Source organism: Sminthopsis crassicaudata, chromosome 1, assembly GCF_048593235.1.
Source record: "Sminthopsis crassicaudata isolate SCR6 chromosome 1, ASM4859323v1, whole genome shotgun sequence".
Lineage (NCBI taxonomy): Eukaryota > Metazoa > Chordata > Mammalia > Dasyuromorphia > Dasyuridae > Sminthopsis > Sminthopsis crassicaudata.
This window is the reverse complement of record NC_133617.1, coordinates 69,262,773-69,378,955: the sequence shown is the minus strand read 5'-3', so window position 1 is coordinate 69,378,955 and position 116,183 is coordinate 69,262,773. Positions and strand designations below refer to the sequence as shown.

The window sequence follows — 116,183 nt, the reverse complement described above, 5'->3', positions numbered from 1 at the left end:
CGCTCTCTGGGAGGAGATCTGCTGTGTCAACTCAAATATCTCTGACAGATTCTTTTTCCTGTAGAGAACCCTTATCTCCAGACAGTTGCTGTTAACTCTTGTCCAGAGAAGTGACTTCCCTTCCTGCAGAGAGCCGGGCCAAGCCAGATGTAGAACAGAGACTTCTTCTATCTCTGGAATGCTGTCCTCTTTTATCCTCCCAGAGAATGGGCGTGGGATAATGCAAGGGCTTCTGGGAAGAAGTACTCCAACCAATGAACTTGCTCCTCTTAGAATTCCTAAGGTGTAAACTCCCTTTAAAAGCCCAAACCAAAGGTCTGAGCCAGAGAACTGTCAAGTCAACCTGAGTTCTCACCTTGTAATTGTCCAGACAACCTGAATTCTCACCTTGTCACTGTCCAGACAACCTGAGTTCTCACCTAGTAATCCTAACAGTCTTGGATCATTGTGTTGTTGAGAAGAGCTAAGTCATTTATAGTTGATCTTTACAAAATGTTGCTACTATTGTGTACAATGTTTTCCTGGTTCTGCTTATTTCACTTTGCATCAGTTTGTACAATCTGTTCCAGATTTTTCTGAAGTCTGCCTGTTCATCATGTCTCATTGTATAATATTTCATTTCATATACCAAGCTTGTTCAGTCATTCCCCAATTGATGGATATCCATTCAATTTCTAGTATTTTGCCACCATGAAAAGGGTTGCTATAAAATTTTTTACACCTGTAGTTTCTTTCCCCTTTTTTATTATCTCTTTGGGATATAAACCTGATAATGATATTGCTGAATCAAAAGGGTATGTGCAGCTTGGTTAACCTTTGGAAATAGTTCTAAATTGCTCAATTCATTACTGCTCTATTGGAACTGATTTGGTTCATCTCATTGTTGAAGATGTCCACGTCCATCAGAACTGATCATCATATAGTATTGTTGTTGAAGTATATAATGAATAGATTTCTATTTTCAACTGATTGTATATACTATTCCCTCTTTGAGCCATTTCTGATAAGCGTAAGATTAAAGTGATGCCTATCACATATATTCTCTCATCTTTCCTTCCAATGTAATAGGTTTTTCATGACTCTTCATGTGAAATAATTTTGTCCCATTATAACTTTCCTTTCTTTTTGCATCCAGTGTAGCCCTCTTTCTCTTAATTAATTTTTTTTCTTTAAAGAATGTGAATTAATTTATTGATTTTATTTATAATTTTTTAAATAAAATAAGTCCATCATAAGTTATGCCATATACAGATTAGCAGGATCAACAAAATTCAATATTATCATTTAAAAACTATAAATAAATACATGTTAAAGTTTAAGGACATATGATTTTCTCTTCCTTTTCCCTATTTTCCCTGTGTATCATAGGTTTAAAAAGCAAATTTAAAATTTTCTCTTCATTTTTTGTTGGATTATAACTTTTATGACTAACAGAATCTCCCAAGATTTCCAGTGGTATGTAAGCAAACCAGAAGATAAAATTTAAAACTGCACATCCTATTAGCTCAACATTTACTTGGGTCAGGCTGGTTCACAGAATGTCTTAGTATATACTATCTTAAAATAGATGCTAGGCTTTAATTGTTCTCTTCTACAATCAAATCTGTAAGTTGAGGGGTTCTTAAACTACAGCCCTCGGGCCAGATGCGGCCACTGAGGACGTTTGTGCCCTGGCCAGGTTATGGCAAATGGGCTGAGGAGCGGAGACAGAGTGTGAGCTTTTGTTTTTACTATAGTCCAGCCCTCCAACAGTCTGAGGAACAGTGAACTGGCCCCCTATTTAAAAAGTTTGAGGACCACTGAGTTATACTATCTATGTTTTCTGATCCACATTACTAATTCATGAATTATTGCAATGAGTGATTTTTTAAAACTGCCATGAAAAAACATGTCTAGTTGAAAAACTGTTAAAAAAAAGTTTTTTTTTATGTTATTTCTCCCTAAAATATTTATCTATTCTATATGAATTCAAGTATTTATATAAAGAGTAGTTCTAAAACTTAAAATTGATGTAATAAGACTCTGTGTCCCCTTGATCTTTTGGGGAGTGTAAAAAATCTGAATCTCAACCCCTCCTGGCCTCTGGGAGCATCCCCATCTTTCTACCTGGTTCCCAAGGGAAACTCCCACCTCTAGTTGATCTGGGAATTACTTTGGTCTGGGAAACAATCACCACCCATTATGGACCTGAAAATTAATCCCTCAATTCCCTAGCCCCAAGCCATAGGAAGCTAAATAAAATCAAGACTCTGTATCCAATCTTTGATATCATCCTAATCAGGAAGCAGCCCACTAAGAGAGCTGCTCAGTGAAAAGAAATCTTTTTTTTTTTTTTTTTTTTTTTTTTTTTTTTTTTTTTTTTTTTCCCCCCTAAAAGCTTGCTTGGAGACTGGGACTGTGGATTCTTTTAAAAACCTATGACACTGGCCTGGGGCCCTCCATCACTGTTAGGGTCTCTTATCCCTCAACAAGACTACTTTTACTTCCTTTTTTTTAAAGACTCACTTCCAGAATTTCTAACCCCTATTTTTACCCAGAATAGAGGTAAAGAAACAAAACCTTTGAAACATCATCATTGTCCTTAAAGTCTTCTATACTAATTCAATACAGTTATACTGAAGTTATTTTAGCATATTTCAAAACACTCAAGCAGATAAGAAGGTAATATATTAGACGTTAGATTAGATTCCTTTAGACAAATATTTTTATCTGAACCATAATAGAAACTTAGATACTGAAAAAGTCTATCCCTATCATATTAAAACATTTTATGCAAATTTGCCACAAATAGATTTTTAGGCACATGCTAAAAGAATTTAATTTCACTAAATTTTGAGTGTGTCTGTAGGCATCTATGGTTCTATTTTTAAATAAAATAAATCTTCCCCATATATATTCCCTTTGGACATGTGTGTTGGCCATGTGTACAATGAAACATAAAATTTACAGTCATCTAACTAATGTCTTTCTACATATTCAAATAGTGGATTATCTATAACGGTTCTCTGTAGAGGATTATTGAATAAGTCCATGTAGAAGAGTTTTATCCAGATATTTACTGGGGACCTGCTCTCTGTTAAGGGCAAAGAGTTCAAAGCATTGACTCACCATCATTCTAACCATGAATGAAAGACAAACTCCAGACAAATTTAGGATAATCTTGATAGAGAATGCATGTGACAGGAATAAGATATCACAATTATAATATTTAAGATTCTGTTCTGGTAAAATATATTGGTATAATAATTTCTACTATTTATACCTCTGTTTCAATAAATACTTTGGTATTGATAAACACAACTACTTACAATTCTGTTGGTATTGATGAACATCACAACTATGATAGTTACAATTATATATATATATATATATATACACACACACACACATATATATATATATATATATATATATGTATATATATATATATATATATATATTTCATTGGATGATAATTTTTCCCCCTTGAAGTATTATGCATAATTTCACCAGGTAGGTGATTTTAAGTTGTAATTTTAGCACCTTTGCCTTCTTGAATATCATGTTTTGTGACTTCCATTTCTTTAACATTGCATGTACTAAGTTCTGTGTGACTCCTTGATATTTGAGTTGTTTCTTTCTAACCATTTGCAGTATTTTTTCCTTGACCTGATAGTTCTGCAATTTGCTTATAATGTTTCTTGGAATTTTTATCTTGAGATTTCTTTCCAGAGGCAATTGGTTGAGTTGTTCAATGTTTATTTTGCCCTCTGATTTTAGGATATCACAGCAGTTTTCCTGATAATTTCTTGAAAGATGCTGTCCACGTCCTCATTTTAATTATGACTTTCAGGTAGTCCAATTGATGAGGTGCTACTGGTGTGAGAATTGGGGTGGAAAATCCTCTCTGGTCCACGTAGCTTCAATGTGAAAGAATTCACAAACCGGAAAGTCTGAGGCAAAAGGAAATTTTATTGACAATGAAAAGCCAGCTTTGCTAGGAAGACAGACTCCTCAGTGGCAAGGTTCTGTCAGAGAAGTAACAAAGGTTAACACTGAGAAGAGGATATCTTCACCGGGGGTAGGAGTCCTGGCAGACAACCTTGCCAAGAAGAGAGCTCCATTGGCAAAGCAAATTTCTGTTTCAGACTTCTGCAGAGATTTGGAGTTCAGAATTGTTATTAGCAATCTGAAGCTAGGGCTTCCATTCAAAATTGAATGAGAATCTCTCAATATTATTAATGCCCCCAGGCCTAGATTTCCTTTAAAAGAGAGTACTTATCTTGGAGTTTTGAGCCACTCAATAGAAATACCAGGTCGAGATCTTCAATTGAATAAAATCATTGGGAGTCTGAGTTACTGGGAGTGATCCCAGGCTAATCCTCAACTCAATAGCAGGTGTAACTAGTCTCTGCCAAGATTTCCAATAGAATGAGACCACTTAACTGCCCTGAAGGTTGGGTCTCTGTCAGAGTTCACCCTCATTGCTTCTCCCCCAAAGTCAGGGGGGACACAATTTGTATCACAATGATTCTGATATTGTCTCTTTTGTGTGTATTTTCCAGGTTAGTTTTTTTTTTCAATGAAATATTTTATATTTTCTTCTATTTTTTTATTCTTTTGAATTTGTTTGCTTAATTCTTAATGTCTCATAGAGTCATTAGTTTGCATTTGTCCAATTCTAACTTTTAAGAAGTTGTTTTCCTCAGTTAGCTTTTTGTATCTCCTTTTCTATTTGGCTAATTGTACCTTTTAAGTAGTTGTTTTCTTTTTCAAAGCTGTTGACTTTTTTTTTTTCTTTTTAATAATGTTCTAATAGCACTTTCATTTCTTTTCCCAATTTTAATTCAACTTCTCTTATGATTTTTAATCTCCTTTTGGAACTCTGCCATGAGTTCTTTCTGGACTTGAGACCATTTCCTGTTTTTCTTTGGAGTTTTTGGGCCTTTTTTTTTTTTTTTTTTTTTTTTTTAATTTGAGCTCTGCTCCCAGAGCTGAAGGAGTATTGTCTTAGGCTTCTTCTGCCAGGTCCTGCAGGCTCTGGCTATTCACCTGATGCTGCACAGATATTGCCTTGAGGCTTACTATGTACCCTCATATCTGGTGATGCACTGAGAGTGTGGAATGGGAAATAGCTGGTTTGGCTGGAAGTCATACATGTCTGACAGTTTACTTGGTGCTGAGCTGGAATCCTAGTGCTGCTATCTGATGTGGGCTGAGGCCAGTGGCGGGTGTTTCTGCCTTTTCCTAGGGCTTAAAAGATTGTTTTATCCTATATTTTTGTTGCTTTTGCTATTCCAGGATTTGTCTTGGGAGTGCTATTTTGTGGGTGTTTGGAGATGAATATGATTAAGTTAAGGTTGATTCACTGCTTACTCTGCCATCTTGGCTTCTGGAAATCTCAAGTGATCTACTTTTGAGGGTAACTAAAGGAGTCTCATACTCATCAGTGAGTTAGGTGGATGTTTACTCCAAGAATATGAAGACATGGGTGGATGAGAACAATTTCTTCCAATAACCTTAAAGGTTCCTGAAACAGGTCTCATGGAGCATGTAAAGAACCTAACTGCCCTCAATGAATTCCAACCATTAGGACCTAGTGAAAAGATGAACAAATTTGATTTCTATTCCATAGCCAGTGATCTTTGAAAGATTTTTGAGATTTGAAGTGCCTGAAGATTTTGAAGTGCCACTGGAGGACAAATGTCTAGATATTTTTTAAGATGGGATAAGGGTAGAGCATGTATATTTTAAGTGAAAGAGCTAAACAGATTATAGAATGTGAATGTAATAGAATGTTATTGATCTATAAGTAATGATGAAATGGACAGTTTCAGAAGAAAGTGGGAAGACCTATGAATAGATACAGAGTGAAAAGAGCAGAGATAAAAATAATTTATACAGTGAATCAATTTAAAAATAATTTATACAGTGAATCAGTTTACAGATAAACAATTTTGTGTTTGTGGCAGCCCTTTTTGTGGTGGTAAGAAACTGAAAACTGAATGAATGCCCAACAATTGGAGAATGGCTGAATAAATTATGGTATGTGAATGTTATGGAATATTATAGTTCTGTAAGAAAAGATAAGCAGGATGATTTCAGAGAGGCCTGGAAAGACTTACATGCTATGTGAAATGAGAGAACGAGGCAATAGTTGTACATGGCAACAATAAGATTATACGATAATCAATTCTGATGGATGTGGCTCTCTTCAACAATGAGATGATTCAGACCAGTTCCAATGGTCTTGTGATGGAGAAAGCCATCTAAACCCTGAGAGAGGACTGTGGGAACTGAGTGTGGTTCACAACATAGCATCTTCCCTCTTTTTGTTGTTGTTTGCTTGCATTTTATTTTCTTTCTCATTTTTTTCTGGTTTGATTTGATTTTTCTTGTCCAGCAAGATGATTATATAAATATGTATGCATATATTGGATTTAACATATATTTCTACCATATTTAACATATATTGGACTACTTGCCATCTAGGGGAAGGGAATGGGGGAACATTGGAACACAAGGTTTTGCAAGGGTTAATGTTAAAGAATTATCCATGCATATGTTTTGAAAAATAAAAAGCCTTAATAAAGAAAAAAAAGAAAGAGCAATTTATTAAAAAAAAGATAAACAATTCTGAAAGGCTTTAGAATTCTGATCAATGCAATGGCACATCATTATTCCAGAGGACCAAAGATGAAGCATGTTCCTTTTCTCCTCCAGGAGAGGAAATAGACTTAAAATGTAGAATGAGATATATGTTTTTGTACATGGTTCATTGGGGACCAGAACAGTGAGGAGAGATAAAAAATGGTTGTAAAATAATTAATTTAGCTCCTACTATATGTATGATACCACAAGAGGCACTGGAGATAAAATAAAATCAAAGATGAAATAAACTGTCTTCTAGGAATTTATGTTCTTTGGGACTGGGGATGGGGAGCATAATATGTGCCCTAATAGTTCTCAACTTCATTTGTTTCTTCATTTGTAAAATGGGATGATAATAGCATTCATCTCATAGGGTTTTTGTGTGAAACCAGTGTGACAATATGTTTGTAAATATTAATACACTAGGTAAATGTTAGCTTTGATAATGGTATGATGTTTAAATAAATAAGTAATGAATAAATTAAAAAGAGTAATTTGAGGAGAAAAGAGAAAACTAAATAACACTTGGCAGGGGGATCAGCTGGAAGCTTCTTGGAAGAGGTGGAGCACTGGTTGAGCTTCTAATGAATGTTAAATCAAATTCTACTTCCTCAGGAAACTTACCTTGACCTTGTCTGTTCACCTTGAACTCTCTCCTTTCTGAGCCCAGAACACCTTTGGTTAGATTATACATTTTTCTCTCTTGATTTCATTCTGTTCTTTTCCTTATTTTTTCTACTTTTCTTTCTTAACTCTGTGTTGTGGGAGAGTAGGGACCATATTGTCGTCTGTCTACAGAGTATGTAAAGTATTCTACTGGATTACTGAATTATGCAAGTCTTTCTCACTGAGCTTCTACTGTGGGAAGGCCAGAGAAGGGCCATTGTGTACTCACTCTCGTCCAGACACTTCCCCATTGTAAACGAGAAACTATGAGAAGGGCCGTTGTGTACTCACTCTCGTCCAGACACTTCCCCATTGTAAACGAGAAACTATCAGCGATTCCCAAAATTTGTAACCTCAAGGCTGTACCAGGATGTGGTAAATGTGCTTAAAAGTGTGCCTTACTAAAGGATCGGGGCTGATCTCTACTAGCCTGTCTAGTATGGTCAGTCACTGGCCAGCTAATAAATGATGCTTTAAATTGAATAATCTGGTCAGAGCTGTCTATCTCGTGTCTGTCCATTTCAGGAGTTTATAAACTAAAAGGAGAGACAACAAGTAAACAAATATATACAAAGTAAGATATGTACAGAATAAATCAGAAATAACTAACAGCAGGAATGCATTAGGATTAAAAGTGTTGGAAAAGGCTCCCTGTAAAAGATGGAACTTTATTTTATTTTATTTTTCTGAGGCTGGGGTAAGTGACTTGCCCAGGGTCACACAGCTAGGAAGTGTTAAGTGTCTGAGGCCAGATTTGAACTCGGGTCCTGCTGAATTCAGGGTTGGTGCTCTATCCACTGCGCCCCCTAGCTGCCCCCATCTTAGAATTCTTGCATAGAATTTATTAGCTTGACAACCTGATTAAGACTGGGTAAATTATGTCTTCAATATAGTATTTTGGTGGGATACTTTTCCTTTGCTAAAGTCCTAGTTTAGTATAAGAAATGAAATATTGATAAAATATTAAATTGACCACATTTATAATTTTTTTTGTTCATTATCATAGAGATTTGCCTACTCATCTATTTCTTAGGTTTTAGATATCATAAAAGGTACTACTGTGTATATTTTGGTATCAAGATGACCTTTTTTTTCTCTTTGATTTTCTTGGGGTACATGCTCAGTAGTGGTATTTCTGAATCATGGTAGATGAATAGTTGAGTGACTTTTCTCCATTAATTCTAAAGTTATTTTTAAAAAAGAATAGTTGGACTAATTCACATGACATGCTATTCACACATAGTATGTCTGACTTCATCCAGTATTTTCATCATTGTCTATTTCCATCTTTTATAATAATCATTTCCAATTTAATGGAAAGAAGTAAAACCTGAATTGTTTTAATTTGAATTTTTCTTATTATTAGTAATTTGGAGAATTTTTCCATGTGGTTATGATTTTTGGATTTTTTTGAAAATCATTCATATATCTTGACCACTTACCTATTGTGAAATGACTGAATTTTACATACTTATGTTCATGTCCTATAGAACTGTGACGGCTGGTGGGAAAGAGAGAAGGAGATAGATGTGAGAAATGTTGTGGAGATAGAAAAGATAAGATTTTGCAATTGTTGGAATATATGGGGTTATTTAAAGTAAGGAATTGAAGATTATAAGGAGGTTTTAAGCCTGGATGATTGGAAAGATGGTACTATCTAAAGAAATGGTTAAGTTTGGAAGATGGGTGGACTTGGAGGAAAAGACAATATAACAAAATCTGCATGCAGATTGTGTCCCATGCATGTCCCATACAAATTTCTTTGTTTTATACAAAAAGAAAAAAGGGAGGGCAGGGTCACTGACCCAAATTACAATCACCCTTTGAGGAATGTATTGAAGCATAAGGAAATCTGGGGACTAAGAGAAGATATGTTGAGGGTGGGGATTTTCCCAATAGTACTTATGCAGCTGCTGTTAGGCCTGTCTGGTTATGATTAGGTTATGTAAGTGGGCTATAATCCAAACCCAGGATGTTTTGAATATTGCTACATTTGTAGGAAATGATGACTGTAAATTGGTGGAGAAAATGCTAACATTTGTGTAAAGACCTTAGGGAATTAGTTCTAGGGCTTATCTGGAGAAACTGTTGGACTGAGGAGATGAAAGAAAAAGACTTGGAAATAGCTGACATGCTTGGAAAATTGGTCATATGTTCTGGAGTCATTTGAAGTTTTAGAGGTTGCTGAAATGAACCTTCTTTGGATGAGAGTTCTTTCTTTTTTGATTTGAGCTGAGATATTATCTCACTCCCAGATGTAGAATTCAATAATCTTTATGTATTTTTCTGGCATATTCTAATTTGTCGAATTTTTTCAGTTTCTATTCGTTGTTTTGCTTGGATAAATGGGTTTACTCTCTATTTGCTATTTGTGATGATTTTTTTTTTTTTTTGGTGTGACCATTATTTGGTAGGAAGGAAATAAGCTGGTGAATGTAAGTTAAGGGCTACTCTCCTTCTGAAGAGTGAACAAGGAAATAGCTTTTCTTCTGAACCTCTAAACATTCTTTCTCTAGACTGAACTAGAACTATGTGAGAGGGGCAGAGAGAAATAATTCCAACCCAATACCCTCTGTAGAAAATAAGCACCTTGTGGCTTTCCTGGAAACTGCCTGTCCATACCCTCAAGCTCCAGCTAGAATTTAGACATTGCCCTTGATTCTTTCCTCCACAGAGATGAGCCAAGTCTCTGATTATATCTATCTATGCTACCCATAAACTTTGTCTATACATTTAGACAAATCATGTAGATGTAACACCTGTCTTTTATAAACACATATCTATCTTTCTAACTTGAGGGGACAACATCCATTTCATAAATGGAAAAGTTAGAGTTTGCCTGATGGTTGGAAGGGGTAGAATGAGGAATTATTGGGCTATAATGAGAGAAGGGTGATGTAGCAGTGTTGGAGATAAACCCCATGATTGGTGGGAGAGTGAGATGCAACCCATGTTCCCACCAACTACAGGTTCCATCCAAGCCTCACTGGCCATTGTTTGGGCCCTCATGGCTCAGAGGGAATGAAAATAACAATTATATTTCTTCTGGCCAGAAATCCTGAGGATCGTTCCCTTCCAGATTGATTTTTTTTTTCTATTGACTATTGCTTCATTTTTTGCTTAGCCTTTGTCATTGAATGAGCGTTACCTTGATTAAAAATCAAAGATCTAGGAAACTGAGACCTTAATTAAGAAGGCCAAGGTCTCTCACTGCATTTGGGGCCATCTTGTTGTCCTGATATTGCCACTGGACCCAGATGACTCCAGATGAGAGAGTAAAATAGTGACTTTTCACAGCCCTCCCTCACCTAAGTCCAATTCACTGACAAGTCCTGGGATCACCTTCTTGATGTCATGGTTCTCTTCAAGAATGAAGGACAAACAATATCCCTACCCACTGCTGGTTTATCCCAAACTCCTTGGGACTATGCTATGGCTTCTGAGGAGGCTTTGGTGCCCATTTTAGAGATCATTGTTTAATTTTGTTAATCTTTTATCTAGTAGTATATAGTAGTCTTTTGATAGCTTGATAGATATAGATATAGGACTAAATCTGTGACTCAGTGTAGTGGTGTCATAATTTTAATTGTATTGACATGGCCTGCATAGAATGAACAATAAGTTGCTCACAAATTATTAAAGTGCCTTCATTTCTGTAAAAAGTGCTTTATAGTTGTATTTATATAAATTCAGAATATCTTCTGATAGCTTAACTGTCAAATATTTGATATGATTTATAGTTATTTTTAATGGAATTCTTCTCTCTCTCTATTCCTTTGAGATACACAGAAAAGCTGATGATGTATGTAGATTTTCCACCACATCACCTCGTCTTCTCATTTTCTTCACCCTCTCATTTTACAAAGGAGGAAGCTGAAGTCCAGGCAGTGGACCCAGAAGTGATTGTTGTTGAGCAAATTTTCAAGGGGATTTTTGTTAGTACAAATTAGACTAGAAGAGGTGGGAGGTAATTCACAGATTTAGTCTTATACCTGTCAAATTACCAAAAGACTACTTTAAAATATTACCAAAATTCATCTCAAGCAATGGTTAACTTTGCAACTGAATTGAACTTAAGTGAGGGAAGGCTGTGCAAAGTTACCACCTCACTTTCTCCCTTCATGTTCCTTCTAACAGAGAATTTTAGAGCTAGAAGGGTCCTTACCCTGTAACTAGTTCAACTCCTTTATTTTATATGAATACATCTTCCTTCACTATTTTCCTCCATCTGTTTTACACAGAGAGGTGGCCCTTCTCTTTGCTAAAGCAATCTCCTTTACATTCAGTGATCATCTCCAGCAGATTGAATCTATCATCCTTAGTCTCTCATTTATCATCATTTTCTCCCAGCCTATTGGCTTCCTTACTGCTTACATCCTTCATCTTCAAAAAAATCCTTCACTTGATCTCTTCATACCCACTAGCTATACTTGTATATCTCTTTCCCCTTTTGTGGCTTAACTCTTCACAAAGACCATCCACTTTTTTTCCTCTCTTTCTTCTTAACTTTAACAGTCTGTTTTCTGACATCATCAGTCAATTGAAACAATTCTCTCCAAAGTTACCAGATCTCTTAATAGACCAACTTTATGGCTTTTTCTCAGTTCTCATTCCTCCTGATCTCTCTGTAACCTTTTATATTGTCAGTCCCCCTTCTTCTTGATATTCTCTTTTCATAACACTGTTGGGTCTCCTGATTCTCCTGTCTGACCACTCTTCTGTTTCCTTTTTTGGATCTTCATTTTTGCTGGACCTATTAATTATAAAGGTTCCTCAAGCCCTGCCTAGGACCCTCATCTCTTTTCACTGTACATTATGTTTGTGTACATTGTACACTTCACTTGGTGATCTTGTTAACTCCCATAGTTTCAATTATCATCTATATTCAGAAGATTCTTAGATCTACTTCTCTAGCCCTGACCTCTCTGCCAATCTCCAGGAGATAGTGGATCTTCAACTACCTATTAAACATCTGGAACTGGATGTCCTATAGATATTGTAAATGCAACATATTTAAAACTGAACTTGTTATCTTTCCCTTCTTCCCCAATTTTCCCCTTTCCTTAACTTCCCTAGTATTGTCAAAGGTATCACTGTCCTTCCAGTCAGTGAAGCTTACAACTTAGGAGTCATTCTTGAATCCCCACTCTTTCTCACTCCCTCCTTCCCATATCCATCTGTGATGAATTCTTATTGTCTTTACTTTCTTAAAATCTCTTTTCTTTGGTTCCTTCACTTTTCTAACTCTTCAATCACCCTGGTGTATACGCTCATAAATTCATACCTGGATTATTGCAACAGCCTGATGATTGGTCTTCTTTTCACAAGTCTCTCCTTACTCCAGTCCATCCTCCTCTCTGCTGTAAAATTGATTTTTTCATTACTAAAGTTAATAAAAGTATCATATTACTCTTCATCTCCTCCATTCAATAAACTGTGGTTCTCTTATCTCTATCTCTCTATCCTCCAGGATAGAATGTAAAATCCTGTTTGGTTTTTAAAACCCTTTATAACTTTGTCTTTTCCTTTCTTTTCAGTCTTCAGTAGGGAATTTGCCATTCTGTAACTGTGAGCTCCTTATATATGACATTTCAGGTCATGACTTTGAATGTTTTTATTGGCTGTCCCCAAATTTAAAATTCTTTTCTTTCTTCTCACTGCCTGGCTTCTTTGGCTTTTCATAAGTCTCAGCAAAAGTCCTTTTTGTAGGAAGTCCTTCCCAGTCTCCCTTTATTTTAGAGCCTTCCCAATTAAGATTGGGAATTTGGGAATTCATTGAAAGCAAAGATTTTGTTTAGTACAGTACTGGCACATAGTAGATGCTTAATAAATGCCAACTCAATGGCCACCTGACATAGGGGAGGACAATGAATCCCAGAGAGTTGAAGTGCTTTATTTGAAGTCACACAGGTAGCAAAAAGCAGAGCTGGGGTCCAACTCAGGTCCTCTGACTACAGATGTTCAGCTCTGGGTTCCCCAGTTTCCCCCTGGGATCCTAGATTATTGAATACCTACATGTAGGATGGCTAGCAGGGGACTGGATTTGCATGTTCTTGCCCCTTGTGACAAAGAGGGAACTGAGAAAAGGTGGGTCTTAGTATGTGGTTATAGGGGAACCGGAAGGTGGGGAGGGTGAGACTTGAGTCTGAATGACTCAAGAACTGAGCAGCAGAGGTATCCCGGCTCCTCTCCTTCCTGGCTGTAGACAGTGATGTCTTTCCCTAGTATGTATAAAAATTTCCTGTTCAGGGAACAAGCAGGTATGATTTTCAGGCAGGTTTTGTCTGGAGGTTAGGGGACACGGTGGTTGTGGGAGGTATTATGTCAATAGTTCAGATTATATATTGCCTTCATCTGAAATGGGGTTATGGGGCAAAAGGGGAACCTGGAGATGGGTACTAGGGAGGAGTGTTTGGAGGGGAAGTTGGAAATGACAAAAGTTGATGTGGGAGTTTGGAGCGCTGTTATGTCACATCTGTTCTGGCTGTCAGAGGAGCAATATTCATGAGTGGAAACTTTTTTTTTTTTTTCTGGAAGGAGTAACTGAGAGCACAGAAGGGGATGATTATGAGAACATGGCTCCAACTGAAGACCTTCCTCCTGAGCCAGGGACCAGGAAGTTTCCACGTCCAGGTAGCAGATTGGGATGGCTAAGAGGTAAGGAATACAAGGGTACTGTCTTAAAGGAAGACTTCTCACCATCCTATCCCAGCCTCAATTGTCAGTGAATTAGATAATTTAGGCTTAGCAGAGACCTTGGAAATCAACTAGTCTGACTCCTTCACTTTAGAGATGGGAAATTATGTCCAGAAAGGGGAAGAAATTGGCCCCATTCCTAAAGTCAGGATCTATCAGAGCTGGGATCTGATTTTAAGTCCTTAATTTTCTCTTCCATTAAGTGACCAGTGAGGACTGATCAGAGAATGGGAGAGGAAATCTTTGTGGGTTGGGCCTCCATGTACCCCCAGGGAGAAAGGTATACCCAAAGACCCCTCTCTAGTCTTGGCTCCTGGCTCCCTACCACACTACTGCTCACATTAGTGGGCAGACTTTTTGGAGATCTGGCTCTGGATACTTGGTCTTGGAGCCAGAGGAAGCTTGCAGAGGCTGGCCTAGGGCAGTGGTGTCAATCTCAAACAGAAATGGGGGACAGTAATCTGTACATAAGGGTTCTGGTGGGCTACATATTGACTGAGTTTCAAAGTGTAATGTTATCTAAGTCTTATTAAAATTTTATTTATTCTGCTAAATATTTTCCAATTACATTTTAATTTGGTTGGGCCATATATGACACCTGTCTTAAGTGTCATAGGTGGCTTTCCCCTTCCTCCCCCCTGTTTGATATAGCTGATTTAGGGAATAGAGAATTCTACTCTGAGGAAAAGGAAATGAAGAAGTAATAAGCTAGTAGGAAGGTAGATCAAATCAAATTGTTATATAGAGTTAGAACTGAAAGAGACCATAGGGGACACCAAATTCAATCTCTCATTTTACAGATGAGGAAATAGAAATCAAAAGAGGTAAAATGACTTGTCTAGGATCACATAGCTAATAAATGTCTGAGACAGGGTTTGAATTCGAGTCTTTTTGATTCCAAATTTTAGTTACTTCTCCATTTGGATGCCTCTTAAATGACAAACTAATAACTTTATACTGTCTCCCTTAGGTTCAATAGTTCCCCCAAGACCTCCCCGAGCAGGTGAGCTGATTTGGGAAATGTTTTGGGAATGGGGGTAGGGTTCAGGAACTCAGCAAAGACTTGACTGACACAAGATAAGCAGAAGGGGAATGGTCCTGGTTTCTTGATTCCCAAAGAAAGAACTTGAGACCAAACTATATAATCATTTCATAGAATCAAAGAATCACAGAATTTTAGAGTTAGAAGGTATCCACATCCAAGATAAGAATTACCACCAAAAAGAGTTGCTATCTTATAGAACAGAAAATTTAGTGAAAACATGATCATTGTGTTCAAGAATTCACAAGTTAAAAAAAAAGAAAAGAAAAGAAAAGAAAAGAAAAAGAATTCACAGGCTCTTGTATGAAAGAGTGATAAAGATTCTGCTTAGCCCAAAAGGACAGAATCAGGTGCAATGGTCTGAGGTTACAGATTTTGGTTTCATATAAAAAGTACTTCCTGTCAATGAAAGCTATTTAATAATAGGACAGACAGCCTCAAGAGAAAGTCAGTTCTCCATCACTGGAAGTATTCAAGAGGAGGTTGGAGAGCTTGTTGTAGAGCAAAATTTCTTAAACTCTGGGTCAAAATCCCATATGAGGATCACAATAATGTGGCAACAGTAAAAGGTATCAAATATTCCACCAAGATTTAATTGCTTATGTAAATATAAGCAAGCACATTCATCTCATTAGTATGCAAACTTGCTTTCATCTTTAATAAATGGTAAAATTATATATCCTTGCCTTAAAATAAATTGATTTATGCTTTATTATCAGTAAATGTTTGATTTGAATACCTATTTTATATTTATATACCTAGGGTCATTTAAAAATTTCTCTGGTGAAAAGGGATCACGAGTAGAAAAAGTTTAAGAAGTCTTGCTGTAGAGGATATTGCTTATGCGTAGATGAGACTAGTGGTCTGAGTGCTCTTTCAGCTCACAGATTTTATTATTATCTGTCTCTCTTTTGCCCAGGGAAGAGAATAATGAAACCAGAACTTCCCAGCAAGTCCCCACAAGCAGCAGGTGAGACTGTGACCCACTTTTTCCCCCCTTCTTCTCTTCCACCTAAAGCTTTGTCCCAGGTAACTTTCTTTTTTCTAGGCTTGGGTCCTGCGGTTGTGAACTGTCCCACACTTCCCCAGATGGGTAAGTCTCAATGGTCTCTGCAGAGAAGTATAGTATATAAGTATCAGAAACACCCTTGAGGCCTTTCCTGCCTTTCCCCCCTACCCTTAGGCTCTTCCCTGGCCTCACTTTAGAACCCTCTCTTCCCTGTGTTCTGTCCATTCTGATCAAGAAGTAGCATGTTATGGTCATTATAACTGGCTTCAGAATCAGGAAGATTTGGATTTAAATCCTTTCTTAGATTCTTCCTGTGGGACCATGGGCAAGCCATTTAATTTATCTGGGACTGAGTTTTCTCATTTGTAAAAGCGGAGTTTAGACTTTCTAGTTCTAAATCTATAATCAAAGTTTGGAGGGGGGCAGGTGGGATTTAGTGTGGGTTTGCTTTCTTGGGTGACACAGTCATCTGAATGAACTTTTCTCTTTCATAGGCTTGCACCTGAACTCCTCTGCCTATCAACTAGTCCAGATGGGTGAGTCCTAATTTCCTGATGGACTCTGTTCCACATTCAGAAGACTTGGCACCTGAAGTCCCTGAGTTTCCCCAACACATAAAACTCAAGGGTCCTAGTAGAAATCAAGTGCAATTTTCTTAGTCATGAACTATTATCTGGAATACAGTGTGGAAGCTTAGTAAATGTTTATTGAATGAAGGAATGGCCAAATGTATTAGTCAAAGCTGACTTAGCTATAGAACCTCAGAGACTAGCTGCAGAATCAAGAAAGGAGAGCTCTTGTCATTGCCCTTTTCTGCTAAATTGTCATTCCCTAGAAAGAGATGCTCTTAGGATCCCTTTTGCTTGGGAAGGATATTATATCGTTGGAGCATTTTGAGTCATTAGTTCAGGACCTCCCTCTCCCAAACTCTCATTTCTTTCCACATTTCATTCAAAAAAATTATGCCTGAAAAAAAAATTCATTTCTTCTCATCAATTCAAACCCATTGGATTTTCCCTTACAACAGAGAATCAGTGAAATGTAAGTAACCTTCAAAGCAACTAAGCCTGACAATGTAGCCCAAATCTTGTGGCTGTAATCTCACTTCTCCCTTAAGAGGAGGGATGTATGTCATGTCATCTGTTTTCTAGAAGCAAAATGGTTCGTTGCATTTAAAATTTTGAGTCCAGCTGCCTTGAGGTGATGTTTTCATTATGGTGTAGTCACTGCATATCATTCTTTTGCTTCTGTCAAACATTCTTTTTAAACCCATTTGTGTTCTGGTATCTTATCCATGTCATGACTAAGGGAAACCTCTTTAAACTCTTTGGACTACAGTTTTCTCATTTGCAAATAAGAGTTTTCAACTTTTTTTTTTTTTTTTTTTGGCTGTTCTGACACCTAGTGAAACCTGGGGATCCTTTTTCATATAATGTATGATATTGTGTATATTATTATTATTATTATTATTTACTTTTTACTGAGGCAATTGGAGTTAAGTGACTTGCCCACAATCACACAGCTAAGAAGTGTCAAGTGTCTGAAGCCAGATTTCAATTCATGTCCTCCTGACTTCAGGGCTGGTGCTCTATTCATTGTGCCCTCCTGTGTATTTTTAAAAAAATAATTAAAGAAAGTACCAACTTTCACTTAGAATTCAGTAAAAATAAAGTATAATTTTAAAAAAATCTAAGTGCACAGATTCCCTGAAATCTATCCACAGGGCTGTTGGAATCTATGGACCCCAGGTTAAGAAATCCTGCATCAGATGGTCTCTAAGGTCTTTTCTATCTCTGGAATAAATATGATCATATGATTCCTCCCTTCTCTTTTCAGGAAAGGTTTGAGGAATCATATTTCTCCTTTGTGTCAAGTTTTGGTGTTTTTTGCTCTTTACAGCTGCTCCCAATCCCCAGCCCATGCAGGAGTTTCAGCCCAGCCAGGTATCCCAGCTCCTCCAGATGCCCCAGCCCAGTCAAATGATCCAGTCCAATCAAGGGTTGCAATTCAATCAGGTACCCCAGCTCAGCCAAGGATTCCAACTCACCCAGATGCTTGAGTCCAACCAGAAAAGAAAGATCTCCCAGTTCAGTCGGAAGGAGAAAATGGCAGTATGTCTTTGCGTATTGGTGGGGATATCATTGCTTCTGGGAGTGACAAGCCTTGCTGTGACCTTGATGAAGTGTGAGTATGTTTTGTAACATGGAGAGCTGACTGAATGCAAAACAAGGGAACTAGTCTCATTCTAGAGAAGCAGAGAAGAATGTAAGAGTCAAGGGAGGTAGAGAACATTGGCTTATGAAATGCTTTTCTTCCAATAGCTTTGTGGGGTAGATAGAATAAATGCCAATAACCCAGTTTTATAAATATGGAAACTGAGGCTCAGAAACAAATTTGTGGTTTAGGAGGGAAAGGATTAGATATGGAATCATAAGATTTAAACTTGACTCTTGTCTCTTTACTTTGCGTCTGTGTAATTTTGGCTAAAATGATAATCTTTAAAATCATTTTTGGCTTCAAATCACAGGATCCTATGTTATTTTTATCATGGAATTGTAGGCCCAAATTTTTATAAATGATTTGGATGAAGGCATGGTTAGCATGCTTACTGAGTTGGACGAAACTAGGAAGGGACAGCCAATCCACTGAATGCCAGAACTGAGATACAAAATTTTTTTTTCATCTAATTTTTTATTTGATTCTTTTTTTAAATAGTATTTTATTTTTCCAAATACATGCAAAGATAAGTTTTCAACATTCACCTTTACAAAACCTTGTGTTCCAAAATTTTCTCCCTCTCTTCTTCTTCCCCCTTCCCCAAGACAGCAAGTAATCTGATATAGGTTAAACATGTGCAATTCTTCAAAATATTTCCATATTCGTCATGCTATGACATCAAATCAAAAGTAAAAAAAAACCATGAGAAAGAAAAAAAACCACAAGCAAATAATGACAAGAAGTTAAAAAACTATTCTTTGACCCACATTTAGTCTTTAAAATTCTCTGAGATACAAATTTAACAGTAGGCCAAAATGAATGAGATCCTTTTCATTAGGGATAAATGTAAAATTATATACTTTGGATTCAAGAAATTAGTCTCACAAAGGATGGGGGAATTACAGCTAGATAACAGGTTTTTTTCCTGAAAAAAATATCTGGTGATTTTAGTAGAAGGCAAGTTTAATATAAGTCATCAAGTGTGATTTGATAGCCAAAAATGCCTTCTCTATCCTATGGTGCTTTAAAAGAGGTGAGGGGTCCAGAATAAGGAAATTGATAGTTCTGGTTTTATTTGGAATGTTGTGTTCAGTTTGGGGCTTGTTTTAGGAAAGACATTGACAAGCTAGAGCAAGCTTTTGTGTATGTGTCACTGATGGATTCCTTTGGTAGTCTGACACAGGTCTTCTATTCCAAATTCTGTAATGAGTAGGAATTTATATAGTTTTTTTCCCTAGATCAGATGATATTAGAAGAACTGAAGATAGCAATCTTTCAACAGATGTAGTAGATAATCCATAATCATGAATCAAGCAGGCAATTGGTCACTAAGGATTTCTTAAGTATGCATTATAAATCAGGTACCATGATAAGCAATGGGCATATAAAGACATTAAGGAAACAACCTCTGTCTTCAAGGAGTTTATATTCTGTAGGGGAAGACAGCATGTATGATATGTAGAAACATATAAAGTTGATATTAGGTGACATAAACAGATATATACAAAATAGATATCAGATAATTTTTTTTGAAGAGGATGGTATTAGTGGTAAAGGGAGGGCAAGAGACAGAAGTAGAAATGGGGAGGGATCAGAAAAAGCTTTCAGATAAAGGTATTTTTAGGTGATATTTGAACTAAGGAATTCTAAGAAGTGGATGTGAGGAGACAGTTCATTCCAGGCATGGTCTATGCAAAATTATGGAGATAGAAATAAACTACCATGATGGAGAAACAAAGGGAAGATCAGTTTGATTAGATTATAATGGGTGAAAGGATGTAATGTGTAACAAAATTAGAAAATTAGGTTGAAATTAAGTTGTAAAGAGCTTTAGAGGCCAAGCAGAAGAATCTATATTTGGTTGTAGATATAATAGGGAGCTGTTGGGATTTATTGGGCAGAATGAGATGGTTGAGAACTTATGCTTTAGAAATACTACTTTGGCAGCTACACGAAAGATAGATTAGAAAGACATGAGGCAGGGATTCCTAAGGGTTTGCTATTGCAGCAGTTCAGATGAACTAGGATGGTGACTGTGTGATGGAGAGAAAAAGACAGGAAAAATGGGAGCAGAATCGAGGAAATTTGGCAGCTAACTAGTTATAGATCTGAAGGAATGGAAAGAGTTGAGATAACCCTTAGGTTTTGAACTTGAATGACTGAAGGGATGGAAGTGACTTCAGACTTTCCTTCTGTTGCCTCCATCCCACTTCCATCTAGGTTTATAGAGTGTCTAAGAAGCTTAACTCTGGACTTCTATTCTCTGGGTCTTGATTGAGTGGTTTATCAGGAGGAAGGAAGTTCAGTTGCTCCACTGGTCATTTTGACCTTCTGACTTCTACTTTCAGTTACTTGACCCCTTGTAGGGTCACAACCCAAAGTTTAATCATATGATAAATGCCAGTGAGAGGGGCAAAACAAAGTTGATATGTGTGTATAGGAAACATTGCTCCTTGGAGGAGATGGTATTTGAGTTGACCTTTAAAGGATAACTGCTAGTTAAAGGTGAAGATTGGGAAGCAGGGAATTATTAACAAAGGCAAAGAAGTGGAAGAGTATAGAGTGTGTTTGGAGGGAAAGAATTTGGCTGGAGTTAAGGCTGGGATAATGTGAGAAAAGAAAGGAAGGACATAAGCATTTTTGAAATGCCCAATATGTATCATGGGCAGCTAGGTGATGCGGTGGATAGAGCACTGGACTTGGAATCAGGAACTCATCTTCATGAGTTCAAATCCAGCTTCTAGTTCTGTGACCTTGGGCAAGTCACTTAACCTTGTCTAACTCATTTTCTCACGTGTAAAATGAGCTGGACATAGAAATGGCAAATCACTGCAGTGACTCCCAAAAGGGGTCAAAAAGAGTTGGACATGACTAAAATAATGAAACAAGAACAAATATGTACCACTTATTATGCATTGCGATAAGTGATTTTAAAACATTGTCTCATTTGATTCTCATAACAATCTTGGGAAGGCTAAAATGGCAGATTGGGGACAGACTGTAAATCCCAGAGCAGTCTGACCTTTACTTGCAAAGCAGTGGGGAGCCATTGAAGAATTTTAGGAAAAGGAGTAACTTGAGTTCATTTAAGTATAAGGAAGATTATTCCAGAGCATTATAAAGGTTAGATTATAAAGGCTAGTGAAGGTAGGAAGAACCAAAAGGAAGTGAGATTGGATTCAACTTCTGGTAACAATTAGGAGATTATTGTGTAGTTGGCTTGTGAAGGTTAGTAACTAGGTTTGTGACTTTGAGGAGAAAGGGGGATAAAAATGAGAAGGGAGTTCATAGGACTTGGGATCTAATTGGGCATGAGAAATAAGGGAGAGAGAAAAACAAAAGCTACTAACATTGATATTTTAAAAATGGGAAAGATGATGAATGACTTTTCTTCTCATAGAACTGGTGAAGACTGAGAGAAAAACAAGGTTCGGAGAAGGAAGGAAGAAAGGAAGAAAAAAGCATTTATTGCTATGTGTCAGGCAATGCATTAAGCAGTTTACAAATATTTCATTTAATCCATCTCTGAGAGGCAGGTGCTATTATTAACTCCATTTTGCAGTTGAAGAAACTGAGGCAGACAGAGGTGAGGTGAATGGTTCAGGGTCACGACTAATAAGTATGTAAGGATGGAATTTGGATTTAGGTCTCCCTGACTCCAGACCCAGAAATATATTCATATATTCAGTTCCCATGTGCCACAAGAAGGAAAATGTGGATTCTTCAGTGTGGATATAATGGAAAACCATTGGACTTGGGATTTGGGAAACTTGAATCAGAATTCTGACTATGTACTGTATTAGCTCTGTGGCCTTCAGGAAACTGCTTAATCAGTCTTAAGTTTCTTCATTTACAAAATAGGTTAGATGTCCTGCTCATCAAATTTTCAGATGACAAGTTTGAGAGACTTGCCTTTGATGAGAGAGATCATACCTTGTATGACAGAGGCATTCCTGACTGGCTAGAGCAGTAGTTAACAGACCTTTTAGTATTAGAACCCATTTATACTTAAAAAAAATTAAAGAACCTCCCCAAAGAACTTTTGTTTATGTGGGATATATCTATCACTATTTGTCATGTAGAAATTGAAATAGCTAAATTTAAAAATTAGTTCATTTAAAATAATGATAAAAATCCAATATGTTAAAATAACATTTTAAAATGAAAAATAATTATATTTTCTAAAAAAAGAACTTATTGAGAAGAGTGAAATTGATTTACATTTTTTTTGTAATTCTCTTTCATGACTGCTTAATAAAAGCTAGGTTTTCAAATCAATTCTGCATTCAAATTATTGTGATAGCTAAAGTATGTGAAGAAAATTCAGCCTCATCAGGTATGTAGTTGGAAAAGAGAGGAGTATTTCTAAAAGCCATTTCAGATAATTATGGATATTCTTCTTTGAACTTGAGAAGTTAATTCTATAAATGCAATATTAACTCAATCTTTTTGTTGGTAGTTACATTTTAAATTCACTGATCGCATTTCCTTAAGACAGTGAGAGTGAAAAAGGCAAATAACATATGAAAATAGGTTTGACCTTATAGGTCTCCTGAAAAGATCTCAAGGACTCCCAGAAGTCCATGGACCACACTGACAACTGCTGAACTAGAGCATATATATTAGATATCTATTAGAGCATTAGGCTGAATCTGATAGTATCAAATTCTGTAAAGATCAATTATTCTTGGGTTCAGAAAATCAACTAAGTTGAGAGTTGAGGAGATATGACTGGATTGCAGTTTGTCTGAAAAGACTTTTTGGGTGGCATTAATGGATTTCAAGGTAGTTATGATTTAGCAATCAGAAAAGACTATATGCTTTTGGGTTGCATTAGAGAGGGATTGGACAGTATTGTATTCAGTTCTAGTTGCTACAGGTTAGGAAGGACATTGATAAGGCAGAAAATGTCCAGAAGAGGGCAGCCAGGAGATTAGTGAAGAGCCTGAAAGGCTTCCTCATATGAGAATCACTTGAAGAAATTGGGGATGAATAACCTGGAACAGACAAGATCTGGGGAGACATGAATGAAAATAGAATTTGAATAGCTGTAATGTAGAATATGGATTAAGCACATTCTGCCCCTCCCAGAGGATGGAAACAAGGGCAGTGGGTAGAAGTGGCCAAGAGATAGTTTTGGGCACAATGTCAAGAAAAACTTCTAACATTTTAGAGATCTACAAAAATGGATGGATTGCCTTGGATTGCTTTCCCTTTTTTCTGCAGGGTCTTCCAACAGAAGTCAGATGTCAGTCATGTTAAAGTGAGGATTTTTTTTCCATGTGTGTATTAGACTGATCACTGAGTTCTCTTGTTTTTTCCAACCATTCTGTGCTTTTGGAATACATTACAAGCCTCACCAAAAAAATGTGAAGTTCATGTGAGATTAGAGATAAAAGATGTCTGTGCATTGTTGGTGGAGTTGTGAACTAAGCCAGCCATTCTGTAGAGCAATTTGGAACTATGTCCAAAGGACTACAAAACTCTGCATACCCTCTGATCCAGAAGACTCACTACTGGGTCTATACCCCAAAGAGATCATAAAAGAAGGGGAAGGTCCTACCTATGCAAAAATGTTTGTAGTAGCTCTTTTTATGGTGGCAAGGAATTGGAAAGTGAGAGGATCAATTGGGGAATAAGTTGTGGTATATAAGTATAATGGAATATTATTGTTCTATAAGAAATGATGAGCAAGCTGGTTTCAGAAAAGCCTGGGAAGACTTACATGAACTGATATTGAAAGAAGTGAGCAGAATCAGGAAAACATTTACACAGTAACAGCAAAATTGTGTGATGATCAACTAAGATAGACTTAGCTATTCTCAGCAATACAGATTCAAGACAATTCCCTAGACTTTGGATGGAAAGTGCTGTCCAAATCCAGAGAAAGAACTGTGGAGACTGAATGAAGGTTGAAGCATACTATTTTCACCTTTTTTTGTTGTTTGCCTTTTTTCTTGTGATTTTTCCCTTTTGTTCTGATTTTTCTTTTGCAACATTACTAATATGGAAATATGTTTAAAGTGATTGTACAGGTATAAACTATATTAGATTGCCTGATGACTTGGGGAGAGGGGAGGAAAGGGGAGGAGAGAAAAAAAGTTTGGAACTCAAAATCTTACAAAGATGAATATTGAAGACTATCTTTACATATAATTGGAAAAAAACAAAATACTATTAAGTAAAAAAGAGAGACATAAGGTATCTTATAAACTCTATGGTGCTATAGAGATGAGGGTGACGATTATTATGTAAAAGGATATGAAGCCATGAGAGTGAGCAAAACTGGGTTTGAAGGAGCTAGATGGAGATCTGTTGTCTTTTGTGGAGATGGCAAAAAGGGAGTGCAAAGTTTTTGATATGAAACTTTGCTCATCAGAATGTTGTCCATATTTTTAGTGACTGGACCAAGAGATCTGGCTGGACTAAGGAAGTACATTGATCAAATCCGAGATGACACCAACCAAACCATAACTAAACTTCGAGATAAAATTGGTGAGAAAAGATTGCTGAGACCATCTTAAGGGGGAAAAAGAGATGGGAGCATGAAAGCATTGTGATATAGAAGAAAGAATGCTGGATTAGGGGTCAGAGGCGCTGCATTTGGGTTCAGAATCTTATTAATTGTGTGATCTTGGACAAGGTCCTTTTACTTCTTTGGGCTTCTATTTCTGCATCTGTAAAATAAGGAATCTTAGCTGCTCTCCCAGCCTAATACCTGACTCTGTCTCTCATGGACTTTATTAGAACAAAATGACTTTTTTTACCTTTTTTCCATGAACATCTAGTTACAATACCTGATTCTCTCTCTCCATCTCTTTTTCTTCCTCCCTCTCTCTCCGCCCTCTCTTTTTATTTCTCTTTCTCTCCCTGTTTCTCTTTCTCTTTCCCACCTTCCCTCTCTCCCTCTCTGTCTCTCTCCCTCTTTCCCTCCCTCTCTTCTTCTTCTTCCTCTCCCCTCTTTGTATCTCTGACTTCATTAGAACAAAAGCATTTTCCCATGTGTATCCTATCTGAAATATATCTATTCACAGAGATTTTTTCCCATGTTCATCTAATCTGAGATTATCCAATTTTTTCTGTGTTGCCCAATTCTCCTGTTCTTTCTCACTCTCCCTTCTCAATATCAGCCCTCACCTTACTCTGCTGGGTAGTTGCTGCCTCCCTTGAGGAGAACAGCCTGAAGGTGCATCACTCCAAATACAATAAGTGCCCTTACTTGGGTTGTAGACCATGTGAACGTGAGCTCTTTCAGAGATGACAGCATGACCCCTCCCCATGGCCCAACAATTAGACAATTTCTTCTTTAAGGACCCTCCTCACCCTAAATCCTCTGGTGCTGTTACTAATACCAGAGTATCAGTATGTCTGGGGTTCAAGAATGACCTAGACAGCATCATCTTGTCCTCCAGACTGTACCAGAAAGTCCTGTCCAAAGAATTGGCTCCTTTTTGGGAACAGCTGCTACTTCTTCTCTACGATAACCAAGAGTTGGGATGCTGCCAGTATATTTTGCTTAGAGAATTACTCTCATCTGGTTATCATCAGCAGCACTGAGGAACAGGTGAGGCTTTCCAGGGGCTGGGGTAGTTGGGAAGAGGGAAGTATTTTAGGTAGAGACCAGACCTTTTGATTCTCCAGGGGCGTGTATATATACTGATGTAGTGAAACAAATTCTGGATTGGGAGTCACCAGATGGGGATTTCAGTTTTTGTTCTGACCCTTATTGATTGGGTGATTCTGGACAAGCTAATTCATCTGCCTAGCCCAAAACTGAATAGGACTGAAAAATAACAACAAAAATCTTTTTTGAGCCCCAAAACTACCTGAGGCTACCATTATTCCAATTTTACAAGTAGGGAAATTGAGGCTTAAAGAAGTTAAGTGATTTGCCTAGTGTCCCCCATGAATGTCAGATGGGGGATTCAAGCCCAGATCTTGTCTGGGTCTGATGAGGTACAAGAAGTCATGAAGATGGGGAGTTTCCAGAAAGAAGGCATAGACTTAAGCCATCTTCAAATCAAGCTTTATTATGCTGCCATAAGTTCTCTAGTGGAACTCACAATTAACAAGGGGAAGGGTGGGACCTTTTAGGAGAAAGGACTTAGAGCAAAGTGTGCTAACTTTGCTAATTGTGTGCATTACCCATGGCCATAGTTGTCCTGTTTATACAAGATAGCCTGGGAGGTGAGGTCTATAGCTTAACCTCCATATTGTATGAGGTCATAGTGTGTGTCAGTACAGGATAGCTCTGTCTATATATAATTCTGTTCATGCAAGATAATTACATCTGATCAATTTGTTCTTTATAGGGGTTCACTTAGATACTATATATAGTGTATATGTATATATGTATATACACATACATACATACTCACACTATATATATATATATATACATATATATGTATATGTGTATATATATATATATATATATATATATATATATATATATATATATATATATATTTTTTTTTTTTGCTGGAGTCCATTCACCCCATCAAGTCCCCCATGCTTCCTCAGTAAAGCAGCATAATGAATAAAGCATTGAAACTAGGAAGGCTTATGTTTAAATCTAGCCTTATATATTTACCAGCTATGACCCAAGGCAAGTCACTTAACTATTATTTCAGTTTCCTTATCTGTAAAAAAAGGGGATAATAATCAATCTTTTAAAGTCATGAGGATAAAATGAAGTAATATTTGTCAAATCCTTAGCACACGCCTGGAAGATAGTAAGTACTAATTAACTCCTTGTTAAGGAAAAAAAAAAGTAAAAGAAAGACCTTTAGGTTTGGAGTCATAACCCAGAACTTCAATCGTGGTTCTTAAATTCTGATGGGATAGTTGTGAAGAAAATATTTCGTAAACCTTAAAGTATTATGGGAACCAGAGTTACTATCTTTTAGATGCCTTCTGAGGTTAATTAAAAAGAAAAGAAAAGATGGAAACTCATTGGTAGTTAAAAACCATAAGTAAAAGGCTTTTGATAAAAACTTTTTTTGAAGTCACAGAACCTTGGGAAGAGTCTTCATTCTTTATTCAGGGAAAGGAGATGAATTCCAAAGGAAAAACCTAACCAGGACCTTTGAATAAGATTAAAGATAGGAATAAATAATGGCTAGTAATGATGAATGGAGCAGTTACCAAATTTTATTTAGGTATTTGATTTCTTTAATAGCTTATTACAAAGTCATCCTCTTTTAAAGAGATTTAAGAGGTCTAGTGATATGGAATGGAAATAATAAAAGATGATCTCAGGTGAATAATCTGGACCTGTTTGCCTTCTTTTTTAAATGGATGGTATTGGTCTAGATCAGGAATTCTTAACCTTTTGATATCATAAACTCTTTTGGCAATCTGTAAATGTTCTAAGACCACTTCTCTTAATAATGTTTGTAACAGCATAAAATAAAATTAATAACATTACAAAGGAAATTATTGTCATGTTTAAAAAGTTCAAGACAATTTCTGAGTATTTAACCATTTTATTAATAATGCTAGCATATTACCAATAAATGGGTCAATGACACTCTCAATTGCCATGGTACTAGGCTCACAATTTATCTACCCTTGGAAGAGTGGGTGTTGTGAGGATAACCATCAAATCTGATTCATTAACAATTAATGAGAGTGATTTATTCTAATGATATTCTAGGGGGAATTTTGCTTGGATACGTCACTTCTAGTTTAAATTACCTATCTAATCTAATCTATCTAATCAAATAATTTATCTCTACCTATGCCTGTGTGAAGCACAACGGGATTCTCCCATCTTATATTAAATTCCTTGAAAGGTTGGGTGGAATCTGAAGAAGATTGAAGAGAAACTTAATTCAATCTCATTATCAGCAATGTCTTTCAGACACCAAACAGCACATGTTTTTGAAAAAATACTGGTCCTAATAAAATGAGAAATGATTATGTATTTCATTATATTAAAAATATAGTTATATAAATAGTTTTTTAAAGATTGAAAGAACACCAGATGAAGCATTGTTTATCTTTGAAAGCTCTTTTAGTTTTGACTGAGATTCTGCAAAAGCAATCTTCTAGTTATAATGAAGCATGTTCATTTTTGTTATTGTCAAGAGACATGTTAGAAACCACAAAACCATATAAATTGGAGGATCCAGTGTAGTTGCTGCCAAGGGAATTGTGATCCATCATATAGACAGAGGAGTAAAAGGTAGTGTACAGGGCACTGCTGGCAATGCTGAGTTACTATGTTAAGGGGAGTCCAAAACTGGCTTGGGAAATTCTCAAAAGCATTCTCTTAAAACAGAACCAATGAATGAATGTGATTAGAGCATCAGGAAGGGAAGACAGGGCAATACTTTTGATCCAATACTCTGGCTCTTGGCTCATTCAGATTTCTATTTCCAGAACTTTGTGACTGAGGCCCGAAGCTTTATCCGAACCTATTGGCTGGGGTTGACTGACAGAGAAGTGGAAGGGAAGTGGCAATGGCTGGATGGGTCTTTTCTTATTTTAAGGCAAGTTCTGTTGTCTCCAAGGTTTCTACCTCTCCTGCAATGGAGCCAGATTGTGTGGATAGAAGAATTTTGAGGAAAACAAGTATACAGATAAGTGAATGCAAATTATATACAAAAAGTCTTTATATTTGCAAGTTGATTAGTCCATCAATATGTTGAATAGAAAGTGCATTTCAGGGATGGAGGATGCATCAGGTACAGAAGGGTTAAAGAAGGCAATATTAATTCAGGGGATGGCTTGCCTTCCCATTTGGGAAATGATGTAGTTTGACTGAAGGGAAGCAATGTGAAGAAATACAACTGAGACTGGAGCCAGATTGTGACAGGCTTTAAATGCCAGAATGAGGAGCCAATATTATCCTTGCTGACAGAGCATGATGCAAAGCTGGGAACAAAGGAGATACTTAGTAAATAAGGTTAATAGAAAGGGGATAACCCTTTCAAGACAACCAAAATTCAGGGGAGTTCTGACAATGACTTCCTGTTAAAAAAATTATCCTTCCTAGAAGCAATAAGATTTGAGAGAATTAGGGGAGGAGAAAGAGTAAGAGGAGGAGGAGGAGGAGAAGGGGGGAGAATAAATTAGTTTGAGAGAGACAGATTTCCACTTGAATTAAGCGAAATTTTCCTAACAATTAGACTGCTCCAAAGTGGGATGAATTATCTTGGTATGTCTGATGAAATTCCTAGACTCCACCAATGGATATCATCAAAAGCTGCATGACTACTATTAATTGTGGGTATTGTACAAGAGGGTTCCTGTTCAGTCTTGGACTGATACAGATCTCTTTTAGTTCTAATAACTAGTATTTATATAGCACTTTAAGATTTGCAGAGTACCTTAAAATATCTCTTTGGATCCTTACAAAATCCTGAGAGGTGGAGGAGACAGAAGCAGATAAATATTAACTAACTTGCCTGGAGTCACATAGTAAAGTATCTAAGGATTTGAATTCAGATATTCCTGACCTGGAGTCTATCATACCACCACTGTGTTTCTCAAGTGGGAGAGAATAAATGATCTGAGATAGAATTATGCAGTTCTCAGAGGAAGGACAAGAGCTAAAAAGAGTAAGTTGGAGCAGAAGATGATAGAAGTGTTCATCAAGAAAATTTAGTTCTGAAGTTTAGGGTCACTAAACATGAATATCTTTATTGTTTTTACTCTTTTCTCTCTTTTCTTTAGCTTCTGGAAACAAGGGGAGCCCAATAATAAATTCAATGAGGACTGTGGCTTCATGCTCCCAGATGGTCAATGGAATGATGCATCTTGTGATATCTCCACATATTGGATTTGTGAGGGGAAATCTACTTGTTGATTTTCTTAAGTGAAATTGTGGGTTGGACCCAGGGCTTTTTCTTCTAAGATGAGTGTTCAGATTTGGGGTAGAAACTTTCCCTTTCAGAAAATGGTCCTGTCCCAAGTCTTTACTTGCCAAGGGCCTCAGATTAATATGACAAATATGTGGTCCCTGATTTCTTCCCTACAATATCTGATTCAGCCATATCCAACAAGAATCTTGGATGTCAATTTAATTCCAAGGACCAGGATTTGGGTCAGAATATTCCATAATGTGACAATGAGCCCTGAGCTAAGCCCACTATGAGGTGAGTAGGATCAAAGTAGGGGGGAAAGGCTCACTTTGGGCCTTAGCACTTAGTTCTCATAGTCTTGATGCCTTCTTTGGCCATCATGCAGTTGAAGACCATCACTAGGAGTTTGGGCTAAGGGTTTAGGGTTGCTTTCAGATCAAGGGTTTACTTTACTCCAAGAGTCCCCGTTTCATCCAATATGGACTGAACTTCAAAGAAGTCTCTTGGTATTATAGAGTCTCTTGGATGAGGGAAAACATAAAATTGAACCAAGTCATTGAGCTGGTGTGACTTCTTTAGGTCCACTCTAGAGGCTGAGGAGAACTGAACCAACCTTTGAAGGATAGGTGAAGAAAGATATCTCTTCCCCTTCCTCTCCCCCTGCCCCCACCCCATATTAGTCATGTTGTGAAAGAAGAATAAGAACAAAAGGGAAAAACCATGAAAAAGGGGAAAAAAGCAGAAAAGTGAAAATAATATTCTTTAATCTGCATTCAGACTCCATAGTTCTTTCTCTAAATGTGGATAGCATTTTCCATTGTGAGTCTTTTAGAATTGTATTGCTGAGAAGAACAAAGTCTATCAAAGTTGAACATTCACACAATGTTGTTTTTATGTACAATGTTCACCTGGTTCTGTTCACTTCAATCAGCATCAATTCATATAAGTCTTTCTAGGGTCTTCTGAAACCTGCTGCTCACCGTTTCTTATAGAACATAGTATTCCATTACATTCATATACCACTATTTGTTCAACTATTCCCCAATTGATGCATATCCCCTCAATTTCCAGTTCTTTGCCACCACAAAGAGAACTGCAATAAACATTTTTGTATATGTGGGTCCTTTTCCATTTTTTATTATCTTTTTGGATGGCAGACCCAGTAGTGGTGTTGCTGGATCAAAGTACAAAACTGTACAGTTTTATAGCCTTTGGACATAGTTCCAAACTGCTCTCAGAAATGGTTGGATCAATTCATAATTCCACCAGAAAGACATTTCTTACCACATTTAATGGATTCTGGAATGGCTTGAGTTATGTTTACCCAGGCAAAGCAATAGAATGGGAATCTATCAATGATCATGGGTCTGATCACCTCCTTCATATCCATGTCCCAGCTGCACACAGTGAATCCCCTATAACAGACTCAGGATTATTGCCAATGGCCTTGTCAGGCTTTAAAATATAAAATGATTGGGATCATTTATTTAGAGCTGAAAAGTCCCTTAGAGGTCACAGAGTCCAATCCCTTAGATAGGGTTTGATAACCCTAGAGTTAGGGTTATCTAAGGTTAGGGCTATTTGTTTTATAAGTAGTAGAGTTGAGATTTCAACTGAGATCCTTTGATTCTGAATCTAGCATTCTTTTCACAGCTCCATGCTGCTCCATGGTTATATCTATAACTGTAGCTATCCCTCTTTTTTAGTATATATTTCCCCACACACATACCCATACACACACATGTATGTATACATTTATACTTCACTGGCCTGAAGCTTGACAGTAAAACAACAACAACAAAACTAAGACCTTGACTCCTGGTCCCATCATTTCCTGGCAAATAGAGGAAGAAGAAATGGAAGCACTATCAGATTTGTATTATTGAGCTCAAAGATTACTGTAGATGGTGACTCCAGCCATTAAATTAAAAGATGCTTGCTTCTTAGAAGGAAAACTATAGCAAATCTGGACAGCATGCTAAAAAAATTGATCTTTATACTCAAATCTCTGGTTTTTTCAGTACCAATATATGGCTCTGAGAGTTAGATTATAAGGAAAGTTAAGTGTTACAGAATTGACACTTTTGAATTGTGGTGTTGGAGAAAACGTTTGAGAATCCTTTAGATGGCAAGAAGATTAAATTTGTAACTACATAAAGAAATTAATACAAGCTATTCACTGGATAATCAAGTACTGAAGCTGAAGTTTAAATACATAATGAGAAGACAAGACTTATTGGAAAAGACCCTGATATTGGGAAAAATGGAAGGCAAAAGGATAAGAGAATAGCAGAGATAAATGGATAGATAGTGTCATGGAAACTATGAACATGAACTTGGAAGATGTCCAGAGATAGTGGGGATTAGGAAGACCTGATGTGCTATGGCACATTGGGTCACAAAAAGCTGGACACAACTGAACAACAACACATATGCATAACATATATTTATGTACATATACATATGAATATAGTTTATTAACTCAAAAGAGAAAAATAACAATGGAAATTAAATTCTTTTGGTGTCACATTATCTTCTGATTGTCATTATTTTGTATATGCATGTTTTAGGCCTGTAACTCATGTGTAAAGATGAGTTTGTATTAACTTTTTTCACCTAACATGACTTCATATGTACTTAGTGATGAAGTACTAAGTGATGTACTTAGGCTTACAAAAGTCTTTATGTCTTTCTTTATCACTTTATTAGAATACCTAATATTGAGAAGCTTATCCTTGGCAAGTGAACAATCAATAAACATTTATTAAGTGGCAAGTATGTGCCTGCCACTGTGCTAGGCACTGAATGTATACAATGACCAAAGTAAAAGAGTTCCTGTGTTCAGGGAACTTATATTCTATTTGGGAGACAAGGACATAATCATTTCCTTATAATACATTCTAGAATTTTTATCTGAAATTGCTATTGATCCTGTTAGTCTACGGTTGATAGAAGATTCTGTGCAGCCAAAGGTGGCTGGCTACAACGTGACAGCTGATGAGGAAGAAGAAGTTGTCATGGAAACTGAGGAAGGGAAAAAAATAGCAATTAATGCAGCTCAAGCCCAATCAGAGTACCACCACTTCTGTTGCTATTACCTACATTGTCTCCTGTTTGTGGATAGAACAAAAAAACCACCATTGCTCCCAGTGACTGCCACACATTACACATTGTCCCCCCAATGATTGACAGTAATTTGGAGGCCTGTGAAAAATGTTTTTGTAACTCAGGCTGTGGCCACCATGAAATAGCTCTTGTCACTTGTCTGGCCTGTATTATGGCTATGGTTGTTTTCCAAATTTCCTAATGGCCATCTAGAAAATCCTCCACTTTCCACAATAGGAGAGAAATATATTTAATCATAGGTTCACCATGATCAAGGTGGGTCATTTATGTAACCAATAGTCCAAGAACTTCCAGTAACCTTGAGTAAAACAGACTGGATCTGTTCTTATGAACTTACTTCAAAATGGGTCAATTTCTCCATTTTTGCTTGTTATGCCTTCACCTTAGAATTTGCTTTGGAGAAATTTAAATATAGTTTAGATATAGCTTGCATCTAATCTATTTCCTATGTGTGAATAATGGGGTGTCTTTAGCTTCCATAAAGACCTGCCAGGTATAAAATATAAAATCTGGTTCAAAATGTCTTTATTTTATTTCACAGAAAATGAAAAAGAAAATGGAACAGATTCATAGTGTCCATTAAACAGATTTATAAACTCAGAAACAAAGAACTCCCTTTCTTTTGGATCTGAATCTTCCAAATGACTCTAACAATGAGAATTTGCAAGTTCCAACATGTATAATAAAATTCAACAAGAGCCAAGATCCAACAAGGTGTCTTGCTCCTTCATAACACCTTTAGTTTTTCAGTGTTTATTATAATTTTTGGCACATAGTAAGGACTTAATAAATGTTTACTGATTTGACTTTAATTGCAAAGACTAGGTGGGTGACCCCTCCTTTTTCTTTTTCTTTTTTCTTTTTTCTTTTTTTTTGGCTGAGGCAATTGGGGTTAAGTGACTTTCCCAGGGTGAGATTCAACAATGTTTTTTTTCCATCTTGGCTCCCTTGGCGGCAATCCCAGTTATGAAGGATGGCCTAATGAGGTCCCTGTTCCCAGGGGGAGGAAGTAAGGCAGACAAACAGAAACAATTAGAATGACAAATGAGTCCAGAAGTGCATTCATGGAACCCAAAGTGATTTGACAGACCTTGGTGTTCATAGTTATCTGGCCTACCCATAATTGGTGCATTCAACGGTGCTGGGGTCCTGCTTATTCTAGATTGTTACATTTGCAAAGACCCACAGCTCCGTTGTTCTGTAGGATATAAGACAATGTTTCCCTTAATGGAGGAGAATCACTTAGGACCAGCCTGCATGTGTCAGTAGAGCTGGTTTCCTATTGTTCCCTCTCTTTGGACCAGAATGAACATCTAGACAAGCTAGTGGGGAAGCAAATCAACACTTTTAAAAATATTTTTTTCTGTATGCTTGTATGTTACCAGATGTCTGTAATCTATTAGATTGTAGGTGGCACAGGGCTGGGCTAGTCAGGAAGACCTCGGTTCAAATATGGTCTTAGCTACTTACTAGCTGTTTGACTTTGGGCAACTTCTTTATCTGTTAAATGGGGATGATGATAAGCATCCAGGATTGTTATGAGGATCAAATGAGATTATAATTATAAAGTGCTTAAAACAGTGCCGGGTATATATTAAGTATGTGTGGGACAGTAGTGTCCACAACAACAGACTCTCAGAGAGAGTAAAAGAAAAAAAGGGTTTATTATGATCACACGAGAAAGGGGACCTTCCATATGACAAGGTGTTTGTCAGCAAAGAAATGCAAAGCATAAACTGTAAAACACAAGATTAAATTGATCCTGAACAAAGAAGTCCCCAAAGTCCCCATTCCCCAGCCTGATGTTTTCTCCCATTGTTGGGGGAGTTTAGGCTTATATTATAAACTCGGAAATCTAAATACAAGTCAATAATAATAAACTCTTCCAATAAGAGGATTCAAAGCCATCATCACCTTTAAAAGTAGTACTGAAATGGACAAAAGACTGGCCCCCTCATCCCTGGGTCAAGGGGCCTCAGGCTTATAAGAAAATGTTGCTTAAACTAAATTTAGGGAAGTGCTATGTTCAGACTGGGCCCCATCCCCTGGATTATGAGATCCTAGATTTTCTGAGAAGTGGTTGAAGTCCCAGACTTTCTGAGAAGTGTATGCCTAACAGAGTCAGGACAACATTGCAAAACATGTTGACAGGTTCTGTTGTGTGCTCACTCACGTCCAGGCACTTCCCCATTGTAAATGAGAAACTGTGTCAGTAATTTTTGAAATTTTTAACCACAAGGCTGTACCAGCATGTGGCAAACGGGCCTAAAAGTGTGCCTCACTAAATGTTTGGGGCTGATCTCTACTAGCCTGCCTAATGGGGTCAGTTGCAGGCCAGCTAATAAATGATGCTTTAATTTGAATAATCTGGTCCGAGCTGTCTATCTTGTGTCAGTCCATTTCATTTTGAGGTTCTACTGAGATCGCCTTTGGCTCACCTTCTGTTGGATTTACCAACACCACTCTCTGCCTAAGGGTGGCCACCGGGATTGATGTTTCCTGGCCCTAGGCAAGTTTGAACTAGCGTAGGTTGATTCTACATTAAGTCCAAAATTCTAACCTAGTCAATAGCATCTTGAAGGGACCCTGCAGCTGCCTGACTATCCTGCAGCCATCTGTCTGGCCTGGTGAGTACTCCTGTATCTGTAGCAAGTGGGGTAAGCTGGACACAGCGCTAAAGCCCCCTTTCTGACCTGGGTGACTGAATCTGGACAATCTGGTCTAATCTGATTCTGAGCGCCTTTTTGGGGCACTCTTCTAGTTGTATGTGCTCTGTGTGATTTGTCTGTCTGTTCTGTTGCTTGTGGTTCTTGCCCTGATTGTTTTTCTGTTGGTTGAAGAGCCCTGTTAAAGATTTAAGATAAAATTGCCCATTTTAAATCTGTTGCATTAATCCGTAAGCAAAAGCAGCAGAATTTAAAAAAAAATGTAAAAGGTGAAAATAGAGCTCTACATGTGTCTGTGTGTATATGTTTGTTTGCTTTGCATTTTGCTCTGTGCTAAAAATTATCAAACTTGTAAAAGATAAGAATTCAGCCTCTGTATGCAGGCTTAGAAAAATATCAGACTGAATTGTTTGAAGTGGAATTCATTCAGAGTAGTAATTCTTTCAAGAGTGGCTCAGGCAAGGAAAGAAGTTTGAAAAAAAATCTTTCTCTCTCTCAATCTCTGTCTCTGTCTCTCTGTCTCTGTCTCTCTCTCTCCCTCTGTCTCTCTCTCTCTCTCTGTCCCTGGCTAATTGCAGCAGTTCTTGTGGAGAAAAGGGAGAAAATGGAGAGAAGGGAAGAAATAAAAACAGATTGAAAGGGATTTGAAAATTTGGAAAGTTAAAAAATATATGTAGAATATATGTAGAAGTGTGCTAACATTTAAAGAAAAGAAGTTTGAATGGAATATCTAGGCATTCTCTGTGAAGGCAGCGAAATGCACTAACCAGGCCTGGAAATTTAGAGAAACTCCGTTTGGATTCTGGGAGGGAAAAATGTTCAAGGTGAAACAAATTTTTCTCTGGGTAAGGGGGTCCTGGAAAAAGCCCCTAGTCTGTTTTGCTGATTTAAAAGCTCTGTTAAGTTTTAAGAATAATGATTAAGAAATTTGGGAGTTGGTTATTTGAAAATTTTCTTATGATTCTAAACTTTTTAACCTGATGTACTAATTTGTAAGTAAAAGAAAAAAAAAACTGGGCTGAAGAGTTTTCAGAGCCTGCTAGAGTAAAGGATAATAAAACTTTATCTGATTGAAACTCAGGCAGCAGAAAAACATTTCATTAGGAATATTGGGATGACTATGAAATTATGGGAAATATAATTTTGCTACTGCCTTTGCATTTGTTTATTCTGAGTACAAAATCTTGGAATTTGTATATTGATACCTTTATTACTAAAGAGGAAGGGTAAGAGCAAAATAATTCAAGCTCTGCCTGGACAGATAAGAGAGATGCTAATTATGGTTAAACAGGCAGAAAAAAAGGAAGCTTGTTTGATTCAGTTTATTTGTTAATCTTGTAAGTTATGTTTTATGGAGATATGTAGCTATTCACTATATTGTGAATCTTAAAAGTTTTGAAAAGAACTGGAAAGAAGAATGCAGGTGATTTATGAAGGATTGATTTGTAGGAACAATTAAAGGTTTGTATGATCTTAGGAAGTAAGAGAAAGGTTTTTGGCAGCAGAAAGAAGAGGTGGGGGAGAGAGAAATGGGAAGAGAGTCCTTTGTCTTCAAAGATAAAAATTCAACTCACCCATCCCCCACTGCTTCCTGCTACTTTAGCAGTGGAGCCTCTAGTAGGAAAGTTGTTGGAGATTGTTTAAGTATGTAGCATGAGAGAAGGAGAAAGTTGGGAATCTGGTAGATTTGGGAAGAAACTTGATATTGGGAGAAAGTAAATAAATTGATGGGCTAAATCTTGAGAAGGATTCCCATGTAAGAAATTAAGTGGGGAACTTGTGGGAATTTTTGTCTAGGGTGCAGGAGTGGGGGATGGGTGACCACATGGAATCCTCTTCTCCCCTCACCCCGCTAAGTATGTTCTAGCCATTTTTTTTAAATCAAGTTACTGCCAGTGCAGCAAACTGTGATTTAAAGGGACAGGCTTACTTTTAGGTTAATTGACTGAATATTTGTTTCTTGATACATAATGGTTTTCTTGTTTGAGGAATATGGTCATAAATGTGATTCATACTTTGGTGGGATCATTTCTAAAAGTTTAATGGCTATTTTTAAGAATCTTTCAGATTTTCTTATATGGTATTTGGACATTGTCTATAAGTTTTAAATTGATTGTATTGGGTCATCCTGAGGTTATTTAAAGGGCCTCTAAAAATAACAGTTTTTTTTTTCTTTGTCCTTTTGAAAATGTTTCTGTTATGGACAACATGCAATTTGGGATGTTTTTCTATGTATTGGGTACTTTAAAAGCAAACTGATTTGTATGTATAATGTTCACTTATGAAACATCGACTTTGATATGATAATTGTTTAAGTTGTAAACTTATTGGGACAGATTTCTTACTGTTAAAACTATAAGGTTAATCGAATCTGTTATTGGAGGTAAAATTTCTTGGGCTTATAGTTACTTAGTTAATGCTATTTGGGAGTTTTAAAGCTGACAGTTAATGGGACAATTGATTGGAATAAAACTGGGTTAAGGCTATTTTATCCTGTATGTGCTGAAGGCTGAGTTTTGATTGCTTATGTTGTGCTATAGTTATGTTCTTGCAATTTTTCTTCCTGTAACTGATCTCTATGGTCAGAGCAATGGTCAATAGAATTGTAAATGCAATTCAATTATGTCATACCTTGCTGTTTTTAGTCTGATTATATGTAATCATTGTATCCTATATGTTTAGGCAAATGAGTATTTAGCTTGGTCATCTGTCTGTTATTGGGTATTTGTGTGTGTGTTTTTAAGATTTCTAAATGATGAGAGGACAATTAACAGTGGTCTGTGAGACCTAACTGCTGTTAAGACTTGAGACTACAACTGTTTGCCTGTCCTGTAAAGCAGTCATCTCTTCACATAAGAAGCTGCTGGCTCTTCACATTTTGCAGCAGTCTTGTGGACCAGTCTTTTTTATCTCAGATTGTTATAACCTTTATTTGTGAGATTTGTGTCAAATCACAGATATTGACTTGCTTCTGGGACCCAGATCAGCTTTGATCAACTTTAACTGTCAGCATGGCACATACACCCGCTGCATGGACTGAGAGCCACTGACCATCTTCGTCAGGATGAAATTTTGACTGAGAAGCTTTGTCCCCTCACACCTGATGGTCTGAAATGGGGAACTGTGGGAATAGTTGATGACTGACTGTTAAACCTTGACTGCGTCATCTGTTACTGTGTGTTTAAGATTTGGGATGGGGTTTGTTAAATCTGTGTAACTATTGCTGTTATATTTGAGGGATTTTTAGGAAACATTACTGTGCTGGTCTGTTATGTATAGGAATCTTGATTCACTCTTGGGATTTATATGTGGAATGGTCATTTGATAATTCCTTTCCATGAAAAAAAAGGGGGGGAGGATGAGATAGAACATTGGGGAAACTGGTATTTTTTTTTGCCTTAAGCACTTCTACCCCACCCCCTATCTCACTAGTTCAGTTTAGCTTTGGAACCCCTTATTCTGTCAGAATTGCCCTGGCAGACTCAGTTCTTGGGATTATTTTTTTTAGAGAAACAACCAGAAATCAGACTCTCTGATCTGTTTTTCCAATCCTGTAACCCCAGTTCCTTAGTATTTCAGCAATCTCAAAGGACCTTGTAGTTTGATATCAGGCATTTAAAAGTTTGGGGTTTGCCTGCCTTGATGGTCTAATTGTGCATAATCTGCTCTGCAATCTGATCCTTTCTGCATCCCTGTCTGTTCTTCTGGGCAGGGACAGGTGAAGGTACTCCAAGCCTCACCCTTCTCCCCTGGAAAGGGTTGCCCCTCTGAATGGGCCTTGAACCCTGCTGCTCTGTAAGCAGAGACTGAGTTAAGTACACAAATTACTGTAGACCACCTAACTCACAGTGAACTGTCCATCTCGAACTGGATTCTCTGGATGATATAGTGCCCCAGCTGCAGAGGACCTGGCATGCTTGCAGCAAGGGAGCCTTTGTACAACTGTTAACTCTGGGGTTATCAGGGAGAGACTTGTCCTTGCATTTTTTTCTTTTCTAGTTTTATTTTAGTTTATTCAGGAGGGAGAGAGTGTGTAGAATGTTGTGCCATAGTCCTCTTTAATTGTCCTGACTCAGTTTCCCTAATTGGTTCTGCCTCAGTTTCCTTAACTGTTCTGCCTCAATCCCCTTAGTTGAAGAAATGCCTAATACCCTAGCAAACTTCCTGTAGTACTCCTTTATTTTCTTTAGTGATTCCTGTGTATCTTTAGTTAAGCCATGTTGATCTCCATTAAAAATAACAAATTAAAAGACCATTAAAAAAAGATTTACTGGTCCATCCTTCTTAGATGGTCTTTCAAGTCCATCAATGGATCTTAACTTAACTGAAATTTAAGGCAAACTTCAAACTTGATTTTGAATCTTTCCCCTGTCATACTAAGTTTTAACTAGTTTTAGACTCCACTGTTAGTGTTTACTTACACAAGAAATGCTGAAGCAGGTCTGAACAATATCTTTCTGAAATTATATTCTGCCTCTGAAAGGTCTGCCACCTGTAATTTTCATGCTGACTTCACAAGAGAGAAGTGCCTTGACAAGTCATTATGGATTTGTCATCCATGAATTTATCTATGATATTCTTGAAATAGCAACATAATTCCAGATTTAAATTATAACTTTTTATGAATCTATCCTATATAATCTAGTATATATTGGGAATGGGGGAACTTCCAAAGTATGGTGCCATTTGCTGGTCCTTATTATCTGTTAAAAATCACAGAGTGGGATTGTTAATTTAAATGAACAAGAGGAGATAACCTGTTGCCTGAGGAAAAAAATCATATGTATAGTTTTGATGAAAACCTGGTTTAAAACTCCCAGAACTACTCTAGAAAGGAGTCTTTTGTGTGTGTGTGTGTGTGTGTGTGTGTGTGTGTGTGTGTGTGTGTGTGTGTGTGAGAGAGAGAGAGAGAGAGAGAGAGAGAGAGAGAGAGAGAGGTGGGGGGGGGGGCCGAGGGAGGGAAGGAGGAAGAGAGAGAGAGAATTGAGGTTAAATGACTTGCCTAGGGATCACACAGCTAATAAGTGTTAAACATCTGAGGCTGGATTTGAACTCTGTCCACTATACCATGTATCTGCTCCTTGAAGGACTCTTTTTCTATAGTAAAAGAAGCAACTGTTTTTTTCTGTTTTCCAGGCCCAGAATGCACTCTCTGCTCACTTATATTTTTTAGGATCATAGGAACAGTGGCAACAGTCTCACTGGCAACTCTCTTGCTCACTACTCCCTCACACATGAGAGCCCAGTTTTCCTATTACTTTATTATCCTATAAACTTCATTTTACTGCAGGCCTTTCCTGATCTCCCTCTCCTGATACTAAGGTTTTCTCTTGAAAAATTATGTTGTAGCATATATATAGACACACAAATATATGTCTATATACATATGCCAATACATAATTTTATATGTATATATCCAAAGAAATGTTCTAATCAAGGTTTATGAATATAAAATTAGAGATAGGAACAATGAATAATCTAGTAGTGTTAAGGATGAACTTTGCCCTACTCCACCAGCAGTGCTTAATATATATAAATTCTTTCCAGTACCATGGATGAGAGTATAAATGTGTTTTAGAGGGTAAAAGCCACACCTTTCAGGGGTTCTCAGGGGCTCTCACAGGCAAAATATCCAAACCATAACTTCCTATTTGATTTGTTACCTTATAAAACACAAATTAGGTTTGAAGGCAATCAAAATGTATATTCTTATATTTCCTCACAAAATACTAAAATTTCCACATCTTTCTAATCAGTTAATCAACTTTGAATCCCCCACTCCAAATTATACAAATTATGTTTCTTTTTTAAAAATTAACTTCCTTGTCTAAATATTTGGTCTCATAGACAAAACCTCAACATGACTGATTTTATAATGTATTAACAGTAAAACAAGCAATACAGAGAAGCAAAGTGAACTATTCCAACAATGTATCAGCTATGGGAAAGATTACAACCGGAGTTACTTGTATCTACTGAATACAATTGCTGACTCTTCTACAGACCTTGGAAGGACAAACTAATTATTCAACATTCTCAGGATGACAGTTATGGTCTCCTAAGAATTCCCCTCAAGATTACTTCTCTATAGAAAGTCTTTTATGCAGAATTAGAGTTACATATAATTCTCTCAAATCATCTGTTACTCCTTTTACAAACTCTAAATATGACAGTCAATTCCTTCTGCTTCTGTATCACAAAGAGAATGGGGGTTAACTTTCCATGGAATGACATTTATACTTATTCACAGTCTTTCTCAAAATTTTTTTATTGACCACAATACACTATTAATATTTGGCAGTCTACTTGAATCTCTGGCAGACTGACTCATAAGGGTCCAATTAAAGATGAAATAATTGGGGCAGCTAGGTGTCCAGGTAGATAGAGCACCAGCCCTGAATTCAGGAGGACCCGAGTTCAAATCTGGTCTCAGATACTTAACACTTCCTTGCTGTGTGACCCTGGGCAAGTCACTTAACCCTAGCCTCAGGGAAAAAAAAAGATATAATAATAATAATAATAATAATAATAATAATAATAATAATAATAATAAAGAATTGACAAATGGATGGAGCAAAAAAGACAGAATAAAGGCAGGAACTCATTCAATCTCTTCCCCAAATTTCTTTAAATAATGACTCTAAACAAATTTTAGAGTATCAGAACATGGCAAATTTTTATTGCTAAAGCACCTTAAAAGGTCAGCAGGAAAAGTTTGTGACATGATGGGAGTCCAGTGTGCAGGCTGGGACAGCCCAGCACAGTCCCTAGCCCCAGCCCTAGCCCCAGGCCAGTAAAACAGGAACTGGTCTAGGAATTTCTGAATCAGCATCAGTACTGGAAATTTCTAGACCTCTCAGGACAGCAAAAATGACTTGGGAGGCCAGTGGAAAACGTCTGTAGAATCAGGGTGGGAGTAGCTCATAATCCTGGTGTAGCTTCAGCTCCAGCTCCAGCCCTAACCATGATAGTAAAGCAGGAACAGATCTAGAGACCTCTGAATCAGTAGTAGCATTGGTAGTTTCTAGACTTCTCAGCCCAAAGACACCACGATGACAGCAAAGTCAGCAGGAAAGGTTTGCCAGTGGGGTGAGAGGATCTTGCGAAATCAATAAACTAAAAGTGGCCATGAGCAGTGTTGGTGGTAGATCTCTAAAAACAGCTGCAAAAATCCCCCTAAAGCTTGGGACAATGCACTCTCCACCCTGGAAACAGGACCTTATTTTAACAAAGAGTTAAAAGCTGAATAATAGACTAAGAAAATGAGCAGTCAAGAGAAAAAGTTTCTGACCATTGGCAGTCACTATGGAGATTAGGAAGATCAAAACATACTCAGAAGAAGATAACAAAGTCAAAGCTCCTACATCCAAAGTCTCAAAGAAAAATAAAAATTGGTTTCAGGCTATGGAAAAGCTCAAAAGGGATTTTGAAATCAAGTAATAGAGATAGAGGAAAAATTAGGAAAAGAATTGAAAGTGGTACAAAAGGAAATCAAAAAGCTAATGAGAAGAAGAATGCCTTAAAAAGCAAAATTGGTCAAATGGAACCCAAAGAGGAAAATAATCCCTTAAAATTAGAATTGAGCAAATAGAAGCTAATGATTTTCTGAGAAATCAAGATGCTACAATACAGCAAAACAAAAAAGTAGACAAAATAGAAAAAAATGTGAAATATCTCATTGGAAAAAAAAAACTGACCTGGAAAATAGATATTAGGAGAGATAATTTAAAAATTATTGGTCTATTTGAAAAGTCACAATAAAAAAAGTGCCTGGACATGATTTTTCAAGAAATTATCAAGGAAAACTGTCCTGATATTCTGGAAATAGTGGGCAAATAAATATTGAAGGAATCCACTGATCACCTCCTGGAAAAATCCCCAAATTAAAACTCCAAGGAATATTATAGCCAAATTCCAGAACTCTGAACTTTTTCATTATTATGGCTGTTAGAAGGAGTATATATAGAGGACACAGGTGTAAGTTGAATATGAAGAGATAATATTTTTAAAAATGAAATTAAGGAGTGGGAGAAAGAAAAAGAGAGAAGTGGAATGGTGTAAATTATCTGCCATAAAAAAGAGGCAAGAAAAAGCTTTTACAGTGGAGGAGAAGAAGGAGAAGGAGAAGGTAGGTGAATGAACCTTATTCTCATCAGAATTGGCTCAAAGAGGAAATAAAATAAATTCTCAATATGGGTGTAGAACTCTATCTTATATGTCAGGAAAGTAGGAGGGGAATGGGAAACAGGAAAAGGAGAGGGTGATAAAAGAGAGGGCATATTGGGGAGGGAAGGAGTGGTCAATAGCAAAATACTTTCAAGGACGGATAGGGTGAAATAAGAGAGAGAATAGAATAAATGGAGGGTATAGTTAGCAATAGTAATTGTAAAAAGAATTTTGAAGTAAATTTTTCTGATAAGGTCTCATTTCTTAAATGTAGAGAGAATTAAGTCAAATTTATAAAAAAATAAGTGAAGTCCCAACTAATAAAAGATTAAAAGATACAATCTATTCCCAAAGGGCTATAGATTCATTCATACTACTACTAGGCATGAACCACAAAAGAGATTATTTTAAAAGGAAAAGGACCTATATGTATAAAAATATTTATAGCAGCTCTCTTCTTAGGGCAAAATTTTGGAAATTGAGTAGATGCCCATCAATTGGGGAATAGCTGAATAAATTATGGTATGTGATTATGCTGGAATATTATTGCTCTACAGGAAATGATGAGAATGATAATCTCAGAAAAAACCTGGAAAATCCTCCATGAACTCAAATAAAGTGAAATCAGCTGTAAATAATTGTAAATGACTATTTTGTTCTCATCAGGACAATGATCCATGACTATTCTGAAGGAATTATGTGGAAAAATTCTATCCATACCTAGAGAAGGAACTGGTTGTATCTGAATACAGATTGAAGCATTCTCTCTCTCTCTCTCTCTCTCTCTCTCTCTCTCTCTCTCTCTCTCTCTCTCTCTCTCTCTCTCTCATTTATTTTTTTACTTTAAATTTTAAAAAAATTCAGATAGATTTTTAAGCTTAATTTTAGAAAACAGGTCTTGGAAGTTGAAATACATGGACATGTCTTATTTCTAGCACATAATACCTTTATGACCACAGGTTCATCACGTAGTCTCTTGGTGTTTTGTCAACTTTGGAAATATGAGTAAAATAGACTTGGTAGCATTTTACTGCCTTATACTCAACCATCTGGATGTACTGACCTTTTTGGGATTTTTTTCTCTCTCCTTTTTCCTCTCCATTTATTTATTCATTCATCCATTTATTTATTGAAAAAGTTTTTTATTTTAAAAATATGCATAGATAATTTTTCAACATTGACCCTTGAATATCCTTGTGTTTCAGATTTTTCCCTCCTTCCCTCCACCCCCTACCTACTTTATTTTTCTTGAGGGTTTTTTTTTTTGGGGGGGGAGGAGATCTAGGTTTTCTTTTACAGCATGACTTTTATGAAAGTAGGGATTGAATAAATGCTTGTTGATTTAATGAATGAATAGGGGATATGAAATATCTCTTGATGAATGTACTTTATTTTCTCAGGAAAAACCATGAAGCAAAGTTCTTTATGCAGATGCAGTATGAAATAAGTAGTTTAGTAGGATTGAGGCAAGGAGAGGTTTCTTCTAAGCACAATATTGAGTCAATCAGAAAAAGAAAAAAAAGATTTGTCAAATAGCAATCAGGGCCTAATTGAAATGAGATGACTGAAATTTATATGAGAATCAGGCTGAATTAGCATGTTTGTGTGACCCTCTCTAGCAGTGATAGGCACTACACAAAGATTGGGCATAAAATACTCTATATCATTTCACATTGTAAGCATTTACCCTTCAGAAGTTGGCAAATGCTACCAATTAGCATTTGATTTATTGTTTTGTTTATTGTCTAAACTTGGCAAAATATTAACAATGCAGATTAAATTTAAAAATGTTTCTAGCAGATACTTTCAGCCTCCCATCCAAATCTGGTTGTTAAACATTTGCCTACATACCTCTTTTTACATCCCAACTTAGTTTCTGTGACATAAAGATGAAACCTATGAAACTGAGAAGATATAGCTTAATAAGTAGGAGAATTAAAAAAGAACAGGGTCATAAAAGCCCAGAAATGAGAGATCATCCAGAAGGACAACAGTGTTGAGTCAGGGCTGGGGTTTTGACTTTACTACCATGCCTTCCCTTTTCCCCTTCTCTGAGTTTTCCCCAGAACCTTCAATTTGAAGAAAAGCATAGAAAGGCACTGTCTCTTATCTAAATTGTCCAGAATATTCTTTACTCTTTTTTACCCTTCTTCTTTATGGTGTTAGGCTAATGGCAGTCCAAGAGTTTTGTATCATGAACTGATTTTCCTTGCCCATAGGAAGCTTTTTGTTTTTTGATGTTTTCTTCCTGGTTCTCCTGGAAGAGATAAACCAAAAAATTATCTGGAGGGATGTACATAGGGATTTAGGGAGAAGAGCCTATAATTCTGTGGTGTCAGTCAGTTAGACACATAGACGGAAGAATGTCAGAAGTCCTCTTGTCTGCCCTGGTTTTTATAAGAGAAGAATGTTTAAAATAACAAATATAGTTAGAAGGTACTGTTAATAGAGCACCAGTCAGGAAGACCTGAGTTCAAATCTAGTCTCAGACACTAATGGTGTGAAATTGGGCAAGGCATTTAATTTCTGACTGGAGCAGGTTTCTCATCTATTGTTCAGTTATGTTTGGCTATGACACATTTGGGGTTTTATAACTAGATAACCAGAATTATCCAGTTATCACTCCAATTAACCATTGCAGTAGTTTGCCATTTCCTTCTCAGATGAGGAAACTGAGGCAAAAAAGTAACTTGCCCAGAGTAACATAGCTACTGTCTGAGGCCAGATTTGAATTCATGAATATGAGTCTTCTTGACTCTAGGTCTGGTGTTCTATACACTATACCACCCATAATGAAGATAATAGCACTTATCCACCAAGGCAAAGTACTATGTGAACCTTAAACCATGATATAAGTGGTAGTCATTATTATTATTAGGTATGGAGATATACCCCAGGATTTCAGGGATGTTGGCATTTGCCCCAAAGCTGTCTCTTAAAAAAAAAAAAACTACACTAAGGATAGCAGAGGCAAGAAAGAGAGAAAATGCTGCCTTAACAGAGCATAAAGCCCTTTAGGATGTACAGAACTATTAAGGGAGCAACCAATGACCCAAAGCAAGGTCAAGCCACCTATGGTCCAGTTATCCTAACCCTGTATTCACCCTATGAGAAGACAGAGAGAATAAAGGGGATTAAGTAGCAAAGATAATGATTAGCAGGTATTAAAAAGGCAGTGGTTTTTCTTACTGTGTGGTTCTGGGTAGAATCAGAGACAACCTTGCTTGAGAGTGTGAATGACTCAGATTTTGTTGGCCTGATTGTCTTGAACCATTTTTTATATTGTTCCTGAACCTAGAAAGTCAAAGGAACCCATGGGTCAGTTCATTGTGTGTAGGGAAGGGGAAGAAAAGGAGAACTGGAATGAAAACTTGCCTGATGATTCAGGAGACAGTATACCAGGAAGATGAAGACTCCCTGAAGACTATTGATGATAGTGAAGAGATAGCGCATGATCCAAGCAGCTGGGCCAATCTGCAGAAGGCCCAGACACCAGGTGCAGCCCAGGATGCACAGCTGAGACAGGGCTTTAAATCTCAGCAATCTAAATAGGAGGGCAAAGCAAGAATCTGTTAAGTGCTCAGACAGCATCTGCCTCTTATTCCCCTTGAAAGCAATTCCAAATCTTGGCAACTTCTGCCCGCCTCCTGAGATAAGTTTCATAGACAGAGTTCCATTGACATAAATTCCATGGACAAAGTCCTTAGAGAGAGGACTGAGCTGTAGTCTTTACTCTCAGTGGCAGATAAGGGTGCCAGAGTGCACAGAGCGCTGAGCCTAGAGTTAGGAAGACTCATTTCTGTGAATTCAACTTTGGCCTCAGATACTTCCTAACTGTGATCTTGGAGAAACCATTTTGACTCAGTTTCTTCATCTGCAAAAATGAACCAGAGTAAGAAATGGAAAAGCCCCTCCAGTATCTTTGCCAACAAAACCCCAAATGGGATTACAAAGAATTGGACATGATTGAAAAACAACAGAAATGAAGTATACAAATGAGACAAAACCTGGAAGAATTTGGACCAAGGTAAGAGAGATACTTAAGAGAGAGTAAAACTTCTTCACTCCCTTGTCATATAGGTAGGCAAATTATTTCTTTCTTAAATGTACCTTCAGTGATGGGATTAAATCCCAACTTTTATGAAGATCCAGCTCCATTCTGCCATGTGGGATGAGCATCATCATCTTTATTTTGACATCTTACATAGTCAACACTATGCTGATTTGGAGTCACATGGAACCAGTTTGAACCCACTTTCTATTATTTGCTACTTGTGTGGTTTTGGACAAGCCACTTATTGTTTTTTTTGCGGGTCTTAATTTCCTTTATTTTTAAAAGAGGGGTTTGGATTACATGGTCTATAATATTCTTTCTAAGTCAAAATCTGTGTTCCTATGAGCTTGTCCTTAGACATGGCATTGGATCCAAACAGGAAATATGGCTTTGACTCTCAGAGACTTCTTGGGAATGAAGAATCTTTTGCTTTACCTTACCTTGTGTTCTGGAGAGTGGAGACCTCACTGTTGAGGGAGGACAGTTTGCTTTGCAAAATCCAAATAATAATAAGAATAAAAACCAAGTTTGTCTGTGGGAACAATACAAAATTTATTGACCCAAATGTTTCACCTGGAACTTGAGCCCCAAACCTGGCTACTCTGAGTTTGGATTCAGAATTGGCCATTACATTGTGAACACGTATACATGCCCCCACACACACCAATTTATATGTTTACATCACTTCCAATAACAAACAACCGAGGATCATTGCTTCTTGATCCTGACAACTTGTTCAGCCCCTTTGATTTCGTAGTAGTCCCTCTATCTGAGTGGCTAGAATTACATTATAATGTGTTCACTTACAGAGAATATAATGCAGACTGGTCCAAGGAAAGCCCAGAGAAATCCCTTTTGAGTCTGGAGCCAGCACCTAAGACAAAGAAGGAAGAACAATTGCTAAGATCTGGTAGCTGAACATGTCAACATTGATGGGAATAATTTTTTCTTAATCCAGAATGAGATGAAAACTTCCTCAAATTAGGCAGAGAGCTTTGGGTAATCCTGAGCCATATCCTGGGCTAGATTGTAGGGTATATCTAGTGACGTCAACAACAAAAAATTTAATTGTTTGTAGTCTGATACTGTGCTGCAGACACTCATTCATATATTTTTACCTATATTCCCACAATACTATCTTGAGATTCAGTTTATTCATCTGTAAAATGGGATTACATCAGTGTTAGACACTTCATAGGATTGTGAAACTCTAATGATATGATTATTTGAAAGTGTTTTACAAAAATGAAAGTGCTACATAAATGTCAATAATGTAAACACATATTTATTCCTATGATAACTGGGATGGGAATTTCTTCTAACAACACAGATCATAATCTGCTTCTAATTTATACTGAGTTTATATAGACTTGGAGTCAGCAAAACCTGTATTCCAAACCCTGCTTTGGACTAGCTGGATGATCCTAGGCAAGTCACTTAACTTCTTAACTTCCATTTAAGCCTCTATAAAATGGGAGTAATATTAATGTCACTTCAAAGGCTTATTGTGGGAATCAAATAAAATAATACATATTAAGCATCTTTATATAACTTTAAGATATTTGTAGAAATGCTAGCTATTTTTATTATGAAGATCAAATGAGATAGTCAATGAAAAGTGCTTTGAAGGCCTTAAAATGATGCATAAGTGGGTGGATCTTATTAATTAATTAATTATTGTTGTTGTCTTAGGGAGTTATCACTTGGAGTCAGAGAGAAGTGCCTTGCCCATAGTTATGGGTCTCTTAAGCCACAGATTTTGAATCTGGGTCTTTCTGATTCAAAATAATATTCCATCTACTAAGTCATACTATTCCTGGACCCCAGAAGTTCTCCCATTGGTTAAATCATATAAGAGATTGATTTTGCTGATTAAAATAGTGCAGAAAAACTGGATGGTGATCAAAGATATACATACTTGTTGGACCTAGGATTTCACTGACATAAAGAACTCCCTTTCATAGGGCAGATTGAACCTCCTCAACAGATAGTACTCATGAAGAGTTGCTTAATACACTATGAAGTTTAATGACTTGCCTAGGGACGTAGAGTCAGTCTGTGTCAGGCAGGACTCAGATTCAGGTTTTCTTGGTTTCAAGGCAAGTCTCTATCCATTTGCCAGATTCTTTTGTGTATAACGAGACAGGGATTTGGATGACATTGATGACAATATTGACCATGTCCCTTTTATTTTTGTTCCATATCAGATTATTTTATAGCTGGACAAGAGGATCTCAGAAATAAATAAGTCCAAATTCTAAATTAGTTATCAGTAACAGAAGGCTTTGATGTTTTCTGCAGGCATGAGTAAAAAGGGAAAGACCTAATTTTAGACCAAGGGTACGCTTTCTGGCTTTTCTTAATTGATTGTGGTAGTTTTAATTAAAGAACTGTCAGCCTTCACACTGTTGATATGTATACTTGGCTATCTTTTTGAACAGGAAAGGGCCTAAAAATACCTTTAAATTGTGGCTACTATTTTTAGTACCTTATGTGTAAAAGAGGGGCGCCACAGGTATTATATTTAGCTATATGTACATATTTTTATTATGTATTCACTGTGCATTATGCACACATACACTCATTTATAGATTTATTTACATAATATATGTTTATGCATATAAAGATCCTAAATTTGTGATAACTAGCCTATTGCTACATCCTAGCTAGCAGAAATAATTCCATATTTGACAACAAACTGACCTGGCTGGGAACTAGGAAGTTTCTATCTACTGAATATTGGTTTGGTCTATTATATTTAAGCAAGGAACACAAAGCCTTTCTGATATAGGCTTAGCAAACTTAATCTAATTCATGTATGTAAGGTTAGTGAACTTTCCTAATATCTTAATATGGTTGATAAGTGTATATGGGTCATAGTTCAGACTATCTGTTGATTGATTCCCCCTAAGATTGCCCTTCTACTCAGTCCCTGTGAATCTTCCCAACAACAATAATTAGGGAGAAAGCCAGAGACTCAATGATTTGGATTCTTATCCAGGATTCACATTCCACTACTTGTGCTGTGCCTAGGACTTTAGGATGGAGGAACAGCTTGTTTGCTTGTCTATGAGTCATAAACTACCTGACTCATGATCCTTGGAGTATTTCTATCCCTTCTTGTATGTTAACCATGCTTTCCTCACAATACTATACTTAATATAAGTCTCCACTATTAGGACTCAAAGAAGACTTTTTAGCTGCCTAAATTGCTGGGGTCAGACTTGTTGGCAGAGAGACTGTTTCTCTTGATCAGAATTTCTCTATCATTTTCATAATGATTTTTACTCTTGTGATAAATTAGGCAAACTACTTTATGCTTCAAAAAAGTTTTCTTTGATTGTAGTTTACAATATCCTGCATGGAAATCCTAAGGCTTCCATTATGGCAACAGTCCCTTAAAAGCATCTCACCCCCATTTTCCTGAATGGAAGGTTGTGGGCAGTTTGCAACCTAGGCAATAAAATGATTTTATGACTCAATTACTTCTGAAGCATGCCCCAAATTTTCCTGTGAAAGCTCAAAAATCTGTGGGCCAAAGACAATCACATGAGCTATATACTAAAGTTTATCCAGGGAGCTTTTAGCTTGAATACTCCACTCAATTAAATTTGGTTTATTTTGATTCAATAAGTTTGTTAATAGCCTACACAGGCAGCTAGGTAGTGCAGTGGATTGAGCGCTAGGAAGACATCTTCCTGAATTCAAATCTGCCCTCAGAATTTACTATCTCTTTGATTTTAGGCAAGTCAATTCTCCTGTTTGCCTCAGATGCCTCATCTGTAAAATGATCTGGGGAAGGAAATGGCAGACCATTCCAATATCTTTGTCAAGAAAAACCCAAAGGAGGTAACAGAGTCAGAGACAGAATTGTAAACAACTTAATGATAAAAATTGCTTACAGGTTCAAGGCACTGCAAATGCAAAGACAATTTATTCTCTCTTTCTTCCCATATAATATTCTAGCATTTTCAATGGATGGGAGCAGTCAAGGATGAACAAGCTCTACTTACTGGGAAGATGTTCCATAAAAGTCTGCTCTTGATGCTGCAGAAATAGCCACAATCACAGCTGGAATTCCATAGCCCAGAGGGTACATGACTTTCCTCAGGGAATGATTTACTTTGGAGTAATTGGCAACCATCAGATTCCGTGCAGTTAGAAAGAGATGCAGGCCTTCCAACAACAACCAGGTGAAAGATGCCAGATAGAAATAGTGCAATAAACCTGCAATGATGGAACATAGGACCTGGCAGGACAAGGATACAATGTTACTCAGAAGAACTGTTCAGTCTGGGTGAAGTCCTTGCATTATATCTCCTTTATATAGGCAGTAGACAAAGAGCTTGACTTGAAACTAAAGATGTTGGTTGCTCATAAGCAAGTCAAATACTGGTTTCTATGGACAATGCCCTCCCTTGGGACAGAGAGGGACAGAGAGGGAGAGGAAGAAAGAGAGAGAGAGAGAGAGAGAGAGAGAGAGAGAGAGAGAGAGAGAGAGAGAGAGAGAGAGAGAGAGAGAGAGAGAGAGAGAGAGAGAGAGAGAGAGAAAGGGAGAGGGAAAAAGGGGAAAGTCAGAGACAGAGAGATAAAAAGTGACAGGATAGAGAGAGAAAGAGAGAAGGAGAGAGATAAAAGAGACAGAGAGAATCAGAAAGAGTGAGAAGAGAGAAAGAAAGAAAAAAAAGACAGAGAAAGAAACATGGAGAGACACACAGAAATAGAGACAGAGAGGGAAAGAGAGACAGAGAGAGACATGAGATAGAGAACAGGACATGCAATGTCACAACAGCTGCTCCTGGCATGGGGTATCTGGAATGGGGACAGTCAGGGGCAAATACTTTGGAGTGCCATGAATACCTGAATCTTGGTTTGTTTAATTCCTATGAGGAAGAGGAGATTGGCCAGGAAGAGGCACAGGGAGAGCTGTAGGTGGAGGGAGGTGCTCATGTTCTGAATGGTGGGGCACAGGAGGAAGGTGAGGACAGCCAGAAAGAGACACAGCAGGGAGAAGCTCAATCCCACATAAGTGATCACTGCCAGCACATAATCTTCATCCTGGGTTCCCACAAAAGAGAAATGTCAATCATACTTTCTGGTTCTTTGGTTCTGGAGTTGGAGAGACATCATGCCTACCACGTAAGTGCTTAATAAAAATTGTTGACTTTATTTGATTTTGGTATAAGGGAAGGTCATTAACCTGTATATTGGAATTTAGATTGTGGCTTAATCAATTATGAGCTGTGTGACTACTGGAAAATCACTAATCTCTCTGGGATTTAGTTTTCTCATCTTTAAAACAGGAATTTTCAATACAATATGCCTGAGAAGTAGTCTCTAATGACTAAGAGAGGCTTTTCTCTTTGCTCTCAATAACTAGGTCTCACTAAGTCTTGTCAATTCACTCTCATCTGTCTCTGGTCTAATCATCTCTATTCTCATCTACAATTGGTTCTGGTCCCAGTTCATTGCCTGTATGGAAGCAACAGCCCAACTTTCCTTCATTCTTAAAAATCCTTAACAGATCTCATAATCTTCTAGCTACGATCCTAGATTTCTCTTACTTTTCTGAGCCAAACTCCTTGGAAAAGCTGTCTATTTTTATTCTTTATTTCCTCTCCTTTCACTTTCTTCCAAACTCTCTGTAATCTGCTTTTTGACCTCATGAATCAAATGAAGTTACCTTCTCCAAAGTAAATTCTTAGTTGATAAATCTTTTCATAATGTTGATCCTTCTTAACTTTTCTACAACATTTGACACTACCAACTATCCTCTTATAGACTTGCTTCTCTCTGGGTTTTTGTAAGTGTTCTTAGTTCCTCTCTTGTGTGTCTCCCATTGCTTATCATTTTTCACTGCTATATTATCATTCAATAATGTCTCTGTGTTTCCTATATCTTGCATCCTATTCTCTTCTGTCTCTCTACTATACATGGTGAACTCATCAATATATAGAGGTTTGATGGTCATATCAATACATATGATTCCCAGATCATTAATCCAGCTCTAGTCTCACCTGAGCTACAACCTGCATATCCAATTGCTTAATGGGAATTTTGAATTGGATATCCTATAGGTATCTCAAACTCAAGATGTTCAAAACAGAATTTATTATATTTCCCCTCAAACTTGCCCTTTTTCTGAATTTCACTATTATTTTTGAGAGAACCACCTTCCAGCTCTTTAGGTTTGCAACACTAATGTCAACTTTGACTCCTCATTCTCTTTCAGCCGAGATATCTAATCAGTTGCCAAATCTGTTCATTTGACCTTACTGATTTCTGTATCATCCATCCCCCCTTTTTTACCTCCTGGTTCTCATTCAAGCCCTTATCATCTTTATGATCATAAGGGACTGTTGCCATAATGATTGTAATGGTTTTCTAACTGTACTGCCCGATTCAATTTGCCACTCCTATTCCAATCTATTCTTCACGTGTATGCTTAAGCTAAGGTATAGAAGAGTTATGATCTTCATTGGTGTAGTATGTTGGAAAGAGCACTCTATCTAGAGTCAGAAGATCTAGTTTCAAATCCTGCCTCTCACACTTACTGCATGTATGAGTTTGGTTGAGTTACTGAACCTTGTTAGGTCTCCGTTTCCTCACCTCTAAAATGAGGAAGTTGGACTTTACTATCCCTCTGGCTCTTTCTGGCTCTAAGACTGATTCTATGATCTCCATAATTGAAATCAGATTTATGAAGAATTCAAGTATGAGTAAATGAAGTGAGCTGGCCAGTGGCCATTTGTGTAACTAATGTAGAGCAGAAATTCTTAGTCTTGTGTGTGTGTGTGTGTGTGTGTGTGTGTGTATGTTATGATGAACCCCCTTGAAAGTCTGCTGAAATCTATGGATCCCTTCTAAGAATAGTAGTTTGTTACTTGCATTCATAATGGAAGAAAATGCTAAATATCAAGTAGAGGGCAGAGAATAATGATGGATTCTTTTTGCCTATCCAAGTTCATGGGCCCTTGGAACCTATGTTGTATTTATAGCAAGTTAGAGACCCCTGGTTTAGATAGAAACATAGAACTGCGGGAAGCTCTGAAAGGATGGGATGTTTGGAAAATAAGGTTTATGTGGAAAAGCTATTGAAATTTTGATTATTCCGCCTGGAAAAAAGGAGACGAGTCATTAAATCACTTTTATAGGAAGGAGAAGGACATTTACATTCTCCCAGTAGAATGAATAAAAATTTCTTTAAAGAATGGAGTATTTCATGTTTGTCCTTGTATCCTTAGCGATTATAACAGAGATTGCAACTTAATAAATGATTACTGCATTGGAGTGAATCAACATGCACAGAGTATGGTGAGCCATCCTTAATTTAGGAAGACAGGAGAAAGTATCCGTGTGCAACCTGAGAGATTCAGTTTGGTTACACATGCAGTGGTAATTATTAAAGTTGGCATAGATGATTTAGGAAAAGCATTGCATCATCTTTACTTAAGAAACAGGGATATTTTTCAGTTGTTAGAAACAGTTACATCCCAGGGTTACCTGACAGCAGAGGAAAAGAACACATGGCAGTTTCCATGGGCTTTTCCTTCTAGGAGACCATGATTTTGTTTCCAGCAGATTTATTGGGAAGCTTTGGTTTGGGAAGCATGATATTCAAACCTGTTCTTGAAGATCTATTAGAACAGCAAAACTAGATAAGTGGGTGCAGTTGCATCTGATGTGTGTTTTGTTAGACTCGATGAAATTACAGTTCTTTGTGGACCAGGCGCCTCCTTTTTCTCCCTGTGCTTCCCAGTAGACACAGAGAGACCTTTCTTCTTTCTTTTTCTAGAACAGAATGAGATGATTTAATTTCATTGGTTCTGATTTGACGAATATTTCAAAGATGCCATATGACGTATTAAAAGAAACAGTTTTGAATCTATCAGTCTTGAACCAAATTTGTGCATAGTCCCTGACCTACTTGCTTATCTCCTTATCACCACCACCACCACAACCACCATCATCATAATCATCATCACTAGCATTAATTTGAATTCTTTTGCTACTTGAAATGTGGGAAGTAGGCTTTGGATGAGTGTAATAGCTTGCTCTTAGCTATGTATCACCAGTTTTGTTAGATATCTAATTTTTGGTTACTCATTGCATGTTTCTTCTCACATATCTTATGATGTATAGAGGTGATGGTGGGTAATAAATATGCAGAAAAACAAGCATGAGCTTTAGTAGGTCCAACTAAGTTTAAAAAAAAAAACTGAGTACGGGATCCATTTGGTTAATGGAAGAAACAATGGGACAGTGACAAAGGAATGGTCAACTAACTTAGTAAGTTATTGGATGGAGACTCTACAGTAAATTTAAGCAACATGCAATGAATAATCAAATTGGCAGGTCCAAGAAATTTTTTTTTAAAGAAATTTTGAGTATGGACTCCCTGGGAAATTGTATATTTGTTGTAGGAAGAACAAACTGATTCTATTGGGAAACAACTCATCATTAATCACTTGGCCCATAGAAGTTGGATTATTTAGATCAACACTAAGTTAGGAAAATTGAACAAATGAGATACTTATAAAGTACTCTGTGAACCTTAAAGCAATTACATAAATGCTAATCTTTATGATAGGGGTAAAAATATGCAGAAAGATGAACATGAGCTCTGGTAGGTTCAACAAAATTTGAAAAACTTTGAGTATGATGTCCATATGGTTAATGGAAGAAACTATGGGCCAGTCACAGTCATTATTTTTATTATTTTAAATGCAAGATCACTTGAGATCTGTACAAGTGAAAGGTATGCAGAGATGGATGAAGGCATGGGTCTTTGAGAGACTTGCATTAGCACAAAGATCACAGTCTGGTCCATCCATAATGGATTTTAGAAACAATAAGAAATTCAATTTTTTTCTCTCCTTTTACACCTTTTGATTTCCATGAGATTTCAAGCATAATGCCTTTAGAAGACATACTTTGTTATTCCCATTTCTCATTTCATTCTGTGCTTTACACAAATAACTTAACTCTGCTATATAATGTTAGGATTTCATCTTGGGACATTATGATTTTATCAGTATGGGGATTTTCTTTCCCAGAATAGGGAATACCCAGAGTAGGTTTTCAGAACCATGAGCCCTCTTTGCCCTCTAATGCCTCTGTGTGTGTTCTTCCACTGTACCTCATTTGTAAAACATAATTACTCTTATTACCTTAATTCTGCCCCAATCTTTCTTTTAAACTACTCTATTGCTGATGTCAATCTTAAAGATATGATCTACATTTCTATGTGAAAAACAAAAACAATTTGTCCATGTTAATTTCCTTGAAATTGATCTTTGATATTAGCTCTTATATATTAAATTTTTTATTGAGTTCAGGTTTGGTGGATAGAAAATTCTGAAAATCTGCAAGTTCATTGAATGTTCATTTTTCTGCTTGAGCCCTTCTTGACTCTAATATCATTATTCTATCTACTATTCAATGCTCTTCCTATCACTTAAATGGAACAGTGACCACATAAATGTCTATAAGTTATTCTCTGTAATATGCTATATTCTTGTATTTTTTCAAATCTTATTTTTTGCAATTACATGTAAAATTTTTTACTATTAGTTTTTAAAATTTTGAGTTCCAAATTCTCTTTCCTTCTCCTTTTCCTCCACTCTTATTGAGAAGGCAAGCAATATGATATGTTATACATGTGCAGCCATGCAAACACAGATCAGAAAAAAATGCTCAAGAAAAATAAACTTTAAAAAGATTGTGCTTCAATCTGCATTCAGACTCTATTAGTTCTTTCTCTGGAGGCAGATAGCATTTTTCATAATGAGTCTCTTGGAACTGTCTTAGATCTTTGTACTTCTGAGAATAACTCAGTCATTCAGAATTGATGATGATACAATATTGTGGTTACTGTATGTAATGTTTTCATTTCACTTTGAGTCAGTTCATGTCTTTCCAGTTTTTTCTGAAAGAATACTGCTCATCATTTCTTATAGAACAATAGTTCTATAAGATTGCAATTTTATTGCAATCATATACCACAGCCATTCCCCACATGTCCCCTCAATGTCCAATTTTTTGCCCCCCCAAAAGAATTGCCATAAATATTTCTGCATATATATGTCCTTTTCCTTTTTTTAAAAAATATGTATATATTTGGGATATAGAACTAGTAGAGCTATTATTAGAAAAAAGGGCGTGAAGGGATTTATAGGCTTTGAGACATAGTCCCATTGTTCTCCAGAATGTTTGGATTAGTTCACAGACTCTACAAACATTGCATCAGTGTCTCAATTTTTCTACATTCCCTCCAATTTTTATAATTTTCATTTCATTAGCCAATCTGATAGGTACCTCAGAGTTTTTAATTTTGTATTTCTATCATCCATAGTGAAATAGAATATTTTTAAAAATAAGACTATAGTTTGTTTTGATTTCTTCATCTGAAAACTGTCTGTTTGGTCTTTTGACCATTTATTAATTGGGGAATGATTTGTATTTTCATAAAATTGACTCAGTTCTCTATATATTTGAGAAAGGAAGCCTTTATCAGAAAAAAAGTTGCTGTAAAATACTATCCTTACCTCTTGGTCCAGTTTTCTGCATTGATTTTGTTTGTGTAAACCTTTTTAATTTAATATAATAAAACTATCTATTTAGTATTTTGTAATACTTTCCATCTCTTTTGGTTATGAATTCTTCCTTTATTGATTAATCTGATATAAACTATTTCATATTATCTTAATTTGTTTATGGTATCACCTTTTATGTCTAATTCATGTACTCATTTTGGTCTTATACAGTGTGAAAGGTTTCTGCCAAACCACTTTCCAGTTTCCCAAATATAAAGAATGAAAAAAGAAACTTTATACAACAGTGCAAGAAATAATCAATGAAAATTGCCCTGAGTGATGGAACATGAGGGGAAAGTAGAAATAGAAAAAAAATCTATAGATTATTCCTTCAAAGATGTCCTTTGTGGAAAACACATGGGAATATTTTTGCCAAATTTCAAAACCCCCAGATCAAAGAGAAAAATTTTCAAAACACAAAACAAAACAAAACAAAAACCCAATTCAAATATGCTGGAGCTAAAATTAGAATTGTACAGGACTTATCAGTAGCCACAATAAAAAACCACAGGTCCTGTAATCATATATACTGGCAATCAAAAGAACTATGTCTGTGGTCAAAAATATCATGTTCAGTAAAATTATCCATAATATCAAATGAAAAAAATTGACATTCAATAAACTTGCAGATTTTCAGGACTTTGTCTCAATCAAAGCCAAAGTTAATAGAAAATTTAGCTTATAAGAGCCAATATCAAAGATTGATTTCAAGGAACTCTACATGGACAAATCATTTTTGTGTTGTCCATGGAAATGTGTACCATATATTTAAGACTGACATCATAATTGAATAGCTCAAAAAAAAGATTGGGGTAGAGTTGAGTATGATCTAGTTCTAAAAAGCAATACTGCCTAGGAAAAAATAAAAATAGTAATTATATATATATGTATATATATATGTATATATATATATATATATATTTCCCCCCCCCCCAGGCTGGGGTTAAGTGACTTGCCCAGGGTCACACATCTAGGAAGTGTTAAGTGTCTGAGACCAGATTTGAACTCTGGTCCTCCTGAATTCAAGGCTGGTGCTCTATCCACTGCACTACCTAGCTGCCCCCAAAATAGTAATTATATTATACAACTGAAGTTCAGAGAAAGAACCAAAACAGAGGTATTAGAGGGGGGGATGAGAATTCATAGTTCTGAAAACCTACTTACATCAGAAATGAGCTAAATAGGAAACTATATATATCATCCTCCAAAAATCTATAAAAAATTAGGGATGGAAAGATGATGGACAGTGGTGGAAGCAAAAAGTGTGAGTATAAAAAGATATATAGATTTATGTCAGTGGGACAAGGTGTATAGATCAATAGACAAAAGATAAAAGATAAAGTGGGGTATAGAAACATGTGTAGAATAATGGTTAATGGGACAAAGTGTGTAGATTAATAGGAAAGAGAGAGACGCACACAGATAGACAGAAACAGAGAGGGAAAGAGACAGAGAAAGACAGAGAAAACAGAGAGACAAAGGAGCTACAGAGAGATAGAGATTCACAGAGAGACAGAGACACACAGAGATATATACAGCTAGATACAAAGAGAAACACAGAGAGACATAGAGTGACAAACAGAAAGAAAGACTAGAGAAAAAAGGACCCAGAGCAGAATTTTGGAGTATATCCACAGTTAGGGAGGGTGGAATAGATGACAAGTCAGCAAAGGAGACTGGGAAGGATAAATCAGAAAGATAGGAGAAGAACAGAGAGATAAGAGAGGAGAGAGAGACAGAGACAGAGAGACAGAGAGACAGAGAGAGACAGAGGGAGACGGAGAGGGAGAGGGAGAGGGAAAGGGAGAAGGAGAGGAAAAGGGAGAGGATAGGAGGGATAGAGGAAGATAGGGAGGATCCAGAAAGGTAAGAGAGTAGTGAACAGGGTCAAATGCTATAGAAAGATGGATGAAGACTGATGATGATGAGATCCTTGGTAATTTTAGAAAGAGCAGTTTCAGTTGAATTAGAAGGTGACAAGCTAGATTTAAAAGGATTGAGAAGTGACTTGGAGGTGAGGAAGTGGAGCTAACAAATTTTTTTACAGGAGTTGGTTGAGGATGAGAGAGGACATTGAATAATAACTCAAAGAGGTGATAGTGTTAGTGAGAGTTTTTTTTTCCTGCCTTAAATATATGATGTGACTGGGGCAGTTAGGTGGTAGTGGCTAGAACATTGGCCCTAGAATCAGAAGGAACTGAGTTCAAATTTGACCTCAGGCATTTATTAGTCGTGTGTCTCTGGGCAAGACACAAACTCAAGCTGCCTCCTTCCCTTTACATATGGTATCATGTATATTTTTAAGTAGAAGAAACCAGCAGAAAGGCAGATTTAATTTTAGAGGTGGAGAATGATGGTGGAGGCAATCTGGCAGAGGGCTGGAGAAGATGGGATCAAGGGTGTATATAAAAGGGTTAGGCATTTTAAGTTGAAGGATCACTTCTTCATCAGAGACTATGTTAAAGGAGAAGGAACTAGAGCAAGATATCAAGGGAATATGAGATGAAGTAAGGTAAATGGTCTGTTTTCTTAGTAAAGGAATGAGGTTGTCTTCAACCATGAGGTTAATGGGAGAGGGAGGGAAGGAGGAAATTGCTAATTACATTTAAAGAGAGAAATGAAAATTGATAACTACCATAGAGAGTGGGATAGAAAATCAATCAGAGAAGAGTAAAAGGATTGCATTTTAATAACATTTGAGTACAAGTGGAGGAGGTTGATGCTGAGAGTGATATAGGACTGGGATTTGGAAAGATGTAAGTGACTATAGAACAAAGGAAAAGGGACTAGAGAGTAGTGTTGAAGTGAACTGATTAGCTGATGATGAGTTGAGAAAGGGAGAAAGTGAAGCCAGAGAAAGAATCATGGCCTGGGAAGGTAATGAGGAATAGAGAGATTGGAGGTCATGGTGAAGATTAAAATAGTAAAATTGGGTTTAGTACTAAAGCATAGGGAATGATGTAATGAAAAGAAATTATAATCAGAAATATTCATTGTTTTGAATAAGAAAGATGGAGACCAGCAGATCCTTAACTAAATATTTTTGTGCCTAGACATGTGACCTGAAAATTATCTTCGGATGGTGAGCAGAATAGATTGGGAGAAGAATTTAACAGAATGTATGCCCTCTGGAGCATTTTATTTTTATTTTATAATTATTATTACTTTACTATTTTTTCTTAATCAACTAAGTTTTAAATTCTGATGTTTCTGAAATATTGTCAGCAACCTAGAAGTTTGGACTCAAGAAGAAAGTTTCTGTGTTCCTTCCCTAGTTCTAATTCTGATGATAAGGATCTTATCTAAATTAAGCTTTTATGGCAAATGTAGAATTGAGGCTAAACAGAGGTTAATTTCTTGGTTGGCTCATGAGAAGGAGAACCTGAATGGTTCTGTGATTTTTGCACTTGTCCTATCACATCAATCATTACTCTGACCTGGACAGTTAGGTGGCATAGTGGATAGAGTGCTGGGCTTGGAATCAGGAAAACTTGATTACTTACTAGCTGTGTAACTCTGGGCAAGTCATTTGATCTCTCTCAGTTGCCTATACTATAACATGAGGCTAATAACAGCATCTACCTCATAGGATTGTTGTAGGGATCAAATGAAATGTAATATAAAAGCACTTAGTACAGTTCCTGATTAATATAAGGGCTTATTCCCATCCTTTCTCCTGAATTAATAAAAAATTCTGACATTCATGGGCATAGAAAGACATTCTCAAAGGCAGAACCAACAGAGTAGATTACAGGTAGCAACCCAGTTGAATTCTCTCAAATTCCCACAATTGAAACCCCTTTGTCAAAGAGAAAATTTTGCAAGAAACAAGAAAATAACTATTCAAAATACACTGAAGCTACAATTAAAATTGTAGAAGACTTATCAGCAGCTACAACAAAAGACCACAGAACCTGGAATCTACTGAAAATCAAAAGAACTAGGCCTGTGGGAAAAAATATAAAATCCAGCAAAATTATCTATAATTTTAGATGAGAAAAAAATGGACCTTCAATGAACTTGCAGATTTTCAAGACTTTCGATCAACCATATCTGAACTTAACAGAAAATTTAACATAGAAAAACCAATATCAAAGATCAATTTTAAGGAACTCAACATTGCCACACTATTTAAACAAATTGTTTATGTTTTTTTAATACAAGAAATGTATATTATATGTTTAATATTCACATGAACAATAGGGAAGCCTAAAAGAAAGATTGGCAGTAAAAAATAGTACTTATATTATGCAAATGAGGTGCAGAGGAAGAATAGACATAGAGGCATTAGAGAGGGGAGGACGGCTCATAGTTCTAAAAATTTACTCACATTGGAAATAAGTTCAGTAGGTAATACTTCATATGCAGTATGAAGGGTGTAACAATCTCCAAAATATATAAAAAAATAAGGGGGGAGGATGGTTAGATGGGAAAGAAAAGGGTGAGGGAAGAAGACAAGGGAGGGATGCCTAGGTGGGGGGAAGTTATGGAGCAAGTTATGGAGCAGAATTTAATTAAAGAGTCAGCAGGGATAGGAAAAATGTGTGTGTGTGTGTGCATGCATGAGTGTGTTTGTGTGTGTATGTACATATGTATACATAAGTATATCTTTTTTTAACTACAGCTTGCTTGTGAATGGTGAAGGGGGGGATAAAAAGGGGAAAAAGAATAAAGTAAAAAAGGTATGCAGCAGAGAACCAAAGAACAATTTACAAGGAAGTAAAGGAAAAAATGGACATTCATGAATATAATTTCCTCTACATATATATATATATATATATATATACTTTTCTGATCTGGTGATTTGTTATATATTTTGAATACTTCCTAATATTCTGCTGGGCACATGACAATGTTCTCTTTTGTTTTGCTTTATTTTGTTTTGTAATTATTTTCTTTTTTCTTTTTTTACTCTATTGTTTCAAATAAAATAAAATTTTAAAACAGAAAAAATCTTAAAAACAGAATTTATCAAGTGGGAAAAGTGGTACAAAAGCTCACAGAAAAAAATAATTCCTTAAACATTAGAATTGGAAGCTAATGACACCACAAGACATAAAGAAACAATAATACAAAGTCAAAATAATAAAAAAAAGAACATGTGAAATATTTAAACAGAAACATAGTTGTAATGGAAAATAAATTGAAAAAAGAAAATTTAGGAAGTTTTGAATTATCAGAAAGCCATGACCAAAAAAAGAGCCTAGACATTCTCAAGAAGTTGACAAGGAAAACTACCTGGTATCTCATATCCAGAGAGAAATAGAAATACAAAGAATCCATCAATCACTTCTTAAAAGGGATTACAAAATGAAAACTCTCAAAAATATTATAAGCAAATCCCAAAGCTCCTAGATCAAGGAGAAAATATTATAAGCAGCTAGAAAGAAACAATTCAAATATTGTAGAGCCACAGTTAGGATAACACAAGATTTAGTAGCTTCTAATAGAAAAGATTGAAGGTTTTGGAATGTGATATTCTAGAAGGCAAAGAAACAATTAAGAATCATCTACCCAGAAAAAATTGAATATAATCCTTTAGGAGGGAATAATGGATTTTTAATGAAATAGAGGACTTTCACAAATTCCTAATGAAAAGATCAGAACTGAATAGAAAAACTGGCATTGAAATATAAGATATAAGAATGAATATTGATGCTAAAATCTTAAATAAAATATTAGCAAAACGACTACAGAAAATCATCTCCAGGATAATACACTATGACCAAGTGGGATTTATACCAGGAATAAAGGGCTGGTTCAATATTAAGAAAACTATTAGCATAATCGACTATATCAATAACCAAATTAACAAAAACCATAGATAATAGATGCAGAAAAAGCATTTGATAAAATCCAACATCCATTCCTACTAAAAACACTTGAGAGTATAGGAATAAATGGACTATTCCTTAAAATAATTAGGAGCATATATTTAAAACTGTCAGTAAATATCATATGTGATGGAGATAAACTGGAACCTTTCTAGTAAGATCAGGAGTGAAACAAGGTTGCCCACTATCACCATTACTATTCAATATTGTACTAGAAATGCTAGCCTCGGCAATAAGAGCTGTGAAAGAGATTAAAGGAATAAGCACAGGTAATGAGGAAATCAAACTACCACTCTTTGCAGATGATATGATGGTATACTTAGAGAATCCCAAAGATTCTTCTAAAAAGCTATTAGAAATAATTCATAACTTTAGCAAAGTTGCAGGATACAAAATAAATCCACATAAATCCTAAGCATTTTTATACATTACCAACAAAATCCAACAGCAAGAGATACAAAGAGAAATTACATTCAAAATAACTGTCGATAGTATAAAATTTTGGGGAATATATCTACCAAAGGAAAGTCAGGAATTATATGAGCAAAATTACAAAACACTTGCCACAAAAATAGTCAGATTTAAATAATTGGAAAGACATTCAGTGCTCTTGGATAGGCCGAGAGAATATAATTAAGATGACAATACTCCCTAAACTAATCTATTTATTTAGTGCTATACCAATCAGACTCCCAAGAAAACTATTTTAAATGACTTAGAAAAAATAACAACAAAATTCATATGGAAGGTTGAGAATTTCAAGGGGAATTAATGAAAAAAAAAATCAAATGAAGGTGGCCTAGCTGTACCTGATATAAAACTATATTATATAAATAAATATATATATATATATATGTATATATATATATATATATTAAGCATCAGTCACCAAAAGCATCAGTCACCAAAACCATTTGGTATTGGCTAAGAAATAGACTAGTTGATCAGTGGAATAGGTTAACAGGACAAGATAGTGAATAAAAATAGCAATCTAGTGTTTGACAAACCCAAAGATCCCAACTTTTGGAATAAGAATTTATTATTTGACAAAAACTGCTGAGAAAACTGGAAATTAGTATGGCAGAAATTAGGCATGGCCCCAAACTTAACACCACATGGCAAGATAAGATCAAAATGGGTCCATGATTTAGGCATAAAGAATGCGATCATAAATAAATTAGAGGAACATAGGATAGTTCACCTCTCAGACTTGTGGAGAAGGAAGGAATTTGTGACCAAAGGAGAACTAGAGATCATTATAATCACAAAATGGAAAATTTTGATTACATCAAATTAAAAAGCTTCTGTACAAACAAAACTAATGCAAACAAGATTAGAAGAGGAGTTACAAATTGGGAAAACATTTTTACAATTAAAGGTCATGATAAAGTCCTCATCTCAAAAATATACAGAGAATTGACTCTTATTTATAAGAAATCAAGCCATTCTCCAATTGATAAATGGTCAAAGGATATGAACAGACAATTTTTCAGTTAATGAAATTGAAACTATTTTCACTCATATGAAAGAGTGTTCCAAATCACTGTTGATTAGAGAAATGCAAATTAAGACAACTCTGAGATACCACTACAGACCTGTCAGATTGGCTAAGATGACAGGAACAAATAATGATGAATGTTGGAGGGGCTGTGGGAAAACTGGGACATTGATGCATTATTGGTGGAGTTATGAAAGAATCCAACCATTCTGTAGAGCAATCTGGAATTATGCTCAAAAAGTTATCAAACTGTGCATACCCTTTGATCCAGCAGTGCTACTACTGGGCTTATATCCCAAGGAAATTCTAAAGAAGGGAAAGGGACCTGTATGTGCCAAAATGTTTGTGGCAGCCCTTTTTGTAGTGGCTAGAAATTGGAAAATGAATGCATGCCCATCAATTGGAGAATGGTTGAGTAAATTATGGTATATGAATGTTATGGAATATTATTATTCTGTAAGAAATGACCAGCAGGATAAATACAGAGAGGTTTGGAGAAACTTACATCAATTGATGCTGAGTGAAATGAGCAGAACTAGGAGATCATTATACACTTCAACAACAATACTATATGAGGATGTTTCTGATGGAAGTGGATATCTTCAACATAGAGAAGATCTAATCCAGTTCCAATTGATCAATGATAGACAGAATCAGCTATACCCAGAAAAGGAACACTGGGGAATGAGTGTAAACTGTTTGCATGTTTTGTTTTTCTTCCCAGATTATTTTTACCTTTCGAATCCAATTCTTCCTTTGCAACAACAACAACAACAACAACAACAACAACAACAACAAAATTCAGTTCTGCACACATATATTGTACCTAGGATATACTACAACATATTTAATATGTATGGGAATGCCTGCCATCTAGGGGAGGGTGTAGAGGGAAGAAGGGGAAAATTCAGAACAGAAAGGAGTACAAGGGATAATGTTGTAAAAAATTACTTATGCATATGTACTGTCAAAAATGTTCTAATTATAAAATTAATAAAAAAAATAAAAATAGTTGTGCAAAATGTGAATGTGCAAAAAAAAAGCGAGAAATGCATTAAAAGGTAAATATGAAAGAAAAATCATAAAGGTTGAAGTGTTTATATTTCTATATGGGAAGATGATTCTGTAAGTCCTATCATTATTAGAGTGGTTAAAATGAGTTTTCATAGACAGAAGGCATGGGTATAAGTCAATTTTGTTGGAATGATTTCTGAAAAATATATGGAAAGGTAAAAAAGAGGGATGTGTTGGGAGAAGGAAAAAGGGAGAGGTAGAATGAGAAAAATTTTCCCACATAGAAGAAGTATGTAAAGAAGAATTTTTATAGTGGAGGGGAAAATGGGGGAGGGCGGCAGGCGATGCTGAAAACACATTCTCATTGGATTTGGTTCAAAGAGGGAAGAATATATATATATATATATATATATATATATATGTATATATATATATATATATATATATATACATACACATTCAATTGTGTGTAGAAATTAATCTCATCCAGTAAAGAAATAGGAGGGGAAGGGATTTAAAAATAGAGGGAGATGATTAAAGAGAGAATGAATTAAGGGAAGCCAAATGTGAAGGATAAGATGAAAAGAAAGAGATAAAAATACATAGAATGGAATGGAGGGAAATACACAGTTAATAATCGTAACTGTGAATATGAATGGGATAAGGTCACCCATAAAATGGAAACAGATAGCAGAATGGACTAAAACAAGAATCCAACAATATGTTATTTACAAGAAACATATTTGAAACAGAATCAAACACACAGAGTTAAAATAAAGGTTTGGAGCAGAATCTAATATGCTTCAGCATATTTCAAATTGAGAAATTTTATAGCAAATTTCTCTGAAAAAGACTTCATTTCTCAAATATATTGAAAATTGAGTCAAATTTATAAAAATAAAGGCCATGCCCCAATTAGTTTTTGTAGTAGTAAAGAATTTGAAATCAAGGAGATGCTCATCAATTGGGAACTGCCTGAGCTACTTGTGTCACATATGTGTGCTATGAGAAATTATTGTGGGATAGTTTCATTAAAAACATGGCAAGACTTATATGAACTGATGCAAGTAAAGACCACTGTACAAAGTAACAGCCATGTTGTAATGATGATCAAATATGAAAGACTTGACTACTCTGATCAATACAATGATCCAAAATAATTCTAAAAGACTTATGATGAAAAAATGCTATCTACCTGCCAAGAGAGAATTGATAACTCTAAATGTAACTGAAGTATAATTTTTCTCACTTTTTTTTGCTTTATTTTGCAATGAGGCTAATATAGAAATATATTTTGCATAATTTCACAATATAATTGATACATATTGCTTTTCTTTTTAATGGGTGAGATAGGGGGTAAGAAGAAAAAAGAGAATTTGGAACACAAAATTTAAAAAGGAAAGAATGTTAAAATAAATAACTTTTTTTTTAAAAGGAAGAATTCTGGCATGTAAAAACCTACCAATCTGAATGTCCATTTGGTGTTACTACTACTCTACACATTGACCATGGAAAGGATAAAAGAAACCATTTATGAAGCACCTACTATATGCCAAACACTATGGTTAGTTCTTTACAAATTATTATCTCATTGAATATTTTACCTGGTATAGAACTGAATATTTTAGCTGCCCTGCCCAGTTCCATAAATATTGACCTGTGATTCATACCCACCTGTATATGCTGGAATGTAAGAAGAACAGAAAGAGAGGAGGGTTGATTTTGATGAGATCCTACAGCAGTGCTGACTACTTGGGAGATCATGTAGATTCCATTACTCTTCTTAGGTCTCTCATTAAAAAAGGATGCATTTATAATAGTCTGAAGGGAGGAATAGGAGAGAAAGGCAACTGCACTTGAACCTTAAAAAAAGAAAGAAAAAGAAAAAAAGAGCAAAGTCCTGTAAGGCAAAAAGGTTTATTCAGATCTGCATATCCTTAGCAAGTTCATTTACTGGAGGTGGATTCTGTCCACTCAGTCCCTCACACAATCACCCAATCAGCAAGACTCTATCAGAGGCTTGCTTATCAGAGCCACTGTGGTAAGTAGTGGGTATACAAAGAAATGAAACAAACAGTTCCTGACCTCAAGAAGCTAACATTTTAATGGGGGAGCACACATATGTAAATCAAAACATACAAGGTAGATGCAGAGTATTGGCAAGATAACCTTAGAAAAGTTGGCACTACAATTAGGAAAGTCCTCCTGGAAGATGTGACACTTTTTCAAAGGAAACTGAGGATTCTAAGAATTAGAAGTCAGGAGGAAGGATATTCCAGGCATGGGGAACAGCTTGTGAAAGGCATGGAGTACAAAAGATGAAGTATTATACGTAAGGAATATCAAAGAGCCCAGTATGGCTGGATTGCAGAGAGCCTGAGAGGAGTAAAATGTAAGAATAATGGAAAGATAAGAAGAGGCCAGGTTATGCAGAGTTTTAAATGTCAAACAAAAGAATTTATATTTTGTCCTGAAGTTAATAGTTCCATGGAATTTCATGAGCAGGGGATGATATGGTCAGACCTTTGCAGTAGAAATATTACTTTGTTATCTAAGTATAGGATGGATTGGAACAGAGAGGCCCTTGAGGTAAGGAGACCAATTAGAAGATTGTTGGAAGAGTTCAGCCAAGAGGTGATGAGGGCTGATATCTGAGTGATGGTTGTATGAGTACAAAGAAAAGAACATGTGGGAGAGTAGAAATGACAGGTTTTGGGAATTGATTGGGAATGCCAGATGAACAAGAGGGAGGTTGAGATTGAGAGACAGAGATTGAGATCATGGATGGTGGTTAGCTTGACAGTAAAAAGATGCTCTTCAGGCTGATTTCAGAAAAGCCTGAAAAGACTTACATGAACTGATACTGTGTGAAATAAGCAGAAATAAGCAAAAAAAAAGCAGAAAAAAATAAGAGAACATTGTATATAGTAACAAGATTATGTGATGATCAACTGTGATGAATTAGGCTCTTCTCAAAAAATGTGGTGATTCAAGGTAATTTCAATAGACTTGGGATGGAAAATGCCATCCATATCCAGTGAGAGAAATATGGAGACTGAATGTGGGTCAGAGTATAGTATTTTCATCTTTTTTTGTTTGTTTGCTTGTTTTTTTCTTTCTTTTGTCTTTTCCCCTTTGGGTCTACTTTTTCTTGCACAGTATGACAAATATAGAAATATGTTCAAAAGAGTTGCATGTATTTAATCTATATTAGATTTCTTGCTGTTTTGGGGAGGGGGAGATAAGGAAAGGAGAGAGAAAAAAATTTGGAACATACAAAACTGAATATTAAAAACTATCTTCACATGTATTTGAGAACAGATTTTGAACAGAAATAGGTTATTAAAGAACCAATTAAAGAAGACTGCCTATATGTAGTGAAGAGCAAGGGGAAGTTGTCTACCACAATTTTATAGTGAACCCAATCCACAAGGATTTGTGATTTCCTTCAGTTCTTGTCAGGAGCATTTGAATTAGAGCAAAAGAGGCAGGTAATAGAAATAATTGAGTTTTGAGAATTGTCAAAGCATGATTAATGAACAAAGAGGGAAGCAATTGATTCAAGAGTAGAGAATAGAATGGAATTTTACTGGTTCACTAAAGGAATCAATGTTGGAAAAAGAGGAGGTAGCTCCAGAGTAGGGATGAAAGCTTAGAACACCACTAATGGCTACAGACATTGGAGGGCATCAAGAGAACACATGGAAGTTTTGGGCCAAGGGAGAGATAGAAAGATAAGATATTATTATAAGAATCTAGAAACTGTGAACATGGAAGCAAATTTTTTGTAGGTGGTGGCAAGATCTGTGAGTAGCAGAGGTGGAATTGCAGAAAAGGCTGTTGGAGTTCAGCATGAGTTGTGAGGAGTTGGGAGATGCACATCTCACAAGGAGCAACAATCAAATGTATGTTGCACTTTCCTAGAATGAAAGAAAGAACATGGGGTGGGAAAAGGAAACTTTCAAGTGGGTACCAATGAGAAATGAGAAAAAAAGAGAATATTTTGGGAATCAGTAGATAACAACTATCAGAAACTGGGTTGGGCGATAAAATTTGGATTGCAGGAGAAGAGAGGTTGCTGAGTAGTGATGGTAAAGGTAGAGTTCCAGTGTGGGAATGAGAAGAGAATATTGGGTCTCTCCCTTCATTAATATTGAGTCAGAGCGCATGAGTGAAGTAACTGTTACTAGAAAGGATGGCCAGGAAAAGCAAGTCATCTAGAGTGAACCAGGGGTCAGTGAGTGCCTAGAGATGAAAGGAATGAGAGGAGAAAGAAGAGATTTAAGATGAAAGCTTGTCTGTTAATTATAGAATAGACTTTCAGAAGGCACAAGAGAAGAATAAGAATTTATGGAGTGAGGCATTGGGGGTAGAGTTGAAAGGATAGGAGTGAGAAGGCTGAACTTGGAGTTTTGTTCTTCAGCATCTGTAGTGGTTGAGAGTTTTGAAGGCACTTCAAATGCCTCTGCTTTCTCACTTGATTTCAAACCTCTGTGATCTGACTTCCAACTTGTGGTTCAGCTGAAGTTGCTCTCTCTCCAAAATTCTCTTAATCAGAAATTTACTGATGTCTTTTCAATCCTCATCCATCTTGACCTTTGCTACTTTGATACAGTTGACCACCTTCTCTTCCTGGAAAATATCTCTTCTATGAGTTAGCATGATACTGTTCTTTCCTGGTTCTCCTTCTTCTTGTCTGACTGCTCCTTCACTCTATTTTGTTCTGTCTTCAGCCATATCACATACATTAACTCTTCCAAGATTTTGAGAGGCCAAGTTTAAGAGGTCCACAAGCAGGAGATGTCCCTCATTTTTCCTGGCCAGCCTGTGGCAATGTCATTTTTTTCTTAGAACAGACTAATCTAGCAGTGGAGAGAGGAATAGAAATACTAGGAGTGGATAGATCAATTTAATCTATCGGAATCAAAAGAAAAAGGATTTGTTTCTGGGCAAAAATAGTGAGATATAGTAAAATGTTAGTCCCTTAAATGTCACCTTTATCATTATCACTTAGCAACCTCTCTTCTCATGCAATCCACATTTTGTCACCCTACCCAGTTTCTGATGGCTGTTATCTACTGATTCCCATACGTCAAATATTGGAAAGGTTGGTAGTGGGATGTAGGTTTGGCTTTGAATGCCAGAGAATTTTATACTTGATGCTGAAAATAATAGGGAGCCATTGGAGTTTATTGAGAAGAGGTGAAGGACATGACATAACTAGACTTTAGAAAGATCACTTTGACTCAAATCCATGTCCTCCCAACTTCAAGACCATCTTGTCTTTTACTGATTTGCCTACTGGAAGCCCTTTATAAATTTTAGTTGACTTGAATTGAATCTGAACTTAACAGTTACCAAAGGGCAGCTAGATAGCACAGTAGATAAGAGTACCAGATCAGAAAAGATATGAGTTCAAATTTGGCCTCAGTCTGCATTGGTGGATGGGATCTACACACTGGGACTTTTCCCACACTGATGAAATTATAAATCAACTCAGCAACAGAGCAATAATTTAGCTTTTAGCAATCTAGTAACATGTTAAAAAATTAGGCTCACAATATTGTAAATAGTATTTGCAAGATACCAATTTGTCCTTAATTGTTCACAATTAAAACTATTTCAAAGTGATAAGGGGTGGCCAGGGAGGTCAGTTTCTCTCCTTGTATATAGTGATACTGATGGATGACTATTTGCCGCTGTGGTCTATGTCATGGGATTTTTGCTTAGAAAGATACTAGTTGATTGACAGTTTTCAAGGCTTCTTCTAAGTCATACTCAGGGATTCTCTGACATAGAAGGATTATGTGGCTCTGTCAGTTCTGGGTAAGTGCAGAGTCCATAAAAATGAATGTACCTTGTGGATTTGAGCCAATGATGTCCATACAGGAAAATTTCACTGAGTTATTTTGAGCTTGCAGTATAACATCCTTCTCTTCCTGAGAGCAGTTGCTGATTACATGTGTTTCTATACCTGGGAAACAACAATGAAACACAATGAGTCCACTTGTCTATAGCTAGGCTGGTCCCAGCAGAACTGTGACTAGGAATTCTAACCCTTGGATAAGATTAAATCAAGGAAATGTGGAACTATTTGCCCCTTCCCCATGAAAAAGGACAGTCTGTCACCTCCACAATCTAACCTGATCCCCTGCAGTTTGATTATGAATGCTATCTGATTTCTGATCCCCACTCCAAGCACTGGGTGAGGCAGATAAAGTAGGAAGAAGCAGGTAGGGAAGAGGTACTGTCAGAAGGGAAGTCAGTCATTCATCATGGAGGGTTTGGGCAATGGAGTGAATGTGATTTTGTATGGAAAGGAGTGTAGCCCTGAAAGTCTGCTACCCTTGCTCAAACCCATTAATCCATAATCTATATTAAAAAGCTTATCCACCTAATTGTATACCAGACATTTGCTAGGACCTTTATCGGTTTTTAGCCCAGATCTCCTATTGGAATTAACAACACTTCAACATGTGCTTTTTGATCAGGATTTCTAAATGAATCAAAGTCTCTGGCATCCTGGAAAGATAACTTATGGGTGTGTGTGTGTGTGTGTGTGTGTGTGTGTGTGTGTGTGTGTGTGAAATATGCTTTTCCCAGGAAGGGCTAAAAGGGATCACAGATCAAAAGGAAATAAAGTTTCTTAAAGGGAACACAACTTCAGTAAAGGAAACCAGTTCCCTCCCGCTTCACTTCTACCATATGAACTCACTCAAATGAGAATTGTTTAATAACATCTGCTTCTTAACAGGAATCCTGAGAGCATCTTGCCATGCAACCTGTTCTAGGTTTTGTAATAGTTCTGTCACTTCAATTCCAATCCTTCTCTTATTTTCAGCAGTCCAATTAGCATTGATGGTAATAAATGATTGAAGCTTATATGAAAGATTCGTCAGCTGCAACAAGAAATAAATAATCTCATAAGGTTAAAACACCTGTCAAAGATACTGCTCTGGGATCCAGACTAAGAAGGAACAGGATAGAGTAGGAGAGCTGGACTAAGAATCAGGAAGATTGAGTTTCAAATCCTATCAATAATACTCAATGATTTTATGACTAGAGGATGTCAAGTAACTGCTCTGAGATTTTCCTTTTCTGCTTAGTGGGTATAATACCACATGCTTTAAAGGATTCCTGTATTGCTGAAATGAGGTCATGTAGGTATATAGCACCTTAGAAATCTTAGAATACTTTGTAATTGTCAACCATTATTAGATATAAATGTCTGGACATTTTACTTGATTCTCATGGACTCCTTTACTTTGGGACCCTGACTCTGCTGTTCTGATCCATTTGCAGTCTTTGCCTGATTCCCACTTTCTCTTTAAGCCCATCTCAGCTTTCTTGGATTCCATCTCTCTTCTCTGTCATCACATTTAATTTTTACTTAATCCTATATCTTTATACTTTTCCCTCATCTCACTTATATCTGACCAGCATCCTTATCTCTTGAGATTTCAAGAGAGATAGTATGGTATGGTGCAAAGGACAGTACAGCTGGATTCAGAGGATCCTTCAAATTTTGCCTCTGACCCTTATTATTTAAGTGATATGGGGTAAATCATGTCAACTTCCTGGGCTTCAGTTTCCTCACTGGTCAAATAAGCAGGTTGAACTAGATGATTTCTGATGCTTCTTCTGGTTCTGAATCAATGTTCTGTCTTGGTTTTACTTGGTTCTATTTCTTTCTGAATTCATCTTCCCTTTATCTGACCCCCTTTCTCCTCTCTCTGATCTCATCTACCTTTACTATTATCTCTTCTGGACTCCATTTTATTCATATTCAGGCACAACTCACCTCATCACTGACTTCAGAGTTCAGGGGCAACTTAGAGATATCTACAAGAGAGACAGATAAAGAATTAGGAAGACATATTAAATGCAGGCCTTCTGCTAATTTCCCAAGTCTCAGATTGATTTAAGACTATGCTGTTTGGGGACAGCTAGATGGTTCAGTGAATAGTTCACCTGCCCTGGAGGCAAGAGAACCTGAATTCAAATCCATTCTTAGACACTTAATTACCTTTGTGAACCTGAGCAAGTCACTTAACCCCAATTGCCTTGCCAAAAGAAAAAAAAAAAGATCGTGGTTTGTGACTTCATTATTAAAGGGCTTCTGGATCTTGGGAGCTGCCTGAGGCCTTGGTGAGTAGCCCAGAAAGGTTCTCATTCATATCTAGGGTCACAAAACCAGAAAGAGCAATTTGGGGGAGATGGTGTTTTTGTCTCCTAAATCAGCTTGAAAATTTCTTGTCCTAGTTGACTCCTGAAATACTTCCCCTTGCCCTCTAACTTCTCCATGACCAAGAGACAAGATCTCTCCCAGCAGTGCTCATGGTCTGTGATAGGGAAGTAGAGATGATGTGTGCTCTGGCTACATGACTTAAGCTCTGTCTCAGAATAATAATGGTCAATTATATCTTGTTTGACACTATGGAACAATTTTTATATCCTTTCTCAATTAATTCCACAGCATCTTGTGAGGTAGACAGTCCACAGACTATTAATCCCATTCTATTATTCAGAAAACTAAAGTAAAGAAGGAGAAAGTGACTCAATTATCACTCATTTTCTTCTTTTAGAATCACAGAAATTCTCAGTTTTAAGAGATCTCAGAAGTATAGTATGAGTCTATTTCTGAATTAAGTTTCCATTCTATGACTTCCTTGACAAATGGTTGTCTATCCTCTGTGAAACATAGATTAAAAATTAATTGGAAAATGAATAATCTAATCCTAAATAATGAGTGGGTCAAATAACAAATAAAAGAAATAATCAATAATTTCATTAGAGATAATGACAACACTGAAACAACATACCAACATTTGTGGAAAGCAGCCAAAGCAATACTTAGAAAAAAATTACATCTCTAAACATTTACATCAGTAAAAGAAAAAACAGATCAATGAATTGACTGTGCACCTTAAAAAACCCCAACAAATTTAAATCTTCAATTCAATGCCAAAACAGAAATCCTGAAAATCAAAGGAGAGATTAATAAACTTGAAAATAAAAATACTATTGAATCAATAAATAAAGCTAAGAACTGGTTTTATGAAAAAATTTAAAAATGATTATTTTGATTAAAAAGAGAAAAAATCAAGTTACCTTTGGAGGAGCAATGTTGAAAGATGATCCCTGTCTGTATATTCACTGGGCTTTTATATCTTATGCCTCTGAGAAGTTACATTGGCAGTTCACATTTTAATCAACTGGATGAGTCAAGTCTAAAAAATCATTTCATTGACTTAAGAAAGCTTAGCTTTGCATAGTGAATTTCAAGCTGCATAATTAGGACTAATAACATGATTTCCAATCAGATTGGTAGAATTTAGTGCTCCTACCACACCTTGGGAGAGAGTAAGTTGCCTTTCATTAAAGATCTTCACACAAAGATTTGAAAGACCTCTTCCTGATGACCATTTATTGGATTGTATAGAAAGTTCTTGCTCAGATATGGATAGGATTAGATAACCTGTAGGATCGCAAGATCAAAGACTTACAACTGAATGACAACTTTGACATTATTTAGCCCAACTTTCTGATTTAGTGGATGAGGAAACTTTTCCCCAAAGTTAGGTAACTTGTCCAAGTTGATACAGGTGATAAGTATCAGAGTTGGGACTGGATCCAAGTCTAATGACTTCAAATCCAGTACTCTACACCCTTCTCCATGTTGACTCCCCATGTGTATGTCTTTCCTAAAACATAGTCTACACAATTGAACACGGTATAGTGGCTCTAAGAGGTTTGAGGGCAAATAATTCAATGCCACTCATGTCAAAGTCACAGGTTTCATCCCTTCAGTTGTCCCCTCAATCAAGGGCTTATTTGAAAGGAATATGACAAATAGGGCTGACTCTGGTTACATGGAATTTAGGTAAGTTCTCTTACTACCTTTGTGATCTTGGACAAATCATTAAAAAATGGGTATTCTCATCTGTAAAATCCAAGGGTTGGATCAAATGGTCTCTGAGTTCTCCTTCAATTTTTGATCATGATTCAGAAATCGTAGTGACAGGTGACAAGTGCTAATCTTTCCTTTGCTGCCCATGAACTGATCTCTTCACCTCAATTTTTAAATTACAGACTCAAAAGAAGACATTTTCTTTTCCAGATAATTTGGAGCTAGTAAGGATAGTTAATGCGATGAATGGCAGAGACAAGGCCAACATTGAAGACAAGGGCAAATGATTGCTTCTTTTTGTCACTCATTCATTTAGGACTGACTCTTTTTCTTTCATATTTGAGGTTACTTTCCTATAAAATCCATTGAATTAATAAATCTTGAGTTATAAAACCCATTATGAGAGTTGAGTATATAACTTCAGGAACTATAATGTTGAGTTTCATGGAAAATGAATTGCTCTATACTCTGGTATTGAAAGCATCCACTGAAGAATAAAAAAAACTTCTATGTTTTGGCTTTTATTGACACTATAAGGTCATAGATTTTTGGATGGAAATTGGAAATATCCTGGTTCAACACTTTTATTTTACAGATGAAGAAACTGAGGCCAGAGGCTCATAGTCACACAAGTACAGACTTGGATAATTATGCTACTTTATCTAACTTCAAAAAGTTGTATTCTTTCCATAACAATCACTTTTCCCTATTTCCTATTTTTTTCTCCTTTCACACAGTTCTCATCTCTTCAACACCTATTTCACTTAGTTTCTGCTCTGTTATTTTTGTCTTTACTTTTTAATGATTTTTATGAATTGTGTCATGTTAGCTGAAAGATATAAAGTTGGATGCAAAAGGTCAAAGGCAACATGGCAGAGTGCAAAGCAAAGAGGAAACACTGAACCTGAAGACAGGGCATTGGGTTTGAATTCTGCCTCTGACATTAACTATAGGATCTTGGAAAAATAATTTAATCTCTTTACATCCCAGTTTCTTCAACTGTAAAATGAGGATGATAATAGTACCTATCTCACAAGGTTGGGATAATGTCCATAAAGCACTTTGCTCACTCTAAAGGCCAATATCACTTAATCAAAGAAGAAAATAATAAGATTAAATATTTCAAAAGATAAAAAAATATTTCAAAAGATAAAACAGATAACTTTGATTTATTGAAAGTGAAAAACTCGTGCATAGACAAAATTAACACAACCAGGATAAGAAGGAAAGTAGTTAAATTAATGGGGGGGGGAGAGGAAATCTTTGTAATTGCAGTTTTTGTTATTATTGTTTTTCTCATGGGGAAGCCCCAATCACAATAAATTTTATTTATTTGTGTCATATCAAGCTCATCCATTCTCATCCATTAGAAGTTCGTTAAAGGTAGAGTCTATGATAATTATTATTATTTGTATCTCTCCAATTCATAACCACTCAAAAGAATGTGGCCTTCACACAGGAAAGACTAAGAGGATGAAGAATATCTCGGCCAAATTATGAGTTGTAGTTGGATGGAAAATCTATAAAGCACGATCATCTTTACATATATTTGGACCAAAATACAGATAAGAAGTGAATTGGGCTCAAAATGAAGCTGAGAATAATAGCAGTACAAAGTTTAGGGAATTGACAGTCTTTTTTTAATGACCCTTAATTTCTTCTGGTAAATAAAGGTCTATTTTCAATACTGTATTCCATTGGCTGTGAGACATAGAACATAACTGAAGTCCTCACAGGGGACACTAGAGAAGCCCATGAGGATTGAGCCCCTGTACCCAACAACTAGTGAGGAGCTCCAAATAACAGAAGGCACAAAGTCCTCAGAGAAATGCATGAAAAAAGAAAAAGATGGTCTGGGGGTATGGAGAGTCAGAGAGCTGGTCAAGCATCAAGGTGGGGCTTGAATGCCAATCCCCTGACCACAGATTCAGGGCTGGCAGCACAGCCATACAAGCTCTCAGTCACCAGGGGACGTCCTCCAATGGCTACTCACTCCATCCTAGCCTTACCATGGCTCAGTCAGAAACACTTGGGGATTCAGTGCCTGTTTAATTTCTTTTTGATGATATTTTCTTTTAAAAAACCCAAAATAATATGACTGCATCTTACCAGAGTGTCCTCCCCTATTCTCCCTGCCACATCCTCATTTTTCACAAATATACACAGCAAGGAAAAGCAGGCAATGTATTGTGGGGTCCAGCTTCCCTTCTGTCAAATGCCCTCCAGGTCTCTCCCAGGGTGGCATCTGTGACACACACACACACTCTCTCTCTTACACACACACACACACACACACACACACACACACACACACACACACACACTTATTTTTACTCTACATTCTGCACTGGCAGAGAAGTGAGCTATGCCAGACCTGAGCTCCCCCTCATCTCTGGGAGAAGATGAGAGTCTTCATTCAGAACTAACATTTCCACTGCACCTACTATGAGCCTGGCACTGTGCTAAGCACTTCACAAATATCTGAGTGGATTCTCACAATCCTCTCAGAGGGAGATCTATTATTATTCTCAGTTTCCAGTTGAAGAAACTGACATCAAGTGACTTTTCCAAGGTCACCTAGCTAGGAGGTGTCTGAGTCTGCATTTGAACTCAGGACTTCCTGACTCAGACCAGCACCATAATGTCTAGGCAAACACATCCATTCTAAATGTCCTCCTGCACCCTCCTCAGCCTCATGGGTAACTTAGGATGGGGGAGAGGGTGAAGCCCAGTACCTGGAGCTGAGAGGAGCAGAAAGAGGCAGGAGTTGATTTTTTTTTAATTGAAAGGATTTAGAAATAAAAGATATGGAGAGCAGGAAAATCGTTCTGCTAGGAGACAGGGTTGGGGCACCCTGGTTCTCCATCTCATCCCTGCCTTTGGCTCAGTTCAGTTGTCTCAGTCGTGTTGTATTTTCTGTGACTCCATTTGGGGTTTTTTTGGGGGAGGGAAAGATACCAGAGTGATTTACCATTTCCTTTTCCACCTCATTTTACGGATGAGGAAACTGAGGCAAACACAGTTAAGTGTCTTGCCCAGTGTCATGGGACTAGTAAGTGTCTGTGGGTGGATTTGAACTCAGAAAGAAGAGTCTTAGTGAGTCCAGGCCCATTGCTCCTGGGAAGTCTAGTTGATGAGGGATGTTGTGAGCTTATATCTATGAAGCACTGGGCATCACACCCATATAAATGCCAGTTCTCTTCCTTCTCCCTTCCCTGCCTGTGCAGTGGGATGGGGGTTCTGTACATGAGCACCCTGAGGCTCAGACCCAGGAGTCCTGTCCCCAAGACCACTGCTGCTGCCTCAGTGTCCACACACTCAGGGTGTTCAGCTGTGTTGCCCTCATTCTGTTCCCTGCAGTGCTTGGGCCCAAGTGTGCTCTCCCAGATCAGAGGCTCCTGGTTTAGTGTTTTCTGTCTGGCTCCCTGCTGTCGGCTTGGGACAGCAGCCCAAATCCCCCATGGGGGGCTCTGCCCTGGTTCCCTGGCTCTGACTTCTGGGAGAAGCGTCACCCCTTCCCCATCCAACGTACTTCTTGCCTTGGCCCTGATCCTTCAGGGGGTTTCTCATAGACTAACTGAGGGCCTCAGTTCATCCCCTGGGAGTTTCTGGGTTGCCTTCCCTAGGGACTTACCTTCGCAGTCCATTAAGTGATCCCCATTTCGTTTGGCAAATCCTGGCTTGCATGTGCACATGTAGCTTCCAGGAGTATTTAGGCAGACCCCATGGGGGGCACAGAGAGAGCTATTGCGCTGACATTCATCCACATCTGTAAGAGGAAGGAAAAGGGGATGAAGAACACCCCTAGTGTGGACATCACAGAAACCTGGGTGGGCCTTCTGACACTCTGGCATCTCTTGTCTGGATCTAGCTCCTGAGGATCATGGAACTGGGCTGGACCCTCCAAATCTTTCTGCTAAGTCTCTCTTTCCCTTCTTGTCCTGGGCCTACTGAAACAGTTATCTCTGTGACACTAATTTCCTTCTGTTCCCTGATTTGGGTCAAAATGACCCAGGAAGCAAATGCTCTTTATACAGCAGGTTCCTAGAACTGGAGGCTTGGGAGCTCCATGATGATAGTGCCAGGGCTGGAGTCAGGGAGACTCATCTTCCAGAGTTCAAATCTGGCTTCAAACACTTCCTAGATGTGTGACCCTGGGCATGTCACTTAACCCAGTTTGTCTCTGTTTTTTATTTTATTTTATTTTTTGCTGAGGCAGTTGGGGTTAAATGACTTTCCCAGGGTCACACAGCTAGGAAACATTAAGTATCTGAGGCTAGATTTGAACTCAGGTTCTCCTGACTTTAGGGCTGGTGCTCTATCTACTGCACTATCTAGCTGTCCCATGTCTCAGTTTTTTCATATGTCAAATGGGTGGAGAAGAAAATGGCAAACTATTCCAATATCTCTGTCAAGAAAACCCTAAATAGGGCAATGGAAAGTCAAGCATGACTGAAATGGTCAGAGAAAATGAGTTGTCGGGAATCTAGAGATCATCTGGCCCAGCAGCAAGGTGTAGAAACTGAGGCCCAGAAAGATCAAGTAGCCCAAGATCAAAAAGTAGATAGGGGTCATTGAATTTGGGGCTTAAGGCCTCAGGCTTTTATTCCTTGCATAATTAAAATAGTAATTTCTTAAGGACAGGGGATGTTCACTCTAGCTAGCTTTCTTCCTCTCTCCCTTTCTGTCTGTCTCTCTTCTCTGTCTCTCTCTGTCTCTGCCTCTCTCCCTTTCTCTCCCTCCCTGTCTCTGTCTCTTGGTTCTGTCTCTCTGTTTCTTTCTCTTTTTGCATTTTTATTACCAATCTTTAGTGAATTGCTGGGTGCTTAGTAAATGGTTCACATTGTGCCTTCTCTTGCATGTTGGCAGGGGACTCCCACAGCTTTCTCCCTAGTGACCCAGATGCTCTGCTCTCTTGATGTAGTGAAGTAAGACTCTCTAGTCTTAGATGGGCTCAGCTATCTAGGAAGGAAGGCTCATCTATCTCTATCTGGCCATTTTCCCCAATCTCTAAACCATTAAATGAGACCATCCCCTCTGCCTGGGACACATCCTAATTATACATACAAACCAGGCATTCCTAGATCATCCAGAATTAGTAGAGAGCCACTCTTTCAGTGGAACCAGCTTCTGGCTTGGTGTGAGGGGCAGGGAGGGCAAAGCAGGGAGCAGGAAGGACCGGGCCCTCCATGGATCTTCTCAGCCCCTCCTCCCTCAGAAAGTAGACCTACAAGAATCCACCTTCCTGTGCTGCTGCATCAAAATGTGGTCCAGAGATTCCTTTTGGCCCTTAATGAACCACTGGGTCCTTCAGCTGATCTCCCAAAGCATCTGGTAATAATATGAAGGCATCAGTTTCCTGATCAGACCAAGGATAGGGATTGGACTAGATGGTGGCTAAGGCCTCTGCTTTCACCCAAGCTTGAACTGCTAGTTTCTTTGGTGTCTCCCCCAAAGGCCATTGTCAGGGGAAAGTTCTTTCCAGAGTCAACCTGATGTACGTTTCCTCCAAGAAATGGACAAATTTCATCTCCCCTCCTTAAATATCTGTACTGGATATTTAAGAGAAGATATGGCAGGTGAAAAACAGAGAGAGAGAGCTGGTCTACTCGGCTTGGGCTTGGGCCTGGGTGGGTACCTGGCACTTGGGGAAAGAGGGAGCCAACCAAAGCAGGCTTCTGTACCTCCTGGAACTTCTCTCTCATCAGAGGATCACAAATACCTATATTATATCCCTCATTCAGCCAGCATTTGTCAAGCACTTCTTATGAGCCAGACACTGTGCTAGGCACACTGGGGGATACAAGAAAAGCAAAAATGCTGGAAGACATTCTCACAGGCTAATAGGGGCAAGAACATGCAAACAATCATGTACAAACAAGATCCATTCAATGTAAATGGGAAATAAAATCAGACAGAGGAGGAGGCTTTGTAAAGTGCCCTGGCAATCAAGCTATTAATTCTGAGAATTCCTTCTCCCATTATGTCTGAACAACCCTGTTGGTCTCTGGGAGGCTGAGCCAAGAGGGAGTCCTAGACAGGATGGAGCGAATGGGGGTAGGAAAGAAAGGACACAAGAAAATAAGTGAGATGGCTCATGTCATAGGTGCAAAGGGAAGGTAAAGGCTATGGGATAGGAGAGGGAATGTGGCAGAGGGCAGAGAGAGCTGGGCGCAGAGTGAAGAAGATCTGGGTTCCCCTCAGACCCACACTAGCTCCAGGAGCCTGCAGGGTCCCCAGGCTCTCAGTGCCTCAGGCACGCTCCCCAAAATTCCTCCTCCCTCTGTCTCCTGAATATTGGGTACCATGAGGCAGCATTGCCAGGCAGGTCAGAGTCCTGTGGCCTCAGTCCTTCTTTTGGGCAATAGCTTGGAAAGGGAATTGAACCTCCCAGGCCTGAGTCAGGGTCTGAGCAAAGCACTTGGCAGGGGTTTCCTAAGGGAGCTTGAGCTGGGATGAACAGAACAGGGAAAAGTAATGAGGGAAAGGAAAGGGGGAACCCCATTTCTTGGTGCATAGAGAGTAAGATAATCCCATGAGGTGCAGTGTCCCCTCTAAAATGAATTTACAGGTCCCAAAACCTAGATTGATAAATAAAAGGTTTATTGTAGAAATTTGGAAGTAAAGTTAAATTAGAAAGACGTCAGACCCAAAGGTGGCCGCTGGGCAGGCAGGGACCCTTACATGGCTGGAAGGATACCATGTGTTGGCTGGGAGGGCTCCTGCAAAGAGGGCGTTCCAGCTCACCTCTTTTATACCCAAAAGATGATGGGCTGTACCCCTAAGTTCTTGGCGAGCTTTTCAGTTAGCTCAGATCAGGTGAGGGCTGGGGGAAGCTGAGCTGATGGTGGGGGCTGGGCCTGGATATTCAAAGGGTGCCTTTGACCAGAATTTGTGAATCAAGGTCAGCCATGGGTTGGGCAATTAGAAAGGAATCTTAAAGGGACCTCTATCAAAAGGACAGAATTTAGAGGTGGCCCATGTAGGGAGGAGCTAAGGACACTGAACAGAGAGAGCCAGAGTTAGCTAGGGGAAGACGAAGGTCAGAGGTGGTCCATGCAAGGAGGGACTTCTCTGCTCTCAGCCTCAGCAGAAAGAGCTCCTCACTGATTCTCCAGCTAGACAAAGGATGCAGGAGGGGTGAGGGGGTGGGAAGATGGGGGGGGGAAGAGGTGTTACCTTGACAGTTGTTCCTAGTGACATCTGAGAACTTCTTCTTCCCAGAAGGAAGTGCGTATCCCTCCATGCAGATGCAGTGGTAACCTTTGTTTTCATCAACACACTCTGCGTTCTGACCACAAGTGTCATTGGACAATGCACATTCATTAATATCTGCAGCAGAAGGAAAAAAGGAGTGAAACACACATTTTTGCACATGGCCAATGTGGGATTTGTTTCACCTACAGAATGCTACTTTTTACAAGGCTTTTTTATTTTTTAAGGGACTGGGAAGAAGAGGAAAGAGAAGTTTTTTGAATGAAAGAAAAAAGTGATGAAGTCCCTCTAAGAACACAGTTGGCAGAACCCGGGAAGAGAAATCACTGTCTAATTTCCTCTAAATATCCCTCCTTCCTCTTTCTTCTGAGTATTGGCGTCCCACTTTCTTCCCCCCCATCCCCAAGGCAGCATTGTCAACTCCATCTCACCTCAGTTCTTTCTTCTGGGCAATAGCTTGGAAAGAGATTTGAACTTCCCAACCCTGAGCCAGGGGCTGAGTAAAGAACTCGGATAGAATTTCCTGAGGGGGCCTGAGCTGGGATGGACAGAACGGGAGGAGGGGCAGAGTTCCTGGAATTTAGAGGTGGACTGTGTAGTCAGGAGCTAAGGGATAAGGAGAGAGATGGGGAAGTTCAAAAGTGGCCCATATGAAGAGGTAAAGGGCATTGTCATGAAGGGAAGGACTTCTCTGTTCTCAGCCTGAGCAGAAAGAAGTCTTTACTGATTCCCCAAAGGGACAAAGAATGCAAGGATTGTTTTTACCTTGACAGTTGTTCATAGAAGCATTTGGGAAGTTTTTCTCCCCAGAAGGAAGTACATATCCAGTGATGCAGGTGCAGTTGTAGCTTCCATATGTATTAACACAGTCTGCATTCATACCACAAAAGATTTTAATGGGTGGTACACATTCATTAACATCTGTAACATAAGAAGCAAAGGAAAAAAAGAAAGGAAACATGTATTTTTGTACACAGCCAAGGTGGAAATTTGTTTCATCTGATTACAGAATGTTGTTTATTACACGAGCTTTTTAAAATTCTCTTTTTTTAAACATGGGAGAGCATACATTTTAGTCTGTAATTACTGATATTCTCTCAATCATTTCTTTTTTCTTTTTTTTGATGTTGTTTAGTCAACAAGTCATTCTGACTATCATCCCATTTGGGGTTTTCTTTTTTTTTTCTTTTAATTAAAGCTTTTTATTTTCAGAATATATGCATGAATAATTTTTCAACATTGACCCTTGCAAAACCTTGTGTTCCAGATTTTCCCCTCCTTCACTCCCCACAGATGGCAACTAATCCAATTTATGTTAAACATATTAAAATATGTTAAATCCAATATACATATATATATATATATTTATAAACTATCTTGCTGCACAAGAAAAATGAAATCAAAAAAGAAAAAATGAGAAAGAAAACAAAATGCAAGCAAACAACAAAAAAAGTGAAAATACTATGTTGTGATACACACTCAGTTCCCACAGTCCTTTCTGTCAATGTAGATGGCTCTCTTCATCACAACATCATTGGAACTGAACTCAATCATTTCATTCTTGGATAGAGTCACGTCTGTCAGAATTGAACATCATATAATTTTGTTGTCATATATAATGTTGCATACCCTCTGACCTAGCAATATCACTATTAGGTCTGTATTCAAAAAGACATAAAAACCAAATAGGAAAAGGACCTATATGTGCAAAAATATTTAATATTTAATATTTATAGCAGTTCTCTGTAACATGCCCTCCTAGCAGTTACTATTACCAGTCTGTGCTAGGCCCAACAAAGTACCTTTGACCACTGACCTTTGTAGTGTCAACTCTACCCGGCTCGCCTCCTCTGAGGCCTTCAAAGGTCTCTGGCCACAATTTCTTGAATCTATAGCTTAATAACCAGTAGCCCACTCAAGGACAGCCACGTGTAATCTTAAAAGCCTTTATTATACCTACTCACATAATGCTCTGACTTAATGCCCTGACTTGTGAATTCCCTAGTGAACACCTGGGCTGAAGACCCACGTGTTCTCTACTAAACTCCTTATCTCTCAGCTATCCATCAGCTTGGCTCAGCTACCCAGGCTAGGGAGCCAGGTTAAAGAGCGCCAGGTTAAAGAGAGTGACTGCTGTCTGCAGTGGGGTTATAAAGGGCCTGTGAGGTCACACACACAGCCAATCAGCGAGAGAGCCATCACTCATTATGAAGCTATCTCAATATGGCCAGGATCCCACCCACAGGGCAGTCCTATATCCACAGAGAATACTTCTGGGCCACTCAATCTCCTGTTGCCCTGTGGCTGCCTATTTAAAGGCCCTTACAATTCCCTTCTCTTGTTTTGCGGAAATTGCACATCTCATCAAGCTAAACTTTTAGCATCAGCTATAGTTCACTTGATCCATGAGATGACAGAGTGTTATGCCCAAGGAGGTACAAAGCAGCAGATCAGTAAAAAGAAGTATGACAATGAGAACTAGGCTCAATAGTGGCCAAGTGTTCAACCCATTCATTAAAGTCATACTCAAGGAGATAATAAGCCAAAGAGGTTGGATGCCAATGAGGTAGGATGTCAACACTAAGGTGGGAAGTCAACAAGGTAAAACATCACAATTCTAGTTAACAATTAAATATCAGTGAGGTAGGGTGTCACAATTCTAGTTACATTTATCACAATTCTCGACCAATTCTAGTTTCTCACAGTTCTTTTCTGAGGCTAAAGAACTGGAAATTGAAGGAATTCTCATCAGTTGGGGAATGGCTGAACAAACCTAATTTTTCTTGTGTTTTTTTTTTTTTTTTTTGGTTCTGTGTTTTCTTTCTCAACATGACTATTATGGAAATGTTTTGCATGATTACCCTTATATAATCTGCATCAAACGGTTTGCCTTCCCAATGGTAGGGGGTGAGTAGGGAGGAAAGGAGAGAATTTGGAGCTCAAAGTTTTAAAAATGAATATTAAAAATATGAAATACATTTAAAAAACCCAACTATAATCTCATTTGATCCTTACAACAATCTGGAGTTAGTGCTGTTATTATCCCCATTTTTCAGTTTATGAAACTGAGACAGGCAGAAACTGTGCCCAGAGTCACAAAACAAGAGTAGTTAAATTTGAACTTAGATCTTTTTGACTCTGGATTGGATGCTCTATCCACTGTGCCCACCAGCACCTCAAGCACATACTCTTTGGGCTTCATTTCTTTTGATTGTAGAGGTTTCACTGGTGTTAGACTAGCAAGGATATTGTAATCAACAGAGAGCTACCATGGAGCCAGAAGACCTGGATTCAAGTCCTGCCTCTGACATATGTTGCTGTATGATCTTAGAAAAGTCACAACTTCTCAATGCACTAAGCAGCTCTCCAAGAATATAAGTGGCTTTATCTTAAAATTTTTAGAGTAAATGTTGTTTAAAGTAGGAAAAGAATTCTGCCATGAGCCATGGTTAGAAAACTCTGCTTCTCCTTTTCATCCCATCATGCCCTGCCTCTAAGCATTTACCAGGGTGTGCCTCCTGCCTGGAGAACATAGTTTCCTTATCCCTACCTGTTAGAATCCTCTTCCTTTCAATTCAATTCAACAAACATTAACTAAAATACCTAATATCTGCCAGCTGCTGAGGACAAAACCAAAAGATCCTGCTGTTCCCAAAAAGTTTTCATTCTGCTGTAATCTTCCCTGATTTCCTTGCCCCTTTAAAAATTTGTCCATACACAATGTTTGCCTTTTGAGGAGGAGGGTCCCTACCACAGTCTTTTTTGTATTTTACTTATGTCTTTCTAGTTGACCATAAGATCCTTGAAGGCAGAGTCTATCATCCTCTTCTTTGTTTTTCCCCAAATATATAATTACTGAAAAGACTTTCCCATGACCATTCATCCATTCAACAAAGAATAAATGGATGAAATGTGTCTATTGCCCAAACTGTGACCTCCAGTTTGTCTTTCTGGATCAAATACTATAAGTGGACAGTGAGTTGGGCCTAGAATTAAGTAGAAGAAGGAGAGTAGGCTGGATTACCTTCAATAAACTAACAATCTCCATCTTTTCCCCTGAACAAAAGTCCATACTTTATAAGTTAATGCTCTCTCAGTATTGGGGTTTGGGTATAACACATGAACATAAGAGTCCTTGAAGAATTTCAGATGTATATCAGATACAAAGAATAGAGTTGCATGGTGGTGATGGTGGGGAGGAGATAAGTATTTATACAGCATCTACTATGTGCCAGGTAGTTTTACAAATATGATCTCATTCGATGCTAAAAATAATCCTTCAAGGTGGGTGCTATTATGGTCTCCGTTTTACAATTGAATAAATGCAGACATACAGAGTGGGGTGACTTGCCCAAGGCCACACAGATAGTCACATCAAAAAATAAAGTAAATCTCTTTTTTTCAGTAGAAGTGAAAAAGGTCTCAAGTATCTTGGGAAAAACCACAAGGCTGTTTGTGTCCAAAAAAACACAAATTGGATTGGATAAGAGGATCATCAAAGTGGGAAGGCATGGAAGGGTTGTGAGCTGCTTTATTGGAGGGAATATCCAAGTTGATGACATCACAGATCTATTGGCGTTATCTCTTTAATCACCAAGCATAGTGACCATTTTCTCAGTGGAAAAGCTGATGATCACAGCAAGTGGGACAGCAGTATGAGATCCTGCCACTGAGGTTCACCAGCATCCTGGCCCCATCACCACCAGGTTACCCTCCTTTGGCTGCTGATTCTCCCCTTCCCTCTTCCCATTTCCTGCCTCCTCCACTTTCCCTCTTTTCCAAAAGCAGTCACATAACAGGGTTCCTTGCATTCCCCTCCTCACTCAGCTGCTCCCTCTTTCTTGTTCCCAATGGACTAATGTGGGCATGGCTTCTTTACCGTCACAGATCTCCAGGATGTCACTGAAGTATTTGTTCCCACTCGAAGTAATAAATCCATCCTCACAGGCACAGTGGGTCTTGTTGACACAAATGGAATCTTTGGGACATCCACCATGACGACATTGAGAACCTAGTCAGAAGAATAAAACTGATTGTCACAACTGTGCTTTCCATAAGGCTTTAAAGTTTATAAAGCATATTTGCCACACCATCCCTGTAAGATATAAAGCATAGTGATTATTAGTGATTATTAACCCCATTTTACAGATGAGGAAACTGACAACTAATGTTCCAATAAAAATAGCTTTTATTATATTCTATTAGGTTCATGTCTTCACCTGGTTGGGAGGTGGGAAATTGGGAAGTCTATAGCTTAGTAATTCAGCTAACTGGCTACCCTGTGAACCTGGGATAAGAGGAAGGAAACCAAAAGTAGTTTGTTTTTCCCTCATGATTTAATTGTGTTGGGGAGGACGTATTGAGGCTAATGATAAATTTTAAAAAATTAACACATTTCTACGACCACTTAAAGCTTATTGAGTGTTTTCCTTTACTCTGTGAGGTACCTGGCATAAGTATTATCACCTCCATTTTATAGATCAGGAAACTAAGGCCCTGGCTTGCTCTGGATTACACTTAGCCAGTAACAGAGCAGGGATTCAATCTCAGGTCAGGATGGCAGATTTTGGAGGGGGGAATATAGACCAAAGGCCTTGATGGGGGTCTGTGGAGTTGTAAGGGAAGCTTCTCCCTATCCCTTTCCCCAGTTCAGGCCCTTCCCTTCCCTGGTTGGGCTTCCCTCAGTCTTCAGCTGTAGATGGGATGAAGTCCCAGCATACTTACCTTTGATGAACTGGAGCATAGCAGTGTTCAAAAGGACCAAGATACAGAGCCCTGAAATAGAGAGAGGGGGAATATGGGAGTTTAGTGACTGTCTGCCCCAATCCCAAAAGATGCCAAGACCCTGGGAAGCCCCATAATGCACTTGGTTTCCATCCCAGAATTACTCAGTAGTGCAAGGATTCCAACCCAGGCCTCTGGCTCCAAGGAAAGAAAGGAATAAAGGGCCGGCCTTGTCATGTCTCCACAGGGCAGGGATTGTGAGGACTTGGACCTTCCTCAGGTGGGGCTGAGAGTGCTCCCTCTTTCCCCATCTGTAAAAAGAAGGGGCTGGTCTGATCTATCACAAGATCCTGCTAGCACAATTCTAGGACCCTGTCTTCCACTGTCCTGTGGGGAACTGGGGGGTCATGATGGCATTTGAATTTGGAAGGGACCTTTGAGACAAGCTAGTAAAAACTTTGCTTTAACAGCTTGGGCAACTGAGACCCAGAGTGAAGGAAAATGACTTGCTTAAGGTCACATAGACAAGAGGTGGGAGAGGCAGAATTCTAACCCATGTCTTCTGCTTTTACTCTCCCATCTTGGCTCTGCCTCTTTAAAATCTGAATCTTCTGACTCCAAACCTAGGCTTATTGCTTCAAACTAATCAATCCATTAATAAACATTTATTAAGCACCTACTATGTACCAGGCATTGTGATAGACATGAGGATATAGAAAGAGACAAAAAAAATTCCCGCCCTCAAGGACTTAAAGTTTAATGTAAAAAAGCAGAAGCTGAATTTCATTTGAAAGATGCCTGGACTAGTAGCTAGGAGACCTGAGTTTGAAATGAGGAAAAACTGAAGGGGAGAGAAGGAGTTCTAGACTGGTAGGAAAAAAAGACACTGGAATGGGAGTCAGGGTACCCAAGCTGAGTCCTATCTCCAGAGCTTATTAGCTGGGTGACTAAGGACAGCCCATTCTCCTTCTCTGGCCCTCAGTTGGCCCTTCTGGGCCTCTAAATCACAGTTCCACATTAGTTTGATGGATCACTAAGAGTCCAGGAGGATAAATGAAGATAGAAAAATCAAGGAATTTCTTAGGAGTCTTTTAGCCACCCCCTTGGAAGCTGCTTTAAAGCTCTTCTGGCCCAGGGGTTCACAGGTGAGTCCCAGAGCTATTGACCTGAGCAAATGAACCTGCCCCAAGTCGGCACTACAACTTCCTCACTTGCAGCTGTTTCAGGGGGTGACTGACCCACATACTTCCATCAGATGCTGACCCACAAAAAAGGGGGCAGCTAAGCTGATTTCCACAGTCCTTCATTGAGCACTCACCCTGTGGTAAGCACTGTGCTATTCAAAACAATTCCCATCCTCAAGGAATTGATGTTCTAACAGTGCTCTCAGATCCTCTATGATCTGGGGCATACAATTATGCATTTCTCCAATAGTTGGTACTGTTGTGGTTCAGTCCTGTGTAACTCTCTGTGACCCCATTTGAGTTCTCTTGACAGAAATACTGTAATGGTTTGACATTTCCTTCTCCAGCTCATTTTACACATGAGGAAACTGAGACAAGCAAATAAATGTCTGAGGTTGGATTTGAACTCAGGTCTTCTGGATTCCAGGTCATTCACTCTATCAACTGAACCTTTTGCTTCCTCAATAGACCAGTGGCAAAAAGATAACATCAGGGTAGTTGCTGCAACTAAAACCTCTTGTAGATAACTGAAATTGCAGGCAGAGAAGAAATTCTGAATCTAGGCTAATGTTGAGGAAGGAAAGAATTGGTTGTATGGGGAAAGGAAGAGATAATTGGTTTCCCCTCTTCTTCTCTGCCTCCCCTCCTCTTTCTTGCCCTTCCAGTCTCACCCCCTCCATTTTTCTGTAGGACTTTGAAGAAATCTCTTCTCCCCTGCCCCAGAACCTCAGTTTTTTCATGTGTAATGTTAGGAGGTTTGACTGTATGACTTCTAAAACCTTCCCACCTTTAATTCCCATTAATTGGTGAAACTCAGAGTTCTCTCCAACAATACTGCTCCACAGAGTTGTGGATTCTGAGTTGGAAAAGATATCCTAAGTCATGTGTTCCATCTCCTGAAGTTACAGGGTGAAGTGACTTGTTTAAACTTACACTGGTGGTAAGTCCTAAAGCCAAGACTCCAAGACTTTCTTTCCATGTCCATCATGTTTCCCCAAGGAAATTACTGTATGTTGTGAAGAAGGGCCAGGGAATGGGGAACTGACTTCCAGGGGGAGGAGAGCAGGTAACAGGGAATGATGTGGAGTTAGGGCCAAGTGGAGTCCTTTTTTGTGGCTGCCTACTCTCCTACTAGTCCTAAGATTTGGATCCTATGTTATTTTAATTAAGGAGAAGATTTTGACTTGATTGGATTGATTGAGGTCCTATTTCTATCGTTTTTCTTTTCTCTGTCCCAGGAACCTTCTCCTTCCTATCCTAGAATATGGCCCTTAGAAGTAGAATAGTATAGGTGAAAGGTGTAGCAGTGGTCCTCACAATTTTTAAATAGGGGGCCAGTTCACTGTCCCTCAGACTGTTGGAGGGCCAGACTATAGTAAAAACAAAAACTTACACTCTGCCTCTGCCCCTCAGCCATTTGCCATAATGTCCTCAACAGGGCGCATCTGGCCTTTGGGCCTTAGTTTGAGAACCCCTGGAGAGTCTAAGGAACTGTTTGAATCTTGCCTCTGCTACTTCCTACCTGTGTGTCTGTGTTGGAACAGCTAGGGGGTGCAGGGATTAATGAACTTGGGCTAGAGTCAGGACGACCTGAATTCAAATCCAGCCTCAGACATGTACTTGAGCAAGTCACTTAACCCTATTTGTTTTACATGTAAAAAGAGAAAAAAATGGCAAATTACTCTAGGATATTTGTATAGAAAATTTCAAGTGGTGTCATAGGGAGTGGGAGATGAACAACAACACTTTTGTAATTTTGGGAAAGTCAGCTAACAAAAATCTTATTAGTAAAATGGGTGATTTAGACCAGATGCTGTACTTTTATCCCTCTTGATTCTGCTATTATTTTGTTCCTGAGTTCTATTAATATTTAATTTCTCAGGTGAGGGGCTAAAAAGGCGAGGGGAGATGGGAATTGGGTTGGGGCTGGGGTGGAGACATAGGTGAAATCCTCTGTGCCAGGGAGACTATCCCATCCAAAATTTGAATGGACTTCCTTTAGGAATTGTGGAACAGTTTTAAAGTAAGGGCTCTAATAACCAATTAGCTGTGGATTCTCATCCAGGCTTGGTTGAACCAGGGGCCTCTGAGATTCTGTGCTTCTGCCAAGGAGGGCTGATCTGAGGCTCAGAATCATTCTCCAGTCTGGAGAGGGCCCCTAACTGTCATGGATGGTTGAGAGAGAGGCATCCTCAGGGACTGCATTGGGGGAAGGGGGTCATGAAGAATGGTGGAGTGGAAGGCAGGCACTGAGTCATTTCCTGGACAGAATGGACTGGCTGAGTCACCCTGGGCCACTCTCAGCTTGAGCCCCTGGTGGGTTTCAGGCTGGAAGGGAAATTCTGGAGCTAGAGTTCCAGAACCAGGAGGGCTAGAGCAGAGCTGGAAGCCTCTGGGCTGGGTGACCAGCAGAGAGATCTGGGGCAGATTGACTTGGTGGAAAAATATTAGCTTTAAAGTTGGCAAAGTCCAGTTTGAATGTCAGTCCTGCTCCTTATTAGCTGTGTGACCTTGTTAGTTCCCTTCTCTGGGTTTCAGTTTTCTTCTCTGTAAGGTGGCAGCAGTGGCTTCAATGATCACTATGGGTCCTCCAGCTCTAGGCTGCTCTCTGACCACTAGGCTTTCTTGGTAAGGCTGACCCTGTCTCCTAGCCATCTGTCTAAGAGTGAGGAGCTGGGGAGGAGGGATAGGGATGACCCTGGGCACTTGGGTCCTTAGAGTCCACCCCAACGCTACCACCACACATGCATCCCCTCCAATAGAGTCCTGAGCAGCGCCAGGCTCCCTCTGTGTAGCCTGGCTCTTGGGTTTGGCCAAATGTTTGAAAGCACCAGCTGTCTTTCTGTTGTCCACTGTCCCCACCCCCAGTCTTTGCAGTTCCGGCACATTTGGTAGAGGCCCCAACCTGGGCCTCTCCCCTTCTCAGTTTGGTGGGGAGGAGGAGGCAAGGGCAAGAGCCTGGGGGAGGGAGTAGTGGTGATGCTGGCAGAGGCCATTTGGGGTGGATGGGAAAGGAAGGATAGAAGCCAGATTCTATACCCTCAAGCACCACTTCAGATGGTAATGATCCTCTAGTCAACATCTGGAAAAAGAGTTGGGAATTCCACAAACAGAAGCTGGGACAGGAGCCGAACCCTGGCTCCCAGTCTCCCCACCCAGCCCATCTGGTAGACTTTTCCTCTCAGCAGGCGGGAAAACCTACTGTTTCCCTCCCTACCCCCATGCCTGACTGTCTGGGGCTGGAGCTACTTCCTGGGCCCACTGAAACTTCATTAATTGCTGTGCCTCATCTCTACCTCTACCTTTTGAGCCAGGGTACCATATGTGAGTCCCAGGCATAATTTGGAAGACTTATTGGGGGAAAATGTTACTTTAAATGCTCTGTCTCTCTTTCTGACTCTATCTCTCTCTTTGTGTGTGTATCTCTCTCTGTCTCTCTGTCTCTGTCTCTCTTCCTCTCTCTCTCTCTCTGTGTCTCTGTCTCTCTCTCTCTGTGTCTCTGTCTCTATCTCTCTCTGTGTCTCTCTGTCTCTGTCTCTCTGTGTCTCTCTGTCTTTCTCTCTCTCTGTGTCTCTCTCTGTCTCTGTCTCTCTGTCTCTCTGTGTCTCTCTGTCTCTATCTCTGTCTCTGTCTCTCTGTGTCTCTGTTTCTGTCTCTCTCTCTCTCTCTCTCTCTCTCTCTCTCTCTCTCTCTGTCTCTGTCTCTCTCTGTCTCTGCCTCTGTCTCTCTCTGTCTCTCTCTCTCTCTCTCTGTCTCTGTCTCTGTCTCTCTGTCTCTCTCTGTGAATGTGTGTGTGTGTGTGTGTGTGTGTGTGTGTGTGTGTGTGTGTGTCTCTCTCTCTCGGTCTATCTCTGCTTGTCTTCCTGTCTCTATTCCTATCTCCTATCTTTCTTTTGAGGATCTTAAAGCACTTTACAAATTCATACCTCCTAAGAGGACAGCTGCATGGTGTGATGGAGACAGAATTATACTAGTGTTGGGAGATCTGAGCTCTAGTCCCAACTCTGTTCCTATCTACCTGTGTGACCTGATCCTGATCACAGTATCACAGAAGTTCTTTGTTGGTTAGGGATTGCAGAAAACATCTCTTCTGCATACCTGTAATCACTGCTATTGAGGAGGTTAAAGTTAGTTCAGAAGTTCTGAGCTATAATAGGGCTAAAGCGGATCAGGTGTCCACACTAAGCCTGGCACAAAGATGGCAGGTCCCCGGCTTTCTTAAGGAGTAATGAACCAGGTGAGAAAAAGGAACAAATTAAAACATTTGTGCCAATCAATAGTGAGAATGGGCTGTGAGTGGCCACTGTATTTCTTGTCTGGGCAAGATTGAGAAAGAAGGAAAGGAAAGAAGAAAGGAAGTAAAATTATTTCAGTTGATGACAATAACAAATCATATATCCTCTCTATGCTTTTCTTTCTCTGCAAAATAGGGATGACACAATCTGTTCTTATCTACTTTACTTGATTGCTGAGTGATTAAATGAATAACACACACAAAGCATGTTTTCATTTGTGAAATATAGGGCTTGGGGTTCTATTGGATGGTCTCTTCCAACTCTAGCAGTTTCTTAATCTAAAGGAGAAAGTATCCTGTGCTTCCATTCACATGTGCCAACTCCAATAGCTCTCCCTCCTGGTCATGGACCCAGAGAAGTCATCATAATAACAATAGTAAACATTTCTATAGGACTTTGAGTTTTGTTTTTGTTTTTTGTTTTTTTGTGGTTTTTTTTGGAGGCAATTGGAGTTAAATGACTTGTCTAGGGCCACTCAGCTAGAAAATGTTAAGTAGTTATCTAAAGTTGGATTTGAACTCATGTTCTTCTGATTTGAGAGCTGTGCTCTACCTACTGCAAGCAACATCTAGCTGCTCCACAACTTTGGACTTTACAAATTGCTTTACAAATATTATTTCATATGTTCCTCACAACAAGAACCTGAGAGGTTCTCCATTTTATGGATGAACAAATTAAAGCCAGAGAGGGAAAAACCTTTCCTAAGGTTACTGATTGGGTGAGTAAGTAGCAAGTCAAGATTTGAATGGAGGATGTCAAGCACAAAAGCATTATTTTTTTGCTTGCATCATGTACCAGCCATAGGGCTCTTTGAATCAGGGAACTTTGAATCCAACTGGAAGAACCACAGTTTGATCCATAAACTTCTGTGAATCTGTTCAGAGGAAAAAAAAATGTTGGGAAGAGAAACAGGAACTCTCAGCAAATGGACTCTGTTTTTTTTTTTAGTTGAAGTATGAGAAGAGGTCCTCAGCTGTGAGGTTAGGGGAGTGACATGGAAAGTTTGAAGAGAGAAGGGTTACAATAACTTCTGTGGTAATGGAATAGAGAATTATTTAGTAAACAATGACAGGATTACTTTCTTATAGTGAGGAAGTAATCTAAGAGTAATTGAGATTAACAATCAAAAATAGATAGGAGTCCCTGTTAGCTTGGTTTTATGATTTCTTCCATTTCAGTTTAATAATATGTGAGATAGTTAGATGGGGCAGCCTGAAGTCAGAAAGACTTGAGTTCAAATCCAGTCCAACTAGTAGTTGTGTGATCTTGGGTAACTCACTTCACTTTTCTCACTTTAATTTTCCTTATAAGTAAAACAGAAATGATAATAATAGGACCAACCTCCAAGGATTGTGAGAATAAAGTGAGAAAATATTTATAAAATACTCTGCAAGTTCTAAAGTGCTATGCAAATGCGACTTATTGTTGTTATTAATACAATTACCATCATTGTTATATAAATAATAATAATAATTCAGGGTTGGGAATTTAGTAAGATGTGATCTGCAATAAGAAAAGGAAACAGGAAATAATATAGAGTTGAACTGTTTCACTAACAAGTTGATCTTGGGAAGGAAGGAGATTTATAAGCAAAGTAAAGGTGATGATGGGATAGTTTTAAGCAAGTAATTTGTGGGGAAAGAAGAATGTCCTAAGAGGCAGTAGATATTAACTACCAGAATATGGATTGAGTGACAAACTTGGATTGTATGAACCTCAAAGTAAAAGAAGTTGCTGGATGATAATGTAACGGGAAAGAAATAACAGTAAGGAGCAAAAATTAGTTCAACTCCCTCACTATGATCAGTGAGTCAGAAAACATGAGGAAAAGTATAGCCAATACTGTACCATTGAAGGGATGGCCAGGGATAAAGGAAATCTGATTTTGAATTCTAGCTCTTCTCTTACTGTGGGGTCCCTTGATCATAATAACTTTCCAAGTTTTAGTCTCTTCTAAAAAAATGAGGGAGTCGGACAGATAATTTCTGTGATCACTTGAAATTCAAAATCCTATGATTTAGAAATTTATTTCATGAGATAATTGAATTTAGAATTAGAAAGGACATTATATATCATGGGATATATAATTTTATAGATGAGGAAACTGAATTTCAAAAAGGTAGAGTGATCTTCCAACTAAGGTTGCAGAGGTATTAATTGGCAAAGGTAGAATGTGAATGCTATTTCTCTTAATCTAAATCCAATTTTTCAGTTGTAAAATTTATGAGTCTTTGATTTCCATTTAATTTAAGTTTGGTATTACTGAAATACCAAACTGAATTCGTATCCTAGAATCCAGCCCCCATAATAATCAAGTTTCTATCTAAGATACTGGAAGAGTTGGGCTCTCTCTCTTTCTCTCTTCTTTCTCTTTTTTCAGTCTAGAAAGACACTTTGTTTTATTATTTTTTAAATGTGTGTGATTACTGAAACTCACTGATAAAAGTATTTTGAAGTATATTACAAGAAAGTATTAATTATCAGATCACTTGCAGAATATGAACATGTTAACACTAGAAGAACCATTAAAGACCATTTAGTTCATTGTGAAAATTAGAAATTGAAACCCAGTGAGGTAAATCGGCTTACCCAAACTCACACAGTTAATTAGTTTGGGGTTTAGAACCCTGGTCTCCTTCTGTAATTATTTCCTTGTTTCATACTTAGCCTATAACTCCTCAAAATAATTGACCTTCATAAATAGATTAAGAGTGTTTCTCCTCCCAAGGCCTTCTTTATATTGCTAATTTGCTTAGCAAGTTATCTCTTCCTATATAGCATTTAATTCCAGTTTAGTTATCACTAATTTTTGGTTAAGGGTCCAAGTGAATTTATTTGTGTCCTATATCTAGTATACACTTTTTCTCAGAAAGTTTTGTTTCTCCCAAATTTTAAATTTCAACTCACTTTGAAATCTTTCTTTTTAAAATTTTATTTATTGATTTATATTTAACACACACTGCTTTATGAATCATGTTGGGAGAGAAAAATTAGAGAAAAACGAAAAACCATAGAGAGATAAAAAACAGAAAAAAAAGTTAACATAGCACGTGCTGGTTTACATTTAGTCTCCTTAGTTCTTTTTCTGGATGCAGATGGCATTTTCCATCCAAAGTCTATGGAAATTGCTTTAAATCATTGTACCACTGAGAAGAAACTAGTCTTTCATAGATAATCATTGCACATTCTTGCTTTTACTGTGTACAATGTATTCCTGGTTCTGTTGGTTTTGCTCAATATCAGTTCTTATAAATCTTTCCAAGTCTTTCTAAAGTCAGATTGTTCATCACTTTTTTTTTTAATAGAACAATAATATTCTATTCACATTCTGTTCATATATCACAACTTGTTTAGCCATCCCCAATTGATGGGTATCTACTCATTTTCCACTTCTTTGTAACCACAAAAAGAGCTGCTATAAACATTTTTGCACATGTGGGTTCTTTTCCCTTTAGTATTATTTTCCTTGGGATATCAATCCAGTAATGGAATTGCTGGGTCAAAGGGTACGCACAGTTTTATGGCCCTTTGGGCATAGTTCCAAGTTGTTCTCTAGAATGGTTGGATCATTTTTACAACTCCACCAACAATGCATTAGTTTCCTGATTTCCCCACATCCTCTCCAACAGTTATCAGTATCTTTTCCTGTCACATTAATCAATCTGGGAAGTGTGAAGATGTACTTCAGAGATATTTCAATGTGCATTTCTCTAATCAATAATGATTTAGAGCATTTTTTTTTCATATAATGATAGATGACATTAATTTCATCATTGGAAAATTGTTCATATTCTTTGACCATTTTTCAATAAGGAAATGACTTTTGTTCTTATAAATTTAACACATTTATTTATTTATTATTTATTTATTTCATAGTGTTTTCTAGTTCTTCTTTGGTCATAAATTCCTTCCTTCTCCAAAGATCTGATAGGTAAATTGTTACAGAGATCTCTTTTATGGAATATTGTAATCTCCAGAAAATTCTAGATTCATATTTTTTTCTCAATAGTTTCACCCTCCTCTTCTATCAAATTTGTATGTGTATATATGTATGTATTTTTGTATTACTAAAGTATAATATACAGACTGATTTAATTTTTTCTCCCTCCCCTTCCTCTTCTCTTGACAATGTGATAAAAAACAGAGAAATATCCCAAAGTAAAGGACCTGAAGCAAGGAGAAATATCAAAGACAGAGAGAATTCTCAACCTAATTTCTTCCTCATTATAGTTATACATTGATTGTGATAGCTGCTTTCCCCTCTTTACTTACCTAAAAGAAATAGTGGACATCTGATTCCCATGATGCCGAAGTAATCGTACCCAGTAGACTAGCCACTTGAAAAACCTTTATCCTGTGCTTTATTTCAGGTCCTTTAAATCTCACAGATTTGATGTCTTCTGAGCCAAATACTTTAGAAAGAATGAGCAAGACTTCCTAATTTGTGACCTATTTCCTGATCACTGATTAAAGAAGTAATGCTGAGCATTTTTTTGAGACACAAGTTGAGGAAGTGATAGTTTTTGTAGCTCTTTAGTGGGACTCCTTGTAGCTCTGTGTTTTCTCTATGGTGGTGCTGTCATGATTAGGGTACAATGAATCCCTAAGTAATACCCTAGTGAAGATGATCTCCTTCTACTTTTGATACATCTAGGCAAGATACATAAAGTTCTTGTATTGGTGGTTGGGCTTTTATGAATTAAAAAAAATACATTAGCTAAAATGGCTAATGTAGAAGTTTGTCCTGTTTGTATATACATATTAACAAAGGGTTTTATTTTTCTTGCCTTCTCAATGATTGAATGAGGCAGAGGGAAAGAATATGGAACTGAAAACAAAACTGAATTAAATTGAAAAAAGGAAAAAAAAGCTTTCCTGCTAATCTTTCAGATAGATACAAGATTCAGTAAGAAGAGGAATGAACTATCATAAGAATCTTGATGTAATTTAATACTAAATTGCCAACCTTCCAGAAAGGTTGAGGTTTGCCTCTGAGGGCACAAAATAAAAGAAACTATTTTCCATTTAATTTGTTTTTCTTTTAGTTGCAAACTATCTTATCTACTCTAATACAGTAATATTCTTTTATAAAATTCTAGAACTGGGTATTTTTTTTTTTTTGGCTGAAGCAATTGGGGTTAAGTGACTTGCCCAGCTGAGAAGTATTAGACCTGAATATTTTGTAAAAGCAGAAGCTAAGACATATAGTGACTTTCCCCCCCACTTTGAAGCTGACCATAATTATCTTGGGATTTTGATTGCCAATCACCTTCCTGTTCTATAAGATATTGAGACAAGGAGACAGTATTTAACATCTTCTTTATTTTACTAAGATAATCACTGGAGGGAAAGAAAATTTACTTTCACTGGAAAAACTGAAATTATGCTCCTTAGTAAGAATTCAAACAGTGGCATTTGTTAAAATACATGCATGTATCACCCTAAGTTTTAGGGGTCATTTATGTTATTGTAATATGGGTGAACTTACCTCCAAGAACATTTTTTCCTATGGCTCTTTTTGTTGGACAATGTTATCCCCTTTCCTTACCATCAACAAGGAAAAAGCAAACCAACCCAAACTTGTGTAAACTTATTGTTTGACAGTAGCATGCAATAGAATAATAGATGTCTAAGGTCAGATTTGAACTAAGTATTTCTAATTGTAGGCTAGGCAGTCATATCTACTGTACTACCCAGCTGCCTATGCCAGGTAATAGCCTTCTATTTTAACTTTTAATTCTTATTAACAAGAGGCTGATTTTTATTGTTTTCATAATGCTAAATTTATGATGCAAAAATGATCTGACCAATGCCCCCTTAGTTTAATGCTCCAAGACAAACTAGTTTCTTACCCTAACTATAGTCTTACACATGAAACAGTAATTCTTTCAAATCAAGGACAATTGCCATCAGCTTTTAGGAATGTGAATAAAGAGCTTTTTAACCCTCATAGAGGTAGAGAAATGTATGTTTGTAGAGCACTTGTTTTCACATATATGATGTCATTTGGTCCTCATCAAGTAGGTAGCCAAAGCCCTTTTATCTCTATTTTATGGATGAGAAATCTGAGGTCCAAACACCAGAAGTCACTTGTCCAAGCTCACATTGGTGGTTAAGTGGTAGTATTATTTTAAATTATAGTCATTCTGACTTCAAATCTAGTGCTAGTTCCTCTCTCTTCCATGTGCTTTCCCCAATATTGGAGGACAATGAAATTAAATTGGTTTAAGTAACATATTTCCAGTTTTATGGTTGCCATAAGAACAGTAAAAGAGAAATGGTTTCAACTATACACAGTATCATAGTTTTCATCCGACTAGAATATACTGTGCAAGTAAACTCAGACGGACTTTGCATTTTTACCCTTCCTGTGGAAGAAGAAAGCATGATATCTGAAACACTGTAACTGAAAATGAGGAAGTTACAGATCAGGTAAACAATGAGCCAATTCAGAAACTTTATGGTTTCAGATGGGGCTAGAAAAGAAAGGGTTTATGTTAAGAGCCTTCTAGGAAATGCCTTTGCTGTTGTTTTATCCCTTCTTAGCCTCCCCATTCCAGTGATGCTGAAGGCCCAGCTGTTCAAGAAAAAAATCCCTTTCTCTACCTTCAGTTCTATTTCCTCCTTTCCTCGACTCTACCCCATCCTGTCCTTCAACCTATCAACCTGTAATTCAACCTCTCCTTCTCTTACTCATTGTATCTTCTGGTACATACTGGCCACTGTTTCTAGTAGCTATACTTTCTCCCAATTCACTGGTTCCAGTGGATACAGAACTCTCTTTGCTCCCTATTGCCAGTTCTGTATTCTACCATCATCATTTAGACACCTCTTCTTCTTTGAGGTTTATACAGTCAACCTGGATCCTGGGGTTGTTAATCACTAATCTTTAGTACATTCTTTTTCCTTTCTCAATGAGTTTAGTACCTTGCCCATTACACACCTGTCTAATCTATGTCCTGACCACATACTAAGATTCATCAGCATACCTGCTGATCTTCTTTTAAATGCCCTAATTCCTTAATTTACTTAACTTCCATTAAATTTCCTTCCATTCTCCCTGGGGTAGATAAAAAATTGGGTATGCCCTTGATCTTAATATCATACATAGTGTTCCATTTTCATGTTCAAGGATTCCAAAGTTCCATTATCTTACCATAATATGTATCCATTCTATCTCTTATTCTTTATTGTTCTTAAACTTATTCTTCATTCTCACCATGACCTCCAATTTCTCTTCTTCTCAGTACTTTCCCAGACTATCACAACCACTATAATTATACTCTTCCCTCTTACAAATTGTGATCTCTTGGGGAAGTAGCTTGAACTTCCCACTAGGTTGCACTTTCAAATCCCTTGCTCTTCTCCATTTTGCCCATCTTACCTTGTTAAATCCCAGTCCTGCTTTGCTCTCACCATTTACTTCTTTTATTCCTACTCATTTGCTGCTGAATGTGATGAGGAAACCCCAAAACTCTTAAAACCTCCTTGGACTCTGCCTCAGGGAAGGGACTCCACCCCAAGCACAAACAGTTTCATCCTCATCTGGCTCAATCCCAAAACCCATTGAATTCTATTCAAATTCTAAACCTGGCTGAAACTCAAGCCTGAAGCCAACCTGGGACTCCACCCACAAGTCCTTTCTGATTATCCAAAGCCCCCTATTATAAAAAGAGCCAAACTGGAGTCCACTCTTTGCAGAGATCCCAAACATGGCATCCTTACACCTGCCATGTCAAAGGATTTCTGCCCACTGGAACTCTGGTTCCGGTGCCCTTTATCTCTACCCTCAACTTTACTAACTAAACTTTACTTCTAAGCCCCATAATAAACCTCTTTTATCAATCTAGGTTTTGGGGTCTATAAATTCTTTTACAGAGGACTCTTGCACCGCTACTAGACCTCATTTAACTCTGTATCCTTGCGTCAAATCCAAAGGGATTGTGGGGGAGTTCTATTTGACTCCCTGTATCCCAAATCTGACACTAGATCTCAATTAAACCTAATTTCATTTAGATACCCCTTATCTAGTTCTCATCAAATGGAGCTGGAGGAAGTCACAAAACTATTCTGTCCGGATCCACAACAAATTTGTATTATCTAATCTCAACTGAGCCCTCATTGAATCATAGCAATCCCATTCCTCAATAATCACTTGTGTATCTTATTTATCACAGTAGCTCCAAGTCTGTTTTCCTCAAATTTCCCATAGCACTGCCTCTCCCATCTTCTCATTTGAGAAAGACACAAACACAAAAAAATGAGGCCATTCACCAAGAAGTTCTGTTATCTCCTTCCTTCATCATACCTTTCATCCCCTGATATCATTCATCTCTATCTCCTCTTTTAGTCTAGTCTTACATAAAAAAAGTTCTCCTTTTCCTTGACAAGGCCAATCCTACTCTGCCCAATTCTTACAAAAGCTCTCATTTGATCTTATTATCTCCATCAGCTATCATGCCACATTTATATCAGTAAAACTCCTCAAAAATGTCACGTATAACTGCTTTTATTTTCTCTCACTTTTTTTTCCTAAATTATCTTCAATCTAGAGTCAAACCTCATCTTTGAAACTATACTCTCCAAGTTATTAATTATGTTTTAATTGCTAAATTAAAAAGTTTCCTCTCAGCCTCACCCCTGCTTCTGACCTCTTTGCAATATTTGATACTGACCATCTTACATTATTTACTCAAGACAAGATAGTACATACATAAGTATGTGTGTACATGCAGACATACATGTATGTAATATTTTTCTCTAAAGTGTAATATTTTCTAGGAGCAAGTCTTTTTTCAGTTCAATAATCACCTAAAATTCAGCCAGGAGTTAAAGTCCAAATCCTTTATTGTCTCCTTCAAAGTGTTGTCTTTTTTCCTGGGGCCGGGTTAGCTTTAATAGAAGCCTATCTCTCTCCTTGGTTCCGAGAGCTCTTGCTGCTAGTCCTTTGCCTCTGCCAGCTTCAGCCTCCAGCTAGCACAAAGGTGGAAGATGGAATGAATCTGTCTCAGACTCAGAAAGCCTCTAGTGTGCTTGTCCTTCTGGCCCTGAGAGTTCCTCCTTATATGCCCTGAAGTATATACCAATCATTATATCACTAGAAAACCATTATTTGTTGTAGGATTAAATTAATGCTAAACTAGATTTAACCACTGTCTCCTCAATTCCACTTAATTAGCACCTTGTAAGAATCCTAACACATGTACATATAAAACTTCCTTCTTCATTTGGATATTGTACTTGTTGCATTTGCTTTCTTTCAACCTATCCAAGTTCCATCAAATCCATTCCCTTGCAAATAACCTCTTAGAAAGGTTCCTTTAGACAAAGTTTGCCTCTCTAAATACAATCTGATTTTTCACCTCAGAAATAAATCACTGAAAATTTCCATTTCATATTTTTTGTTTGTTATATTTTTAAAATTGGTGTTTCCTATTGTGAAAATTCAGTTTCCCAGTGGAGATTTATAACACACCATTAGTTTATATTCTTGAAGAATTGCCTAGAGTCCTAAAACTGTCAGTGATTTTCCTAAAATGCAGATCTGATCATATTATTTCATCTTCTAATTAATAAACTGAAATAGATCCCTCTTGCTTTCAGAAGAGAATATAAAACTTCCCTGTTTAACTTTCAAAGCCTTTCATGAGGTGTCAGATATTTATACAATTCTAGTCACTTATGGGTTCCTTCAGGTAGTTACATTGCAACCATTGAGCACATAAGAGTGAAATTCTGATTCTTTATGATTGTTTTGAATTCATGAAATATTTCCTAGTGAGTCTCCAATTTTTATACATGTCTTAGTTACTTATATCCTGGAGAAAATTTGTGTATCTTACTTGTTCTCAAGATTTGGGCCTCCTTTTTTTCCATTTTTTTTTCCTGAGGTTAGGGTTAAATGACTTGCCCAGGGTCACCCAGCTAGGAAGTGTTAAGTGTCTGAGACCAGATTTGAACTCTGGTCCTCTTGAATTCAAGGCTGGTGCTCTAGCACCACTGTGCTACCTAGCTGCCCCCCCCCCCTTTTTTTTCTTTTTCCATTTTTTAATCCTAATGTTGAAAAAGCTCGAAAATAGTCATGATTTGGAAGGAAAAAAATGCCTCTTCTGCATGAAAGGATCATACTGCTCATCTCCTCAGCAAACCCTGAGGGATCAGAAGGAAAAGAACTGACTCTTATCCATGACCAATTCAGGAAGTTTTGCCCATTGGTGTATGCTTAAGCAACTGGGAACTTGTTTAAAAAACGTGCTTCATTATAATTTGTCTGGGAGACAAATTGAAATCATTCACTGGGAGGAGGTTTCTTGGGGAGCTTCTGGGGAGGCAGCCTTAGTTTCAGTTTCAGTTCAATAATCCCAAAATGCAGCCAGGAGTTAAAGTCCAGATCCTCTATTGTGACCTTCAAAATCTTGAATCTTCAGTCTCTAGCTCCCTCTGAATCCAAAGCCTCCATCCAGCATGAAGGTAGACATGGGAAATGAAATCTTGACTCTGAATCTCCTAGAGTGTAGGAATCAGACTCTGCCTCCAACAGTGTAGGATTGTGGGTTTCCTAGAATTCAATCCTAGATGTGAATCTCCCAGAAGTCTGTAACATGCCCTCCTGGCAGTTACTATTACCAGTCTGTCCTAGGCCCAACAGAGTACCTTTGACTACTGATCTTTGCAGTGTCAACTTTACCTGGCTTGCCTCCTCTGAGGCCTTCAAAGGTCTCTGGCCACAATTTCTTGAATAGTAGTTTAATAACCCATAGCGAGCTCAAGAACATCCACGTGTAATCTTAAAAGCCTTTATTATACCTACTCACATAATGCCCTGACTTGTTAACTCTTTAGTGAACACCTGGTCTGAAGATCCACGTGTTCACTACCAAACTCCTTACATCTCTCGGCTATCCATCAGGTTGGCTTGGCTATTCCAGGTTAGAGAGCCAGGTTAAAGAGAGCGACTTGCTGCCTGCAGTGGGGTTATAAAAGGCCTGTGAGGTCACATACACAGTCAACCAGTGAGAGATAGTTACAAAGCTATCTCAATATGGACAGGATCCCACCCAAAGGGCAGTCCTATATCCACAGAGATTACTTCTGGGCCACTCAATCTCCTGTTGCAATGTAGCTGCCCATTTAAAGGATCCTTACAGAAGTCCATGAGCAGGCTTTTCCTTTAGACTTGTGAATCTGCTGGACTTGTGAATCCATTGAAATCTGGCTCTCTGAATCTCCTTGAGCTTCCCTGAAGTTCTCCCAGGAAGTCTTCTCCTTGACCCAATCCAGATTGACTCCTTGACTCAATGTTGGCTCCTTATATCCTCCCAAAGAATGGGCTTGTGAGTACCCCATGAGCTTGTGGGAACTCCTTACAGAACCAATGAGCAAACTCCTTTAAAGGTGTAAACTCCTTTAAAAGTTTGAACGCCTTTAAAGGTGTGAACTAGAGAATTGTTAAATACCAACTTAGCACCTAGTAATAATCCTAACATCTCCCCCTTTCTTTTGATTTAGAACATAGGGTGGTCATGACCTTGAAACAGGTATACATAAATCCATCAATATGGGACATATTGCACATAATTACATAAATTACATAAATACATAGTAACATAACACATTCTAGAAGTGATGTAACAAATAACACAATCAAATAATCATAAATTGAGAATTTATACATGTCCATAAGTCCTAGAAATAGTCCAAAAGGAATCCATTGTCCATTAGTTCATATGCCAGGAATCCAATAATTCCTACAAGTTTTGAAGTCCTGCAATAGTCTCATCAACAATTTTTCATCTCAAGGAATCCAATGATCCTTGCTGATTTTCAAGTCTTTTCACAGTCTTATCTTGTGTTAGGGAATCCAATGGTTCTTGCAGATTTTGTTCTTAGGTCTTCTCCTTTGTTTCCAGATTTTTCTCTTTTTCTGTCTTCTTCCAGGTGCTTGTGTTTCCATCTCCATGTGTTTCCTTCTCTGTCTGTAAAAATACAAGCAAACCCTCTCTCCCAGGCAGTTAACCTATCTAATTTCCTTCTATTTACCACTTTCTAAATCTCTTCTCATCATCTGGCAATTACATTGGAGCTGTTTGCACTGAACACTACCCTGTTGGTTTAAAAGGCCTGTATTCTCCCCAAGTGTAATCCATTTCTGCTATCTGATTGCTTTTTGGCTGATTGATCACATCAGAGTCCTGACCTTCTAAAGGCTCTTTGGGTGTAACCTCAGCTGCCATCATGCCCCACCTCTCTTTTGATTGACATCTTGGACTGGGCTCTGCCTCTCATTTCCCTGGGTCAATCCACATTCTGAGGCCCAGTGGAAGCCCTTGTGACATTTTAGACATGGAGTGTTAGGTCTTCTCTCAGCCTGTCTTCTCACTCTATCTCCATATCTTAGATGTCCAACTTTTCCACATCGATAGCATTGACGAGTTTCTCTAGAAGTCCCTTGCCAGGAGGAACCCTGTCTTTCCATGTTCATCATTGTCTGGCTATAATAAGCATTTGTGCCCACTGTGGCACAGTGTCTTATGATCTCTTCTAAAGAAACATTTTTGTGTAGTCCCCATATAATTCTATTGCAAATCTTATTGGCATTTTCCATAGCCAAATGTCTGATAATTATTTCTGTAATTGTATTCTCTCCAATAGTTCTTGTGACAGCAGTTTGGAGATGTCCCACAAAATCTGTAAAAGGTTCATTGGGACCTTGCACTATTTTTGTGAAAGCTTCTCCTTGATCTTTCTGTACAGGGAGGGAACCTAAGCTTTTATTGCAGCCTTAGAAATTTGCTCATATACTGTTATGGGATAATAAATCTGTTCTGAATTCTCTCCATACTGACCTTCACCTGCTAGTTGGTCAAAAGTGAATTGTGTGTTAACTCCTGCTTCCCTATTTCATCTGACTTGAATCCTACATAATTCATGATACTTCAAAAGCCACAACAAGTTTTGTCCATGTTCTAAACATGTCCTTGCTATGGATTTTCAATCATTAGGGGTTAGGATTTCATAAGCCAAACTATCTAGTAACATCTTAACATAAGATGATGTGGCCCCATAAAGAGTGCAACCTTTTTTCAAATCCTTAATTTTATCCAAATCAAAAAGAGTATATCTTCTACTTTTTTGATCTGAAGATTCAAGCTCTTCAATCACAGGGTATGCATCTATAAAATCACTTACATCTTGTCCTTCTCTCTTAGCCTAACCAATGTTTTTTTCTAATCTAGTCATAGGCTGCTTAAAAGGAGATTCTGTTTGTGTTTTTGCCTCTTCCCCTCCTCCTTCTTCCTCCATCCATGAAGAATTAACTGAGGGAGGAGATGGGAAATACTCCTGTTGCTCAGAATTGTATTTAACTCTATTGTTATCTGATTCATCCTTTTCCCCTAGTTTAGTTGAATCCTCCCCCTCCTGTTTTTTCTTTAGTCTAACACTTATATAATTTCTTAAAGCCACTTGAATTAAATTGTATATATGAAGTGTATCTTTGGAAATTAAGTTTGAATTGGAATTGTAGTGTTCACCTAATTGCTCTCCTACTAATTTCCACTCGTCTGGATCCAATTCTTTTTTCTTAGAAAACCAAGGAGATGTGCACTCTACAGTTTTTAAAAGTTTAGTGATCTCCTCCCAGGTTATAATTAAACTTTGATTTTTTTATCAGTCTGATCAAGTTTTTGGCATATCTTCCTTCAATTGGAAAAGCAGGCTATTTTCTAAACATTTACTCCATTTCACTGAAATTTTACTTTAGCTCTTTTAACAAAATTTCCTTGTTACTCACCCTTATTTCTGGGTCAGAGAGACTTTCCCACTGGAATCAGGATCTTGTCTGCCCCACGTTGGGTGCCAAAATGTAAAGTCTGGGCTAGCTCCCTGAAGGGCTCGGAATCAACCAGAGTCAGGATAAGCAAAAGTCTTTGCCCCACGTTGGGTACCAAAATGTGATGTTCTGTCATCTCTAAATTGTGATTGTTCTCTCTAGGAGGAGAGCCTTCTCTGGAGGCAGCCTTCCTTTCAGTTCTGTTCAACAATCCTAAAATGCAGCCAGGAGTTAAAGTCCTTTACTGTCTCTTTCCAAATCTTATCTCCAGCTCCCTCTGAATCCAAAGCCTCCAGCCAGCACCAAGATAGACATGGGAGTGAAATCTTGACTCTGCCTCCAAGAGTGTGGGATTGTGGGTTTCCCAGAATTCAATCCTAGATGTGAATCTCCCAGAAGTCCATGAGCAGGCTTTTCCTATAGACTTGTGAATCCACTGAAATCTGGCTCTCTGAATCTCCTTGAGCTTCCCTGAAGTTCTCCCGGGAAGTCTTCTCCTTGACCCAATCCAGACTGACTCCCTGACTCAATGTTGGCTCCTTATATCCTCCCAGAGAATGGGCTTGTGAGTACCCCATGGGCTTGTGGGAACTCCTTACAGAACCAATGAGCAAATTTCCTTTTAAGGTGTAAACTCCATTAAAGGTTTGAACTCCTTTAAAGGTGTGAACTCTGAGCTAGGGAATTGTTAAGTACTGACTTAGCACCTAGTAATAATCCTAATACTTCATGTAGGTAATTCTTTTTGTGTAGGGTTTCTTTTAGAATCATAAATGGAACTTGGAACTCATATTGGTCTGCTCAGCCATAGTCAGAAACACTGTACCTTAACTCCAATATAGTGGTGTCATTTTGATCCTTTTAAAAATGAAGAATACCTATCATTCATCCAGGTAATTCTAAGGATTGCTTACTCCTCTGTAAGGACCTGAACCTCCTGGGGGAGAGTTGAGACACCTTTGTGTCAGGACCCGCCCGAACCCGGATCTGTCACCATGGCAACTGACACGGTAGGATCTGGGTGGGTGCAGGGGAGGCACAGTAAGGACTGGCTCCACCTTCGGGGAGGAATCAGGGAGGAGTCCAAACTCTAATGGGGAAATATGCAAAAAAGACAAATGGGCTATAAAAGAGCGAACACGGAAGGGCTGGGGGAGACACTGCTGACTTGTAACTTCAATAAACATCACTGTGTTCTATCCACCTCGGCTCTCTGTCTGGTGATTCCCTCCTCCCGTCTTAAACGAGGAGGGCTGGAGACGTCTGAAGCCCCGTCGGGTCGGGGAAGCTGGAAGAGGTAGTCACCATTGAGGTTTCCTGTGATGGCACCTAACACTCCTCTTTTCCTGATTTTATAATTTTAAAATATTGTTATCTTAACATATTCCCTGCCAATGCATAACATTTCAACTACATTGTACATTAAACAGGTTCTTATTGGTCAGTCTGGGAACCTAATCACTATTTATTACTTGTATCTATGTTCCAAGTTCTAAAAAACAAAAACAGAAATGAAATGTGGAATCATAATAGTCACAAAATTATCAATCTTTGTGGTAACTTTGGAATATTAAAGAAATAGTTACTAATCAATTTAAATATTATTTAAATATTAAAGAAATAGTTACTAATTAATTCTCTTCCAATATTGTATTTATCATGTTGTATGAAATAGTTATGTTTGTACACCTGAAGAAAACCCTATAGATTTCATCTAGCTTTAGAATTTAATTCTTATTATTTCGACATTAAAAATCTGCCATCTTTAAATATATAATATTATAGTATACATGAATATTAGTTTAAAATCCTTCACTTGGTACTGAAGAAGATAGAGAATTGAAGTCCTATTTATTATTGCCTGTGGTTGCAAAAATAGAGCATGATTTTAATGTTTTAAAATGTGACTTTCCTAAATATCTACCGGGTGGCAATACTTCCTTATAAAAGATGGCAGAGGAATTCACTACAATTGAGATCCCAACACTTTCCAGAATATGAAAATTCATGCAGGCAGTAAAAAGTTATTAATTGAAATTTGGTTATCAATGGAGACTATTCATTGAATTGAATTGCCTAGTAGACATTAGTCCCAATGGGTTCAAAACCGAATGTTCCCAACTGCTCCCATCTTCTTCATTTCCTTACAGAATTGGGTGATGGAATGTCGTGAGTGAAGAACATCAAAGAGGCCAGGTACCACCATCCTCCCGGTCACACAGATTCCCAAATTCAGAATCTTTCTCTATTCTTCCTTCATTCCTTCTACACTTATATTAAATTCACTGCCCTTTATCTGGTAGCCATTAGTTTCAACTACCATGCTGCCAAGTCTTGTTGATTCTGTCTTGGCAATATCTCTCATATATACTTTTTTCTCTCCCCTGGCACTACCACCAGATCCTCATAACTTTATGCTTGTGATGAGGGTTGGGGCCCCTTTAAGATTCCTTTCTAATTGCCCAACCCATGACTGACCTTGATTCACAAATCCTGGTCAAAGGCACCCTTTGAATATCCAGGCCCAGCCCCCACCATCATCAGCTCAGCTTCCCCCAGCCCTCACCTGATCTGAGCTAACTGAAAAGCCTGCCGAGAATTTAGGGGTATTGCCCATCATCTTTTGGGTATAAAAGAGGTGAGCCGGAACGCTCTCATTGCAGGAGCCTTCCCAGCCAACACATGGTATTCTTCCAGCCATGTAAGGGTCTCTGCCCGCCCAGCGGCCACCTTCAGCCCTGGCGTCTTTCTAACTGAGCTTTACTTCCAAATTCCTACAATAAATCTTTTATTTATCAATCTAGGTTTTTGGGCCTGTAAATTCATTTTACAGGGGACACTGTGCCTCATGGGATTATCTATGTGCTGAGAATGGGGTTCTCCCTTTCCTTTCCCTCATTACTTGGACTATTGTAATAGACTACTGATTGGTCTCCCTGACTCAAATCTCCTCTCATGAGTTTATTCTCCACTCAACTATCAGACTGATTGTCCCAAAGCACAGATATGACCATGTCACCATCCTCCCCTAATTCAATAAATTCCATTGGTTCCCTAGGATCTCTAAGATCACATATGAAGTCTTCTGTTTGGCTTTAAAAATCCTTTGTAGTCTGGTTCCTTCCTTACTTTCTAGTCTTCTTATACCCTACTCCTCTCAATGTACTCTGTAATGATCTCCTTGTTTTTCCTCACACAAAAGTTTTCATCTCCCAACTTTGTATTAGCTGTCCCCCATGCATAGATTGTTTTCTTCCCCATTTCTGCCATTTGACTTCTTTTAAGTCTCAGCTAAAATCCCACCTTCTGCAAGAAGCCTTGGCTGGCTTTCCCCTTTGTCTTCCATGCTAGAGATAACCTTTCATTTACATTTTATAATTGTTTTTGTAAATAGTTGTCTCCACTTTAGCATGGAAGCTTCTTTAGGGCAGAGAGTATTATCTGCACTGCATGGCACTGAATAAGTACTTAACAAATGCTTCTTGGGACAACTAGCTGATGCAGGATGTGGAGTCAGGAAGCCTTGCATTCAAATCCAGTCTCAGATTCTTACTAGCTCAGTGTTTCTGGGCAAGCCACTTAACCCTGTTTGCTTCTGTTCTTCATTTGTAAAATGAACTAGAGAAAGAAATGGCAAACCATTCTAGGAATCTTTGTTAACTGCCTCCTCTTCTCCCCAACCCCAAAAAGGGTCCATGAAGACTAGAACACAACTGAAAAGACTGAATAACAACAAAGTTTTCTTGACTTGACTGAAAGTAAATATTTTGGGAATTGTAACAATAACAATAGTATTTATATTGCCCTTTATAGTTTTCAAAGTGCTTTGAAACATTATTTCATTTTAATCCTCATAATGTTTCTGAGAAGTATGTGCTATTATTATCCCCATTTTACAGAGGAAGAGACTAAGTATGAGGGAGATCGAGTGATTTGCTCAGGGTTATACAGGTAGTCTCTAAATTAATTAATTAAAGTACTTTGATAAAGATAATGAAGATGGCGACTATAGGAAGGAGTATCTGGTGGTCTTAGCATTTTGGTCAATAACTACATTTTATTGAAAGTCAATCAGATTAGGGGCAGCTAGGTGGTACAGTGGATAGAGCACCTCAGGAGGACCTGAGTTAAAATCTGACCTCAGATACTTAACACTTCCTAGCTGTGTGACATTGGGCAAGTCATTTAAGCCCAATTGCCTCAGGAAAAAAAAAGTTAATCAGATTATAATTGTTAATAGTACAGATGCAGAATAACTGAATATAACTGAACAAGGAGAAAGAAGTTCATAGAAGATACAAAAGACAATTTTAATAATATAGAAGTTAAAAGGTTTTGCACAAATGAAACAAATGTAGCTAAAAGTAGAAGGGAAATAGGCAAGTAGGGAAAAAAGTTGTAGCAAGTTTCTCTGAGAAACATCTTTTTCCAACTTATATAAGTAATGAACTCAAATTTATAAGACTTACTGTCTTTCCCCAGTTACTATATAATTAAAAGATTTGAAAAGACAGTTTTCAAAGGAAGGATTCAAGCTGTCAGAAGCACATGAAAAAATGGTCCAGGTCACTAACGGTTGGAGAGGTGTAAATTAAAGCAACTCTATAAAGTTAGTATGGTGATAGGGAAATTCAGAAGAGGACAAAAATGTCAAGACACATATGCAAAACCTTAAAGCAAAAAGTGAAATGGTGAATGGTTAATATGAATTAGAAGTTCTTTGTCTCTGTACAGGCCCAGCGCATAAGCTGTCACATCTTCTGGGTGATTCCCATGATTAAAAATATCTGCCCCTGTAAAGAAACACATTTGAGCATCAATCCAATTAAGTCCTGAGAACCAATGAAGGAGGAGGCAGACTGTAAGCCAGAAAAGATTGAGGTAGGAGGTTGGTCACCCTCCAGGTTGGTCCTCTTAAATGTTTTGCAGAAATTTGGCCAAGCTTTTGCAAAACATATTGACTATTAAAGGAGCCATGCATCACTTGGACCTAGACCAGACCAAGTGAGAAATCATAAAATAATTCCTGGTCCTCTTTGTTCCAATTAATATTTAAATGACCATGATACCTTACTATCATTAGAATCTCATCTATGGAGAAGATTTTCTGCCTGGGACTTTCCCACTGGGGATCCTGAGAGCTGGAATCCAGGATCTCCTAGCTGAGAGACTCAGGAGTTGGTACTTCCCCAAATTGGTGATATTTTCTATTAATTTTTCCATTTACATTAGTATTATTGAAATTATATTATTATTAGGGCTTATTACCTATTTCTGCCATTGCTACAAATTGTCTATTCATTTGCTTTTTCTATAAATCAATAAAACATCTATCTTCTTTTTAAGTGTATCTTATTGTAAGTGTGAATCTGAACCACAAAAAGAGAAAATATTATAAACAGCTAGAAAGAAACAATTCAAACATTAGGGATATGCAATCAGTGTTGCATAGAATTTGGAAGCTTCAACAATAAAGTATTGGAGGGCATGGGATGTGAAATTCTGAAAGGCAAAGGACATAAGACTACAATGAAGAATTACCTTCATGGTAAAACAGCATAATTTTCAGAGGAAAAATGGTCATTCAATAAAACTGAAGACTTTTGAGTTTTTTTGATGAAAAGATCAGAGCTGAATAAAGCATTTGATTTCCAATTTAAAGGTTTAATAGAAACACAAATAGGTAAAAGGAGGAAAAAACATAGGGGATTCAGTAAGACTACACTGTTCGTATCCTTATATGGGAAGATGATATTTGTAATTCTTTTTCCTCTTTCTTATTGCTTGATTCTTCTTTTAAAAATAATAATAGTTTTTAATTGTTTCCCAAAATACATGAAAAGATAATTTTGAACATTCACTCTTGCAAAACTTTGTGTTCCAAATTTTTCTCCCTCCTACTTCCCCCCTCCTGAAACAGCAGATACTTGTAATTCTTAAGAACAATGTTATTATTAGTGTAGTTACTATTAGTGTAATTAGGATTATACATGGACAGAGGGTGTGGGTATAAGGTGACTTTAGGAGATGATATAAATAAAGAAAACAAACTTTAATAGAATAAAAAAAACCAGATGATTAATGAACTGAGCAGGCAATTAAAAGAGTAAAGAATTCATAAGTGGTTTTTTGGGAATTTATGTGAATATGAATGAATACAAAAGAATATATCTTGAAATTTAGGTTGGAATTAATAAAAAATTCCTGTTTGTTGACTTTGATATCTTTTTACAAAACTTCTGTGTTGTATAAATATGAGTGATCTTTTTTTTTTTTTTTCTATTTCAGGTAAGAGTGCAGTTAATCTTATATTCATCGTCCTACAACTTTGTGTTCGTATACTTTTTTCTCATGTCTAATTATGAGAAACAGCAAGTTTACCTCTTCCTTCCTCTTTTCTATGCTAATCTATTCATTTTACTATCCCTTATCTTTCATCTCTCTTTCACTATCAGAACATAATTTATCCACCCTCTTAGCCCTTTTTCTTATGTAACTCCCTTAACATCTTCTAAAAGCATCCTATTTCTGAAAGGTTATTTCTTTTCCATAATGAAAATATTTGAACTACCTTTCCATATTGGAGAGAAGTGAAACAGCAGCAACATGAAGTCCTTGGGGATTGTGACAGAATATAAGGTAGTTAGGCATTGTTTGGCCAGTTTCAAGTGTCCAGTGCTGTCTCTTTATTGTATACAGGTCTTTGCTCCTAATCCTGATCTTGGTTCTGCTAGTTTCTGATAAAGAATTCCTCTAAAGAAATTGCATTTTGCAGACAAGATTTTGAGAAGTCCTCTCTTGTGGAGAAAAGCTTTGACATTTGGCTTTTCTATGATTCAATAAGTGAGACCTACAAGATGTACAGGAAGCATCGACTACTGTTGTGATATTACTCAGTGGTCCAGAGATAGGAAGATCCATTACCATGTTTAACACTCTAGCTAGATCATAAAAGCAGGAGGAAGTGGTGGAGTAATTAGTGTCTACCTGCAAACAATTAT

The 116,183-nt window shown here is 37.6% G+C and overlaps 2 protein-coding genes across 5 annotated transcripts; one reads left to right on the top strand and one right to left on the bottom strand.

The window, feature by feature from the left end:
- Positions 1 to 13,447: 13,447 nt before the first annotated feature.
- On the top strand, positions 13,448 to 32,599 carry CLEC17A (C-type lectin domain containing 17A). Of its 3 annotated transcripts, none has more exons than XM_074310247.1 (11): positions 13,448 to 13,520; positions 13,834 to 13,953; positions 14,963 to 14,995; positions 15,954 to 16,004; positions 16,083 to 16,127; positions 16,538 to 16,579; positions 17,943 to 18,227; positions 24,660 to 24,755; positions 25,673 to 25,824; positions 28,647 to 28,756; positions 29,943 to 32,599. In XM_074310247.1, the coding sequence occupies exons 1-11, from the start codon at positions 13,508 to 13,510 to the stop codon at positions 30,073 to 30,075; spliced, it is 1,080 nt and encodes a 359-aa protein (XP_074166348.1). In that variant the 5' UTR covers positions 13,448 to 13,507; the 3' UTR covers positions 30,076 to 32,599. The 3 variants fall into 3 exon arrangements, with proteins under 3 accessions (XP_074166348.1, XP_074166358.1, XP_074166340.1); XM_074310239.1 differs by having other exon boundaries at positions 13,459 to 13,556; XM_074310257.1 differs by lacking the exon at positions 28,647 to 28,756 and having other exon boundaries at positions 13,458 to 13,556; positions 28,778 to 30,036.
- Positions 32,600 to 45,398: 12,799 nt separating this feature from the next.
- ADGRE3 (adhesion G protein-coupled receptor E3) lies at positions 45,399 to 99,751 on the bottom strand. 2 transcript variants are annotated; one of them, XM_074310096.1, is made up of 18 exons: positions 99,624 to 99,751; positions 89,873 to 89,923; positions 89,028 to 89,159; positions 84,914 to 85,069; positions 84,113 to 84,265; positions 80,568 to 80,702; positions 74,825 to 74,865; positions 73,739 to 73,922; positions 72,881 to 72,997; positions 68,698 to 68,885; positions 55,706 to 55,873; positions 52,943 to 53,140; positions 52,096 to 52,331; positions 48,890 to 48,956; positions 48,523 to 48,614; positions 47,404 to 47,572; positions 47,218 to 47,322; positions 45,399 to 46,285 (listed from the first exon to the last, which is right to left on the bottom strand). In XM_074310096.1, the coding sequence occupies exons 1-18, from the start codon at positions 99,652 to 99,654 to the stop codon at positions 46,196 to 46,198; spliced, it is 2,313 nt and encodes a 770-aa protein (XP_074166197.1). In that variant the 5' UTR covers positions 99,655 to 99,751; the 3' UTR covers positions 45,399 to 46,195. The 2 variants fall into 2 exon arrangements, with proteins under 2 accessions (XP_074166197.1, XP_074166207.1); XM_074310106.1 differs by lacking the exons at positions 52,943 to 53,140; positions 55,706 to 55,873.
- Positions 99,752 to 116,183: the final 16,432 nt, after the last annotated feature.

Excerpts from the sequence above, each read along its gene's own strand:
- CLEC17A (XM_074310239.1), top strand. The coding sequence starts at position 13,508 with ATGTCTTTCCCTAGTATGTATAAAAATTTCCTGTTCAGGGAACAAGCA. Across the intron at positions 16,005-16,082 it reads CAAGTCCCCACAAGCAGCAG|GCTTGGGTCCTGCGGTTGTG; the intron begins GTGAGACTGTGA and ends TCTTTTTTCTAG. Across the intron at positions 16,128-16,537 it reads TCCCACACTTCCCCAGATGG|GCTTGCACCTGAACTCCTCT; the intron begins GTAAGTCTCAAT and ends TCTCTTTCATAG.
- ADGRE3 (XM_074310096.1), bottom strand. The coding sequence starts at position 99,654 with ATGGGAATCAGATGTCCACTATTTCTTTTAG. Across the intron at positions 89,160-89,872 it reads TATGCTCCAGTTCATCAAAG|GTTCTCAATGTCGTCATGGT; the intron begins GTAAGTATGCTG and ends TCTTCTGACTAG. Across the intron at positions 84,266-84,913 it reads TTCTATGAACAACTGTCAAG|ATATTAATGAATGTGCATTG; the intron begins GTAAAAACAATC and ends CTTCTGCTGCAG.